Raw genomic sequence first — 144,179 nt, forward strand, 5'->3', positions numbered from 1 at the left:
TAGCATAGCATTCTCTACACGAAAAATTGTTTGCAGCAGTACGAGTCTGCGTTCTCCAAAATCGAAGAAAAATTGGCGGAGCACATCGACTGCCGAAAGCGCTTCACTATAAGCATCGGACGGCCTCCACTCGCGACATCATCGGCAACGTTGGCGAGCTCTTCCCACAGTTCACCGATGCTGCTGTCTTGGTCCGAACTCACTGACTGGGGGGGTTCCGTCGTAAGTCCCACGCGTCGGAAATAATTACGAAAAGTGTCGGCCGTCACGTCGCTCTGTGCAAGGCCCAATGTCCCAGTCGCGGCTCTTGCTCCGTGGTCGCGGCCAATTCACATCTCAATCGCCGCTCCGAGACCATGCATTTCGGCGGCCATTCTAGGCGCGCGGAGTTCGATATATCGGATGTGAACTTCGTTATAAGGAATATGTTTCCCATGTATTTCCGTAACTGAAATATTTTTGTTCGATATATAGCATAATTCGCTCTATCCGGGTTCGTTATAGCCGGGTTTGACTGTAGTGTGCGAAATGCACTGATATTTCGCGAGACATGAGGAGGCGGAGGGGAGGGGGACGCTTACGTATCGTTGTGTACGATTGTGGAGCAAAATCAAGGAAAGAACGTTTTAGTAATCACACACACAAGCTACTCATTCACGTCACTCTAGTTTTTAGACTTGAACTAACAACTGATCCCTCGGCGAACGCATTTTTTGAGGTATACAAGTTCAAAACTGATAAATGGTGTCGTTAGAAGAGTGGGATATCGGATAAGGCCTTCTGATTTCCGTTTGTGCTAGATTCTGCAGGCTCCCTGCGTCATATGACTATGCTTCGAAGAAACGCTTAGTCGCGAACGGGTATTACTGTAGAAGCCCTTCTCCGGCCTGCTCGCGGAGGATATATGTAACATATATGAATGTTTGCGGGCGCTCAGCTCACGACAAGACGCCCCAGCATTTTTTTTTTGTCGTGCGCTGATCCCGGGTATAATTTTGGATTATCCATCGCGCTCATTTCGTAGAATGTTCGTGAACTTTATGTCCAGGGTAGTTATCAATATCTTAGTTATGATATTGGCAAGCATAACCGGCGTGCTGTCAGGTATGAGCGCTCCACTAGGTTATATAAGCGCACAAAACTGATTTACATCGCAGTGTATAGCCATGGCATGACCATCTGGGGATATTATGCTTACGGAGACACTGTTAGTAAATTTCAGGGCAGTGGAATCACAATCATCTCCATATGCATATCTCGGTTTCGCGACGCCGACCTGTGACGCATACATGGCGCTTGTACAGACCGAATGTACCTGACTAGCGTCACACACATTTACACTCTCGTAAACACACCACATTTGCGAACAGAGTGACTGCTCCACATAAATATGTATTTCCAACGCCTACAAACGGTAAATCTCAGTCGTGAACGGGCACCGAAAGCAACGGTGACAGTAGGGAGCGGGCCGGCGACTCCCGCGGCTGCTTCCAAAACGGGCCGCTAGGGGGATTTCAGTGGCGCCCCTACAGGCCGCACTCGAGGCGTATAGTTACAAAAAATTGGCGTAGCTTGCCCTAGTGCAGCAAGTTTGGAGATCAGCTGACCTGGCGGTCGACGTAGCTTCTTTTCACACTGACAGCAAACCAGAGGAGAGGGAGCAGAAAGACCGAGTCTATGCACCTCCCTTGTACCGCAAAGGACAACCAACATGTGTCACCTTCGACATTAACATCAACCAAGGCATCATCGCCGCACACCGAGCCAAGCCCGCTTACGTCGCCTCCCTCCGAGCCACCCAGGCCTTACCCGTCTGAACAATCCCGCCTCGGAATTCCCAAGCTCAACCGAGCGAAGACATTAGATCAGTAAACGACGGCCTCTGGCCCTAAGTGGGAAGCCCTGTAGCGACCGGCGTGCCCCATGTCCGCCGCACCGAAGACGACGCTGACGAATGCGGGAGCTTGTCATGTAGCGCAAACCCACGTGCAAGCCTGGACGACGCAGGACGCTCCTCACGAGCCGCACGCTTACGTGTGCTCGGTATTTTTTTAGAGTAATCCACTCCACGAATGTCATGACGGGTGCCTGGCGATGGGGAGCTTTTTAGGGCGCAGCCCTTTGGAGCCCGTCCCTGGGCTAAACGGCGTCGCTGTCGTAACTGAGTGAGCGACGGCAAGACCGAATAGTGAAAGAAAGCAAAGGAGGAGAATGTCGCGGAATTGTGAAGGGAGGGCGGTTCGCCGTGACGGCGGGAGCGGTCTCTGAAAGTGTGCGGTGAGGGAAGTGGGGGGGGGGAGGATGCAATCGATGAAGCGGCCGCTACAGCAGATTTTATTAACAGAGCTGTTTAGTTTGAGCTTGGTCTGTTGGACTTAGCAAGAAAAATACCAAGAAAAAATTGGATGGCGATTACGGTACTCCCTAATCGGATATTTGGGCGCAGCAGCAGTGCGCTGAGTCAGTACTCACTCGTGGGTTCTCCGACAGCAGCGATGATAAGCCTCTGTGTCGGTGGCGCGAAGTGCATCTCAGGAAGGAACCGCGACCCGCGTCTTAGGCTGCAAACGTACACCATTATTGCGCGCACGCCCCTATTACGGTTTCGCCAGCGTCGCGCAGACGAGCGTTTCATGCGGGCCCCGAAAAAATATATATAATTGATTTAGAATTATGTCTTAGAACCTCATTGTATATGACGTTCTTTGGTCGACATAGTAAATAGGTAAGTCACCAATACATCTTCGCTGGTCTTTCTTCTTCACAATTCTATAGTAAAAGGGATCCAATTTTTTTTTTTTTTTGCTTATTTCTGGGTTTGATTGATTGATTATGAGGTTTAATGAGCCGACGCTACACAGACGACGAGGCGCGCCGTATAGTGGAAGGCCCGAGATTATTTTGACGACCGGGAGATCTATAATTGGCGCCGAAGTCTCAAACACGCGGCCGTTCTCGGTTTTTGTTTGGCCTTCATCAAAAAAGCGGCCGCCGCGACCAGGAATCGAACGAGCGCCATAGGACTCCGCACCACAACGCTTTGGCAACTGAGCCACCTGGGCGAGAATTTCTTCCTCTTTCTTCATTGCCATTACGAATCCGTCCAAATATATAACCTAGTTATTAGTGCTTATTGGAGGCGTAAAGACTTGCCTCTGCTTCTGCAGAAAGATGACATTTAGGCCTGGCTGCTTCTGTAGCCATTCTGGTCGAAACATTGCGTGCAGGTTTTCTCCCCGCAATTAAAAACAGCGTAAACGACAAAAAATACGCCGAAGCAGAAGCACTCTCGCGATGACGACGCATTGATCTACGGGGGGACAATACTTACTAGCGTAAAAGCTAGACGAAGACGTACCAAATCCACATGACCATCCCCGTACATGTTACAGGTCTTCGTCTACATTTCGGGGTTGGTATGAATTGTTTAGCCGAGGGTCAAGTTCACCAACAACACAGTCGTTTAGGCCGGAGTCTGCGCCGGCGCTATCGCACGGTACGGCGCCCGACAGCGTCCCCTGGAGCACCTCTAGCGAAAACGCCGCGCCGTGACACACCGCCGTAGGGAATCGCGTCACGTTTCCCCACGCGACCTACGGTACGTGACCTACTATCACAAGCCTTCACAATTCCCATCGCCTGGCTACCGGGGCACTCACTCCAAGGGTGCCCACGGCAACCTCCTGGCGCACGTTGCTACAAATGAGTGAGTTTAAGCACCCCCGTGGTTACTAATCCGCCAACTCCCTTTCTCCTGTTGGGTTGGCAACTTAGTCTTCGGCAACTGAAGATAAAAAGCCGACAACGTACGCTAGATGCGACCCCGGACGTCGTCCTCGACGTTGTTGAACTTCCTTCACGCTTCGGAGAAATGTCCGCGAACACAATATACGCTATTTGCGGCCTACACCCCTCACGGTCTATACAAATGGACAGCCCCTGCAGGGTGCGAGCTCCGCTGCTGCCCGCACTGTAGTCGCGATGGCACAACAAATTTATCTCAGTGGATAAGCCCAGCCTTCCACAGCGTTCGTGCACAGCTTTTAGCAATCAGCCCGGTACCTCAGCCCGGTACTGGAAGATCCACCACATTTCGAATTGATTGCGCAATACGCTCTTGCGAATAATTTCTTCGAATGGGTGTAGTAGTCTGACTCTTCTGTAGTTAACTTTACCCGAGTTCACTTTGACTAGTGAAACATTGAGTTAGCTGTGAATTCTGTATAGACAGCAAGACCTTGTCTCAACAAAACATTCTGTGTGAACAGTGAATATTCGCTGAACTGCTCTTTGACCTACCTTTCTACGTCATACTGTTTACCCCTTTTCCCCAGGCCAGCTGGCCTCCTTACCTCAATAATGTAAGTCTCTCCCCCGAAGCGCTTTTCACACCTGTCAAAACTACGCACCCTAGCCCAGGATCACGCGCCAGGAAAAGCAAAGAGCAGTGAGGGTGAGTCTCGAAGTGGGGCTTTAAATAAGGGCCACGCAGCACGCGCCGGAAAAGGGAAACACCAGCGTCAAAGAAACGTGGAACGCTGCCGCACGTAAATGCGAGCAACCCTGAGAGGTGGAGGTAATGGCAATGGGCTTCTGGCAAGGACCAGCAAGATTAGGACGTTGTTGTATATGGCAAGAGAACGGAACGAGCTTGACATAGTGCTTTTAGCAGGCTGGTCAAGTCGCCAAGTTCGAACTACGGGTGAATAGAAGGTAAACAGGCTATGCAACTAGGCTTTCGATTGCACATTCTTGGAAAGTTAGGAGGATCCTAGATAATTTCATTGCTAAAGACTTAGAACTCTGTTTTAAGCGCACGGTTTATGAGGTTCAGAAAACAGGTGGGCCCAAAAAAGTTGAAGTTGAGGGAACCGGGAACCATAAGCTCAGGATCGCGGGCCAGAAAGGAAGAAAGCAACCAGGAAATGATGTCGGGGCTGACTCACAGTAAGAGCGCCACAGCGCGTTTCGGGATATGATCAGAGCGAGTGGGGGGAGTAACATCTCCAGGGTTCAGCGCAAGCGGCCGGTCAAATGCCGACTGTTGTGGCCCCAAAGTGCAGCAGAAATTTCAACAGCTTAGGAGGGTGCTGTAAAGGGGGCTGTCAAAGTTGTGACGGGCATCGCCGCGTAGCTCCACCGATAGCTCAACACCAGTTCAAGAAAACTACCAAATAGTCTCCAACCTTCACAGGCTTAGAAAGTTCTGAGAAGCCGCCAATATTTTAAGTCGGAGCCAACGCCCATTGTTTATTCTACCTGGAAACGATGCGAGTAACCCTGGGATTTTAAGAAATGCCAAATGTGTCTTTTCCTTTTGTGTATTGTATTCTCGGTATTTCGCCACACGCCCTTCCCATCAATTAGATAATTTCTAAAGTCACTTTAGTCTACAAATCATGTAGCAGAAATTTCCTTATTGCCCGACCAATTTATTTAGGTAGCGGTGTCCAAAAGCACTGTGGCATGCATGAGTTTCAACACCTTCTTTCACCAGTCAGATCACGACTCCAGAAAATAGCTTCGTTTTGAGACTAAAGTCGCTGCACTGTTCGCGACCTCCGCTCCATACTTCACCGAAACGTTCTGACTGACGGCATAACCTTTCGAAATTTTAAAGCTTTTGACATGCTTTTGATAACGGTTTACAACTAAATCCTTCCAAATTTAACCTCACACCGCAATATTAAGGTAGATTCAGGCATTGTTATCAGCTCTTGACAAGGCGTCGATGTTAAGTATGTAATGTTTAGTTACCTTTCACTAAATTGACCTCTTCCTCAATGCGGCGTACACATGTCTGCAAACATCCCCATTTTCAAGCGATTGTGTTATCTGTTATTCACATAGTAACTAGCATCATCAAATGCCTTTTAAAACGATCTGATTCTCGTTACGAAGGGTGTGATTTACGGCTAAAGATGCTTAAACCAAATAAATGTAAAACCATTTCTTCTGAACCTATATCTCCCTCTCACTTTCCGTTACACGCTTTCTAACACCATAGTGGTGTATATGCCTACCTGCATACACGTCGGTGTCACATCCTCACGTGATCTCTTCTGTAAATGACTGATCTCGGATACTATACCGCCTGCAAACGAAGCTCTGGGTTTTCAATCGCATCATAATCACTCCTTTGCTCGATCCAAACAGGAATACGCCTCTCATATGTGGAACCCACATCAGACATGCCTAAGCCACTCGTTAGAGCCTGTTCGGAAATGCGCAGCCAGATACAATTATTCTTCGTACTCTTATTATAAACTTCAGTTCTTACACCTAAAATCTCGTCTTTCTAGTCTTTTACGTCGCCGCAATTCTAGTCTCCGCCCCTTTCATTCACATTACCATGTTTCCATCGGCAACCCGCGTACACCATTTCTCCGGGACGCACATCTCATCGCACCTATCACTATTTTATGGTCGCTCACACAATTTTATGCTACAACTTTCCGCCTTCTTTCTTTCCCCACAAAGCTCGTCATTGGAATTGCCGTCCCCAGGACGCAATATATGTACTTTGGTAGAAACAACATCGCAAGGGCTTAATACCTTTTTTCTCATTCGCAACTTGTTCTCACCCTGATTCATTTTACCCAATTTTTATTTATTAGTTCCTTCCATGAGTCGTTGAGAATTCAGACTGAGAAACGATCTGAACATCAGCCAGCCGTGGGGATTTTGAAGTAGCTCGCTCGGGTTGCATCCACAATTATCCTGGTTTTTATCCTACGCAAGCTCAAATGACTCTCGTTTTTGTTCTTTACCTAATTAACGCAGTTTGCATGCTCATCCCTCGGCGATTTCGTGTATTGTCTTTTTGCCAGAGACCCCAGATTTTCTGCCAACGGAATAATATTGCTTTCCCAGCAGTGAGTGGCTTCCAGACTATTCCAGCGTATTAACGATGTTGTGTCGAAGCACATCTGTGGTCACTGGCGACATTCCACAATAGCAGAAATGAGACGGAAACCAGGGCCCCATCCACCTAACAAATGTTAGCACCCGGAGTACAGTAGAAAATCAGATTGATCAAAAAATTTTCAACGGCCTTAGCTGAAAACCCCAAGCTCCCAGCAATATGCAATAAAGTAAGACACTGGTTCAATAGCGTAGTTCAATGAAAAGTTGAGACCGAACGTTCACCCTCGTGTGCTGTGGACGTGGGGCGTGACAATATCAGCCGATGAAAACCGATGCAGTGGTTGAAGCGTATCATGTGCCCAGATCTCCGCACAGTGAACGCCGTACTCCTTGTTAGAAGATGGCCCGCTGAAACACGGAGTCACGACCAGACATCAGCGTACGCGTGGCAGGTAGGGGGCGGCAGGTCCTCCGTGCGCAGGGAACTTCCCAGATTCACAGTTCTATGGCTGTGAGAGCTTCTGTCAGAATTCACCACCACGGCGCCAGGTATACAGTGCTTCGGCCCCGAAATCTAGTTGAGTTTCAGGCCTGGCACCTGGAAGCCACGCTCTTCGACCCGACTCCGTCAACTACTCTGGTTATTCCGCTCTCTCCAGTCAGGCCTCCTTGCGCTCCACCTTCCCATCCTGGTCACCGGCTCTCATAAAATAACGCTTACGAAACTCCGCCTAACGTCACTACATTCCCATATCAGCCGCTTGTGCGCCTGCCATTTCGTTTTCCTCGACTAGCCGAAACGAAGCATGGCCTTACATATGCCTTTTGCTGCGTTATCACGTCCGGTGTATCGTAAAATCAGGTGGAACATGTCCGGTGGTTTTGTAATTGTCGACGAGAAAGTCAAAACTACACTATCACATCGCAGGTGTTCGTCACACACAATCCTTTGGGCTCAAGCGTTGTGGAACTGATTCATGGCAACAGCACAAGCGAAACACAAAATCACGCACAATCATGCACCGCAAAATTCACCCTTGCTTAGAAACCCACTTCAACTATAAAGTGTAGTGGAGGGCACGAGACTCTAACGGAGAAATAATACAGGGGCCATTTAAAAGAATACACTAAACACAGATAAGCAAAAAAAGACCGCCAGTGAACAGCATTAAGACACTACGCGTTCAAATTACTAGGGCGGTGCAAAAAACATTGCACATGTTTTCTGAGTTTACATTCTCTGAACCCTCGATTAGAATATTTCTTTTGCCCTTAGATATCTTCTTCCTTAAAGAACGAATGCATTCGACCGATACTCCCTCGAATATTGCATTAGTCAGCGGCATTTGAATGTCGAAGTGGTACTTAACTTTTTCTTGCACAAAAACCTATCCTCAAGGAAACATCAGATGACAGCCCGCACCTATGCCCTAACTCGGTTTCGGGTGAATGCAACGTACTTTACATTCAATATTGGTCTTTATATTCAAACAAATATCTCGCCATGGGACATTGGCATGCCACGTTTTGTACTTGCTAGAGGAAGACCTCATAAGCTACAACTGAGAACACTTTCTCTTGTGCTGCTTTTGTTGCGGGTCGCGGTTTATCCTACCGCTCCAGATTTTCGTGGAGTTGGGCCCTTTTCCCGCTGCGTGCGAAGCTGCTGCAAAATGTCTTTAATGCCGTTCAAGTCGATGGGTACAGCCCCCCGCCCGCCACAACTCACCCCGTCTTCATCACTACTTGGAGTGTACACGGTAGTGAAATATTCCCTTATTTTTTACAGCCGAAATCGGTCACCCTCATCATGACACAACAAATTTTGGCCTAACGAGGCGCATGCTGCCAGAATAAAGCTGAATATAACGTGATAAAGAAGATAATTTAGGCGTCCTGCGATTACTTTTTCCGAGAAATAGAGCGAAAATACTTCCACAAATCCTTCTTAGACTCTTAGACTTCGACGTCATGGCCTTTGAATACAATGTAACGTTCGACCACCTGCATAGGAGTATGGCCCCATGTCCTGTGCATCTGAACACACAGACCCTACTTTTATACAATTACCGTTCTAGCAACAAAGTCATGGTGGTGTGGAAGTCTTGCATTATAGCCTTCCGGTAACTGTTTGGTCCCTGGCCCGGTTTAATGGACGGCCGATTAATAAATGTTCATTTCCGTCACCCTTTAAAAGCACGCACTTGGGTCCTGTGGCTCAAAATGCAGCAAGACATCGTGTTTTGGTGTTGCCTCTTTTAAAGCAAGTGTTTGCAACCTTAACAAATGGTTGCGTTTTCCTAGACTAAAAATCAGTCGCTTGTTACCGATACGTGTTACAAAACACTCAGGTGTCTAGCCTATTCCTCATGTTTTTTTTTCTTTCAACAAAACAGCATACCATTTTTCTATGTTCAATACAACGTTGGTTTGACGCTGTGTCTGAGCAAGGTGACATGCTGCATCGGTTATTAAGGTATCACGCTCACTCTTTCCGAATGAAGCTTTGATAACGTGCTATGCCAGTAAGACCAAAGGTCTGTGTCGAGGAAATCCATAGCTACTTCAGAACGTTTATCAGTACCCATTATCTTCACCTAGCGATCAAACGTTCCACTCTTGAAACATACTGTTGTATCATTGTAAGTCCTAGGGTTCGATCCGTCAGAACCATTCCCAGAACCGCTCTTCCATGAAGCTAAATGTCGGAGCATTGTAAGCTGTGTCTATCTGTACTCGCCCCATTCACATGCAGGAAGCCGTCAAAAAAACGTGGTTTTTCCGTCGAATCACATATTAATGGCACTGCACTATATCAACGTCCGCCGGCGTTCTGTAAAAAAATTGCCGCGTCTGTCACTACGTCGCTCTACATAACGTAAAGCTAGGCAACCTAACATACACATTACATAACATTGCCTAACGACTCAACGAAATCATTAAAAACACCAAAACTAACCTAACCTATAAAATTATAGTTCCATTTAAAGATAAAAAAGTACAACCGAGACAGCAGCTGGTCTAAAACCACCGACCTCGGCATCAAGAAGCTAAGACACTCTCTACACAACAACAGACGCTTTAGCCGGTGCTAGCCTACATTACAAATATTCGAATGTCGTCGGACGGCACTCTAACCATGCCTGCAGCGATCAGCTAGAGTGCCGTCGGACGGCACTCTATACATTGCGTTTTAATATCCACAGGTTCACAGGTATCTTTTGGACAGGTTCGGGGTTTCTTCGACCATTTAGTGGCTAAACTAGTCTTGATAAGTCTATGTGGATTTCTTCTGGAATCGAAAGGTGTGGAAGACGTCGTAACGAACCCATGCGGCTAAATTTGCGACCCCCTGCCTGCCTTCAACCATACTCCTTCCTCTGGATTTAACGCGCTTTAATGAGGAATGCAAACCAGTGAAGCCATTCCAGTCAGAAACCATTGCAGATATAATTGATTTGGCTACCATGTCTTAAGAAATTAAAACCTGACAATAGCGTATACATTTCTTTAACTGCTGTCTCCTTGCCATGCTTTTAGAAAAATACAAACCATATAACTTCTAATACAGCCAGATACTAAGACCAGCATGCTTAATGAAGAAGAAATTCAATCATCATTTCATACGGTACTGGTGCAAACAAGCAAGTCTGTTTCTTGTATTCTGCACGCTACACAGTCAAGAAGCCAAGTGGACCCGGAGAGGCTGAAGCCGTCCCGTAATCCTTTCGTGAGAAATAAAGCATGGTTTCCAATGAGATACTTCGCACCATTGCACCTGCTCAATGGAAACCTTGGAATACTTTTGCGTTATCGAAACACTAATTAATAACTATTTAGTACAATCAACAGAACTTTACTAGACAATTCTTCAAATAACTTTATGAAACACTAAATGAAATAAAACAGGATGTTTTGAATATCCCTAATAGGGTTGGATTTGATATGTCTCAATGGGTACGCAACGGGAGAATCTATGGAAGGTAAACAAAAACTCGACTTGAACTCAACAGATTTTTCTCGATATACTTCCACGTGATTTTTCTCAACAGAAACTCGGCAAGAAAAGTGTATTGAGAGTCAACAGAAAGTAATCGGGAAATCAACAGACATGTTGACTATGGTCAATACACTCTCAAATAAAACTCGAAGTTGAGTTTCAATAGCCACACAGCGGCCAGTTTTCAGCGGGAACTCGATACAAAATTTCTATTCAAAGTGAACTTACCACAAACACAATATATCGAGTAAAGTCCATCTCATTGACCATATTTGTTAGGGCCTCCTTAAAACCCTCAAGGAGGTTTTCACCAAAAGGAGAAAGACATTGAAAATTATCTGCTACACATCGCCACCAGTGACGTAGTAAGGAAATAATTAAAAGACAGCAGCGTGTTAGCGCCTTGATGGAATTCAAGTGGTCCCTCATAAAAATTGTTACTTAAATTGAACTCAATATTTGTTGACAAAAGTCGACACATGCCACCAACATTCAGTAGACTGTCTACTTATTGTCTATAGACCTTCTAGCAACAGCCTACCAACTTTTTGTCAACCAATGGTCACCGTGTTTGAATTGAAACATTTCCGTAAACTTTCAACAGAATGTTTTGTGTAGAGTTTATACTCAATCGCTTTTCTAACCGAAGCGTTTTTGACATTCAAAATGTGGTGCAAGGGGAAAAGCTACTATTCGTACACCGCTTGTCAATATTTCAACAGAACTTAATTGAAGGTCGTCATAATTATTCTCTAAAAGACCGCGTAATGGCAGCAAAAATGAAAAAGAGAAAACATAGTACCAGGTTAAGGTAATCGAGCTCTTGAGGGGATACATGTTGAGATTTTCGGAGGCACATATTCACACGTGCCACTTCAAGCAATGTAACAAACAAAACCCCACATCAGAAACCTACTACAGCCGAAACAACAGAAACGCAAACGAACGCCACATATTCACGATACAATCCCTGGTAGTGAACCTCAGTTTTATATAGCTGCCATCCGCGGGATGCCAATGCCGTGGTGAGGCGTGCCTCTCATTGCATGTTTACAGCCCTGCGCATTATTATTTCCGAAATATATCACCGAGAAACACTGGGACATTAAGGAGTGCACATATCTTGTTTTTACGGTGTAGTTGCAAGTTGTAACCAAACAACACGAAAAACTGGGATGGGTTACAAGAAAGCGCGAGCGCCGGCACGCGAGCCGCGCTATGGCTGCCTCGGGTGATTGACGCGTTGGAGGTATGAAAAGAGGGAAGGGCGCCGGTGGCGGGTATTTGGAAGCAAGAGCTGCCAAAACATCTGCGCCGGCCGGATTAGGTTAGTATACCGGGTGATTTTAGACTGTCGCCGTTGTTAGAGACGCGTCCAGCGGTCTGTCGTAAAATATTATGCCCATAATTTGTTCCTTTCAACCATGAAGCACTTAATCTGCGGAAATCAAAACACAGTAACGAGCGGTTGCGAGTGTTTGATGCCGCTGGCTGGCGCTTATTCGGAACCACTGGCTAGCCATGTTTGTCACCGTGGACAGTGAAAGGGAGCGGGTCTTGAAGGAGCAACCCGTGCAGCTGAGGGACGAAGTGCTTGTTCCGAGGGCGAAACTGCGCGGCTCGAGTGCACAAGTGTGACAAGACATGCAGAGAGAGAGAAAGACACGTGCGTGTGCACGAGCGCGCGCGCGTGTGCGTGTTTGTGTGTGTGTGTGTGTGTGTGTGTGTGCGCGCGCGCGTGCGTGCGTGCGTGTGTGTGTGTGTATTCAAAGCCTGATCGAAATAAAATAACGTAATTTTGTTGAAGTCAAGTAAATAGTTTGTCCCCAAATAGTTTGTACCTGTCCAGGTATTTAGAAAAAACAATATGAATTAATTCAAATCGGACACCAGGACGAAGGGATCAGATGTTTGCGTTAAATTCAACCTGCGACAAAGCACCTCAAAACACTTCGAGTAGTCATCCTGCAGAAGCTTGTCAATAGACAATTGTCAACATAAATTAGGTAGTCTTTCTACATACAGCTGTCAACAGACAAATGTCAAAATAAATTAAGTAGACTTTCTATATACAACAGTCAATAGACGAGTGTCACCGTACATTATATAGACTTTTTACAGGCAACTGTCAATAGGATGCAAAAGTATGCAGGATAGCAGTAGAGTTGGTAGAATGTCAACAGAACGTCTACAAAATGTAAAGAAGTATTTTTGTATGGGGCACAATAAAACGTAACATGAAGCACCCATGAATCTGAGACGCATGTCTTCTAGCTTAGCGGTGGGTTATGTAGTCACTAAGACGACCTAACGGATGGATAAAAAAGTGGATGGTACGTTTTCTTTAGTATCCGACCTAAATATTTAAGATTAACTTTGATATCGCGGCACAAAAAAAGCAGTATTTTGAACGAAGAAAAATTGTATTTGAGTTTTATGGTGACTTTAGACTTTCAATTTTTCTTTCGTGCTTCGGTAATACAACTCTGAGCCGGTTCGCGAACCGGTTCGGTACATGGTTTAGTCAAACCGGAACTGAACCGGAACAAAATGAACTTACCAGAACTCGAACCGTAACAAAATCGGTATTTATTTTCGGTTCGACATGTGGGTTTCTTAACTTATGAAATAGAGCCTGCCTCTGATAACAGGGTCAATTCTTAATTCTCAACCGCCTTTGAAGGTGTCTATTGTCGTTTCGAGGAAAACGTTCTGCCGTGTTGTTGGGATATAAAATACTCTTTTTCTTTAGGCTTATCTGGAAAAGTGTTATGTTTTAATTGGGAGAATTTTCAATGCCTGTTTATTATGACAAATTAACAAAACGCGCCGTCTTGCAGGGCAACCCCGCAGGTAGCGAGTTCCTTGCAGGGTGCTCGAAGTTTTCACTTCATCGTGGCATGTTCTACAGGTCGTTATGGGTGACATTTGGTAGTCAGAAACTCTGTTCTTCCGCCCAAAATTACCTGGAACGTTTTGGTTTAGATGCCAAATAAGACAATATCTCTGTATGAACACAAATGTCATGGACAATCTTCAAGCAATAAGTTAGCAATCTACACATATTTAAAAATTGCAAGGGTTCCTGTCTTAGTAAGAACACATAACCCTTGTGTTTCTATTCCGTATTTGTCTTGATTGACAGAACGTGAGCTCTCCGAAGCGGAACGGAGGGAGGCTCCAATTGTGTTTTCTTCGCAGGTCGAGCAGGAGTTTTTCGTGTTTTCACCAGTATTTATTGAAATGTGAGACCGAAAGATCAGAGGCGTTCGGAGGCGAGCATTAGGTTCTTCATGAACATGTGCAGGAAGACAGTAAAATATGTTGGTTTCGAGGTTACATATACGTCGCCAGACAATCGAAACAGCGCAGCTAACCTGTATTGTGGGGATCGTATCGTTCCTTGAAATTAAGGGTATTCCATAACCGCACAATTTCGAACCTTTTGTGCAGCGGTCTTATTTATTCCACACGTTTTATTGGATTCGTAGTTCTCGCCCAACTCTTGGCAGACAAGCCCATTTTGTATAATACCCGCACCATCAATACGCTTATTTAGAGCGACAATGTGGCCGGCTGGAACATTCGACGTTGTCCAGTGGTAATACACCATTATCAGGTAGTTTGAAATATTGAAATATTTAGGGTGTCACACTATCATGGAGAGCTGCTTAATTGTCATGACGCAAGCCCAAAGGGGCTCCACTAGCGTTCTGCCATGTTTAGCGAACCAAGACCCTTGTCAACATGCTCACCCATTGTGCAATAATTAGGAGGAAGGCTGGCATTGGCAAGGCACCTACTCTTTTGCGCACATATGAGGTGTTGGTGGGTGTCCATGAGTACTAGGTGACGATTTTATCCATCCACGGCCCACTGCTGCACACTACAGAGTGGGGAACCTTCCTCTCTTGGTGAAGCGGAAAAAAAACCGACACAGGCAAACGCCAACTTCGGGCATTTATCACACACCCATTCTGCGGACTGATCCTGAATGTAACAAGAAGCTTTACCGTTCTACACATGGCGGCTTCTTTTCTTGCTTGCTTGGTGGCTTGATTTCTAGCTTCGTCATGCGGAACGCTCAACTTCACATGAATTTCTAAGAATGCATGCGCCGCACAACTTCCTGCCAGTTTCTTTCGACAAGAAAATTCGGCATGCTTTTGTACTAGGCTTTGATTCCTGGATAACTCTTCGAAGATCACGTAGGGACATACCTGGGCGTCATGGGCTTCCTCGCCCGGACTTTATCAGCGCAGACTATGCTTGGGCAGACACGCTTTGGTGAATGCCCTGAGGCAGATCCAGGCAACACCATGCACGTAAAGAAATAAGGAATATCTCCCTGCTGTTTTGCTATTGTTGATCTGAGGCGACAACTTCAACCAAACTGTCCATAGGTTTTTTATTGCGTAACACTCCAACTTTTTCTTCCTCTTTTTAAATGGCACACCAAGAAAACGAACAACATTCCGGCTAGTGTGTGCACACTGGCCAGGGAGTAATAAAACTGGTCGTAGCAGCCAAGCCAGTCCCTGAAGAACCCTGAAAAAAAACGTGAGGTGATCTATTGTATATTAAAAAAGGAACGAAGAGAAGTAGCCTGAGTAGAAATAGACAACCTGTTTTATTTTCACAAACTGTAGAAATTGCCATGTTGTTTCTGGGACAAACAATGAAAGCTTGTTTTTTCGCAGTAATAAAACATGTGAAATACAGCACTTGATGACTGCGTTAAGAATGCGTAATAAAACCGCCATTTGTTCATGTTTCACCAAATTGTACTTGGTGGGGTATGCGCTGAAACTGCACCTGAAGCAGGAAGGCCTCCGCAGTCGAGAGAAACGAATCAATTTTGATCTTCAAGAAACATCACCGTTAGGCAAAATCTTGACAAACATGTGTTTTCTGATTTTAACGCCATAAATAACCTGCTGCAGAAGCCACGACAAATCCCGGGTTCTGTCGCTCCGCGGAGCAAAGCCTTAGCCGTGGGACCACTGTTTCACAATTTCCCAATTTCACAGTTGTATTACCCAACAAATGCCACTCACTAGCTGCGCATTGCTGGAAGCAAGGACGCTCTGGCCTGAATGAATTAGGCCTTGTTTTTATTCCTTCCAATAAATTATCTCTATTCGCTCGTCTCTAGCACCAATAAGCTTGTCTGAGCTACTGCTTACAGCTGCTTACTGAGCTACTGCTCAGAAACGTTTGTCTGAGCTACTGCCAAGGTTTCACTCAAAATAATATAGAACATGTGTTTAGACCACCACATTCATTAGCAAAGAAGTAACAGAGGAGGAAAGGGTAGCAACCTTCAATAGCGCGCTCCAGGCAAGGGATACCAAAAATGCGGCAATTGTATCACTCTTCATTGCATGAAGTGGGGTTTCCTATTTTTTTTAACTAGAGGCATGGGGTGGTTGTGTAAAATGAGTATTGCTGGGGTACCAAAAACTGCATAGGAAGGAAATGTTCTCTCCTGCTCTCACTACTAATGATTTACATTGCCGATTCACGCGGCCGCATGCACTACATGATTATCCATACTCGAGGTAATGTAATGGCGATGCCCACATTGTAAACTGAACACAGCCGAACACGCAGATAAGAAACATCAACGAGGATCTATTTTATAAAGCGGGCATCAAGAATATGATCTGGTACCCGGAAAAGCGTATTCCGAGACCGACGTGTGAGGCGTAAAAGAATGCGGAACATTTACGCTAACGTGCGAATGTGGTGAAGCATGTCCGCTTTGGGATCGTCCTGAGTTGTCCGCGAATCCAAATTCTCTTGCGCACTGCGGTTGCCTACACAAAATTAAAATTGTGGCTGTCTGAGCCAAGTGGCGCGGTGACTTTTCTTCCCTCATAAATTTGTCTTAGCTCCCAAGCACGGTGTTTCGCGGATAAACGGTTTATATTCTCTGCTATACAAATAGACCGGGTGATTTCAAGAGAGATCGGAAAGGCGTGTCCACTCGACATCCTCAATTTTGACAAACATTTTACATATAGCTCTTTTTGCACAGAGCAAAACACGTTGTGGTAATTTATGGAAAAAAAAATCCCTTTCTCATAAACATTCCTAAGTACGGCTGCGGTCACTGGCGCATTGAGCGGCCCGCTGAAAATTGGATAATTTTACCGCTCTCAATCAAACACTACTGCAGTTATCACCCAACCTCTTTCCATGCAAAGAGTTTCCATATTCTCAAATGATTTAACATATTCCTGCTTGGCTTCAAGGCGAATTCCTTTTACAACAATTCCAACGTTAGGAAAAATTTTGAAATTTTTCCAATTCTGGGTTTTTTCTCTAAATCTAAACAAGCTACATGATTGAACTTTTTAAGTTTTATTCATCGGTCCTTGTTCAATCTAAGGGCAACATTGGGGTTTTGTGGTCACGGCACTTCCATTTAAAAAGCTTTGTACGGCAGCATGTACGCATTTTGGTATGTTTTGAAAGCCAATAAAAAGAAGGCCATGTTCGTTTTTTTTTCAACCTTCACGAAGAAATGCCAAGGTTCCTTCCTATCACCTACATCAAAAACATGTTACTCTATTCTTGTTGTTTTGCAGCTACAAGGCATCAAATATGGCATTGTTAGCAGTATTGCAGTGACCCACCCAAGTGGTTTGCAAGAAGCCTATGACCGGGTTTTACGGGTAAAAATGGCCGTTACAAAGAGAAATATCTAAAATAAACATTGCGGTGAGCATGCTTCGCTGCAATTAGCGTGAGCAAAGCAGCCAGCATTTTAAAAAGTTGCAGAAAAGCACCCCAACTTGATCCTTCAAGCTAGCGCACTCTCTCATTCTGGATGCATATCTTTATGCGCTGCACAAAGTTATTGTGGGCGCGCTCTGTAGGCCCACTCGCATTTACCGAGTTGGTAAGATGATATGCGGACCTTTCGGGAGCGACCGGAGTGCACAGGCTGCGCTCGAACTCAGTCTAACTGCCAGCGTCGGGGTAATCGTTCCGGCGGGAATGAATGCATGCTGAACGATGGCGGCTGATTTTCCTGCTTAGTTTCAGAAAGAGAGGATCAAATGCTTTCCAGCAAAAGTAAAAATATTAAACAAAAATAACAGAATCAAGCGGCTTTAGTGCCAAAAACGCCCTAGCCAGAAACAGTTTCCGTCTGAGTATCGCCTGCGGTGATTCACGCACACCCGCGAGCTAGACGAGGCTAATACCCCAAGAGCAGGGAGTAGCGCGTGCTTTGTTGTGATTATTTAAGAAGGCATAAGAGAAAAATTGTCTCAATAAGGAACTTCCCTAGCGTAAAAATCTGGACACTGCAGTCCGTTCAGCACGTACAGCCTCCCAAATGTTTAACAATATCACGGGACCGACGACCGATCGGCGTGTCAGGGCCTTATAACGGTGTTCGGTGGCGAAATAGGCAAGAGTACACGCACGCGCGTTAAGCCCTATAATCGGTGAGAATCGTTTCCTTGTGTCGTCGCCTTGTGTCGTCGCTTCCTGGTCCCGTTTTTTTGCGCTTTTCGAATTTTAAAATCGTCACTACGCTCTGTTCTAGAGAGTGATATACCAGCTGCCACGGTATGGCATGAATTTATTTACGAGAAACCTAAGTTATTCGAAGCACATGCGCGTCTCCAAAGCGCATTTAATGTTTCTCTCATATCATTTTCCCGGCACGTTCATCTGGAACGTTCACGCCGCTTAGCTTCTTCTGGCACCTAGCGAACGGCTTTCGCCAGTAATAAAGACCGGGTGTGTGTCTTTAAGGCGAACAGCTTAGCAGACGACGCTCATACAGGAGATAATGCTAAGCACGTGCGCGCACTCTTGCCTTTTTCGGCGCTGGATACCGTGATGAGGCGCAGACGTGCCAATCGGTCATCACTCTCGTTGTATTAATAAAAATTTCGGAGGCTGTAAAACATCCTGGCATGTATTGAAGGTCGATAGACGGCTGCCGCCCTGGGACTGTTAGCATCTAAAACGCTTTGGTTGCCGCTAGCCTGCTTTTGACATCTTGGATCACCCTCACTGCCCTTTTAGCTTCATGCTCAAGTGAACGACTGTAAAGACGTGCGGCCTCATTGCGGGCTAATTTTTTTAAAGTAGCATACAGTGCCACAGAGCTCCTCGGGAACCACTTCATGTGTACTTAAATTTTCAGGTAGCGGACAATTGCAGATGGCTGCTATTATAGAAGTTTGAAGACAGGCTGAATACGAAATCAGAGAAATGAAATGCAAATAGTTCGAACATAAGGATAATTTGCAGTCTTAATTCATGACAGATATTTTGTATCACTCCAGGACTGCGCAGTTTTTCATACAAAATATTGCGGCAATCATTTAAACCACACAACTTAAAAAGGCTAGCCTTAAAAGATCTCGACTTAAAAGGTGTCGAGTTGCGCGGTTGAGACCAAACCATTCGATAATTGTACACGCGAACAAGCATGGGCCCGGAAGCCGGAGCTTCCACGTGATATTAAGGTCCAATGTACTTTATACGCGTACAATTTCAACAAAGCATGTTTAAAGCAATTTCTAACTTTGCTCTTTGCAACGGCCATTTCTCGCCCTAAACTGCGGTCATAAGTTTCTTACAGACGTCTTCGGTATGTAACCGCAATACTGCTGACAAACCCATATTTACCTTGGTGGAAAAAAGCGCTCAAAAACAGGGACGAAGGAAGACGTAGGCAAAACGGCGCCGTGTTGTCTACGTCTTCCTTCGTCCCTATTTTTCAGCGCTTTTGTTTCTACCAAGATGAACCCCTACCAACTAGCCCAACTTTTCGTTCTTCTGCAGAAACCCATATTTGGTGCCTTGTAGCTGTAGATGTAGGTGACAGAGCGCAACCTTGGCTTTAATTTGTGAAGGTTTGAAAAAAAAACGAGGATGGCCTTTTCGTTAATTCACTTTCAAGATATACTAAAATTTATTACCATGCTGCCGTACAGAGCTTTTTCATATGGAAGCATATTGAACTCATAAGCTAAAAGGGCTCTTAGACTGAAAAAGGACAGAAGAATAAATCTTAAAATTTTTAGTTACCTAGCTTATTTACATTCCGAGATAAATATCCCCATATTTGGGCACTTTTCAGATTTCGTTTTTGAATTTGGGAATTTTCATTAAAAGAAATTCGCTCTTCAAGCCAAACCGGCATATGTTAAGTCATTTTAAGTAGGCAAATTCTTTACATAAAAAGAGCTAGGGCGATACTTGCTGTGGTTTTTGTTTTATAGTGGTAAAAGTTGCCAATTTTAAGGTAGCCGCTCGACGAGCCAGTTACCCGAGCGGGATTTGAATTTTTAGGACGAAGGGAAAATGTTATTCCACAAAATAACTTCAAGTGCGCTTTTCTTTCTGCACAAGTAGCTATATGTAAAGTGTTAGACAAAATTAAAACTGTCGACCGCACACGCCTGTCCGATCTCCCGTGAAATCATTTCGAATCTATAGAGCAGCTGGGAGGATTCATGTTGAACCAGCGCCAAGATATGCCTTTCCAGCATTTTTGCGGATCTATAAGGTATTTTTTTCCAGGTGGAAGTCTTTATCGCCGAACCTAAGATTCTTAAAGCAACAACATTGCTCATGAGCGCTTATAGTGGAGTCTTTGAGTAGATAGTGTCTTCTTAAAGCATCAAAGCATTGTTACAAAATATATATTTGCGGTAGTACAATTCAACTAACATGGGCTTTATTCTGGCTTTTTATGAGAAAATAGATAACAGCCCACTTAAACTCTCAACTTCACGAAAGAAAAATGTGGTGCCCGGATAGAATAAGTAATCCAATAATTTTATTTTTATTTTTCTTTCATGTTTGCTTACAGAACCCGCAAGCCCCTTATTTGCACGCTCCTTGTTCTGAGGCGCAGGTGACGCTTCCATGGAGGGTACAACTTCACAACACAGCGTACAATACAGAATATGAAAGCGGAAACTCATTGAGAATGTTATTTTATATTGTCGGAGTCATTTAAAGTAACTAATCGTTATACATTTCCATAGGCCTAATAGGTCTACCTTAAGGGACTCAGTAAATAACGGGCTGTTCTTAAGACAACACGTAAGCTAGGCCTATTCACAGTAGAAATGTCTGAAAATGCTTATTTGTTCAAGGTTATGGTGCCCATCATTGAAATTGTACCGGCCGACTGTGGAACGTTTCCTAGCCCTGTTGGCGCTCTGGCCCGACGGAATATTACTGAAGATGAGCACGTAAACAGAGCGCGATACTTTCTGCGCGAATAGGGCAGAAAAATATACCAAAGCTAGTCACTACAAGTTCATTTACCACGCACCGTAATATTGCAGAAAGTGAAATTTGGAAATTTTGTCTGCGTAAATGAAACACTGCTAATTGGAAATGAGAAAGGGGCAAGCATCATTTATATTCTGGTGTGTGCCCAGTACATTTAAAGGCGTTTCGTCTTCCCGTTATAGAGGGGATGTACTTTGGGCAACAGGATTTAATGGTTATCAGCAGCACATAAAATCTCACCTAAGATTGACGGACTGCAGAAAAAGAGCGGCGTGATGAGGACACCACAAGCCACCCATGTCGCAGCCACGGCGTCAACGCCGAAGTAGTCTGCAGCGACCACGTGCTTCATGGTCATCAACGAACCCGTGGACATGGATACAAAAGCGGCGGCCGCCACGTAGGTTGGAAAGCTCCGAGTCGCAGACAGCGCAGCCACGCTTGCCGCAAATAGGAAGTAGGAGAAGCACGTCATCGTTGTGCGGTTAATGAACCCCAGGTCGGCAATCAAAGGCAGAATGGTCCGGCCGACGAGCTGTGAAGGGGCTGAACAAGCGATGGCCATGTCCGCTTGAAGCGGAGTGGCCCCACGGTCGAGAGCAGAGTCGACGAGTGTCGACATAATTGCGCTGTCTGAGTAGTCCGCCAAGACACCACCCAACACGAACAACCAGTATACTGGGCTGAGCAGAAGCGACCGCCATGAATGCCTTCGAGCGGTGCCGTCAAGCTGGACATTGGATACCCTATCAACTGCCCCATCGTACCGAAACCCTACCTCTTGAAGGTGGTCATTAGGTGCCGGTACCATCGATTTTGAAGCTGTACATTCTCTTTCGTGGCATTGTACTCCGGCAGGCTGGCGTAAAGGCTTTCTGTCCAACGTGCCCCGAGGTGTTTCGGCTTGGGTCGCTGACCATGTGTGCATCCTGGAATCGGCGGCGCCTCCAACACTCACGTTACTTGCATTTTTCCTTCGTACTCTCATCCCGTGCGCGTCTTCAGGTTCTTTACCTTCTATTCTGGATTCTATGCTGCTGTCAGGCACTAAATTCGCACTTCCGGATTCTTTAGGAGCAGTAATAATGAGTCCATTTTTTGTATCCCCCTTTTTTATTTCAGGGGAGGCAGCACCAGTTTTCATGCCATCCTCTTCAGTGGAAATGTAAATATTTCCATTGTTTGTTATTTCTATGTTATTGTTTACATGAAAGTAGCTCCGAGCGCCAACGTCCTGAAACCCCCTGCCAATCGCTTCGTTTTTGTTGTCAAAAGATTTTTCAGTCCAATGACGCTGCCCAGCTGTAAAGCAGTTTGAGCCGCGAGTTGAAGGGCCCCCAGCTGCGTGTTTTTCTGTTCTGGTGCTCTCAGTCAACCATGGCGGTTCCTTCAGCGCAAGTACGAGTGGAGTCAAATGAAGACTGATGCCTGCGAAGAGTAAAAGGACTTGATTAAACGAGAACACGTCCTCCAAGCTGGCCAGCACCGGTGGAAAGATCAGAGATGACAACGAGTATCCACCGTATCTTATTCCTATGGCGATACCACGGTACCGGTCGAAGTACATCATCACGAGGAGTGTGATTGTGTAGCACACGATCCCGGATCCAGCACCTGCGAAAGTAAGTGGGAAATATTGGATGCCCGGAATAAAGTGAGAAATGCAGTACATGCCCCAAGAGGCAAACACAATGTATACATAAAATGTTTAAATAGACTAGGATGCAATGATACAAGCATCGATATCAATGTACTGTAATAAACAAATTAACAGCCACAAGAACACGTAAATAGGAGGAGGTCAATGGCAATAAATAATAAAAAGGTCGAATAAACGACGGAATAGCTTGAGCGTCATTCCGGTATTCAGGTCACTTCGAAGAACTCTCACATTTGCTGAAGCCTGTGAATTCAGCACTAAGAAGCTTGACACGAGCTTCGAACAAATGGTAATGGGAATTCAACGCAGTGACTGCTTCTTTGGGTTAAAGAACTCTCCTCTTAATCCGCATACTTTAATTCTGCTGGTTTAGTGTGTGCACCTTCTTCAAAATGAGCTATGTTTATAAAAACATGCACCAGCGCCGCCACCCGAAAACCCAGAACTTTGTGGCATCAATCAAAACGGGAGAAAATTTTCAGAAAGAGGAATAACTTTACTTCTATGTATTTCAGTCTAGAGACCCGGCCGAGCAGGGCTTCTGTCCCGTCAGTAACACTTGATATCAGCTTGGAGGGACGCTGCCCACTTCTAATACGGCGATTTCAATAGCTGCAGCTGCAGCTCAAGACGTAAGATGACAACTTGTGGCCTCCCCATTACTTTTCCGCGAATTCGTTTTTATTCTCATTGTCTACGTGTGAAATGGAGCTGTTTGCTCGCAAACGCTGGGGGAATTACGCATTTTGGAAGAGTCTATAATGTTAAGGGTACCGTTTTCGACAAGTTCTTTTAATTAAAACGAACAATACACTGAAGGAAATCGGCAAATTGCATTTCCCTGTTTGCATAAACATCAAACACGGCCACGAACAACATTTTCTGTAAAATAAAAAAACCATAACGGCAGCAAAATGTAAATGTTTCGAGAATCAGTAAAGTTATAAGTTGTCATCGTGGCCCTTCCAACTCATTAGACAAGAACAAGGGGTCATGAACTGAAAATTGTTTCCAGTGGTCCTTGTTTCGCAGTCACATTTGATGTGAAGAAGCAGATTTATTACAACTAAAACCAACTTGTTTTCTTCAAATAGCCGCAGACGAGTCACAGCGAACTGCAGTAACCATGAACTAAGTCGTCACACAACTAAAGCTCCGACTACCTCTAATAATTTTGGCGTACAAAAACGAAATTTGTCCGTCTTCCATTCACCATAAAAAAGTTTAAGAAAATCCGCGGTACGAAACATAGCGCCTTTAAGGTGTTGCTACCAACTTTCTATTCCACTTGAAACGATAAGACAAATAAAAAAATCGCATTGTAAAAGTATTCATGGAAATTTGCTCTCACTGGCTAGACCTGAATGGCGAAGCTGCTGTATGTGAGCATTTTCTGACGTAGCTACGATTCAGTAACACTGTTTATTTTGATAGTTTCGGTGCCAATAATTGTCGTAATATGCGTCGAAGAGTAAGCATCGAAGTAACACCTGTTCTCGTTATAATAGCGTAGGTGGAGATAAACGGGCTGTCAGAGTTTAGAACAACCAAAAAATTTGGCCGTAAAAAACTCAAACTATAGACAAGAGGCATATGAATGCTATGAATTATCCTCGGGTGAGAGTTAAGGAAGGCAATAGCTAATTGTAGTGTGTCACTCCGCCGAAGCGACGGACCCGGATGTCATCGCGCACGCATGTATTGAAACGTGATTGCACTTAATGCATAACATCCGCTTCTTTTTCACACACATTCTTTTTTCTGTTGCTCCAGGTGTTTAATAAAGGAAGAATAAGTGCGAGAAATAGCGGAAACGTCTCCTGTGAGGTTCAAAATGCTCGCAGTAAGGCACTTTCGTGCGCCGCGCGGGGTAACAGCCGGTTGCCGTGATGAAGCGCAGGGGCAACTTCCGTTGCGTTCTTAAAGGGACCCTGCAACACTTCCCATAAACGCTCTCACGATTTTCCTTGCTTCTGGAAGCACTGCGAAAGCTATAGTTATCACCGGCACGGAGCGACCCTGCGTGATTTGCACGTCGCATCAGATACCCGTTTCGTTACTGCTTTGTTTTTGTGTCTTTGTTTTTAAAGTTCCTGTCGGAAAGCATTCATTGCCGCAACTGAAGAAAAACCGGTCAACACCCGCTACATGGCCTTAATTTTTTTTTGCCTGGTGTTGTATTTTTTACCTGCAAATAAGAAACTCCGGAATTGTTCGCTATGTGCCCTACTGCTTTGTAAAGGGAGTTGGGTCCCTGTCAAGCTGGCTGCGTCCAGCTATTTGCCCTCCTTCCTGCATTTTCTGTTGTTGTTGTTACGAAAATGCAAAATAAACGAATGAATGAATGAATGAATCACGCAATTTGAGCGGTCGAAGAACATCAAGACCAGAAAATAGGAAAAAAAATTTGAGTTAGTTTACAATTTATTTGATGGGCATAAAGCAGTAAGTTTTGGCTGTAGCCTAGTATTTTGCGACAAGCTAGTCTAAGTTTATGGTGTGTTGGATGGCTGCGTTCTGCAAACATTTAGAATTTCAAAAAAAGTACAAAAGAGTATTGAAGGGTTTGTTTAAGTTGTCCCCGAGTATAGTAGAAAGTTCTAGGAATTTCAGCAGATTTTATATTTAAATCTTTCCGCAACTGTTCTCTGCCCTGCTCATGTATTCCACCCCCTCACCTTAAGCACTTTGTGTGTTGTTTCGAACTGTCACTAACTGTGAATTCTCTCTAGATTCATCGACTTCAGCGCACGTGCACACGCATGGGCCACCAAACTCGTAAAATACTAAATAACTGTTATGCCGTGCCTTTTTGCACAAGCGCGCAAGGGTTTTTCACATATCGTCACATATGAAAGAGCGGTTTTACTGAAGTAACCGTGTTGTAGTAGCGCGAACTTACGCCCTGCAAAAAGCCGCCCGCCCGCATCTTCCCACGGGGGGAAGACGAGTAAATGCGTCGCATACGGGTGGTTGTATTGCGTGAAAGTTGCGTAATTGGGTAGTTTGTGGTTACCGTTTGGATGTGGGGAGGGTTTGGAATGCTTAACCTGTTGTCGGTACTGTTGCTTCCATCGCTTATACTTATTCTGGAGCCAAACGAAAGGCAAGCAAAGACGCACTTGACTGAAGTTGGATCGCGCGCTCCGCCGCTTATATATACTGCGCGCGTTGTCGAGGGAGAGGAGTATGGGGGAGAGACGCGCATGCGCGCACTTCCGTACACAAGCGCCCGACTTTCCAGGCCCCCCACCACGCTGTTGCCACGCAGCTGTCACGCCGCTAGCACACCGCTATCACGTGTACACGTGCCGCTGTTGCTGCTGAGCGCGACGGAGCGCACGGGGTAACTACTGCGCATGCGCGCGCAGACACGTTCCCCCCGCACCGCCGCAGATTGAGAGCGACGAGGCGCACGGGGCAGCTACGGCGCATGCGCGCGCAGACGCGCTCCTGCCGCACCGCCGCAGCTGTTGTTGAGAGCGAGGAGGGTACGGGGGAGAGGCGCGCACCTGCGCCTCGACGTGACGTCATGAGCTGCGGACGCCTATGGACGGATGAGTTGGCGAGCCTAAGAAATGCTCGACATTTAAAAAACTTAAAAAAAAACCAACGCCGGAATGGGTCAGTGAGTGATGTGCAAAGACAAACGTATGCGAATCCAATGTTGATGCCTTCGCTTTCCTTATATTTATTTGTTCATCCCTCTCGTAGTAACTTCCATTAATGCTGACAACATCTCTCAATCACCAAGAACACCATAGGACTGTTGCCGCAGAGTAGCACACTTTCGCAATCATAACAAGATCACCTAAGCGATATACAAACCAAGGGAGCGTGCGGTTCGCTAAAAAACGAGATACCCGGGTGCATCTAGGGGCTGTAATAAAACAAAAGTAAGCAAATTAAAAGGGGTGACTCGCGGATTTACCCCTCTGAAAGAGTGCAGCGACGCGCTGCTCAAAATACAAATCAGAAAGGCGGGCGCCGCGGGCGGGAATCGATCCCGCGTCATCGTGCTCAGCAGCACAACGCCTTAGCCACTGAGCTACCGGGGCGGGTAATTATCCAGATACAAGAAAGCCCGTATTCTGGCGAAGTAAATCTTGAGGCGAACCATAATGGCGAATTGGGACCGTGCGCGTGGTGGTCACCTGCCGCAGTCACCATGCGGGAAATTCCGTAGACAACATCGGGGCCAACACGTCGTTGAATTCCGTATGGTCCGAAATACCATCGCTGGAGCATCTCGCCGAAGCCGCATCGTGGAATTGGTGTCCAAACCCATTCAATATCACCTTGATGATACTCGGTGTCCTGGTGTCGAACGCCTCGTTAGTAATGCCCGCGTAGGATAGGATAGCGTGTGGTCTTGCACAAGAAATACCAAAATAATATGCGGAACCCCCGTGAGCGTGCGGCTCGTGAGGAGCGCCCTGCGTCGGCCTGCTCGACCTCCGAGGACACTATGCCCAGCGTTTGTGGCGTGGTCTCTCACGTCATGCACAACTCGCCAGTTCACGTGCGTTCGGGGCTTAGTGGGCAGCACTAACACAAAGTTCGCGAAGGCGGTTGCCATGGCTTCTAGCGCGCCCTAATGCGGTTCACTTAGGGAGAGATGTGAAGGGTTGCGGACAAAACGATCCGGGCCTGCCAGTCATTGAGAACGTTCAGCGGCAAGTCCAGAAGTCCATGTGGGGTACAACAGCCGGGTCTCAGACGTAGGGATTGGTGCCGCAGGCTGTACGGTTTCTCCAGTTTTACACCACTAGTGAGAGCTGTGCCAGTTTTTTGCTTTACGAGGATGGGGTTTTTCAGGCTGAATGCCAGCAAGGTTTCCTTGAAAGTCTTTGTCACGGCGAGGTAGTCAATTATGACGCGTAACTCTGGGTCTGCGGTTTGCTGGGCGGCCTGATCACCCTCCTTCACGATTGAGAGAAATGCCCCGTCGTTATGTGGGCCGATGTACCCTGTGTCGAGAAGGGCACAACATCGGCAGTCCTTGTCCGAATGTTTCCTGCCAGATTTACAGATGACGGTAACGTCAAATACTTGAAGGCACACGCTCAATTGCCCGAAAGCGCCACAGGGGTAATTTCCACGTTTTCCTCTTCGTGTTGCATAAGTGCTGTTTGCGTAGGTAAGCTACACCTGCTCTTTGAATGCTGGGATCTTTTGAAAGAACCAGACATCCTTTTTTTCCTTATGGCGTTTTTTGAAGTTTGCGTAATTACGTGGCACTGCTGCAATTTTATATGTGCTATCTTTTGAATGAACCAATTATCTGTTTTGTCTTCTTGCCTTTTAAATGTAAGGATATCGATGCAGTAAACGCATATCTAGGTCTTTATGGCTGATACTATATCTTTGAAGAAAAGCATACTGAGCGAGTTTCTATGCGTTTATTGTAAAAAAACGCGCCAGAAACAAACTTTTAGGAGAATAAATGAACGACACCAGCGCAACAGGAGTTTCTAGACTGAGCTTGTATCGCCCATTTCTTCCCCCAAAGGTCTTTGTTTCTTTCGCACATTTTCGCGACGTTGTTACGTATTTTATTTTGCCTCTACGTATTTCAGCTTCACACAGTGAGTGAGGCGCAATGTGCAAGCGATATTATTGCGGACAAATGTGTGAGCAGCACGGGACAAAATACTAAGAGCACAAACCTTCCCCACCACCCCCTGTTTAGTCGTAGCCCATATGCCGCATCCCTCCACTGAAAATTGCCACCAGTGAGACCCCAGCATTTAATTGCAGACTAACAAGAAAGCATTCGAATGCAGTTATTTTTCTGGAAATCCACTTTGTACCCATTCTCGTTGTCAAAAAACGTTGCTTCAAAACACTATGCGGCATAAGCATGGTGGAAATAAAAAAAGCCGGCTTACCTTGCATGGCACCGAACGTCACAGTCATCCACGTCAAATTCGGAGCGAATACTGAAAGCAATATCCCTGCCCAGAATAGGACGCTGCCGATGAGGGCTATTGTTGAAAGAGCAAACCATTTCTGGAGCCCCATTCCTATGAAACCTGCGAGTGAAAAAAGAAAAAGAAAGGGTCACCGGAAATTACAACACAAAGTGGTTGTATGTGTTATGGCAATTCTGGCATGGGTAACTGCGGCCATACGCAGCACGTTCCCGGCAATATATCGCCAGTGTGATATATCAAACGTCGTTCTGATGATCTATAACATCGCCAGAAACGGCCCCACCGCTCCCAGTGGCTCAATTCTCTCCAAACGGCACCCTCCTACTGGCGCCTGAACCCAAGAATACACGCCTATGCATAACAACACCGTGTCGCTTGAAAACAACGCCCATCGATTTAGGGACTTGAGCCCCTGATGCAGTATTGTCGATCACGGCGACCTCTCGCTTTTCTTATAATCATTCGCTTCCCTTTAAACATGCAATGAATGGACTGCGTTATTGCAGCATAGCAAATAAGAAAACACGCTTGCTATGAACCCAAGGCACATTCAGGGAATGGGCGTAATTTTTTGCAAGGAGTCGTGCGAGAGGGATTTCCACACTATAAAGCTGCTGAACAAATTCATAGTTATCGTCGCGGGCCGTTAGTATTACGTTCTGGCACCTTGTATTTTTACTGGTAACCGGTTCCCGCATATAAGCTATGATAGCTTAGTGGCGCTATTAGCGCAAATGGTGTACAGTCGAACACGGATATATCGAACTCCAAGGGGATCGCGAATTAGTTCGATATATGAAAAATTCGATATAAGAAATATGGGCTCTGAGACCTCACCTATGGCGGACGATCACTTACCGATCGTCGCATTCAAGAATGACAACTAATTCCGCACTCACGACGCAACAGGACACTTTATTTCCGTGAAAAAAAAATCGCTGATCTTGGCCTGCTTCTTCGTCCTGGAAATGAAATTAAAGACGCTGGTCTCGATCTTCTCGAGGCTGCACAACTAGAAAATTCCAGCAGTACACTGCGCCTTCGCACACCATGCACAACACGCACGCAAAAGAACAGCGCGCACGTACCACAAGAACTTTGAAGGGAACAATTCCAAGACTCTCTGAACGGACTCCAACAAAGCGCTCGCGATGGTCATCTCCTAGAGAAACAGTGATCTCCGAAAGGTGCGGGACAACTCGCCAAACAGCAGCAACAGCAGCAAAATGTAAAAGAAGGAGGAGGCCGCCAGCGCCTTCGTTCCCTCTTCCCTTTCCCGATACGACATCGGGGGAAGACAGACCCAGAGAGAGAGAAAGAAACTCTTTTTCGGCAAGCCGGGGAACGTACGCAGCCGAAAGAAAAAAAAAAAAAAGGACGTGCGCAGTCGGGGCACCCCTACCTCGCACTGTCATATTTTCGGAGCGTTCGGGCTTGTGTGCATAGAGAGATTTAGCATACCGGGCTCCGTCTGCTAACGCTACGGCGGCCGGTAGCGGGGCCCGACTGGGCAAGCGCAAATTCGTTCCGGTAGGGGGTAGTAGTTACGCGAGCCAGTCTTCGCCATGCCCGCGCATTCCTCCACATCCTCCTCAACCTCAATCGGGAGTGCAGCGACCGCCGAAGAGCACCTTCCAACTCGCGCGGCGTTCGATATACGCAATGTCGGGAAAAATACGGTTCGATATAAACGTACGAATTCCTATACTTTTACACAGAATTTTCAAGGGGATAATTTATGAGTTCGATATAGACAATAATTCGATATACCCGTGTTCGATATATCCGTGTTCGACTGTATTAAGACTTTACAAAATATTATTTCAGTAAGATTGCCAAGTTAATGTCTTGTCTCAACCCACTAAATTTTGGCAGAACTTCTTCTGCGTGGCCACGTGTGTGTATGTTATCCTAGATTCTATATGGCACCCTGCAAATCAAGGTTAGTTAATGAACGTCAATAAAACCCACGACCAAACTAACGGGTTTATCAGGGACTCCTTTCTCTTCCCTCACAGATAGTGAAACATCCATCTTCAGCCGGCGTCTTTGTAGCATGCATCAGAAGGTAGTTTACTGGCGTCACCAATTTTGGTGGAGCAACAATTTAGAAAAAAAAATGTGGTTTATTCATGTGTCATAGAAATCCGCAAAACACGAAAGTGAAAGGTTAAAGTTGATGCTTGGGCGAGTTGGTGTTCCATAATCTTGAATTTACAGCGCAAACAAGAAACGATCCCCTCATGGTGAAAAGTTCTTCGGATGTTATTAACGTTTTGGATGCTAAAGCAGACAACCACTACACGGCATGCTCTTTTGATGTCAAAGACCTTTATTATTCGATTCCGCAAGACGAGTTGCTTCAGGTTTTAGAAGACGAGGTCGACATTCATGGACCCGTCGCATTTCAGAACGCTGCCGGTATGATGGTTGCCGGATTTTTTGAACTTGTTGCCTTTTATCTGAACTCTACTTTTTCAACCTGGAACGGCGGAACTTATATCCAAAAGAATGGCATCTGCATCAGTTCATGCATCGCACCCATATTAAGTGACTTTTATTTAGCTCGCAAAGATAGGGTTTTAGCAGACCGACTGAAGACAGCCATATCAGCAGACATTTTTAGATTTGTTGACGACTACCTCGTAGTGTTTCCATGTGACAGACAAAGCACTAATACTTTGATGCAACAACTCCTAACAATTTTTAATGACTGTTTGAAACCTCTAGTAGTAACCCATGAACTAACCGTTGGGGGATGTATTCGTTTTCTCGATCTTCACCTTTCTTTTAATCATGAGCACATTTGTTGGAAATACGAACCTTGAGGCAAGAAGTCGCTTCTTGCGTATGCCTCTGCGCATTCGAAACTTGTTAAAAGAGGAATTGCGAATCTGTGCCTTAAAAATTCACTTGTTCAGTCATGCGTTCATATGATGCGCTTTAGTTTCATAGATCAGGTTAATCGCCTAATTAATGCAGGTTGTCCTACATATCTATTAACGTCAGTTGCCGAAGGTTTGCTGAAGAAAATGAAGACTAGGCAAAAAATGGTCGGAATAACAATAAGAAAGGGAAGTTGCAGTATTGTCGTACATACATACGGTGTCGCATAATCTAAAAAAAAAATTGCCAAGCTTGCCGATGTAAGTGTTGTTTTTTCAGCTCCAGATAAAGTTTCCAGACTATGTAGACACGTGAACAGCGATACCCCAAGCTGTGAGGTTTGTAGGAAAAAGCACCAACCATAGTTCATCCCGTGTGCCACAAACGTAGTATACAGCGTACCTTTATTGTGTGGCAGAGAATATATCGGGCAAACTCGGAGATGCGTTAATGATAGGCCAAAGGAACATAGTTACAACGTGGAAAAAAGAACAAGCGGCTATCTAGGAGTACATTGTAGGGACTGTCCTGGTTGCGAGCCTATATTCAAAAGTACCAAAATATAGCGTAAAAATAAGCATAAACTGACAAGGGAAATTATTGAGGCTCACAAGAAAGCAAAAAGAGAAGAAAAGTTTGTAAGCGTCCCTTGTGTCGCGCTATCATAAAAAGAAATCAACTATCTAGACGGTTTGTAAGCACGTGGTGGTAGTCATGTCGTGGCGGAATTGTTATATTTTATTTTCACGTGTTATGTGTCGATTTCTTTGTTGCCTTGAATTCTGCTGTATTTATGTGCCAGACGTCCCAGCAATAAACTTCAGTTAGTCAGCGCCTGTGTGTCGTGCCCTCCCTATCGTCCTCGTTTCTTTTTTGCGCTTTAAATTCAAGAATACGAAAGTGAAATGTGTGCCGGAATCTGCTGCTGAGCATGATTTCCAGGTTAGCAGCTGACTTATCGGTCTGCTTGGCGAGTGACGTCCTTCTGGCGGGTCGCTTCAGCAAAGGTGTGGAGGCATCCTTTCCATGACAGATATGACGTCTGTAAAATCTTGGTGTATCCCGGCATTAAACACACTCGTGTACAAATATAAACCCTAACAACGAACTACCCTTAGTATAACGTGCTCTATAGTACTAAAGGTTGCTTCCCCGCCAGAAGGCGCTGTGTGCAGGAATGCTGCCCTTTACAGGCTGCTTGCTTCGTTGTAGTGGCGTCACTCCCGTGACGGATGGGACGTATGTGAAATCTTCGTGTATCCAGGAATAAAACACTTTTGTGTTCAGATGGATAGAGTCAATTGCTGAAAGACTATATTAAGACGAGCTTCAAGCGCTGATGATTCGGCGCTCGCCCGGGGGGGGGGGGGGGGGGGACGAGGGGTGACTCCTCTGGTCTGGGAAGCCTTGGTCCACGCTGGATGCCGTCGCCCTCTCCATCAGGCTACGATGGATTGAGAGGTCTGTGCTCGCCTGCTGGCCCGCTCACTGCTCGTACGTTGGGTGAGCATTCGTGGTAGAAATGGGGTTTTTTTTAATATTCTCTGTCATGTGGTGCAGGGAGCCAGATTGGGGACGGAAATTACAGGCAGCGTATTAGAGGGTAGGGTACCTGGCATAGAGAATACTGCCGTGGGCAAAAAGGATGAATCGGCGCTCGACATTTCGACATAAAGAGGAGCGAACTGCCGTCATTCGTGACGTCACTGTGCTGGGATTTCTGTGCTCGTTTAAAGAAGAATAGGCTTCGAAGAGTGAAGGTGCTCAGTGTCTTCGCCTTTTTGAGTAACGGGCTGGTGAGTATGAAGGCGGGAAGTGGCTCTGCGGCCTCGTTTTCCTAGAAGGGCTCCTTTCCGGGGGTCCAGATGATGTGCTATCTATGCGCTGGTGCACCTTTTCAGAATATTGAAGGCCACGGGTGATATGCGACCTAGCGGGAAGTCGCGGCGGGCGGCTTGGAAATCGGCTATTTCAGTAAGGTGACCGTTCCCACTCCTAGCGGGCAAAGCGATAGCCCCGTCTTCTGCTACTTCAAAAGTTGTCATGAAACCTGTAGTGTGAGTCAGTTCTACACCGTCGACGTCGGTGACGCTCGCGACATTGGAAGATTTTTGTGGGTACGGAGGGTACGTAGAGAGAGAGGGTACGGAACTCCCCCAGTAAAGGGGGAGTTCCGAAAGCGTTTTCTACGGGCTGGTATTCAGGCGGCTTCTCGGCGGGCCTTATTATAGATGGGGTGAGTATTTCTAGGGTTGGGTTTGACTCTGATGGACTGCCGGGTGGCTTGATGGATAGGCTGCTTCAATGCGCATTTTGATACAATCCTGTAGCCTAGCACGGTAAGTGCAGCCCTGCGAGTTGGCGTGATGTAAAAATATTTCCGCTGCCGGGATCGTGAGTTGGGAAATACAATACGTACAAAGGCTGATTTTAACCTCGGCTGTAGTACAGGAATAAGCAGCAACTTACGATGCAACAGTATATATGAAAGGTCTAAGAATTGTACCAAACCAATAGGCAAAAATTATTAGCGTCGAAAAACTAGAGAATGGTCAAAATGCAAAGATTTACCGATTGGTTTACTCGACACACAATTTTGCTTGCGCCTTTTCTTTCTTTTCGCTGATAGTATGTCAAAAGGGATTGAGTGATTGCAATGTTTATTTATTTATTTTTATTTACTTATTTATTTTTGCTTATTTATTTATTTATTTATTTATTTATTTATTTTTATTCATTCTTTTATTTATTTATTATTTAATTATTTATTTTACAAGTACAGCCAGCCCTGATGCAAGGCCTTAGGTAGGAGTGGGCCTTCGGTGCACGCACAGATCAAACAATATGGCAGACATTAAACAAAAATTGCCCATAATGCAGCCCAAAGAAATGTTTTCTTGCGACTTGGGAAGCAAACATAATTTAAACAAGATGGCAGACAACAAACAAGAAACTCCACAACAATCGGCACAAAATATTTTTCCGCGCCGGGATTTTTCGGGGAATGATGGGAGATGAAAGCTATGATTATTTCAAAAGTGCAGAAAGAAATGGTAAAACAGTCGGGTAGTCAAAAATGGGGCGAGTAGTGCGTTGCATTTGGAAACTGTGCGGAGTACAACATATCTTTTTAAACGCGTTAGTCCTACATGAAAATTCTTAATTCTTTTTATCGTGATAGGACCGCGTGCAGGGGTGGCTAGCCGGAACAATGTGTAAAGCTTTATCTATTGGTGTTTCACCATTGTAGAGTAGGTAGAAAAATGATTTCGGTCCTTGTTACGCCTTGTTGCAAAGTTCTCTAGTTCTGCATCTTTTAGAAGTGTTGAAGGGTTATCCTATGTTTAGGATCAGCGTCTAGGCAACCTAAGAGTTGGAGCATAGGAAGACTTACGGAACCTCAACCTCATTTTAAATCAATCCGCGTGTACCAGTTTCGACTCGTGACGTTGGACCTCAAACGGGTGGCGGTAGTTCTAATGTCGAGCTGTCGCATACTCCTGTCCCCTTTTCGCTCTGCTGCGCTCTACTTTGGCTATATTTACATCTGTGCATGGGTATCTCTTTACATCCTCCCAGGTAACGTGGTGCGGCCCTCGCGAACATTTTTCTGGTGCAAGCGTGAGTTCACAGCCAACAAGAATTCATGAAATCTTGCTAGCTTTCCTTTGCTGCGAGAATCACGGATAGCGAGGCAATTATTGCTTCAGAGAGTGCCACGCTTTAAAAGTACTCCCATGCCTCGAAATCTCTCTCAACACACTGATACAGTACGTATCTTCTCCTCTTTCTAGAAGAACCCTACACGCTACAAAAATGTTTTGTAAACTCATTAAAAAAGTATATAATTCCCAATCTGGCAACACTCTTCTAAACATTGCTTTAAAGTAATGCTACTCTTTTCTTTTGCTTTTTGTATCACTTGCGGCTTTTCCGCTGCCTTTTACACAAAACCGGAGTTTTATATCTGTAACACCTGAATTTAGGGCCGTGTACTCACTGATTGAGCGTTTCTGCAATAACGAACCCATGAGCATACGGCGCGGGGAACCCTTAAAAGATTGCCCAACACTGCTTGCGGCATTTGTGAATGATGGGAACGTTTTCTCCAGGCAATCCTAGCGCAGCCTCATGTCACTTTGAGAATAGAAACTCACCACAAGATTCGTCGCCTGCTTGGAAGATGCTTGTAGGCCAGGCTGCGGTTTCACGGTTGGCGTCGAACAACCTCATGAAAGCAACAAAGAAGAAGCCGGAGTTTGAGTGCGTGGCAGCCGTCAATATTGTGGCCGCGCAGGCAAGCGCTGATTTGTTCCAGCATCTGTCAGTCTTCGGTGTAGCTTTCGCAATAGGTGCCGGTAGTGACCTTGTAGATCGAGCCTCGCCATTGGGTAACGCTGCAGTCGGGGTAATTTCATTGTTTCTGGCAGCCGAAAACCAAACGAGTGGTATTGTTAGAAACTAAGTTTTGATACGAGATGAGAGAAGCAAAAATCAAAACACATTTAGGCCACGCGTTGTAGCGTCATATCAAGATGGCGAGCCAATTTTATGGCAAGAATATCCGGTTGCTTGCATTTACAGCTTAGCGCAAAATAACTGAAATAAAGAAGTTCTTAACATGTTCCGATATTTTCAGTATTTCCCACAAAACCTACGCGAATAATTGCCTGGAAACAGCGAATTGACTCGAGCGCATTCCAGTTGCGCTTAGTAGTTTGAGAAATTCAAGGATTTCATCTACTCAGTAACGTGAACACTCTTGAATTTTATTTCTCACTAACCACGTGCAGTGACGCATCAACTGCTTTGGACACCGAGAGTAGAGCTGAGCTCGCCACAACCTGACGTTTGGAAAGAATTGAAATGTCAAACATTTTAATATACCCAGGGGCCAATTTTGTGCTGAATTTATTGCTTCGTGTTCTGCAAAATTTACCTGTCGGGTGACAGGTGCTGTCTGAGCGTTCTTTTTTTAGTCTCCGCGGCTCTGTGAAAGAGATGAAGGGATACTGAGTAGGGCAGAAACACGCATAATGAACGCACGGAAGGTAAAATGTACTCCTATATATGGGGCACCAAAGTTAATTTGTCTTTCGTCATGTCACGATTCTGTTTTCTCCCATGTTTTTTTTGCCCATACTTTGGTTCACAGAATTCGACTTGGTTTTTCTTCTTCTTTTTAGCTAGCACCTGGCCTACCGTTATAATCGCGCCGGCAATAAGCTTTGGGGAAACAGGCACACTTATACCCACAATTAAACGCAAAACTGTCGCCCCATGTTCCTCATTTGCGGGCGACGAGCTTTCCAGAACGTCAAGGACGACAAGAGGTAACCGGTAAAAATACGCAGCATTTCTGGCTGTCTCAGCTGTTCACTGCTAGCCGAACGAAAAAAAAGAAAATCAATGACGTCTTCTGCTGCGTGAGCGAAAGAGTGGAAACGCACTACGGTGTACATTTCTAACGTCCTTGGGCTCACAGTCGATTCCACGCCCAACTCAGCACTTCAAGTGGCTCCTGGTTGAGAGAATGGTGTGTGAGGCGTGCGCTGACTAAGAATTTTTGAGTTGTGCCAGTAAATGCGCTTAAGTAGTTAAAGCGCCCCGCCACGGCTGTTATCTTCGCCCCTTTAGGCCAGTGAATTGTCCGTAGCGTCCGTTCTGCTAGTGTTACGATTCAGAGCGAAATGCTTCACCGGTACCCTGTGCACCCGTGATACAAGTTTCGTGCACTGCAATAAAGTTTCCTGTGTTGCGGTGAGGCAAGCTCCTCCTAGAACACGTCTGCACTTATCAATGATGCGTACCCTCGAGGTCGGTCGCTAATGCCACCTATACCACCTATGCAAGCAGCGGCCATGTCCCGCATGACTCATCGCCCCCACAACATTTCTTCGGCGAAGAATGCGCTGAATTCCGCAAACCTCGCCACTAATTTAAAGGACATTGTCTGCATCTAGGAACTGCATTAGAGAAGATGTGTTTCGAATATATGTACTTTTCTTTCTGTGGACAGTACGCTGGACACATTTTCTCCCGATGGGACAAATTGGTTAAAAATTGTCACCTTTCGGGGATGGGAGTCAGTACGTCGTCGGCATCGGATTAAGACGTACTCAACGTGAGTCAGATTAAGACGTCTGACTCACGTTGCAAGCACGCCACGTGGCTTCTCATGTATCGTCGCTGCTCTCTTTTCGCCATGCCGTAAAGCAGTTAGGTTTTGCTATTGGCTTTTCGTCGTGCGTACTGGAGGCACTTCTACTGCTCGCCGCTCATTTACCATGCTACCCCTCCTTGACGAAGGCAACGAGCTCGTTCCTGGGATGACTCCCCCATGTAACCTTAGTGACAAAACAAGGCGCTTGATTACGCCGTAGCTGTAAATTAAACCAAATCAACATGCGCATAAAAGATGGTTACACATGGATGATGACATGGCTTTGATAGATACGCATCAAACGAAAAACGGAAAATATATTTTCTGATTGTGGCGTTTAACGCGCCGACGCAACGCAGGCGATGAGGCGCGCCGTAGTGGAGGGCTCCGGATTAATTTTGACCACCTGGGGATCTTTATCGTGCGCCGAAATCTCGTACACATGGGCGTTTTTGCTTTTCGCCTCCATCAGAAAAGCAGCCGCCGCGGCCGGGAATCGAACCCGCGACCTCGTGGGAAAATATATTTTCAACCAACTTACGATTGGGATGGAGTAAGGTATAGTTGACAGGCCGGCATCCTTTCATCATTATCATCACCATCCGCATTATCATCAGCCTATCTAAGCCCACTTCAGGGCAGAGGCCTCTCCCACAGATCTCCAATTTGCTCGGTCTTGTGCTAAATGCGACCAATTTATCCCCGCAAACTTTATGATCTAATCTGCCTATTTAACCTTTTGTTGCCCTGTGCCTTCTCTAGGGATCCACTCTCTTACCCTTAATGGAGAATGGTTATCTTGCCTTCGCATTACATGCCCTCCCCACACCCATTCCTAACTTATACTAATATGTCCGTAACAACACCCGTTTGTTCCCTGACCAACTCCGATGTCTTCTTGTTTCTGAATGTTACCCCTATTATCTTCCGTTCCATTGCTAGCTTAGTCGTCCTCAATTTAAGTTGAACCCTTTTAGTGGGCTGCCAAGTTTCTGCCCCGCAGGTGAGTGCCGGAAATATCCCGCCGTCATACAGTTCCTTTTTAAGGGCAATGCTAGGCTGCCATTAATTGTCTGGGAATGCCTACCGAATGCTCTCCACCCTGACGCATTGGTCGGAGCCGGGGTCAACGCAAATATTAAGTACATATTGTCACGGGACAATATATTCGCTGAACCTAAGTACATATATTCGGTTACAACTTCCAAGGCATCGCCACCTGTCTCAAACCGCTGTACTCTCCCGAGGTTATTGAGCACTACTTTAGTTTCCGGCATATTAGTTTTTAGGCCCATGGTTCTACTCTTCTTCTCCCGTGCGGTAAGCATGCTGTGCAATTCGTCCCTCCTGTTACTTAGCAATGCAACGTCAAAAGGAAATCTGACGTTACCTACATATGCTCCATTAACGCTTACGCCCACTTGTTCCCAATCCAATGCTTTGAATGGCACTTTTAAACATGTTGTGAATAACACTGGAGAGGTGTTGTTTCCTTCTCTGACGCCCTTCTTTATCGGTATTTCACCGCCATTCTTATGAAGGACGATAGTAGCTGCGGACCCATTGTAGATATTCTCTACTATTCTCGCTTAATTCTCGTCTACACCCTGATTCCGGAGTACCTGAATGACTGCTGAGGTTTCGACCACGTCAAATGCCTTATAATAACCTATAAAAGCGATATCTGGAGGTTGAGTGTACTCCGCGAATTTCTCTATCAACTGATTGATAGTGTAAATATGGTCCATAGCTGAATAACCTTTACGGATCCCTGCTTGTTCCTTAGGTTGACTGAAACCTATGGTGCCAGAAATCCAGTTAATGATTACCTTGGTAAGTACCTTGTAGACGACTGACAGTAAGCTGATCGGCCGGAAATTTTTGAAGTTCTTCATTTCACCTTTCTTATGGACTAGGATTAGGATGATGTTTGCATTCTTCCGAGATTCCGGTACACTCGCCGTCATTAGGCAATGGGTATATACGCTTGCCAGTTTTTCTAGTACAATTTGTCCACCATCCTTCAAGAGGTCTGCTGTCCTCCTTTAGTAAGCGTCAGAGCACAGGTATTATTTTAGGCATGAATAGTCTAACAATGCAAACTTATGGTTTGAGCACCCTGGACATCTTTCTATCTACAGACGTGCATTCTTGAATTTCATTCTAGTTTTGGCATTTTTGTCGGGGAAATACTTACGGCAAGGTTAGAGATGTTGCATTCAGGACCACTCCCGCCATGTGGAATCTTTCCGCCTAGGCTTGCGCAAATCTGTCACAGGATGCCTCGTTCACTCGATTCGACGAATGACTGGCAAACAGTCCTTTTAACGAGTCTGGCTGTAAGTAATAAATGAAGCAAAATCGACTTAAGCATTCTACATCAGCTTCAAAACCGTAAATATGATTTTGGTGACGCTTCGCCAATGCGACATTTTTGGTAAATGCTACGTACCTATCCCACTCGACGTGGTTGGAAAATGCTCTGTATATTTTAAACAGTATAATTGTTTGAAGCCTTAGTTACCCTTTTTCACCTCTTCATGCGCTGAGCCTCACCTGTGGCGTCTTCTATCAAGGTCTAAGATGAATGACTTCAACGTAATTTAGCTTCTTTTCAAAACACAACACCAATTCTCCGTCCTTGTCTAGCCTGGCGCCAGCAACGTTCCGAGTACTGAAGCTTCTTCTTTGGTGTACACGGCCACATTTGCTCGCTATCCGCCATGATTCTTTGTCTTTCCCACCAACCCTTCTTAAATTGGTGCCACCATTTCGGGTATAAAAATGAGTACATATAAAAATAAAATAAAAAATGAGCATAAATGAGTATGAGTATAAAAATGAGTATAAAATGGGCCTAGATAAAATTAATCGTAAACATATCAAATTGATTTGTCCAATCGTTCTTGCGATCGTTTTCAATCTTGTCTTCAAAACCGCTGTGTTTTCAAGCGTGGTTAATCTGGCTAAAGTTGCTCCAGCCTTCAAAAAAGGCGATGTGATGCAAATAGAAAAGAGCCTACCGATTTCTGTACTTCCATTTCTCGACAAAATGCTTGAAAAGTTAAAAAGAAGGCTGTCAAACTACTATGAAAAATAAATATAATAAATTCAGTCAATTCGGCTTGCGACCTGGCCTTTTAACAGATGAAGCTTTGGCATGTTTTGTCGACAACATAAAATTATTCATTGACAAAGGAACTTATGCTGTTTCGGTATTTGTTGATTTATCTTAAGAATTTGATAGCATTGATCACAATATATCCTTCGGCAAGCTTGTCCTGTACGAAACAACTGGACCACCAATTCTGCTGTTCCAAAGCTTCTTGTCTGATAGACAGCAAATTGCTTCGGTCAGTGACACTTTTTTTAGCTCTGCTTATACCAGCAAAGGCGTACCCCAAGGTTCGGTTTAAGGTCCGCGCTCATTTCTAACTCACGGGAAGGACTTACCGCTGTTCCTCACGCACTCGACATGCATTCTATACGCCGACGATACCACCATCTTTTTACACAATACTATTAATTTAAGATTTTCAAAGTGACTTATCTTCCCTTGAAAAGTGGTGTGCTAATAACACGCTGCCTATTAACTCGTCCCAATTGCCTCTAACGGTATTTCACTCTCCAAATATGAAGTTGCAGATAAATCCTTGCCTTCATATAGGTCCCAATCTCATCCAATTGCGGAATTAAATGCCCTTTTAGGTGTAGTTGTACACACTTAGGGTTACAATGCAATGAAACCTCTATTCGATTTGCAAAAATGTATCATTTGGCATTGGAGCGCTTCTTAGAGCTAAAATACATTTCGCTACCACTACTCCGCTTGATTTATATTATGCATTTATCCATAGCCACTTGACCTATTGTAACACATCCTGAGGCGGTTCGTATAAAAATCCCCTGTTATCACAAGAAAATCTTGAAAAACAGGCAATTCTTATAACAATGTTTTCCTCAAAAATGCGACAACCTCTCCCTATCATTACTCCACTTGAATTATTACTTTTGCCAAAGATGTATTTGTATAGCTTTGAAATTCTGTTTTTTAAAGTTCTGCATAACTTCCTGGAACTAGCCATTTTTCCTCAGGACATGTTGACTATCTTTAATTCCACTACATTTTCTTCCCGTTCCTGTTCCCAAAGTAAGAAATAATTTTCGCAAGTTAGTTTAATTTCGTCCTTTTTCTTTTTTTTGCCACTGGAAATAAAGGTAGCTAGTTCACTTCAGCCCTTCGAAAGAAAATACAAGTTCTGAGCCACTCCCCACTAAGTCCCACAAATATTTATTCTTGCTTGTTCTGTTGTCAGTAAATTCTGAATTTGCAGTTATTTCCCGATATGTTGTATTTTCTACTATTAACTATTGTAAAATGATGTTTAATAAGCAATTGTATAACACCTGCTAGACTAACTGCTTGAATTGAGTTCACAACATGTCATCTCCAAAACGACTAGCTCAGAAGGTGCCGTTAGGGATTTGCAAACCTTGGCACCCTATCCTGTATATTCCTCCCAATGATAATACACCATGGTATTTTTGGAAACAAACATAAAAATGTGAAAATTCAAAAATAAATAAACCGCAACGATTGCAGCTTTTTGAATTTCAAGTTTATTGACTTTTAGGTGCAAGTAATGAGTAACGACAATAAACAGAGTATCGAAAATAAATACCAACGCAACAGTCAAGACTCGGTGCTGAGGTGCTGATGAATATGTAGCAAAGTGTATTTTCTTCACAAAATAGCACGTACTTTTTGCTGGCTGCCATGGTAGAGGTTGCACGTACCTTTTTAACGAATGTGACAGCGTTATTTGGAGGCGCGAAGACAGCACAGGGCGCTTTTAACTTTCTCCTAAAGTTACTCGTGAGATCTGTTTTCCTGCAGGAGCATTTTATGGCTCTGTGCGCATCACGTCTGTAGCCCAAGGTTCAGACAGCGTACCATTCGCAGTGATCCAGCACCTTTATGCAGCGGCCTTTATTACCTCTTAAACGCCTTTAACGCGGCCTTCAAATGCCTTTAATGTCCCTTTAACGAGTTGATCACGTTCGCAAAGGTCGCGAATACCGATGTAGCGCCGCATCATTCAGTAATTCTTTTTTTCTTCAAACAGCTTTCCAGTGGAATCGGTTCCTTTCAGTGGTTGTTGCTGCTATTGATAGTGCTTTGCCTGTTTCTTTGTTAGGGTTAGCTGAATTGTTGAATTTATAACGGGTCTTCTTTTTCGTTAACTGCTACATAAAAGACTGATGCATGTTCTTTTTGTTTTTTTAGCCTGTCAACCTGACTTTCTTGCTCTCAATGTAGGTGTTTGTCACCTGAGTTCTGTCAACGTAATTTCAAACGCAGTATCTGTATCTGTAGGCCCGCGTTTGTTGCGGTATTGGTTATACGTGATGCAGCATGCTTTGACCTTACTGCACTTGTTGCAATATGAACTGATGTTTTCTTGTGTCCTTCCCAACATGAGCACAATATTGGCGCTGGAGGCACAAAGTGACTAAAACAATAATAAAATTTAATGCGTCAGACGCGTTCAAAGAGCTCCATATAGAAAATTATCCACAATAACAACGCTACAAAAGCCCGCCCATTTCAATGCATCTTGAAGTGCAGAGGTGCGCTGCCTGACACGAAACGTAGGACAGGTTTAATACCACAAAAACACACAAGGTGAGGCGCAAACTATCTACTGTTTATTATCTTGTGAAGGGGGGCGGTTATATATGACGGAAATGAAGAACGTGCACGAAAAAAATAACAATAAAACGCTACACGTGACATGATATCTATTCCTCATTTGGGAAACATATTTCACGCGCCGAAAGCCGGATTGAAGGGGCGCTAACGCAATCTCCCTCCACTCCTGACAACATTGCATATGCTTCGTATATCTCGCGGGTAATCTTGTCTCTGGAGCGGAACAAAATGGTTGTCCCCTCAAAATCGGGCGAACCGGCTAAAGAAAGTGGGCGCCAAACATAATATTCCGGTGGTATTTTCTGTCCCGTTGAAACTAAAGGGACTGTGCAAGGCTGCAAATCAAGAGAGGAAAAAAGGTTTCGAATGTGGCACACGGCACAGGCGCCAGTTCGTCAAATGCGCAGAGGGTATTGTATACAAGATCCCCCTCTCCTGTGGTAGGTCGTACGTGGGGCAATCAGGCCGCTGTCTCAACGACAGATTACGGGAACATAACAATGCATGCGTGCAACTGGCGGCAAATGGAAATTTGGCCACGCATGTTAAGAAGTGCGAGAAGAAATGTTCGCCCGATTTTGAGGGGACAACCATTTTGTTCCGCTCCAGAGACAAGATTACCCGCGAGATATACGAAGCATATCCAATGTTGTCAGGAGTGGAGGGAGATTGCGTTAGTGCCCCTTCAATCCGGCTTTCGGCGCGTGAAATAAGTTTCCTAAATGAGGAATAGATATCATGTCACGTGTAGCGTTTTATAGTTATTTTTTTCGTGCATGTTCTTCATTTTCGTCATATATAACCACCCCCCTTCACAAGATAATAAACAGTTGATAGTTTGCGCCTCACCTTGACTGTTTTTGTGGTATTAACCCTGTCCTACGTTTCGTGTCAGGCAGCGCACCTCTGCACTTCAAGATGCTAAAACACCAACTAGCCCACTCCCAAGCCTTGCTGAAGCCTTGCATTTCAATACACCTCAGAGCCATGCCGCCCTGACATTCTCCTCGGAAAACGCATTTACAAAACAGGGGAAGGGAGATTTGCATCTTTCCTGGAATACTGCTACATTGTGGACACCTGTAACTTAAGGTTATGGTGATGCGGATTTATCAGTGGTTTACTCGGACTGCGTGAATTTCATGTGAAAGACGATATTTTCATTCCTTCGCATAACTATGTGCATTTATTTTACGACTTTATACATACGTATGACAGCGCAGGGCGTTAAGACCCTGGCCGTGCAATAAATAATTTCCATTTGCGCTACCTTTTAGGGCATCTTATTAGAGTTTGGGTTTGGGCTAGTTGGTAGCGGTAATCCATGACTTCGTATAGCACCAAAAAATCACAGAGGATACAGGGAGGCGATGGGCCTGTGTCGTTTTTTTTTGGCGCTACACGAAGTCGTGTTTTAGGATAGCTTAATGCATAAAATTACGAAAGCACTATACGGGGTATTCACTTCAGAAAAAGGCAGATTTTTAAATGTATACCTAGGCCAAAAGCTCCCTTAAGGTGAGATGACTACACTAGGAGAGGCACTCTCACCAACCATTTTAAAGATAAAGCGAAAAGTGCTTATTGCTTTTCAATGCAGCGTCGACCATGGGCGTGACGTGGCTGGCATGGCCGACAGAACAAACAGTAATAAAGCGAAGTAAACCGAGTCAGTCGATGAATTGAAACGAAGTCCCAGAGACTGTCAATAGAACACGCCTCTCCTGCACGATCGCTCAGCTTTGACTTTAGCATACAAAATTGAACCTAGTGCATTGGACTCAGTCATCAACTTGAAAGCACATTCAGAGTGCACGGGAGTAATTCAAGCAAATTTATTACACAGTATAAAAAATCTTTTACGTTTAGTTGGAAAAGGCATGGCTAGGAAAGCAAAATAAAAGAAACAAGGAAAAAGACAAAACAATCTATATTCCTTGTTACGTGCCGAACCCCTACAGTAGAAAACGAGATGGACGTAAAAGAAAGAAAGTTCAGAGTTCACAACAGCTCTCTCACATCAAAAACGCGTCAAAAGTGCGTCAAAACTATCGCTGAAAGCACGTCCAATCAATCGTGAAACCTCCAAATACCCAAATCTCAAATTAGGAATGAACCCATGCGACGATTCTGCCGCACTAAGTAACCACATTTACGCACCATTTTAATGTATACCGATTCGTAGTTTATAAGATGAATGTATACTATTGCACTCCTGCTTGATGATAGATTCGTGTATTCTTCTATCTGGAACCATTGATTTTTCGCGATTTTCAGGTGACCGTTTCGACACAATTGAAGCCAGACTTCACGCACGCGCTGTGCGTCCAGAGATTGTGTAAGAGCTTTCCGGTCGACTAACCTGTTTATGGAGAAATGCATTAGTTTTTAGGCAGGACGCCGTCAGCACAACTAAGAAAGCTTTCGCGGTAAACGCACCATGACGATGCTAATGTGGGGACACATTCGTTCCACATAAGGCCTACTGGAGACGTGGTTGCCCACGGAAGTAATTCCGCTTAATAACATTCAAGGTACCACAAATATGCCGCACAGCGAACAGGAAGGCAACTGCTCGCCGCCGGTGAAGCCACATTCTGCCGACACCACCCCAACCATTACGACACTGGATTAGATACGCGCTAGGCATATCTCTCTGGCATTGTCAAAGGCATCGTCGAATGGCATTTGGTTGATGTTTTCATTACGGAAGATGACAAAATTATGACCGACCTACCGTTGAACATAGGAGATTGCGTACCTTGAAATAAAACGGATGCTTTCGCATTTTAACACGCACGGGGCCCTAAGTGTCGGAAAGGTTTCACTGCTTCAATGCCAACAATGTTCACAACGGTTTTAAACGCTGTATTTTCACAGTTTTTCAACAATACATAGTACATAGCATTTGGAAACATACAAAAGGGGATAGCTTTGACGTAACCACAAAAAGACAGTTTTTTCGAAGCTTTTTATGAACATTTGTCTAGAAAATTGAAAACTACTTCTAACTTTTAATGAAAAGTTAACTACATTCGATTACAGTATGTACATTAGACATCCATTCGCCTGTACATGCTTTTTTTGTTGTTGCTTTAGTCGTGGGGTCATAACGAGTGTAATCAACCATTGATACTCTTCCTTCTATCCTGGCATGTTCACGCAATCACGCGCTCCCGCCGCCCGGTTATTTGCAGCCCAATGCAATAGGACAAACAATGGCATTTTTATGGCAACCGTTTACACAATTTTTATTGTATTACCATTCACATTCACTAAACCCTACATGTCACTTGTCTCTATGTTATTTATTTCTGTTGTGCTATGTCAGTAATTTGGCAAAAACATAAAGTCATTGTTTGAAACTGTCTTCTGGTACTATGGTTGCAATATTTCTACGCAGGCCGGTGTAATACAGTACACGTCAGGCTTCGGGCAAAGGTTTTTTCAGAACGTAAAGACAAATAAGCAGGCTGGAAATCGAATTCCAGCAGGAAAGAACGCAGAAAGGCAATAAACTCCGCGGTATAACTCGTCGAATTGATAACAAATCTTTAGGATGCAACGCAAATAACCGTAGTTTTAAACATGCCAACTGAGAATACGTTGCTTACGTTGCGTATACCAATCTTTCAAGAGGAACACAATGTCTTCATTTTGGCTAACAGCTTCTGAAACTGCATGACCAATTTGAGTGCTTCGCTTTACAGACTTCAGGGAAGCGACCTTTCAACCTGCATACGCATACCAGAATATCAAAGTTACACCAGAAGACCACCACTGCCCAACTAATTTTTTTATCGCATATACCTCTCTAGCCTAGGCAATATTTTTATAGCTCATAGCAAAACATTAAGATGTATGTTATTCACTGCTAGTGAATATGTGAATGAGAAAGCTTTAGAACCGAATCCCGGATTTGTCTTCCCAATATTATCACCCTTTATTTAATGCCTTTTTCGGCACTCTATTACTGTGACTGAGAACCCTCGATAAGCGCCCTGTTTGGCCCAAATCTAGGCGTAACTTTGCCTGGAGATAGTTCGCTTGCGGCGTGAGCAGCAACGCAAAAGATGCGATTTTAACTTCAGGTACCAATTGACGGCCGAAGAGCCTAGAACGCAACTTTACTACCAATGTCTGACATCCACACTCCCTCGTTTCACATTGCTCTATATACATGCACACTCCCTGGTTCACATTGCTTTATATGATCCCAGGTTAGTCCATGCCGCTTTACAGGAAAGCGAGATTGCGTTTCCTTGTGAGTATAAGCCCGTAGCATCCAACTTCCTGTACGCACCCAGCGTTACGAACTGGTTCACATCTAACAGTCCAATTCAGTTTTTTTAACACACTGCTAAGAATGTGTCGCAGTTCGTCCTCGGTAGGCACTAGGTAGAAACTTGAGGATTTATGTGTGAGCACCTTGTGTTCGAGTCCTAGCACTGCAGAAAGTTTTAGTATCCTAATTTTTTATTGTCAAGTGTACTTTTGGATCAATTCTTGCACTCTTTTTGTAAATAAGGCTGAGTCCAAATCTTTTAGGTTCGTGTAGGGCTATGCGCGGCATATATATTCGCATGATTACCATTCTCCATCACACCGAGTGTGCTTGTCTTGTGCCTCTCTCAAAACGGGATATCCTTGGCAGAAACATGAACGATAGGGTTGCGTATATCCCCACTTACCTCGTCACGCAAACACGACGTGGACAGAAAACGTAGTTTGCCACCGGACATACTGTTACACCCTTACTTTTAACGTTCAAAACGCTCTTGTATGTATCTAAAAACGTTTCTATGTGTAAAGCCAAACCGCCATCTGCAAGTCAACTTTTTTTCGGCTGAAAGTATCAGTAGGCGTACCCACTCGTCTCGCTTTCCTTAAACCTTTTGCGAGGTCCCAGTGGATTTCAGTTTGTTTTGAACTCAATTACGGAACTTCTATTCTCTTTGCGCTGTATGCCATCTCTCTGATACACTGAAGTTTTGAGATACTGTCATGTAATACTTTTTTTGCAAAACTGGTTTAGTAAATGTACATCATCCAGTGGAAACCGTTAAATACTAATCAATTGTCTAGTTTGGTAACAAAACGTGCACTTATTTTTAGAAACCATAACTATTTCTTACAAAAATACCAGCATGCATTATTGATCCATACACATTTCTCATATTTCTAGTGCTATTTACTTGTTATCCTTGCGTTATTTGTGTTTTGTGTAAAAAAGGCCCAATAATTGTGGATTGACGTTGCGTAATCTATAACACTGACACGTCTAAGATTCGGAGATTTACAATTTACTGTCAGCACTAATACAAACCGTCTTCTTGCCGCTCGTTAATTTACTGGCCCTTTTACGAGGAAAGTATGCATCTGCATCAGCAAAGCATCGTAAATACGCAAATGTGCAGAACTCTATGAAGAGGTGGAGCGTTCGCTGAAAGGGGCATACCTTACATTGGAAGTCTGAATTTTGTGTTTCAGACCATGCGCCCATTACGCCGAAACCAATACAGAAATCTTTGCCCAAGTATAGAAGAATTCCGGTTCATCCAAAGAAGAAGCAACACCTAATCCGACGATGTGAAACCTCATCACCATCGTCTTTTTTTGTGTCGGCTTCACCCACGCTAACGAACCCTCCTCCTAGGGCGCGTACGATCACTTAATGCGATTCCTCGTGCGCCAAAAATGGCTCTGGAGAGATTGACCAAAGAGACCGCCTCTCAGCTAGTCTGGTTTTCGGGAGAGAAACTCATATGCAAAAAAAATATTCTCTTGATAGTCACAATAAATTGAACCCTCAGAAACAGCCATCGCGAGCATTCTTAGAGGTTTCGATGATGCCCGCCACTTTCCGGGGTCCAGCCCTTAGTGGGCTGAAGTTCCATGGCTGTTCGGGAGCAGTGTCGGAGAAAAGCTTATAAACGGGCGACGCAGAATGTGTCGGTAGCGGGAAACAGAAGCGTTTAGTGGAAGGAGGCCGCTGCCGCACGTCCAATACCAGCAGCCTTCAGACGTGAAGGTATCGACGCGGACGGGCACCATTCTTCGGGCGATCATTAGCGAGCAGAACGTGCTTACGATGCTTTTGTATATGGCAAGCGAGCGGAACAAGCTTCCCAGCAAACGAGTAACATCTCTGGGACGTCCCAAAAAGATCCGAAAGTCTACGTCCCAGCAGTATCTCTATTAGACTATAATACTATTAGACTATAATACTATTAGACTATAATTAGACTATAATTAGATGTATAATACTGCAAGTGATGTAACCAAAGCTCCTTTATTTAAGCCAAGAAAAGATATCGCGCTTCATCATTCCCCCTATGCAAGCTACGGTAGCCGCGAATTAAATTGAATTTTCCGCTAGACTTCTGGCGTTGATAAACTTTGTTCGTTACGCACCGATCTTGCAGACAAGCCCATCATCCTAACACTACAAGAGATGTACCAGAGCTCCCGTATTTAACCCGCAAAAAGCTCTCCCAAACCCCAGATCTCCCTGATGAAAGACGGAGGAATGCGCACTTTCGAACAGAAATAGCTTGTGATTTGCCTCAAGGCACCAAATTACTGCACGTTAAACAAATTAGTCTTTTCTTCGAACTTAATGACCCCATACCAGGAGATGGACATGGAATCCGGGCCATGTCGCCTTCTTTCGGATGCTTTCTGGCTCTGCGTCGACGCTGATATCTGGCGAACAGCATAGACATCGGCGTAGCTACATAGGAGCAGTGGGAGAGTGAACTTGCCAGCTCGGACCTAAGTAAGCAGCTTTGGCTGGTTGAAAGGGCGAAAACGGCTGGCCGCACCAACGGAGTCCTGGACTGAGGACCCCGCCCACTTCGAAGCTCGAACTACCTGTTCAAAAAAATTTTCTACAGCAGTCCGGATGGCCGAAGCCGCCGCGAGGATCCAAGGAATCCTGGCTGACGGATGAGGGAGGGAGACCGTCCAAGTCGTCTACTCTTCAGAACCCATCTCTGGCATCAAATAAAGTCATCTCTCTCTCTCTCTCTCTCTCTCTCTCTCTCTCTCTCTCTCTCTCTCTCTCTCTCTCTCCTACTGTTCCTCCTCTTCCCGACGCTGTCAACGCGGGGCGATGTCGACGCGTGAAAATGCGGAAAATACGCTGCAAGTGGTTGCGGCCTAAGGACAAACCGTAAAATTACGGCACCCACAACCCCACGGCAGCTGTATTTCCACCGCACACCCTGAAATTGCCTTAAATGCCGTAATCTAGATTGTCGGTACAATTACTGTTTTCTTTAAAAATACCCACGCTCAAGCTCTTCTATATAATTGGCAACTAATATCTGTACTTACCAACAACTTGGGCATCTATTTCGCAACGCATTTTTTCAATTTCAAGGTGGGTGTCTTTCAGGAACTAGTTTTTCCCTCGGACGAACACGAGACAGGAAGTCGCTGCGCGTCGAGTCCCATCGTCCGACTGTTGTACATTAACTGCACTCCGTATCGATACGCGTGCTACAGGCCGGTGACGGCACGGGTGTGCACGCCTTCAACTTTCGTTATTTCGGTGATTTGACTCCATTTATTTACCTACAGGACGAAGAAATACTGCCAAGTAGTGAAGGTAAGTGAGTACTAGTGAACCTTGTTTTGTTGTCATATGTATTTAACGCAGTAGAGTTGCTCTGGAACTTCGGTATGAGTAAGCGGTTAGCCCTAACGATTTGAGGGACTCGCTTTGTGCGTTGAGATTTCTGGGTAAACCTTTGTATCTGGCTGCTGCGTTTGTAAACAGAATCAATGCTCGCGCAATTTCTAGCCCTGTGTTTGGTGAAGTGTTTGTGTTCTGGCCTGTTTTGCTACGCGAATGTTTTGATATGAAATGAAATAAGGGAAGCTGGAGAGTGCGAATATAAGTGCGTGTGCTAATATATGCGCGCTTGCGAATATAAGCGTGTATAGGTTACACGCACATTGTGTACTTTTAGCGTGATGTTGTTTCTTGTTTTGTTTCTGCAGATGCTGTTTTTTTTTGTCATAATATTTTCGGTTAAAAAACGTGCACAATAAATTTAACGATTGTCGTGCGTGTAGCATTAAAATAAAATAATAAATCGAGTGATTTCCGAAAGTACAGCATCAGATAAAAATGCCATCTGGATGCTTTTTTTGGCGTTTCGATTGAGTGTGCAATCTTTTCGAACGCTCAGTTTGGTCGTGAAATGTTGGAATGAACAACGTGTATGTAACCCGAATTTATTTCTAATGTCAGAACTACCCGCATGTCGTAACTGGTACAGTAGTAGGAGCAGCGCTGGTTGTGCTTCGTACTCTTACTGCAGCATCGCAAACGCAAATTAACCTTTCAGAACCTAGTAAAAATATTCAAAAATGGCTGTTAAATTTCTGTCACTTATGAAATTTTCAGTTTAATGAATTTAGTGTGTAACACACCTTGGTGATCAGAGTAACACAGCATTTGGGATTTCGCAGGTTTAAGGCAGAGTACGATTCTGGTGTCTGGCGTGTCCTTTGCTACTAACTTACATGTTGCAGGCTGCTAACTGGTGCAACATAGACTATGTGTGAATGTGATTGTGCTGTGAAAATTTCTTGCACTACTTTGATGGTTCCTGCTGTACAACGTATACTTCAACTAAAAATGTAGGCCTAGCAGGACAACACGACGAGTTTCTCAGTGATGTGCTTTTTGAAGGTTTAGTTATGCATATATACCAACTAGCCGACCTCGCCATTCTGCTGCAGGGAGTGGCAGTCCATACCAGTGACGCTGTGTGGGTTTGTGCATGTTTCTTTTTGCCATATTTTGTGGACATGGCTTCATCCGTGTATATATTGTCAGTTCAATCCACCAAGCGGTTAGGATAGACACACAAAAATATTTTGCAAGTTCAGATGGGACCTGTAGCTTGGCTAAAATGTCCTCAGAGTCCCCTCCCCATTCACGAAATATAGTTCTTATATATAGTGGCACGTCACATTAGCTGTCATAGTTAGTGTTAAGGTTGCCTTAGTAGTGCCAGTGCTGACATTAAATTATCTCCACTCCGCTCTTTTCCTGTCCCTCAATGTTACACCCATCTTCTAGCGTTCTATTGCCTGCTAGGTCGTCCTTAATTTAAGTTAGACCCTTCTAGTTAGCCTGGAAATTTCTGCCCCGTAGGCGAGGACCGGTAGGATGCAGCTGTCATACACTGTCTTTTTCAGGGACAATGGTAGGAGGCCATCCTGTATTATAGCTGTCTTAAAAGCTGTATTAACAACATATTTTCCTGTATCCATGCCTAGATTGATGAACTGGCTTGCAAGCGAGGTGCTACTGCAACAGTCTGCACAAGGCGCCTGCTCAGCCTACTGTTGACGGTCAACTTGGCGCAGGACTTCTCCTGGTTTGGGAAACAGGAAACAAGCTTTTTTTAACCTGCGAGTGGCATCCTGCATTGTGTGTAACTAGATCTTCGTGTAGTTACAGACATCAAATTCTTTCACCAGACACTGTATAGGGCCCAGATTTTTATTGTCAGTCACATCCTGCGCAAATATCAGCTTTGTCGACAACCTGCGGCTTCTTAATTTTTATTGGTAGAAGCGGTATTAAATATCTTTCAGCCTTGGGACCATGAAATGTTTACTCAGTTTTCAACCAATCCGGTCGGCAACTATTTTGGCAGTTTCTGGCGCCACAATGAAGAACGCAAACTGTTTAAGAATTCCTACCATAACTGATGATGGAGGCATGCACCATTGAACCACCATTGAATCATTTCCGTGCTTCCATGTGTTTTTATTTTGTGTTATTCTTCTTTGAGCGTATCACTTGGTGTGAATCACGTAATCATGTAAATCTGTCTTCTTGTAACTACTGTTTAATCATTTCCGTGTGGCCCGCTTTTTCGTTTGTTCCAAAATTATATCACTTTGTGTGAAATATTGAAATAGTGTAACTTTTTTTTTCTTAACCAGAATTCAATAAGTTGTTTCTAAAGTTTTTGTTGTTTTATTGTTGTCCTGCAATTTCACTAAGTGTGAATCATTTTATCACGTAAAGTTCACTGCTCTTATAACCGCCGTACAGTCATTTCTTTATAAATACCTTTTCTATACATCATAACCATTTCCCTAGATGTTGGTTTGTTTAAGGTAGCTTAAATTTGTATGGCACTAACAACCACCACTCAACACCACTTTTGTGTTTCCTAGGTGCTTTTGTTTTATTGTTCCACAAACTTTTCACTACATGTGAACTATTAGTTTCGTAAATTTGCAGTGTTTTTATAGCCATCACTCAATCATTTCTTTGTTTTCACACTTTTCTGGCGCTGGTTTTCACCCAATTATTTTAATGTGCAATATTGTAAGTTCAATAACTACCTTGTGCTTATACCCTGGGTTTACATGTTTGATTTTCTTCCTATTTTTGTCAACCTTTTTGCTTTGTGTGACTTGTTTATAGTCATAAATATTTGTACTATTCTTGTAATTGTACAATGTGTACCCTGTGGGCCAGGGTAAATAGGAATGAAAATACAGTGCTTGGATTCTGAATGCATATTACATAATTTGGAAGTCAATATAAACTGTTTTACCCTAACTCTTTTGTGTTTTATGTGTACTTTCAAAGTGTTCTTACTACCCATCTGCAGGTACTTACAGATAGGATGGGAGACTGTCATTTTATTAAGTGTAATTTTTGAATTGTTTCTGTGATAGTTTATTTGCAGAAGGCCTGTACAGCCGTGCTGTATGGTACAATTCGATGACGCTACTGTGGTTGCCTTAGTGGCCTGGGCGCTTGTGCTGATCAGGACTGGTTTGCTGTTACTTACGGCTTCTTGTTTCCGATGCGACATTTCTTGTTTGGAGCTGTGCTTCATGTGCTTCTGCGAGAGTGTATGGTCAGCTTGGCACTTCACATATGAGACTTCATGCAGTATAGCACTTCAAAAGTGGAAACACATTAAAGGGAAGGTGTAGTGGTTTTAGAATTAAAAGAAAAGTTGACTAGCAGCAAGTACAAATTGAATAGTTCATGTGTACGAAATATTTTCGCAATCCATGCAATAGAACGGCGCAATGAGCAAACAAAAGTGGCCCGATGCCCCGCCCCCATCACGCCGCGCGATTCCTTAAGACCGAAGAGCGCGGGCGAAAACCGGCTGAAAAACGTCATACCTGGACTTCCTGCCGGATCGGCCACCTCGGCCATGCTCTTTTCGCTGTGTTTCCTTGTGAATGATACTTGTTGTTGTTGTGGTTGATAGCACTCATTTGTACAATTTTCGTGTTCAAAAAGTATGCACGAACGCCAAACGAGGCATACGTTATCATGCCGTATTCCTAAGCAGAATAATGCTACGCCGGGATGCTTGATAACATACGGAAGCGACAGCCGAGGTGGCTGTTCTTGATGACAGAGAATATACTACACTACGGTAAATACTTTGTAAACCGCTCCCATACGGTTTTTTTTTAATGCGACCGACGTGAATGTTCACATTAGATTCTAGATTTAAGAAGGATGGGGAATACTGCTGTACTTTGGTCGGGGATGTTTTGTTCCATTCCAGAAACCAAGTCACATTTGTTCAGGAAATACTTGTTTCGTTAAACGCGATGGTTTTCTTTCCCTATGGGCTCAGGACAGTGTTCAAAAAAACAGTTTTTTGGCGAAGCTAAAACAAGCGGCCAATCATGATAGAAGTTCTCTCCCGGCTAAGAGGTAAACAGTATTGCCACAAAGTAAAAGAACCAAGACAACCAGATTACTTATTTTGCAAGTATACATGTCACGATAAGGTGATGTTTGTCTGGAATTAAAAAAAAACACCACTCCGAATCACCACCGTGCCATAATTTGTGTTGACTGCGGGGGCCTAATTTTTTGCCCAAGATTCCGTGTGGTTGCATATTATAACCTGGCAAGCACTTGTTGTCACTGAACCTCAAGTGTGCTTCAGTGATAGTCGGTGATATATATAATGATGATACTAAAAAAATTACGAGCGAAGAGTAAATATACGGCCTCTGTCCGACTAGCGCGGTAAATGCTTAAATCTAGAAATGCTGAAACAGGCCAACGATTAATTATCACAAACATTTGGTGATTGTTATCTTAAGTAACGTAACTACAACGTAAATGCCTTGTCTGACTGGTCTGTTAATTATAACTAGGTGGCCGTAATATTGTAGCAGAATGCGCAACGCACAAGCGAAAATCAGGCCCTACTACAGCCAATAATGCTGAGCAGGCACTAGTATGCTGCAGTGTTTTCAGAATAAATGCATGTGAAGCAGTAAGACGCCACTCATCGAAGTGCAGCTAGCAATCGCGGAGGCACCGTAGCGCCGCTGCCGAAATGACGCGCGCGTGTGGGTCTCTGTACGGGGATGAGTAACGGGGCTGGCGTGGGTGACAACGAACAAAGGAAATGCGGAAGCAGAGTCTGCTTGTTGGGTTATGCGTGTACCGGCAAGATGTGTCTCGCATATACGTTTACAGCGCTTGAACGCAATTTGTCCGCGCAGTGCACGTACGTGCTTTTCGCTGGTAGATTGTTTATAAAACGCCCATTAATCTTCGGCATAAATGGCTTTGTGTATAATAAGAAACACTTAAGGCAGTACCTAATATTAACATAAGGTATAAAATGCCCCTATGCTGGTTGCCTAATTCAAAAATATTTTGATGGAACGCACTAGTCGACGTCACAGTCAGTGCTTTGGGGTTCTTTGTCGTGTAAAGCAAATTTAAGCTCCAAGATAATTGAACCAACAGCACGGGAAATTATAAAACAAACTTCCAGTCATCTGCGAAAATTAAACTGCAAGCTTAATTGCCGCAAAGGCAACCGTGCGATCGTTCGCAATGCTTCCGACAACCCGCGCGGACGAAGGGTGTCCTCCTTTGACGTCATGACGCGCGCAACCAATCAGGGGCGTCAAAAGACGAGAATCGCGCGTCTTTCAAACGGGGCCGCGCTTTTTGCAAGATAAATGCCACTTGGACTCATGTACGATAAATTTCAATGTGATATTCGGAATCAGCGCGCAAGAAAGTATACAACTGTTAATCTAACTCAAATTTTTTGGAAAGCGCTTCAGCTTCCCTTTAATCTAGAAACCAGTAGCAGCAAACAGTGCTGAACAGCTAGTATGAGTTTGAAGAGTATTTGAAGAGTAAACATACCACCGCAAAGTTGGCGCGGCTCACTCAAACTCACTCACAATTTTTTTTTTCGAATCACCACTCACTCAAACTCATACTCAATGCTGAGCAGCACATCTGCGCTAACTCAAACTCAAACTCACATTGAGCGCAAAACTCAGAACTCACTCCGACTCAAAACTCAAAATGTACTCAAACTCAAAATGTAATCAAAACTCAAAATGTACTTAAACTCAAAATGTACTCAAACTCAATATGGACTCAAAACTCAAAATGTACTCAAAACTCAAATTGCACTCAAACTCAAAGTGTACTCAAACTCAAAATGGACTCAAAACTCAAAATGTACTCAAAACTCAAAATGTACTCAAAACTTAAAATGTACTCAAACTCAAAATGTTCTCAAACTCAAAATGGACTCAAAACTCAATATGTACTCAAAACTCAAAATGTACTCAAACTCAAAATGGACTCTAAACTCAAAATTTACTCAAAACTCAAAATGAACTCAGAACTCAAAATGGGCTGAGAACTCAAAATGAATTCAGAACTCAAATGGCCTCACAACTCTCTCATGCTAGGAATTTACCCAGGGTCAGATGGACTCTGATTTCATTAGCAGTCAGTGTTTTCAAATTCACGCGTGGTAAAAATATTACGGGTGGACATTCGTGAGCTCAAACCCTTGCATTCGCCACGACATGACACTGTAGCTCCTGTGAGGTCGGAAACAATTTTCGTTGCATATTTAATAGAGCGATACCTGCTGCCCATGAAGAGTAGCGCTGTTTGGAAGCAATTGTACGTATATATTGGATACCAAACTGCTCGTGTTCATGACAGAGGCGGTCCAGGCTCGATGTTGGGTGAGAGGACGTGCGCTCACTGCTCTGTTCATTTATGTCGAAGCTGTTTAGGGTTACGGTTCCGTGCATTCTTAATCTGTATCCTCAAAAAACTCCTTGTGTCAAAGCGAACTGTCCCCCCGAATATCTGAAGCGCGAGGCGTTCATGATATACCTTTGCTGTTGTATTGCGTAGCATTCTTTGCCGAGTACACCCCTCCCCCTAGCCCCGCCATGATCTTGTAACGCCCTGCATATACACAAAAATGCAGATATCACAGAAGTTCAACCTGTAATCATTATAAAAGCGTAAATGTAGAGAATTGATAAAACTAAATGTTAAAAATCTAAAAAAGAAATAAGAAAAATATCGACAAGGGAGTCATAGATCGTCTCAGATTGGGTGAAAATACAGAGGGGTGTGGCGCTAAAGAATGTGGGGTATCAAATTGAAGGTCTCGAGGAGGGAAATCACGTGGGACAAACAAAAAAGTGTCACGTTGTTTGCTGAGGCACTTGTATTAGTTTTAATAGCATTTGCTAGGTGGGATGAGCTCTCGTAGCTCGGAAAAACACCACGCTGTCGTTGTAAGCAATGACCGCCACCGTAACCAACTGTTAACTTCCAGCATGCAGGCGTGTGTAAGTGTGTGTGTGCGTGTGTGTTTGAGAGAGTGTGTGAGTGAGAGAGTGTGAGAGAGAGAGAGTGAGCGAGAGAGAGTGACAGAGAGTGAGAGAGAGTGAGTGAGAGAAGTGAGAGTGAGAGTAAGACCGTGAGAGAGTGAGAGTCTGAGAGCGAGAGAGTGTGAGAGTGTGTGAGAGTGAGAGAGTGTGGGAGTGAGAGAGAGAGTGTGTGTGAGAGTGAGAGAGAGTGAGAGTGAGAGAGTGAGAGAGAGTGTGTGTGAGAGAGAGTGAGAGAGTGAGTGAGAGACTGAGAGTGAGTGAGAGAGAGTGTGAGAGTGTGAGAGTGCCAGTGCGTGAGAGTGTGAGAGAGTGAGAGAGTGTGAGATTGAGAGAGTGAGGGAGAGAGTGAGAGATTGAGACAGTGAGAGAGTGAGAGTGAAAGTGTGAGAGTGAGTATGAGAGTGAGAGTGAAAGTGAGAGTGTGAGCGTGAGTGAGAGTGAGAGTGTGAGTGAGAGTGCGAGTGTGTGCCAGTGAGAGTGTGAGTGAGTGTGAGTGAGAGTGAGACTGTGAGTGTGTGTGAGTGTGAGTGAGAGCGACAGCGAGAGGGTGAGAGTGAGAGTGTGAGTGCGAGTGTGATTTGAGTGTGAGTGAGTGTGAGTGTGTGAGAGTGAGAGTGAGTGTGAGTGTGCATGAGTGAGAGTGTGATTGAGTGTGAGTGTGAGTGAGAGTGTGAGCGTGTGTGAGAGAGTGAGTGTGAGTGTGAGTGAGTGTTAGTGTGAGTGTGAGTGAGTGAGTCAGCGTGTGAGTGTCTACCTTTTTCTATATACCTTTTGCTATATCCTCATAATTATAACCAGAAAGCATTTTTATATTTGTCCCACGTGATCCCCTCAATGAGACCTTTAATTTGATACCCCACACACCCTAGGAGGGTCATTGGGAATTCATACCAGTCAAACTAACCATGACTCTCATGACTGTAACCAGGACGCATTATTTAAGTGTCCAACGTGATTCCCCTAACTGGAACCTTCGATTAGACGCCCCACATGCTTCAGCGGCGTCACCTTGAATTTAACCCATTCTATGACTCATAATGACTATCTCATGATTCGAACTACGAAGCCTTTTTTTTATTTGTACCACGTGATTCCCCTCGTCAAGAACGTAAATTTGATACCTACACGCCCTAGCGTGGTCACTTCGAATTTTACTCCAATATAAGACTCGCCATGACAATCTCATGGTTATAACCAGGAAGCATTTTTGTATTTCTGCCACGTGATTCCGCTCATCAAGACCATTAATTTGATACCCATCACATCTTAGCGCAATCAATTTGAATGTTAAACCGATCAATGAATAACTATGACTATCTCAGGATATAGCCATACCACATTTTTGTCCCACGTGCTTTCCCTTATCGAAATCTTCAATTTGATGCCCCGGACACCCAGTGGCAACATTGTGAATTTTAACCTAATTTATTACCCATTTTGACTATGCCATGATAATAACCAGGAAGCACGTGATTACCCTCATCGAGACCTTTAATATGATACGCCACACGCCCTGGCGTCATGAACTTGAATTTTAACCGAATCTATGACTTACCATGACTACGTCATGATATATCCATAACGCATTTTTGTCCCGAATGATTCCCCACATCGAGACCTTGCATTTGATTTCCCACATGCCCTCGCAGGATCATTTTGAAATTTAACCCAATCTATGACTCATTATGACTGACTGATGACTACAATCAGGAAGCATTTTTTTTATTTACCCTGCGTGATTTCGTTAATCCAGACCTTTCATTTGATACCTTACACGCCTTAGCATCATAAGTTTCACTTTTCACCCAATCTAAAGTGGTCATTATTGTGTCTTAAGGGGCGCTGCCCTGTCAATTCAGCTAATTCATTTGAAACAGGAGGAAGGACCACCCCCACCCCCATTTCCCCTCGGGTCTCACCTCTTCCTTTGTGACCCCTAGTATATCAAGCCGTTAACAGTAGCAGGCGAACAACCAGCACGCCAGCGCTGCCGTGTGCTTTCCCACCACCCTTTGCCATGCTCTTAGTGGATCCGTCAGGAGGAAAAGTTAAGACAACCCTTTTTTATGACCTCACCAGTCAATTATCACTCACGCGCCCAGCCGCGAAAATTGGGTATACAGCAAGTGCTTATGGCCATAAAAATTCAACAAGAAACTAAAAAAAATGAGACACCCCTCCCTCCCAACCGATCATGCAGATCGCGATTGGTGCCGTACCCGCAGGTAACCTGAATTCCGAGCCCACAGTGACGCATGAAACTTAACAGCCAACCATAGCTGCCTGCTAGGCTACTCATATGTACTCAAACTCAAAATGGACTCAAAATTCATATGCACTCAGAACTCAAAATGTACTGAAAACTCAATATGTACTCATACTCAAAATGGACTCAACCTCAAAATGCACTCAGAACTCAAAATGGACTCAGAGTCAAATTGTACTCAGAACTCAAAATGTACTCAAATTCAAAATGGACTCAAACTCAAAATGTACTCAGAACTCAAAATGTACTCAGAACTCAAAATGGACTCAAACTCAAAATGTACTCAGAACTCAAAATTGACACAGAATTCACAGTTCTCAGGCGTACTCAAACTCAATCAGACTCAAACTCAGTCGGGATCACTCGGCTCAAACTCACTCAAGCTCAAACTCACCATGCCACACTAGCCTCGCGCTCACTCAAACTCAAACTCACGCGTGAGTTTGAGTCCAAATGAGTCTGAGTGAGTAGACTCATGAGTGAGTTCGCCGACATCTAAGTATAAATGCCCACAACACGTAGACAACCACGTAAAGGGGGCTGGCCAAACTTCCAAATAATGTAAAACGAATGTAAATTTCAGGCATACAGGTTCATCTCACACTAAATTTCAAGCATACAGGTTCATATCATACTAACGTACAGGGGGGATAAAAAGAAATACGAACAGAGGAGCCCACAGCCTCCGATGCATGCCGCACCGTCTGGCTGCAGTGTCAGTAAACTGCGGGCATGCGTAGTTCTTTCACAGTGTTTGAGAGTGTGGCCTACTGTTAGGGGAAATAATTGATAAAGAAGTGATGCCGGTAATCTATTTTGAGACGCATTTGTATGCTCTGTCGTCACTGAGCATCCTCTTATCTACTACATTCGGGAGCCAAGCGCGAAGCAGGCTGATTGCAGCTTACATGATGCTATTCAACGATCATCCTGCTCAATGGCGACGCAGCTTGAATAGGTGCCTCAAAGTAAACGACCAGAGTCGCTTCTTGATCAAGCATTTCTCATAAATATAGGCCGCACTATCAAACGCTCTCGAAGAAGTGCGCATGCGCGCAGTTTACCGACTTTTCAGCCAGATGGTGCAGCATGCGTCGGAGGCTGTGCGCTCCGTTCGCATTTATTTTATTTCCCCCAGTACACAAGTCATGAATATAACAAACTAATTCTTGTGCCAAAGACAAAAAACCAATGTAGAACAGACATCTATATACGTCTTGCATGCGTACCACTACAATATCCATAAGACGTACCATTAAGGTAACGTCCCGTAAACAGTATATAAAAGTACCATGAGACATCTATTGTACGTTATCCTTCGTGTGGTTTGAATGGGTTTTTTGCAGTTGTAGGAACGTTGAATATATGTAACTCCGGCCCCAACGGTACGTCTCCTGGACATCTGCAATGTCGATTGCTGACGCCTCCGGGATATCTGCACGACGTAACGTGGTTTGCTGGGTACAGAAGGAGCTGTGAGGAAGCTTGTCAAGTCAGGAGGGGAGCAGCCGCGAAGTTTAACACAACGTTCGATACCGGATCAACCAAAGTTCCAACAAGGATATCACTTTTACATTCTTACAATGTAAAAGCGTCCACTGTTTTTTTTTTCATCCGGAAGCTTTACATCTTTACGGTTTACGCACACAGGTTAATTTGGAAAACTAGTAGTGCAAAAAAATTTGAAGTTGCTCGAACCGACGAGCGAAAAACCCGGATCACATGCCAGGACAGGAAAACAGCAGTGCAGGGAAAAGGTCGGAGGAGGGCTCAGAGGAAGGGCTATGCAGCGCGCGCCGGTAACGAATACAGTTGCCGATTGCTTTTTCGCAATCCGGAAATTCGGACTTTCTGGATACTTCGAACTTCTCCAGGGAACCGCGGGTTGTCCCGTAGAGCTAGTGGCTCACAGATATTCCGCACTGCCTTTTTATTCTGATGACTTTTCGTTCCCCTCCAGGTCTGAAAAATTGGTCGGCTACTGCACATGGAGAGCGAGCGGAATGACCTAACCCCGGTCCGGTGCTCGCAAACGGCCTGATCATGTTGTGACGGGTCCTCCCGCAAAGTTCAGCAGCAGGTACCATAGCAGATTAACAAGAGGCTTCTGGCAAGTACAAGCAAGCGTAACGAGCGCCGGAGGATGCTGTAAAGGGGCTGCTTAAGTAGTGACAGGCACCCGCAAAGTTCAACAGAATGTTCATTAGCATTTAAACGGAGGTCCAACCAGTCTTTCGCGTTGGCACGTTTAGGAAGATTTCAGCGTCATCTTGAAGACCAGAGCTCACGCGGTAGGTCCACCATAGATCCAATGAGAGCAAACCCAACTGTATAGGCAATGGAAATGTGCGTGCGTTCTTTATTTGTTTATTGTAGTCCCAGTTTCAACATAGGCGCGCATTCTATGAATTAGGCAATTGCAAAAGTCGTTCTAGTCCACCAATCATGTAGCATACAGTACCATTATTTCTCGACCAATTACGCTAACTTAAGCCAGTTGCATTCTTGGTCGATCTCATGCACGCCCTATTCACACATCTTCTTTATTGCAACCCCTTTTTTTCACCTGTCACAACGCCGCTCCAGGAAACGCCTTCCTTCTAACATAGAAGTGTCTACATTTTTTTATGAACTACCCTCCAATATTCACACAAAGCTTTGCACCGACGCTATATCTTTCAACTTTATAAAACGCTATTGAAAAGCGTTCGATGCTCAGCTACTAATACTGCTTTCCAAATTTGACCTCTCGCAGCAGTACTAACGTAGATCAAGGGATTCAAAATTAACCGCTCACTTCACGTCAATGTTAACAAATATTGCTCGTGTTTCCTACAACTAAACTTAAATCCTAGGTAAAGGCTGGCTACGGCACGTGGAAAGATTGCCACATTTTTTCAGTGAGAGTGTGTTTTGTGCTGTTCAGATAATAACCAGCGTAACCAAAGGACTTTTAAGAAATATTTTGTTCTGGTAGCAGGAAACCTGAGATATATGTCTAACGACACCTAACCCCAATCTATTCAAATACTACATCCTTTTAACCGTTATCTATTTTGTAGTTTGCGCTACACCTTTTGTAACATCATAGTTAAGCACTTGCACGCGTGCTAAAAGGTCGTGTCACTATACAAAGCAATCAACTCAAAAACATCTTACCCCTAATACGGTACCATCTTCAATTATACCTGCAGGTTTCCCAGACGTCGCCTTCGAAATGGTGCCGAGCATAATGGGTGACTTGGCTATAAATCGCTTGATGAATTCAAAATACAATACGCCTCTCATATGTACACCCACACATGCTATATCTTAGCGTCTGGTTAGGGGCTTCTCGTTGTCAAGCAGAGAGAGACGTTCGTTCTTCGTGCTCGCGTTATAGACTGTTCTTGGACGCGAAATATCTTCCTGTACGTCTTCGTCACCCCATTGTTAGTACCCGACCCTTACGAAACGTCTGTCATTTTAAATGCGAATGCATTTCTTAGTCGGGGGTTGTCGTGCATTGGCCGGCGTGCGCCTAGCAACAGCTGTGGCGCGCCTAGCAACCGGAGCATATGGTAGCTCGGGCGGGAGTAGCGGAGGGCAAGCGGAGAGGAGGAGCGCGCTCGGCGTGTGAGGGTGCTCGCATCGCGAAGCTCGGGCGGAGTAGCGGAGAGTGAGTGGAGACGAGGAGCGCGCTCGGGCGTGTGAGGGCGCTCGCATTGCGGAGCTCGGCGGAGAGAGCTCGCGCGCGGGGCGGGCGTGTTGCGATGCCGGCTCCGACACGTGCCCCACTACCATTCACGGGAGTTGCATTGATCTGGTCCTTACGCGAAACTGTGCCGCGCGTATGCTTCTCAAAGGCCCTTTGACCGTGCACTTCAGCGACCACAAGGCGGTGATTGTGGCCGTCAGGTACAACGATAACACAAACAGGTGCTGATGAATGAATAAATGGTTACGTTCACACTCTCGTCTCTCTTCATTAAGTACGCCATTAATAACAATTACTCGCAGCGCACTCATCGGTGCACCCAATGCATTCGCATTTCCGCACGATCCCTTTCGGGGAGGTGGGGGGATTTTTTTTACATCGGACTACCGCTGACACTATTACTTCCGCACGCACATATATAACCTATACGTTTAATGGTCATTTCTCCTATGTTGATATTACTACTTTTCCCTCTTCTTTTTTTTTTCTCAACCACCTCGCCAGGTCAATCACCATCCGCCAAAAAGCAATATATGTAGTTTGGGCAAAATATTTAGCAACAACCTAAAAGCTACCTTCTAACTGCTATCTTATTCTCCATCTGGTGCATTTTGACGTTGACCCGCTTCTCCTAAAATATTTCCTTCCAGGCGATTTTTCGAAAACAAAACTGACCTAAACTAAGAGTCAGAAAGCTGTGGGGTTGTTAGGGTAACGTGCTGGTCTCGAATCTTGAGTGCCCCGGATAGCACACCAACCAGGCCCAACTGTACATTGTTTTCTTCTTCAGCCAATTACACTGGTTTTCTTGCGTTCAGCCATCAGTGATTTCGTGTACTGTCAGTAAGCCACAGTCACCAGATTTTTCACTCAGGCAACCATAATGCTTTCCTCCAGTGGGTATTTTTCAGAGCACGGTTTACAAGAGATTTTGTTGCGTCAAACCCCACCTGTTTTAAGTGGGCGTTCACGACACGGGTATACCACAACACTAAAAAGGAGACTGGAGCCAGAATTTTACCCGGCGAACCTATATTAGCACATGCAGTGCCCTAGAAAAAGTGACAATCAGAAAAATTTTAACAGATTATCCTGACAACCGAAAGCTACCAAAATGTGCCATAAAATAAGACACTATTTCAATAACGTAATTCAGCAGAAACCTTTACATCGAACGTTCACCCCATGCAACGTTGAAGTAGCGCGTAGAAAAGTGAGGCAAGAGGAACCGATGCACTGTTATAAGTGTCTCCGTGCCCGGTTCTCAGCAAAGCGGAGGCCAAGCTCCCTATTAGAGGATGGTTCACTTTAATCCCTGGTAACGATTGAATACCAGTGTGCCTGCAACAGGCAGAGGGTGGCAGATTTTCCGTGATGGTGAAATTTCGAGACTCACACTGCCATCTTTGAGTCTGCTTCGAACAGAATTTGGCCTCAAGGCGCCCGTTAAAACCTCTCCAGATCTCGGGACTCGAGAGCCTGAGAAGCTTCACGCCTGTCACCCGGACGCGATGCTCCTCGATTTCACTCTGGCCACAGTTGCGACAGTTCTGCTCTCTTCAGGCATGCATTCTAGGTCTTCGCCTTCCAATCTTCGCCAAGTAGTCAGATACGATGGAGCTTGCGAAACTCCACCTAACCTTACTATGTTCCCATTGCCCTCGCCTGTGCGAATGCTATTTCGCTATTCCCGACAAACCGTAAAAAATTCGCGCCTCACATATGCTGATTGCCGCGTTGCCATTACCGGTGTCTCGTAAAATTAGGTGGAGCTTGTCCGGTGGCTTCATAATCGTCTAAGAGAACTTCAAAACTAGACATTGCTTCAAATGTGTTCCCCACACACAGTCCTTTTGCTCTGAGGTAGTGGTTATGATTCATGGCACCAACAGATGTGGAAAACAGCACGCACTTTAAAGCACCGCAAAAATCACCTACGCAAACCGCACTCCACGTTTATAGGTGTAGTTGAAAACACGGGATGGAAACACTGCAACAAACCATGGGCAGTTTAAAACGTTACACTAATAAAAAATGGACAATACCAGCGACACCACTGGTGAACAGCGTTACGCTACTACGTACTCAAATTCGTTGCAAAAGAGAAACGCAACATGTTTTCTGCATTTAGTTCTCTGAACCTTCCACTTGAATATTTTTCGTGGCCTTAGACAACTTTGCAACAACTAACAATTGTATCAACGGCTACTCCCTGGAACAGTGTATTAGTCGGCGGCATTCGTTTATGCGGTTTTTGTATTTTGTTGCTTTAGGAAATGTTTTCAAGCAAACGTCCAATGGCCACACAGAGCTATGCCCCTAATTTTACGTTCATGACAAATAACTCCTGCTATCCCTTACCCACTGGTCTTTTTTATTTATGTCGACAAAATGTCCGCATTCGTACTTTGGCGCGACAAGCTCAGTGCTTGCTAGGGAAACATCTCATTGCTCACAATCTGGGAACAAGTTATCGTGTACGCACTTTTTGCTGACCGGGGTTTTTCCTACATTTTTCTAGATTTTTGTGGAGTTGGGATTTTCCTGCTGCGCGCGAAGCTCCTGTGACATGTTTTTAATTTCGTTCAAGTCCAACGGTACATGTCCCACCGCACGCCACAATTCCTCGTGTAGAAAAATCTTGGCTTCTTTCTGCTCCCTTAAATCGGTCACCATCATCGAGACGCGGGACGCGGCGCATGCACCCCAAGTATGGGGGAACATTTACGAGGTCTGCGATTAGTATTCCTGGTAAACATGTTACAAATACACCCTCAGCTGTTTTTTTTACTCTAGAGGTCATGGCCTTCGAATACATTTTACCTACGAACCACCTGCATAACCGTATTCCTCATGTGCTTGGTCTCTGAACCTAATTGTATATTCACCCTTCCAGTAACAGGACCTGAGTCGTGTGCGCGAAAGGCATTGTACCGTACCGGTTTTCCTTGTTTTTTGGCATTTCGAAATGACGGCCCATTGTACCAAAGTGTGCCCACCATGTTTTTTGAAAGCATGCACTTGCGTTCTGAGGATTAAAGGCAGCAAGACATCGCTTCATCGGTGTTCAATCCCTTCAAACAAAACTTTCTAATGTGGCCACCTTAATGACAAATCATTGCGCTTGGCTCAAATAAAATCAGTCCATTATTACCACACGTTTCACAAAGAACTCATGTGTTTAGGCGGTTCCGTCATGTTTTTTTCGCCGGCGAAGCACGCCAGTTTTCCTTGAACAGCACCACATTGGGTTGACGCTGAATCTACGCAAGGTGACATGCTGCATCTGTTACTTACGTATCGCCCATTTTCTTTCCAAATGAAAGATTGTTAACGGACTTTTGCACAAGTCAAAAGTTGTTCGGTGACTAAGAAATCTAGGGGTCCCTCGAACTATTCAGTTGTTGGGCACATTTTTATGCTGCCATCAACCTTTCCCCTCTTGTAACATATTTCTCTGTCATTCAATGGCATCTTGCTTTATTACTCTTAACTTTTCGCCAGAACCCCTTTTATACGGAGCGAAAACGTTCGAGCATTCAAGTTGTTGCGCCTTACTGTAGCACACTCAGCAACCTGCAGGGAATCGTTGGACAACCTTAATGGCTTCTATAGACAGTCATAAATGAAGGCGTTTGGCCTATTTTACTAAGTGCCAACTTTTTAACATACAAGCTTGTTCCAAAGACTTCAAGTGATAGTCGAAGTCGTCTTGTACCCACTGCGGTGCCTCATGCAGAGGCTAAGGTGTTGTGCTGACTAAGCCCAAAGACCTAGGCCACGATGACTGCTTTTCTGCTTGAGGCGAAAAGCGGAAACGCCTGTGTGTATAAGTAAAGATTCCCAAATGGTTTAAATAATGCCGCAGTCCTCCAGAAAGGCGTGCCTTATCATCTGGTGCAGGTTCGGCGTGTTACACCCCACAATAAAAAAATACACTTGAGCTTCGATCAACGCCCAGATGAAGTTATGGGGATTCACAGAGATAACGGTGCCATAAGCAGACGCCATGACACTAGTACCGGTCCCAGTGTCTTGGTATTTTCCTACCTCTGTCATCCTAACCCATATTTGCACGTTCCTATCTTCTACATCTAATCGCATTCAGGTAGTCTCTGGCTCTGCTTGACTAGGCTGCTATTCAGCAGATCTGCAATCTCGAGGGGAACACTCAAACGGAGCTTGTGAGTGCATTATATGTAAACCCATACGCTCTCCAGCAACGAACTAATCTACGGTCATCTTGGAAGTGCAACTCCCCTGAAGTCTTTCAATATAGATGCGTTTCATTAGATGCGGCGCATCTCTTGCTCTGAGGCATGTCCCTCCTGCGTCGTCGTCGTCGGCGGCGGCGTCCGTCCCCAGCCCTCTTCCGTTCGCCTCTCTTACAGCTGTGTGCAACACTCTCACTCCGGCGCATTAGCATAACGACAGCTGGCGCGCTTGGTTGGCACACGCTTCGCTGCGTTAACAGCTGCTCCGGTGCGCATGTGCGCGCAAGCGCGACTCTCCTACGCGGTCTCCTCTCCTTCAAGCGCTGTGAATATAAAGCGGGTATCGCGCCGCGGCGGTTCAATCAGCGCTCGCTCTCGCACTTGATGTGACCTTGCTTGACTACTTCTACGTGCTTGACTACTTCGTGTTTCACGACTTCGTGCTTGATTACGTCGTACTTCACATGATTCTTCGATGAACAGGTTATGGAAGCGACGGTCGCTTCAGTGAGCGGTGTGACACAACCCACTATCAGCGTCACCCCAAGCACTGAAGGCAACGTTACGACCATTGAAGATGACAAGGCTGCGAAGGCTACGAAGCGAAGAGCTCGTGATGCCGAGCGTAAACGAATGTAAAATTGCCTCCATCGTGCCGTGTACGAGAACATCCGTATGTGATGGAAGGCACCTACGCGTTCACAATACGTTTCACGCGATGTAGAGAATCAACCCAATGGAAACGCCAATTGAATCTCCAGATGCGCCGCATCACACCAGGGTTCCCTTGCGGGGAGATGGAGGCAATTTTATGCTTGGGGTGCCCATATTTTCAATGCATGTCTGTTTTATGCTGTCACTGGTGACTGGGTTAGGCCAGTTGGCCATTATCAGGGCGAGGGGGGGGGGTGTAAGTGTCATTGAACGAAAGAATTATACCAAAATAAAATGCAATTTTTTTTAGGCTGGCATTCATAAGACTGTGTTACGACAAAAGCAGATAAAAGTTCTACGCATTAGTTGTGAACGTTACGAATTACGTTCGTACCCAAGTATTCTTCATGTAGTATCGGAGATGTACTACGTTGTAAAGGGATGTAAAAAAAAAACGTGTTTCGATGCGCAGAAAGGCAGTGGTGGTAGCGCCTTCTATGCCGCGACCTCTGCACAGTTGATAACAGACTAATCTTGAATGAGGTCGCCGGATCAATACCCAGGTTGCAAATTGTGTCTGAGTGCAAGACGCAGAAACACGAGAGGCATGTTGTGTCAGCAGAGCACACTACAGATTCACGTCTGTTGTGGGCAACGGCTGGTTCAGATATTGTGGTGCCAGAATGCCGCGGCGCCAGTCAGACCTTTTCCGAGCGCCCACTCTATACGCCCACCCAGCGCATGGTTCGCCATACAGAAGTGCTCCTCCTCTAATCCCCATAGTTGAAGGCCAGGAACATTCTGTTCTCTTTAGCAATGCATCCTGCTTATTCGCGTTCAAATACTCGTGGCCGGCTCCTCTTAGGTTCGCTCATATCAAACTCCCATGGATGTTTCTACGTTATGTTCCGGGGCATGGCGCTGGCGAATTTGTAGCTGTTGACTTGGTGAATACGAAGGCATCGTCTCACAGGAATCCCTTGTTTCGTGAACATATCTTGTCTCTCGTGAAAAGAGCTGGCACATTTCTGCTTGTTTCACCATCGTCAATGACGAAGACAAAATTGCCGCACCGCTCCACAAGGAGTTGACTGTGCTGTTTCCCAATGGAATGCGCCATATGCATTGCGCCATGTTGTGGTTTTTCACTTCCCGTTATATTCATCATAAATGAGAACAACGTCCTATAAGCCCCAACTCTTCATTGACAGATAGCCCGTCTTAGGAAGCGCGAAGTTATGCAATATTTCATCAGTGCATCCTTTGATAATGCCAAGACATTGGCCAGTACAAGAAAGTTTCGGCTGCGGACGGTGCAGACTATTACCGCCATACTAGCGTAGGACTTAGATGGTGAGGCAACGTAGTGTCGGAGCATTACACTGTTGTCCTCGACCCTCACAAACAGTAACGGCAGCTTTTTGACACTAATCTGTAGCGAAGAAAATGCATTCGAATTTGGATGGTTTGACACGCAAATTGTGGCTGCATTATTGTTTGCACTTTTTTCTACCTCGCTACGAGTATTGTAGATATTTAATGCAGAAGCATTTGTCCACTGTTTGACATGACACTAAATGTGGCGCCGCAATTCCCTAAGCTGCACTTGTGCCCAGACAATAAACATAGTACTTAATTACCTGTACTAATTTTGAAATGAGATATACGACTTCCTGCAGTCAAAGGATGCACAAGGGTTGATAGAAGTGGGCCACAGCACCACATGAAGCAGGGGATTGTAAAGAGCTTTTGTCATAGCATCAGCTAGGTTCACGCCGTGCTATATGCAGAGATCGAGTTACCAATCTGCCGGTCGTGATCTCAACAAGCTGGTATAAGAAATAAATCCGCGCCTGAATCTTTTGTCTTGATGCTGAGTGTCTTACACATAATAAAATAACTTGGACACGGAAAACAAATGCTATGCGGAAGGTCTCTAGAAAAGGAATGAGGCGGGGGCATACTTATTTAGTAAAATACTTAGCTAATCCGGAAAAATAGAATTAAAAATGAAAATTAGAAGCACGAACTGAAGCGGAGAATAGGAAATCAAGATTGCTTATGAGTGGCTGTGCCGGCTTATGTTCGTACAGCAAATTGAGTCTCGTTTGAGATTGTGCTCATTCATCCACGAAGCGAATGTGACTGGCTAAGTGAAAATAGAACACCATTAAAGTTAAGCGATGTCTTACTTTCGTGTCATTTGTGAAGCCCATAACGGCGGCACAAACACCCGCAGCCATAAATGGTTGTATATTTTATGACCGGTGCTGCATTAAGGTCACGCGATTAGCCAGCGAGCGATTAGCGCGATTAACCTTCTTTACTAAGCTGCTTTTTACACCTCGTCTAAAGGAACTATGAAGGTGGAAAAACGGTGTTTTACCTGCTGGAGCTCATGTACATAGACTCCAAGGGGGAGGGTTAAATTGAGAGACGTATTCAGCGTGCCTCCACTCGTCCGCGTTTATATGAAGTCCTTGAGACGAGTTGAGGTGAACGGTGATCCCAGCGCCGCTTTGTGCGGAGGCGAGTCGCGAGCGCGTCTTACGGTAACTGTTTCCGAGCCTCCGAGCCTGCCCCATGGCCGCAGCGGTTGTTTACGCCGTTGTCCCTCGGCCACCGTGGTGGCTATGTCAGCTCCCGTTTTGGATTTTTTCCAAGTTTTAAAGCCAAGCTTTACTACTTTGGTAAAGCAATTTCGTGGCGGATGCGCAAGGTGACCTTTTGACAGGAGGAACACCCCCGGCGACACACCCCTCGAAGCGCATCACGTGATTCGCCAAGCCCGCTACCGGCGCTGCGCAGAAGGCTCCGTTTTAGGTCGTTCTGCTGATCCGCAGCCGACCAAACTCGCAGCCTCCCGTGCATGCGGCGGTGTGTAGTCATGGACACGTGATGCGTCTCGCGCCCGGCGAAGAGGAACGGTGCGCACGCTGTGAATGAAGGCCGTGTTCGCCCCGTTCGCCCGGCCTGCTTCTGTGAGCGTTTCACGCACCCGAACTCCTCTGACGCATGGTCGGTAGTACACGTAAATCAAAGGTTAGCTAGAGAAACCAAGAATCAATCAGACTAAGCCAAGCTTTTGCTTTGCGTATCCTAGGTTAGCTGAGCGAAGCCGCAGCTATTTTTTATATATTTATTTCATTCGTGTACCGTCAACAATATAAACAGATCACGCAGCTGCATTGTCTATGAAAAAGTTGTAAGACCTGTAAAAAGCGTCTAAATATTGCCGCGAGCCATACATTGGGTTTGTTTATTTGTGTTTTGCTTTTACCGCCCGGCTGCGCCGGTCTGTGTTATCTCTGCGCCAAGGGAAGCGCGTGTTCCATTCTTTCTTTCTGTGCCGCATGTGTTATCTGTTGTGATAGGGAGAGCATTCCGATCTAACGTGAACAGCCCAGAATAATCTTCTTGGATCTACTATGTTCTCGATGCGAATCGACGTTTCGAGAACCACGCGCGCCAAAAGATAAAAAGCCTGCAGTGCGGACGCCGGGGCATTCGATTCGACGACACTCGCCTGTGCAAGTCACTTTGTTGACCGCTGCTTCGCCGCCTCTGTATTCTTTTGAGTTGTTAGGGGAGCACAAGTTCGCTCCAATAAACGTGTTTCTCATTCAACACCACTGCATCGTCCTTGTCTTCGTGACATCTGGTGGAGGTGCTGGGTACGCACCCTTCATGCCCACTACAACCTCGAAAAGCCGCCAAGCCAGTCCAACAAGAGCCAGCCCCCGCCTGCAAGATTTACCGCCCGAGTTCGGTCTTCTGCCAGAAGGGCCCAAGAGAAGGAACGCTGCAACCAACACCATGGTGCAAGAAACAACGTCGCCAATCATCCTGCAGCAGCCCCGAGAACCGCCATCGTTCCGGGGAGCCCCCGCTGAAGACCCCGAAGAATGGTTGGAGAAGTTGGAGCGCGTCCGCATCTTCAACAGGTGGGACGATGAAGAAACGTTCCGGCATGTATTCTTTTACTTAGAAGATGCTGCTCGAACTTGGTTCGAGAACCATGAGAGCTCTTTGACCGACTGGACTCAATTCAAGAGGGAGTTCCTTAAGACCTTCACTACCGTGGTGAGAAAAGAGCGAGCTGCGCTTTTGCTTGAAACTCGAACGCAGCACCCCAACGAAGGAGTCGTGATTTTCGTTGAGGAGATGAAGCGACTTTTTCGTCGTGCGGACCCTGAAATGACCGAGGAAAAGAAGCTCAGGTTTCTAATGCGAGGAGTGAAGCAAGAGCTTTTTGCTTGTCTAGTCCGTAACCCTCCGAAGACAGTGGCCGAATTCGCGTCTGAGGCGGCCGCGATGGAGAAGACGCTAGAAATTCGAACCAGGCAGTACGACCGCCCTGTCAACGCGCTGTTCTCGGAGACCATCGGTGCTGCAAATGGAAGCTCCGATACATTGCGAGAGACCATCCGAGCAGTGGTCAGGGAGGAGCTTCGGAAGCTTTTTCCAACGACGCCGCAACCTCAAGTGGCTTCCCTGACCGACGTAATCCGAGAAGAAGTCCAAAACGCACTGGGAACTTCTACGCCGTCGGAAGCACCCCGCGAACCACAAGCCATGACCTACTCCTCGGCTGTTCGTCAACCCCGCCCTGCTCCTACCCGTCGTCAAGAGGCTGAGCCATACCGCCGTCCAACGCCGCCCGCCCGAAGCCCTGTAGACCAATACCAGACGCCAAGGAAGACCGACGTGTGGCGAACGCCCGATAATCGCCCGCTGTGCTACCACTGCGGAGAGGCCGACCACATCTACCGTCGCTGTCCCTACAAGAGGCTCGGTTTGCGAGGGTTCTCCGTCGACGCCCCACGCCCCCGATACGGCCAGCGCCCAGCTGAGATCGAAGAATACCTCTCCAACACCGCCCGAGGACCAGCCCGCTTCAACCGTTCACCGTCGCCCTACCCGTCTCAGTCACCAAACCGCCGCAGCACTGCTGACTTCTCACGTGGAAGGTCCCCCAGCCCACGCGGGGGAAACTAAAAGCAGCAACTTCGGGAGGTAAAGTTGCACAACGGCGGAAAAATGAAAACCCTCCAACGACGCAGCGACTCGCTGAAGACCATCATTCACGACATGCCCTCATCCCGACGACCCGACCTAGCCCTAACGAGACTCCTGAACACGACGACAGCTACACGGCGCGACGCGTACCCGACCTGACCAAGACGTCCGTTGAGAAGACGACGACAACGACGATGCACAGTGCCCGACCATCAACACGTACAAGCAGAGATACGACGCCCCGACGAACCCGCAACTCGAGGACGACTGCATCTGACGTCAAGGTGTCCATCGACGGCTTTGACGTAGTCGCCCTCGTAGACACGGGAGCTGACTATTCGGTAATGAGCGGACCATTTGCGTCTAAACTGAAGAAAGTTATGACCAGATGGGACGGTCCGCACATACGCACAGCAGGAGGCCACCTCGTGACGCCAAGTGGAACGTGCACATCGCGCGTCACCATAGACGGCACAACGTACCCTGCGGCGTTCGTCGTTCTGCCTAACTGCTCCCGCGACGTGATTCTCGGAATGGACGTTTTGACGGACAACGGCGCAATAATTGATCTGCAGACCAAGTCGATAACATTTTCCTCCAATCACTCCACGACGCCGCAGCCGAACCCCGATCACCGTGCTGCTGTCAGGATCGCCGACGATCACATCACCCTGCCACCCCGCGCAAGCTTGATAATCGCCGTCTACTGTGAGGATGCTGCTTCTGACATCGACGCTATCGTAGAGAGTGATCGAAGGTTGCTTCTCGACCGCGGTGTCTCCGTCGCAAGAGGCATTGCGCACTTTAAGCAACGCCAATCTCACGTTTTGGTCACTAATTTCACCGAAGAGTACCAGCATTTAAACAAGGGAGCTGCAATTGCGTTCCTCGAAGAAATGCAAGAAGCAAGTGATGTGATCGCAGTCGCCGACTTTGAACGCACACCCGTAGAAACATTCAAGCTCCCGCAGCCATTCGACGTGAATCCGGCGCTACCGCAAGAACAACGGAAAAAATTATTGGCTTTGCTGCGTCGCTATAGCGAATGTTTTTCGTCGAGCGCAAAACTACGTCAGACCCCTCTAGCGAAGCACCGAATAATAACCGAAGATGGAGCCCGACCTACCCGACAGTCACCGTACCGCGTCTCTTCACACGAACGGGAAGCCATCCGGACTCAAGTCGACGACATGCTGAGCGATGACATTATACAGCCATCGAAAAGCCCCTGGGCTGCGCCCGTCGTACTCGTAAAGAAAAAAGACGGCACATTAAGGTTTTGCGTTGACTACCGGCGACTGAACAAAATCACGAAAAAGGACGTGTACCCCCTCCCCCGAATCGACGACGCCCTCGACCACCTCTGCCACGCGAAGTACTTCTCATCGATGGACTTGAAGACCGGCTACTGGCAAATTGAAGTGGACGAGAGAGACCGAGAGAAGACTGCATTTATAACCCCAGACGGCCTATACGAGTTCAAGGTGATGCCGTTTGGGCTGTGCACAGCACCAGCGACGTTTCAAAGAGTCATGGACACTGTGCTAGCTGGCCTTAAGTGGCACACCTGCCTCGTATACCTCGACGACGTAGTGGTATTCGCCCGGACTTTCGACGAACACCTTTCAAGGTTGGAGTCTGTACTCGAGGCCATTCGTACGTCGGGGTTGACGCTGAAGCCTGAAAAGTGCCGTTTCGCATACGGGGAACTCAAGTTCTTGGGCCACGTCGTCAACGCCGCGGGAGTCCTACGTGACCCGGCAAAAACTTCAGCCATTGCGAACTTCCCAAGGCCAAAAGACAAGAAGGGCGTGCGGAGATTTCTCGGGCTGTGCGCATACTACCGGCGCTTCGTCGCAAACTTCGCACGCATTGCAGAGCCACTCACGCGCTTGACGAAAGATAGCACCCCTTTCAGCTGGCAAAACGACCAAGAAAAATCATTCGGCGAGCTGCAAAAACGCCTGCAAAGCCCGCCCGTGCTCGCTCATTTCGACGGAAATGCCGAAACGGAAATGCATACGGACGCCAGTGATATAGGCTTGGGTGCCGTCCTTGTCCAAAAGCAAAGCGGCTGCGAAAGGGTAATCGCCTATGCTAGCCGTGGTCTGTCGAAGGAGGAGAAAAACTATTCTGCCTCTGAGAAAGAGTGCCTGGCTATTATATGGGCGATTTCAAAATTTCGCCCATACGTGTATGGAAGGCCATTCAAGGTTGTAACAGACCACCATGCGCTGTGTTGGCTCGCCAATTTGAAGGACCCCTCTGGCCGTCTTGGGCGGTGGAGCTTGCGCCTGCAGGAGTTCGACGTTACAGTCGTTTATAAATCCGGCAGGAAACACTCCGACGCCGACTGCCTGTCCCGCGCCCCCGTCGACCCACCACCACAAGACTCTGATGAAGACAGCGCGTTCTTCGGGATCGTGACGGAGAGCGACCTAGCCGCCCAGCAGCGTGCCGACCCCGACTTACGCGTCATAATCGAGTACCTCGAGGGATGCAACGTTGCCGTTCCTAGGACCTTCAAACGCAGTTTACCAGCATTCAGCCTGAGAAACTCCGTCCTTGTGAAGAAGAATTTCAGCCCCGGAACAAGAGCGAATTACCTTCTCGTCATCCCCGCGGACCTTCGTGACGAAATTTTGGAAGCGTGCCACGACGACCCGTCTTCCGGACATCTGGGCACAGCCCGCACTATCGGAAAAATCAAGGCGAGGTACTACTGGCCCGGCCTTACCTCTGACGTCACCCACTACGTCCGGAGCTGCCGTGACTGCCAGCGACGAAAAACGCCGCCGACAAGACCCGCCGGACTTCTGCAACCGATCGCCGTCCCATCGAGACCATTTCAACAGATTGGAATGGACCTTTTAGGCCCGTTCCCTACGTCACGATCACAGAACAAGTGGATTGTCGTAGCGACAGACTACATGACGCGCTACGCAGAGACCGCCGCTCTTCCGAGGGGGACTGCACAAGAAGTGGCGAAGTTCTTTATAAGCCAGGTTGTGCTGCGACATGGAGCCCCGGAAGTCCTAATCACAGACCGCGGAACGGCATTTACTGCGGAGCTGATGCAAGGAGTATTACGCTACAGCAACACGGATCACCGAAGAACGACGGCGTACCACCCCCAAACGAACGGACTAACAGAACGTCTGAACAAGACAATCGCAGATATGCTGTCAATGTACGTTGACGTTGAACATAAGACTTGGGACGAAGTGCTCCCGTATGTCACGTTTGCGTACAACACGGCTATCCAGGAGACGACACAGCTGACGCCGTTCGAGCTTGTCTACGGTAGAAGGCCGACTACGATGCTCGACGCCATGCTTCCGCACGTAGAAGAGGACGACCTCAACGCCGACGTCCACGGATATCTTCAACGTGCGGAGGAGGCCCGCCAGCTCGCTCGAGTTCGTATAACGGACCAGCAGCTGGTGGATGCGGGCCGCTACAACCTCCGACGCCGAGACGCCGAGTACCAACCAGGGGATCGTGTGTGGGTTTGGACTCCCATCCGACGACGCGGACTCAGTGAGAAGCTCCTGCGAAGGTATTTCGGACCCTACCAGATTCTACGACGTGTTGGCCAACTTACCTACGAAGTGATCCCCGATGGTGACTCCGGCACATCACGACGACGCACGCGGCCTGAAGTCGTCCACGTGGTTCGCTTAAAACCTTTCTACGGACGATGACGAACTTTTATTTTCATTTGTTCGGACTGTCGCTTATGTTAGCATCGGGTCGATGCACTCTTAGAGGGGGGGGGTAATGCCGCGAACCATACATTTGGTTTGTTTATTTGTGTTATGCTTTTACCGCCCGGCTGCACCGGTCTGTGTTATCTCTGCGCCAAGGGAAGCGCGTGTTCCATTCTTTCTTTCTGTGCCGCATGTGTTATCTGTTGTGATAGGGAGAGCATTCCGATCTAACGTGAACAGCCCAGAATAATCTTCTTGGATCTACTATGTTCTCGATGCGAATCGACGTTTCGAGAACCACGCGCGCCAAAAGATAAAAAGCCTGCAGTGCGGACGCCGGGGCATTCGATTCGACGACACTCGCCTGTGCAAGTCACTTTGTTGACCGCTGCTTCGCCGCCTCTGTATTCTTTTGAGTTGTTAGGGGAGCACAAGTTCGCTCCAATAAACGTGTTTCTCATTCAACACCACTGCATCGTCCTTGTCTTCGTGACAATATGCCCGAGAGTGCCACATTGCTTATCTCTAAAGCATATTTCGAGACACACTAGCAGCTTCTCTGAATGCTTTTTTGTAGGGAAAGGCGGTTCTTTTTCAACCAACTGTACTTTTTCACCGCTCTCCGTATAGTAGCAGAAAGGTTTATTGGCCGCAAATGGACAAGAGAAGGGGGGAGGGGGGGACGGTGGTTATCTGCATTGCTCTTCAAGTGATAAATTGTCTGCAGAAATTGTGTAGTCAAGTGATCACCGATAATTTTTGTAGGGTAATCGGAGGTGATTGAGTCCACTGTATATGATGTTTGGCGTGGAATGACGCGCATATCCTTCAAAACCCGAGCACTGAACAAAAAATACCCACCACAAAACATTTTCAAATACCAACACCAGATAGCGAGGCCAACCCTAGACTACGCCTTGTCTTTTGCAAAATTACATGATTGGCCAAAAGAAAGGCATTTATTGCTATAGTGGCATATATTTACACATTTAGCGAAAATAATCAAAACTTAGAAACTAGGGGAGGGCTATTGATCGATTAACCCCCCCCCCCGCCTTAATATATTCATGCTTTAGTCGCTTTTATTTGTTTCACTGGCTAATTCTTGAAGCCATATGAGGAAAACAAACCAAGAGTGCTATGTTTAAATTCTTCCCAATTATGATCTTCCTCATATTCCGAGGATCATACACTTGTGTTCAAACAAGCGGCCTTTTGTCACAACAGAAAGCGATGCAAGCATGCTCAGAGATTATAGTGATAAAAATCGCAAGCTGATAGCCAACACGGACGCAAAATGGACATTCTATTAGTAGAAAAATAACTACCTAGACACGGTAGAAAAATCCGCGAACTGGCGCACACATTGTAAACCACGTATGTACACCACGATTAATCGGCACCCCCCTGCAATTATAACGAAGACATCGGCGAATATCCATGTTACTTGTTACAGAAGTAGTGTGACCCGATGAGGGAGAGTTGAGTCGAAATAAACAGGTTTTTTCGACTTAATCCCCTCTCCCCCCTGTATATGCGGGCGACCTGCGTCGGAGAGCCCCCATGGCGAGTCAAGTCTACCCGAATGCAGGGGGTAGGTTAACTCACCTCGCCCAGCTCAGGAACGGCATGTATAAGCTGTCGGGCCGAGTTGACAGGCCGTCTGCCATGTCACCATGCCCGCCTGTCGCTGTCCCCATCGCACCGACGTTCCTTTGCCGGAGGGTACGCGCGCTAGTAAAGATGACAATGACGAGCCCTTCACGTACACTGTGAACAGATGAAGAAGCCTTTGCATTGCTAGCTTTAATCAATAAAAAACCTTGCATTGTACTTTACAGCAGAAAAATAAAGATTTATAAATGGCATGGAGATCTGTGAAAAAACTAGGTCTGAAGTGGGCAAGGGAGCAAATCAGAAGGTGTTGGAAATGTTGCTCTGCGCGTCGTACGAGAGCTTGACGGGTGTCATACTTCAGTTTGATGGGTTTCATGGCCGGTATGTTTTGCTCGGCGCGGAGCAGAAATTACGCTTGCGGGCCAGAAATTGCAAACATTGTACACAACTGCTGCGAAAGACATTCTGGTCACCTCGCCGTTTGAAGAAGCATGCAGAACTTCAGCAAATTACATGTCTACTAATACGTAGCATTATAACGCCGCTTGTATGGGTACATTGCGAGGTCCTTAGAGACCGGTTTTACTATGGGTAGCCAACGTTGGTTTAATTTATTGTTTAGAAGTTTTCTTCTGGTTCTTTCCGTCAGTCGTGTAAACGTAAACCATTATAGCAATTGGATGGCTCTACTGGGACCAATACTGCAATTTCATATGATCTAGGGTTGGTTTCGCTACCTTTAATTAGTATTTCGAACGTTCTTTTACGGGCCTTTTGTTGTTCAGTGTTCCGGGTTTAGGGAAGATGTAGGTCTTTCACTCCCAAACATCCTAGATATTGCACTCAAACATCTCCAAATACACAGTACAAATTCATGGGTGATCTCTTCACTACACTATTACTACACAGGATGATCACTTGAAGACGTACGTAGATCATCCTCCCGCTCCCTTACTCCTTTGTGGCCAGTATGCGTTGATACATCTATATATCCAGATGGTAAGCGAAGAACAGCGTTTTCTTGCTAAAACGCATTCAGAGCGGCAAATGTGTCTCAAAATATGGTTTAGGGGAAGCAATGGGGCGTGCTTCCGCAATACTTCCGCAATTTCTGCAGCTGTTACAACGTTTTCGCAGACATTGCAGCCGGATAGTTTGTATTGTTGGGGGTAGGTGGGGAAAAAATATAGAAAGAACTGAAGAAAAAACCATTCACAGTTCCCCCTAACGAAGACTGTGTTTGAACACGAAGCTTTCATTGTGTTTGAACACGAAGCTTTCTTTTGACGGATTCTCTTGTTGTCGTGTGAGATTTACAAACCGCCTCGTCCATGTTTAAATGGAGCAATCGGGTAGACGCCGACCTTAAAACGCGAGTAAACCAGGTTCATTTCGGGTCCCAAGAAGAGTTTATTTCTTTCACTTCACCCAAAATCATTCTTCATCATATCGAGAGAAAGTTGTCTTTCCTGCAAGGCGTTTTCGCGTTGCCGACGCCATCAATGAGAGCACTAAAGCTTCTCTTTAAAAGCTCAAGGCGGGAGCTAGCCGTCCAGGTGGCTGAAGGAAGAAGAAAGGAAGACGTCATTTTGTTCTTCGCGATCAGGTACTGGGTGTGGAGAAGGCCCAGAGGTCGGCCACGACTGGCAGTACCAAGGAGGTGGTCAGGAGTTGTCCTGACTACTCCGGGTCACTCAACATCTGCTCCCAGAGGCGAGGGGAAGGAAGGAGGCGGAGTGGCTCTGCGGGCCATTCGCCGATGGAATGGTAGTGATGGTCGAGTGCCACGTAGGCTGCACGGGTTTGGGCAGTGAATAGGTGTGGATGATTGTGTATTGACGTCTTCTGTGTGGGGATGTGTATCGGCGGCGGGGGATAGGGTTGTTTAAGGGTATATCTGTGTATTGCAAGAGGCAGGTTGGCTTACCTGCCGGGCCACCGCGTGTAGTGGTGTTAAAAATGGCGCCTCGTTCAAAACTTTCACGAGCACGCACCTACACCCACTTCATTAGCTCTTACTCTTGTGTGGGCTGCTCTCCACAGCCGGTTGCGAAGTGGGATGGATGATTTTTTTAGAGCTTTTGCGAGGCCATGGGAGAGATGTTACTGTGAAAAAACTGCGGATGGCCATTTGTGAGTCAGATAAGATGAACTAGGGGGAGGGCGCTGTGTGAGCACGAGGGCAATTGCTGCCTCGCCCACCGTGGTTATGTTGGTGGTAAGAATAGTAGCCACCATGACATTTGGTGGTGTGTGTTGGCCAACAACAGCCACACAGTTTGCAAGTCTGTAAGAGTAGGGGCTGGCATCAGTGTATAGTATCAGTGTATAGTGTGCATGGTGATGGTGGGCATAGTTTGGCGTAGGTGTTGGCTGGTGCTTTTTGCCAGACTGCATAAAAAGATGGGTGCATGTGGCGATGAGCGATGAAGGGGGCGGATTCTGATGGTGTTAGGGATGGGAAATGAAATATGAAGGGGGTATAAGGATGGTGGGTGGTAATATGTTTATAGAGTTAGGAATACATTGCCGTGTAGGGGAGGACGCGAGGCGCGTGAGTTTGGAGATGTGGTGTGCGTCAAGGCGTTCGCGTATGGTGTTTCGTATGCCGAGGCAGAGTAAGCGGTGCTTTGGGGCGTATGGCGGATGCAGGAGTGCATGCCTAGACGTCTTCCGGAGAAGGGCATAAAAGGAGTCGAGTTCGGTTAATGTAAGATTAAGGTAGAGTAGGTGGTAGAAGATACTGTTGAGTAGAGCGATGTGTACGAGATGGAGGGGACCTGTTCTGTGATGCCGTGTTGTTCGGTGGTGATCTGTCTGAGGTGCGGGGTTTGGGTAACACATTTCCTCTCGTGCAGGAGAGAGGGTCCGGGTGTCTTCTATTGCGGGAGGGGGAGGCCTAAGAGTGTAATTTGCGTCGTGTGTGGTATTTGGTTAGAGTGTTTAAAAGTTGGATGGTGGTGCTTGTATAGGGTTGGCTACGAGGGAGTGAGGAGAGCGGACTTTTGGCGAGAGCACTTGAGCGCTACAGGTGCCATGTGATATAGGACTTGGTTGAGGCCGTGTTCGAGTGTTGTTTCAGTGTGTTGGTCGGAGCCAGAGTGGACCCACCGGGCATTGCCGTCTACGTACAGTGTGCTGCGTAGTCTAGGGATTGTGAGGAGAGTACTCGCAACTGAGATAAGGGTGAGGTTAAAGAGCATAGGCGAGAGGACCGCTTTTTCTGGCGTTCCCCGGTGTAGCAAGTGCAAAAGATGAGATTCGATCGACAACCACCTAAACAGCTGCAGTGGCGACAACGCAGGTGCACAAGCCTCTATGCGGAAAAACAGGTACCGGAAGATGCGCTCGCGACATGCCTTGACACAAAGTGTCGCTCCGACCACTACTAACCTCAACTCCTTCGTAGGAGTTCATATAAACACGGACGGGTGGAGGTAAGCTGAACGCGTCTCTCAACTCAAACCGCCTCCGTCGAGTCCACATACTCGGCCTAGAGACAGACATTTGAGGTGTGACGAGGTGACGTAAAGCTTGACTTATCGGTCGGTAGCGTGAACAACTGTGTACGGCGGCTTTGGCAAGATGCCACCGATGTACAAAGAACCCATGAAGGTGCTGCACCTGCCTTGAGAAACCTCACGGTGCGTAAACAAGACGCACATAAACGTGCGGAAAAATGCCAAGGACACCACTTTGTTGGAGTCTAGCGCTGCGTAAATGTGGCCCGGTATAATAGGCACCTGCGTTAATCCTTCGGACTATTGAAACTAACGATAGTGACGGCGATGATTGACAGAAAATTGTCTTTGATGGCTTGTCGGTTGAGCGCTTTAGTCACGGACTCCTGGCCGCATTCTCATGACTAGTCCGCACCTCAACTTGTCAGCTTAGGGCGTTGAGTAGCAGGGCATGGAGTGCAGGCGACGAATGATCGACGTGAGAGAGGCGGTTGTGAAGCGAGCGATTAGCTAAAATGGAACGGGGGAACAAATTTTAACTACAACCGACGGGACGTTCAATGGGAGATTGTGGTTTTCTGGTAGGAATGCAAATAGTGTTTCTGTGTTAAGCAGGTGGGTAGTTTGGTATAGGACCTCGTGTAAATAGGCTGTATATAGAAGAGGATCCCACACATTTCTTATCCCATGACGTCGCAGCTATCCTTTCTTCAAGGTGCTTGCACGTGAAAGAGTTCGTCTTCAATGCCCGTATTGACAGGAGCAAACTGCTACTCACCAGTAAGGTGAAAAAGGAAAGCAAGGGGATAACCTAACTGTTCACTTCTCAGACTTACTCTGAAAGTGGAAAAGGGTTTGTTCGCGGAGAAGTTAATTAATAATCGATACCTCTTAGTGGTCTCTCGCTTTGCTTTCAATTTTTTGTGTGATCAATGAGTGGTTCACAAACTGCCCATAGCACTCCTGGGCAGTACTTAAAGTTTTACTTCGTTGTAACCATCTTTTTAGTGGCTGTTTTCTGGCTTTCCCTCTCATGACAAATAGTAGACGCCAATAAGAAAAGAAATGGATGCTTCCTTGAAATAGCGCTGAGAGGAAATTTTGGTCAATTCACACCTGTCCGAACCCTCTGCGGCAAGATTTTCCCACCGTATATGGCTGCCTGAAAAAAAAAACTCCAAAAATGCATTCGCCATTGACCAATTGACCATGCGGGAGTTCCGTTTGAAGTCGATTGTGCTAATAATCTATGATTTTGCCTATTAGCTAAAGACGTGGCAGGTGGCTGTTTTTGGTTTTGTACAAAAGCATTTGGAATTTTTCGCCATCATTGATCTGTTTTCTGGGGGGAACTCTGAGGCGGTGGTAGAGTATATGTCCTCTACTGATTGCTTGGACGTCTCGGTAATTACCCTGAACGTTGAGGGCTTGTTTTACGCTGTGCCTCATGATGTGGTGATGCGCCGTACTAGAGATTCCATTATAAACGACAATGACGTCTTGCCTTTGTAAATCATTGTGTAAACCCAGTGGCGCCATTTCTCGAGCTCCGGAGCTCCTACTTTCAGAATACTGTTGTGGCATCTCATGATAGGTCTATCCACAGAAATCGCGAGTGCGCGTCTGGTCGAAGGTTGCCCCTGTGCTGAGCAATATTTTTCTTGGCAAGGTTCAGTGTAATTTGCAGGTTGGTTTACGGGGTATTGCCACAAATATTTATCATTGTGTCGACAATTTCTTGGCCGTTGGCTGCAGCGTAAAAATTGTGTCCTTCAAATGGCCTGTTATTGAAGCCTTTAAAGGTTAAAAGCGAAGGTTCGAAGTTCACTTGCGAGGTTCCCGTTGACGGCACTTTCAAATTTCTTGATGTAGAACTCCGTTTTTCGCACCATCATGCATGCTGGAAGTACGCGCCCCGTTCTAGCAAGCCGCTCTTAAACTTCACGTCTTTTCATTCGAAGCTAGATAAGAATGGGATAGCGCACAGGTGCCTCAGAGCCGCTCTCAACAAGTCTTCTTATCATTTGGCGCAACAAAGCTTTAATGCGCAAATACTTCGGCTGGAGAACGCTGTCTTTCCTCTCACCGGGCTCCAGGCCATCTTTCAGCGTCTTGTAAAACAATTCAAAGTGTTCACTCATCGGATACAAGACGCCGACCACATTAAAAAAGTGGTGGTTATACCGTATCTTCATGCGCTGTCGCATCGCCAAAAACGGCTGAGAGATTCGAGGTTAAGTTGTTTTTTTCTACTACGAATAAGCTAGCTAGATTGTGTAGTATGGTGAGCAGCAGGCTTGATTGCAGAGACAGTGTTTCCCTACGTGGTTGTTTGATTAAACACAGACTCCAGTTTTTTCAGTGTAGGACGAATGTTGTGTATTGCATTTCTATGTCCTGTGGGCGGATGTACGTTGGTCAGACCGGCCGCTTTCTTAATGTACGCTTAAGGCAGCATCATTCCTCCTTGAAAGGAAGGACATACATGCACATGGCTCCGAACTGTGCAGAATGCGAATGTAAACCGTAATTCACAGACACACAAGTGCTTTTTAAACGCAGAGACCGTGCTACTAGGGAGCTTGCCTACGCATTCCTTATCCGTAATAAGGATTCGGATTGCATAAGTCCCCCGTCACTCATCATTTTAGATAAAGAAGTGTCACTTCCTAAGGAGAGGGGTTACCAGAAAAAGGAAAAGGGAGGACAGGAAAAGGGGGGGTGGGGATTTGTTCTCATGGACGGCCGCATGCATGTGCGACGGACACTCGTCCGTGATTGTTGGGTCTCGACTGGGTAGATATGTGCTTTCGATTTTAATAAAAGTTTCATTTGATAGTAAGCGCTTGTCTCGTTTCCCTTTGTAGTCCCTATGTCAGTTTGCTCTTAATTGTCACTCATAAATGTTCCCCAACAAGCTCGCCTCTCCATTTGCCTGAATTTATTATATAAACCTTTATTGCCTTATTCTGCGTGGCCGGCACACTCTGGCCGCTTTCTTAGTTGCCGAATGAATTGCAGTGTAAATTATGTTACGACTTGTAAATTCACTTTTACAGGGAACACATTTTTAAAAGCTAAAATGCTTACAAAGATTGTCTTGTGAGCAGTACTGAAAGATTCCGATTAAATTAGACTATACATTCGTGATAGGTACGAGACACTATTCACTGCACGAGTACAAGGCCATCAGTACCGGGAGAGCGAGAAAAAAAATGGCCACGTATCTGCTCCTTTCGTTGCAGATGTCGACGCAAGACGATTGTCGACTGGCGCCCCTGGCAAGTAAATGCATCCATACTCTTTCCCGCTCACCACTTATGCTGTTCCTCGCCCGTCTCGTTCCCTCAATGATTAGACGCTAGAGGTTTCTGATGTCGATTTAAATTTACCGCGTTCCACTGCTCCTAGTCGGGTGCCTCGATGCAAGCGCTGCCATAGGGCGGAGACGCGCGGGAATCGAGGCACCAGACTACACTGTTTTCAGAACCGTAGTGCCCCACTTTACGACTGTTCCAAGCGGAACGCAGAACCCATCTAGTGGAACCTTTCCTGCTGCTGCCATTTGATTTTTTATGATTCCACCAGGTAGCGTGGGCAACACCAGGCAGCCGTTTCTTCAGTTGACGTAGTATATTATGTGCTATCAAAAAAGCAAGCATTCTTAATTTTTTTAAATAAAGGAGCACTGCGAATATCACTCATGTATTGATTTTAGGTCTTATATATGCGTAATGTCGTGTTCTTGTTCAAAAACGTTGACAAGTATGAACATTAACACTGCACTTAGCTTGGCTTTGAGTATTTAAGACTATTGCCCAGACAATGTTTCACTTAGGCCGGCAAAAAGATGGGAGTCTCAATTGAAGTGCATCGTTCGGTGCCCCAGGGCTGCCCCCTCAGCCCCCATATTGTTTCGCATATACATCGAAGCCATGTGTATGGTATAATCAGAAATAGCGCTATCGAAGGTTTTCGACTGCATAATGTGGAAGTCAAACTTTTGGCTTACGCAGACGAGGTGGCTGTTTGTTGTATGAACGATGAAATTGTTCAGTTGGTAGTTGACATGGTCAAAAAATTTTGCAGGGTGACGGGTACTTTTGTGAACTGGACAAAGTGCCAGGGAGTTTGGCATGGGACGTGGTCATCAACACCGCCAACCTTTGCTAATTAGTTGGGCCAGCACCCCAGTGAAGTACCTGGGAGAGTAACTGGAATATTACAGGGATAAAGAACCATACTGGCGGAGCCAGACGCAGCCGTTGAGGGAGAAGGCCGGGAAATGGAAGGGGGCAAGGAAGCCAGTTTTTGCAAGGGCCACGGCATGCGACTTATTCTTTGTAACGAAGATTTGGTATATATGCAGGTACTGCACTGCTCGCGAATTAACGTCCAAAGGCTTCACCCGGTATTTGCGGAGTTCTTTGGGGTTCAACATGGGAGAGGTGCAGTAGAACAAGCCTGTTTCATAGAGTGCGAGATGAGGGCTTGGGGCTGGCGCACCTGTATTTACGAATGCTGGTAAACCGGTTTTTGTTTTGGCGAGATGTTCTCGACCCGTTCTTGAATAGTGTCATGCAAGTACGGCTGACGCGTGCTATGCCGGAATATGTAGTATCGACATGATACATGCGAGGTTGTGTGTGTAGGTATTTGAAGGAAATAGTTATGACGGCCGTTCTCTATTCGCACGTTTTTCTGGCGGGTACCTGTCCTCTGTGACAAAAAACTGTATAAGGACATTTGCGATGTTGTTTTCCCCGTACCTCACAGTACGTAGAAGTCCAGAAGCGCAAGGCATGCGCTCCTGAGTGGCTGTGAAGGATAGAACTCTCGACTACGCTTAGGGAATTTTAGAGACATCAGCCTTCATAGGTTGGTGGCTTGTCGCTCAAGTTGCTCATATAAATAAGTTTGTTTTGTGTTTCTGAGTGTTGTGGAAGACTAGCATTAAAGAAAAAAAAACTTTGGCCGGCTGGCTGAATCGAGTGACGGACGGAGACAGACAGACCAAAATTTACAAGTTCAAGTACCCCAGAAAGACTACCGTCTTTAAAAAGCGTTACTGGGTTTGTCATCGGTGATGCTTATTCGTCGGACCTGAGTCCTTCGGCTCTGGCAGCGTCCTTAGCCAGATCGACGGGGCAGAGTTGATCTTCTCAGTGGTTGATCGATTGTAGCGTTTTACGCGCCGACGGAGCGCAGGCGATGAGGCACGCCGTAGTCGGGGGCTCTGGATTAATTTAAACCACCTGAGGAATTTTAACGTGCGGCGAAATCTCGTACACACGGGCGTTTTTTGGGCTTTTCGACTCCATCAGAAAAGCGGCCGCCACGGCCGGGAACCGAACCCTCGTTCTCGTGCGCAATAGCACAACGGCTTAGCTACGCAGTCACTGCGGCAGGTTGATCTCTGTGGTAGCCGAGCAGCGCAGTATAATTGCTCACTATTAGTGATTGCGCGGCCGATGTTGACAGCCTGCAAAACCTTGATAATATGCGTGCAAGGTCAGCGCGTTCCTGACATCTATGACACTCGGGTGGATATTGACTTATGTATCAATTGCTATATAAAGGTCGGTTTGGATGTGGCCGGGTCTTTAGGAGTTCCTCGGAACGCCGACTGTCGCTCACTGAGGGATGGGTGCGTGGGTGGGTGTGTAGCTGGGCTGCGCAAAACTATATTGACTTGCAATGCCACGGTATGGCACAAGTCTGTCTTTCACCTACTGGGGAAGGGTTCCCCTTAATACGTGCCGGCCCCTCCATCGGTAAATCCTCGAGCGGCGTCGTGTACGGAGTCGTTTACTGCGAGGCCGATGTATGCGGGGGTCAAATTTTGTTTATTTTGCCCTTCCCGTACTTCGGGTGGAGACCAGAAATTATTATTGCGCAGGCGTCCTTTCATATTTGACCTCGTGAGAAATTTAGAATAGCAGGGTTTGAGTCGGGAATGCTTGACTTGATTTTTGTGAAGCAAACCATGGCTAGAGCAATGACTGTCATGGCTACAGCAGTGACAGTCTCTCATGCGGATTGAGCAGGAGGCGATGAAACTACCCTGATAGGTGACACCCCCTTTGGCCGTTGCTTTGCGACCGCTGTAATTGGACGCGTCAGCGTAGGCAACGCTCTCTGCTTTTGCAGGGCACCAGCTCTCGCCTCCCGCCGCTCCTTGTAATGTATGAAATTCATACTGCGGGGGTTCGACGTGGAAGCCAATCATGGTGCTCGGATATAAAGAACTTTTCCTCCATTTATGCCTTGATCCTGTTTAAGATGACTAGTTTTAGGAGCTTGCCTACAACCATGGTGAAGGAAATGGCACGAACTTTTTCAATTCTGAGCTTTCTGCAGGGTTTAGGAACAGAGGCGAATTTGGCCGTTTTACACTGAGCGAGAATGTCGCCCGTGTCCCAACACACGTTACCGCAGCGTGTGAAGGCCGCGATGGAGCCGCCATCTCTGTTTCGAAGAATTTTTGTTGATATGCCGTCTGATCCCGGTGCGCAGCACATGCGAAGAGCTGCAATAACCCCTCGTACCTCGCCTAAAGGGGCACTGACAAAAACGTTTTTTATCTTGGCTTTTTTTCTGCTGCGATAAGTAGCTAATGACCTACTTATCCGGCGTGGAAAACTCATTTGCTTAAGCATGTGATGGTTGTTTAATTACAGACGTCTTTAATCCGGTCAGTCGCAGTTTCGGTTTTAGCGGGTGCCGCAAAACAAGGAATTTTGTATAAAAAAAGCTGTCCACGTGACCGTCGGACAGCTACCAGACAGCAGAGCTGCCGTAGCACTCTGAATTCCGCGGCGCCTGCAGTTTCAGCGAATGCCCCTACGTACTGATCGCGTCAGTCGATTAATTAAATAGCGGCCTTCTGCGTGATGCACACGCCGCGAGTGCTACCTGCTGCCGCGGCTAGAGGACGGCGTGTGACGCTCGAGACAGTCGGTGGGGAGACGCGCGCTGGGAGCAGCCGGCCGGTCTGCCGAAACGTCTGGCTACAGATGTGTTAGGTTTGGCACTGCCGCGGATATTCGATTGTCGCTCTCGTAAGCGGTGCAGATGAGGATTTTAAATGCAGAGCATTTCTTTAACTCACGATGTCACCCGGCGTTGGCGTGCCTCGGAGTCCGCAACAGCCCTTCCAGGGGCGCCCTCTTCCCCATTTCTACTCTCCCGCATCACCCTACCCTCCTCGCTCTGAACAACAGGTCCGCACCCCTACCCCTACACTATATAAAAAAATAATACTTACCGGCGCTGGTTTCGATCTCACGACCCTGCGGGCGGAACGCAAGGTACATGGTGCTGCGCCACAAAGCCGACCGACCCACTGCGCCACAAAGCCGACACAGAATGGAAGGCTACGAACGCGCCTTATATCCTTGACTCATTCAAATTACGTCAAGAAGCTGGTGATAGAACGCATTCACTACCTGTGGGCGGAACGCGAGGTACATGGTGCTCTTCCCACTGCGCCACAAAACCGACACAGAATGGGAGGGTACGAACGCGCCTTATATCCTTGACTCATTTAAACTACGTCAAGAAGCTGCTGATACAACGCATTCACTACCACCAACTCCCCAAACACTAAACGTTAACGCAATACACCCACCCCCTATACGACGCATTTACTTGAGTCCCCCTCGCGGTAAGATGGGCCTTTTCTTTAATGTAATGCGCCATCGCATCATTATTTCCTTTCTCGTATGCACTGCCTAGTTTGTTACTTGAGTACCGTTTCCTGCAGCGCTAACAAGCTATCATTCGAGCTGCTTGCGCCAGCCTGCGCGACTTCGCTGCAGTGGGCGTCACCGGCGCAGCAACCATGCGGCTCAGTCAAGGCTCTCTTCGTGTCCCCGGCGTGTGTTCGCGTCCAGTGTAGTAAAACCCAATAAAGAGCAAGTGCCAAGGTGGCTGTAAAACTTAGCTCGCGGCCAGCTGCCAGATGAGGCAAAAAAACCCGTCGCCTCCGCCGCTAACGATCGGATCGTTTGTTGCTCATGACGAGATGCGAACTCTTATCGGTGCGGCGAGCCAGCGAGAAACGCCGGCAGTGCGGAAGCGGCCAAAAGAAACTCGTGACGTATTTGGATGTTGTTGACTTATTCAACATCCAGGGAATGACGATTGCGCGAGGTCATCCGCTGGCTGCTCGATTGCGTTTCGCACACTATAAAATTGATTTGAAATTTCTTCTAGGCTGTATTTGCCGCGGATATTCTGCAGGTTATGTACGCGGGTTCACACCCATCTTTCTCGAAAGTTATGTCACCTTGAAAATTTTGTGTCACTACCCTGTAATGTGATGGGGCCTTTCGAGGGAGTTATTGTCCCGGCCCGTGCAAAGGGGAGGTGTTCCAATAGCCGAAGCGGCGATGTAGCAGTCGTGAAAGGTATGAACATGTTGTCGGTGGGTTCCGTTAATTATATGGGCCATGTTGAGGTTCTATTCTTGTGTGGTCTTAGTTTTGTCAGGGTGCACTAGGCAAAGCATAATCCAGCACGTCTTAGCCGTCCGTTACCCCTCTTTATACTATTACAAGAAGCATTCCAATTTCGCCGCGAACGTCACTGTCAATATAGTCATCAATGCGTCGTTTAAACCGGGGAAGCTGACGGCGCAAGTTGGGATTTAGTCTCTACTGGCGAAGTTGCCGTCGTAGACTGTTCTTCGCCTCCAACATGCGAAAAAGCCGTGCGTCTGCTTGCCATACGTCTGCCTCTGCGGGTATGTATTTGGTGGCCGTGTCAGCGTCGCGACAGAGTTGCTCGGCTCGTGCCACAATATTTACGACCTGTTCCATTCCCACGTTGACCTTTTAGTCAGAGAGAGAAGCTCCATGTGCTGCAAGAATTTCTGGGAATGCGTCCCATTCAAACAGTCAGAGCGGTTTTTCAGATGTAGGTGTAACGCTTCCGGAAAATATTCTGATGGCTATGACATAGTGGCCGCTACCAGCATTTTCTCTCGTACTGAGCCACGTGATCTCTCTCCGCACCTTTTTGGTGAAACATAGGTCAGGTGGTGTGTCGCAACTTACACTAGTTCCGACACCGGTTTGGGGCGATGGGTTTGTTAGAAGCTAAGCCCTTGTCGTTGGACGTCGAGACCAAGATTACGAATTTTAAAGGTGACCCATTTTTATCTAAATTCGGAATATTGCACCTTAAAGTTAGCTGCAATGAATAGAGTGCGACTAGGCCAGGTTTTGGCAGCTTTCCCTGGGAGTTTGGTGAATTTGGAGGTATTCTTAGGCGGGCTTTAAAAGTTAGGGTCGGCGCTGCCGGTAGCCCGGGGGGGTCCGCTCTGCAGCATTATTCGCGCGGGTGGAATTAGCTGTGTCAGGAGTGACGTTGAGTTGAACAACCTATCCCTTGAGCGCTAAAATCTCCGAGAAAACTATCTCTCTAGCGTTTGGTGGATGCGCGTTAGTTCGGAGCGCGAGGTAGATTCTAAGCCACGAACATTTTGGTACGGTGTGTCCCTACACTTCTGGCCATTCGTACCATGGAAGACATTGGCTGCCTAGCTTACCTTGCTATTGTGGTTTTTGTTGGTGGCGGGTGACATACATCGAGATGGTCGGCGCTGGTGACCCCGGCCCTCGTTGCTCGGTTGGCGACGAGGTGGCAATGATCACGAACAGCTGCGGCCCTGGTCGGAGTTGCCGCGGGTTCACCTTTGGGGTTCTGTCTTTCCGTCTCCGCCGCTCCTGCTGCGGCCAATGGGGGCAGGAGCTTGAGACATCACGGTCTTCTCGACAGAGGGCCGTCGGTGTTGCAAATATCTGACCGACTGCTTCTATCGCTATTACCGTGCTGTTTTTGCTGGCGGTCTTGCTGCTGTATCGGGCGCTGCTTTTACCACTTACGCTACTTCAGTACTTAGGTGGTTTGATAGATTAGTCGGTTTTTCTTGACCCCGTCGGCGTGGTCTTTGGCACGAAGTACACACTTGAGCGTGCAGTGGTGATCCTCACTCGGCGTCTCTTCACGGCAGAGCTTACATATATTTTTATCGGAAGCTGGGGAGACATCCATGCTGTGTGCTAACTGGCAGCATCCGTTCCAGATTTTGCGGCGCGTCTTGAGAACAAAGCAGCGGTACTTGGTACTGCGATAACAGATGCACTAAGGGACCGTTTTACACTCAAAGGCGATAATAACCGTCTTGGTGCGGCCTATTCGTCTTGTCTGAAGATGGCGAGATTTTTCGTGCATGCCAGGCATTAAGGGATATCGATGGTGCTGTTGTTGCCGGAGAAATTATCAACGAACCCTTGACGGTGCCTTCTGGTGGTTCCGCATACTGGGTAACTTCAGACGTCTTTACTTCAAAGTAGAGTGTCTTCATGCCGTTGCATTTTTGGCTACACTCAGGCTTGGCATGCTCGCAACGATTATGTGTTTCTCCGAACTACTGCGGAGGAGACCCTCAGATGGTTCTACGTAGGTGAAGCCGTTCGCATGGAGGACTCCGCCACATATCCCCGTGTGGCTGGCCTCGGTTACGTCGAGACCCCTTGTCGCCCCAAGCACTACTTCGACAGGTGAGGTTGATGCGGCGCCCAATCCTGCCTACTTAGCGGCTGTTGATCGCGTGCGGCCTGATCTGTTTTGGAGGGCTCAGGGTGCCTTGCTGGAGGGGATATTTGTGGTTAGGCGTACTTTGGCAAGTGCCATAGAGCCTTCGCGGTGGTGGTTTGTGAGCCAGCCAACTGCTTCGTGTAGTCTTGCGGTAAAATGGGCTCACCTGGGACTTCGATGCCGTCCATCACGCTGCTGCGGTCGTCGTGGTGAAGTTGCCTGAACCTTGGATGGAGGCCGGAACCTGGTTGCAAGCAGGTAGGCCTAGACCGGCTCCGGCGTTTCTCCTCGGTGCCCCGAAGTCGCGATTAGGGTTTGCGCGGCATCCAGCCTAGGGCCGGAAAGACGGCTTTAAAAAGCCAGCCCGTGGTCCAAACCGTCAGGGGTTGGTGCACTCTCGGTGTGGGAGAGCTTTGGACGCACCCTGTGATGCGCTTCGCTTGGGTATCTTGAGAGTTCTTCGCCAGCCCAAATGACGTGAAGAGACAGAGGTGACGCGGAACGCTTGGGCTCAGCTAAGCCGCCTGCTGTCAAAATCCCCAGTACCGGAAGCATCAGAAGTGAGTGGTCGAATTAGTGTACCTGCCGAACATTTTTTGTAATATTCATTCTCAGGGGAGGACACAAAGTGAAAACAAAGGAGTGTCTTCGAGAGCGCTGCTCGCGAGCTTGTGTCCTTGAACCAGCCGAATCACTTTCAAAAGTTTGATCATTTCCTTGTTTATTCGCTTCAATAATAAACGCACAGTTGCAGAACGTACAAGCACTACTGCTGAGCGCTGCTATTTTAAAACAGCGTAGACGAAAAATAAATAGCTATAAAATATTATATCACCAGCATGATTAAAATCTATGTGTATTACCAACGGCTTAAGTAAGGATTGGCCAACGATCTTTTCAACCGACGCATTGGTTACACGACCACGCTTTCTGATATACGAAACCTTACCGTTACTATGGTCATTACTTCGAATACATTAGGGGGACCATTGTGCCCAAAAGCCGCCGTTGTAGTAGGTGAACGGAACATAAAATGGCCGATGCCGTAAACGGTGAAGAAAAATCCTGTAAAAATTGTGGGGATCCTGGCGCCCGAGTCATTGTGCGATCACTAGGTTTGTGGCGTTGCGCGGCGCTTTTCCCCTCTCTCCCCGAAATGCCGGCTCGTCTCGGCGCCACTGTGTAGAGCCGAGCAGTCCTCTCAAACTCCTGCCTGAGGTGAAGGCTCCAGCGACCATTGCTGCGATAAAACACTGTCACGCAGCGGGCGCTCCGCCCTGGTAGCGGAGCTAACCTCACCTCATTAGTCCGTTTGAACAATGCCCGAACCCGACTCTCGCCGGGACGCGAACGCGCGCCCTGCGCGGGGGTCCGTTCGGGGAGACGCTTCCAGCACGCCGAAGGCGTTGGCCGAAGGTATGTGACGCTTTTGTGCCGGCGAAAGCCCACCAGCCCTTCCGGCTGCGGCCCGTGCCTAAGGCTGCTCCTGTCGCCCCTACGCTTGCATATAGTAAGGCCGTACCTACCACTCGACGATCACGCCGTGCGGTACGCGCCTGTGAGCGAATGGGCCCCGTCTCCCTCGCTGCTGCGAGCCGATCTGGCCAGCACGGCGATGCGCATGCGCACAACGTAAGCGCACCCCGGAATTTGCCCTGACTCTTCCGAAGAGCCCACTGGCTTTGCGCCGACGAAGCGCGCACACTTGCGCGTGGCGCCCCATCGCCCCTTTCACCTAACAGGAAGTACGTACCTGTACTGTAAATTATGTAATTGGGACTGCAAAATATGTGACTAGAACGTTAGTATAAAATAAACGTCTTCCCTCCGTACCCTGGGCATATTTCTTTGTCGCCCCCTTCTCCACCTGCCCAACAGAGGTGGTGTTAAGTTGGCGCGTGGCGTTTCAGTATCGTGAGCGTGCTCAAATAGCTCGAACCCGCGGTGGTTCCTCGCAGTGTGCATGAGTGCATGCCTTGTGCAATGCTAAGGTTATGCATATTGTGAGGTAGAGAGACCACAAAATCTTTTTCGTTTTTTTTTCATATCACATCACGAACGTCACGGTAGAGTCACAATCATCCCACAAATATCTAGGTGTCACATTGTATTGCGATATTAGTTCGAATGCGCACATTACCAATGTCAATTCACCCGCAAACAAAACACTTGGCTTCCTAAACCGGCACCTACGCCATGCGGCCCCGCACGTAAAGTTGCTCGCTTTCCAGTCCTTCATCATATCGAAACTTGGATATGCCTCCACCTTGTGTAACCCGCCCCAAACATACCTCACAGGAGATCTTGAATCTGTACAAAATAGCGCCGCCCAGTGTATTCGTTCCGTGTAGTCGTACAACATCAGCGTTTCATCCTTGAAAGCACAATCCGGTTCATCACCACTTTCTGTCCGCCGCCGTATCGCCACTCCTTCCCTCTTTCACCAAATATTTCATTCTTCACTAAATGTAGCCTCCTACATCCTCCTCACGACATAGGTTTATCCGCACCGGCCATCCACTTCAAGTGTGCCGTTATCGCACCAGGACTGTCACCTTTTCCTTTTATTTTTTCCCCGTGCAGCCAAAGACTGCAACGACCTTCCCTGCTTCATTGTTTTAACACCTGGCCATCAAGCTCTATAGCAAATGTCAGTAGTCACCTGTGCTCAATAAACTAATGCGTTCAAATGTGTTTTTTTTCTGTATATCCATCCCTTATGTATTACCCCCAAGTGGGGTCCTTAAGGAAATAAAAATGAAATGAAAACACAGTTGAGTTCATACGCGATTTAGGTTTAAGTCTCCAAAGTAGAAGCCAAGTGCGCTGGCAAAGCCATATCCCCACAAGTCGGCAGCAGTACAACAAAAGCTGTAAATGTGGAACAAAAGCCGTAGTTGTAGAATAAAGGTATAGTAGTAGAACAAAAGCTGTAGTTGTAGAACAAATGCATTAGTAGTAGAACAAAAGCTGTAGGACGCTTAGGGAACTTTGAGGTCGCTTTATGGGCAAAATGGGCCCACTTGAAAAAAACTAATAATTCAAAACAAAGAAGTTATAGAATACTGCATGCCGCCTGACATTTGAACACGACACGGAACGTGAGTGGAGCACTTGCGTATCAGTTAATTACAAGTATGATTCTAGGGAAGCTGTGTCATGCGCCAGCCTGCTTGTCGAAGACATGTGTGCCAAAACAGCAGGAAAAAAGTGAAGATAAATTCGCAAAACAGTTGTAACACTGATGGAGCCTGCCGAAGTATTTCGCAGCAAAAACAAAACACGACAGCGAGGAAGCAGAAAAACTACCACATTGCAGTTAGGATGCTGGAAAATATAGCAACGCTTTCGCCTTCAAAGCCGATAAGCCTACATAACAGCCAGTGGCAGAAAAAATCATGTTCGCCTAACAAAACCGCTCGCAATCTTTCAAAATCGCATAATTTAGGCGAATTGCACATTCTTTTAGTGTGCAGTTCCATTGCGACGCTGATTAGGAGTTACACTGCCGCGTACTCGCACTAATCGCTTAAATTGCGGCTCTGTCCTACCATGTTTCATCAAGTGGGTTGATGCTTAGGCAGCCCGCAGTCTCATCCCTAGACGTTGCTCCCCACGTGAATCCCGGAGAAGCGGGTAATTGCGGCGGCTCCGCGCATCGCGCAGGCAACGGCGAACATTGCGTGCATTTTGATGACGCAGCCAGAATTACGTGGCCTGCTCAGCGGAAGATATAGTCGGCGCTCTCACTTTGGAGTAGGTCGGTCGCGCGCTACAATTTGAGTCCTGCTATGTCAGAAAACCTACCAAACATTTGGCGCGCTGGATTTAGATCTGTCGAAATTGCGATGATTTCCGAAACACTGCAAAACACCTGATTGTCCGGTTAACTATTCTCATGTAGAGATGGGCTGGCTCAAGGTGCACTGGAGGGTGTTACGAAGCTAATGCTGAGCTTCCCACGTCTAAGCATTTGATTTGCCAACAAACGGTCGTTACGAACGGGCATATATGGAGCCTTGTTTGCGCTATTAAACTCAATTAGACAAGACATGCTGTTAAGTCGTTGGAAACGCACCGAAAATTGCAGTAAAATATTGCAATTCGGTAGAGTAAAAAAGTGTTCTCCACAAACCTAATCGCACAAATGGAGACTGCAACATCCGAGTTTGTCCAACACAACGTTCAACTTCTTTCAGACGACGCAGCCAGGAGCGTAATTTGAAACTTGCAGTCAGGTAAGAGCAGCCAGGTGCGAGATACATGACGTTGATGTGCAGATCCCGAAAACACGAAAGAGCACTCCAAAAGATACAAAAAACGCCACCCGTCACACCGACCCATCAGGCGCGACAGATGGCCGAAACTTGTTATGTGACAACTGTCTGAGCTCTTCGTGACATGTACACATGATCATCACGGGAGGGTAGGCAAACATTCACAAGGACATAGTAGGCACATAAAAATGAAGGTCACAATGACATAGCGACACTCTCCTCTTGTTACTTCCTCGAAAAGTTTTTTGCTATTTAGGCCTATTGCGCAGACAAATAACACCGTGATTAGCGTGACTATGACTACAACCTAAATGTAGCCAGAGGGTGTTTCTAATATACTGATTGGTTGTACTACTGACAAAAAAGGCATGGTATTTCTTTCTCTAAAAAACGGTAATGTCCTCTGTTTTACTTGTTGTATCTCAAGAATGCAACTTTGCTTGTACGTATTAGCCCATCTGCAAACACAATACATGGTATATTCAGCAACAGGATCTTTGATTCGAACCGAATGGCCAAGCCGTCGTGGTTTTACCTAATGAAAGTTCAAGCTAACGACAGTGAGGAAAAATGTCAGCAAACTACTTCTCAGAAGCACCAGGGCATGTAACGGTACACTGTTTTGGACATTACCGTGAGTGTAGACCATATTTTGTCCTTGAAAGTGAGACTCTACAGTTGTTGCTCTAATGAGCAAATGTAGCGCAATGGCTCCGCTTTGTCTTCTTCAAAACTGAAAGAAAGACGTCGGCATTCAGTCCGCTCATTATTTCAGATGACTTCGGCACTGGTGCTTCATCTTTCTTCTCCCCGTGCCCCTCCTCACATCGTCACTAGGAGCGACGGGATCTGCTCGGATGACCTCAGAAATAATGTGCTCATCTCTCGCAACACCACACGCTACTACACTGGAGCCTAATGGGTGTAGTTCGCAAACGAGTTCCTTTTGTAATCGCCCGCCATTGTTGGCCGGTACGCGACCTTCGAGAAAAAAGTTGCGGGATTTCTTGCAGAGATTACGGACGACAACCGCAGTGGAGATTGCAAACTACTCTTTTACCGATGTCCATCTTCGTTCTTCTGTTCATTCAGGAGGCCTGACAGCCTCGCGTAAAGGCAGCGGGTGCGTTTCTCTAGCCGTGTGCCAGGCACTAAGGCATCGACGCAGTGGCGCCTAGTTCAAAATATCCGCGTAGTACTTCCTGCTCTCATTCCAATTAGCGGGCTACCGTCGTTCACCGCCCATTTCCTTTTCATTTTTCATAATCTAGTATCATCATACGCTTGGTTGTGCTAGCAGGTAGCCTGTCGGCAACTCGCAATGAAGGAGACCTTTCAATGCATAGCATTCTTAGCCGAGTACCGCCTCAGCCTTCAGCCGAGTACATGGTACTGTGTACTCACGTCACAGGGCTTCACTTGACACTCTGTGACGGGCGTCACGTGATGCCCTATATTTTGTCAGAGATACATAATTGGGGGAAGTAACATTTATAGTTATAAATGCGCTAAGATAATAATTGCTGAAACAATTCTTTTAAATGAGAATATACCAAAACACAACACTAAAAAGTACCAAAGTGGACTAACAAAATAAAAAAATATGTCGCTTATGCAATACCCAAAAGAAAGAAATACAAAAAAAAGAACTACCCACCAGCGTGTAAAATTGCGAAAACAATCTAACACTTAAGCCATCAACTTCTACAAAAAAGCATCATTGGTGGAAGCAACACATTTATACTTTCAAGGACTCAAATGACGCCAATTAGTTTTCACGGCACAAAGTTCAAATGTTTCAAAATTTATTCCTGAAAGCACAATGTAATGCGTATGAAATGTGCATAAAAACAAGAGCAGGTCCATAGATTGGAAACCTGAGGCGGGAGCGGAACTTTGGAGAATTAACAAACGCCAAGAATACAAAAAGCAAATGTAAATAGTTAAATATTTAATTTTTTCGCATTACCACAACACACAATTACGCACCCAAACAAAAAGGATAACAATAAGAAAGGCGAAAAAAAGCCAACGGAAACACCTACAAAATATCGCGAAAACGTACTTGAGGTTTAATGCTTTCAACGTGCACAAAATTTCCAGTTACCGGAAAGTCTTTTAACGAAAAAAATCCGCATGTCATTACTCCTCTCTAAAAAACCGACACATGAATAAAAACGCCTCGAAAAGCACGGCAGAAGCCCTAATAACAAGCTCGGCAAAATGGACGCCCTGTTTATTTCTCTGCATTTCCGCAAAAAAAGATATTTCGCTTAATGAGGACAGTTATCCAAACGAAATTTTGACAAGCCAAAATTACATACAAAATATACAAATATAAAGGTGACATAAAAGAATCACAAATAGGCATTTTGTACGCCGCGCCCAAACACCACCGAACAAAATAAAAACAGCCTCAAAAATAATGACAAGACCAAGCTTCTAGAATTAATAAAGTAGACCAACGCCGCTGAAGCCTCGTTTGCTCGAAAATGCATAACTGACAGAGCTGACACAGTTAATCTTTATGTTTGCCAAAAAGGAGACAACCGGCGGAGAACAATGGTAACAAATAAGAAATACTTAACAGAAAAGCGTTGAAGACAAAACTACTGTACCAGAATACACATTCGCGTAATACGCCGCCTCCCAAAAACGGAATAAGACATTGGTCGCCTGTAAAAAACTTCGATAAATAAGAATAAGACATTGTGGAACAGACCACCCGCGTTCTATGCTTTGCGACTGCACAAAAACCACCACCATCATCAGCAGCAGCCTACTCAGGTTCACTGCACGACGAAAGCGTCAGACATCCAACCACTCCTATACTGGGGTGCTCGAGTCAAATTTACTCTCAAATTCTCTTATTTCATCCCTCCGTCGGAGAAACAGCCTTCCCCTTCCGGGCCCATCTCTTGCTATTTACTCTGCTTCCCCAATTGTCCGCAGGTTGTCGGTTCGTCTGACTCCATGGCCAGCTCCAGCCCACTTCGCTTTCTTCATTTGAGCTATATCTTCTACTCTAGCTTGTACTCTGATTCAGGTAGCTCATTTCCGGTCCATGAGTGTTACTCCTAACATGATTTGTTTTGTGCCCTGTTGAGTAGAAGTAAGTTTGCTTTCTAGTTTTTTCTTAGCAGGGCGCCAAGTTTCATCTCAGCATGTTATGACCAACGGTATGCACCGTTTGTAGATTTTTCTTTCGAGTGACAGAGACAGCTTAATTTTCACTTTTTGGGAGCGCTTGGGAGTGCTCCTCAACCTATACCTATAATGCGACAGATTTCTCTTTTGTGGTGTGGTCAGCACTACCCATCTGTCCGAGCTAATTGTATTGTTTTACTTGTAGCGTTTCGTTTCCTAAGCTCAAGAGGACGTTTTTCGCGTGCGCAGTTTTCATTTCTTTTGATTTATTCATATTTGTTTCTAGCACCATGGCCGTTCTTTCTGATTGTTGTTCCTCAAACATCGTTTGCATGTGTTCAGCAGTCTCACTCAGGCATACTATGTCGTTTGGAAACCGCCACTGGCTCAAGTATTCCCCGTTCATCCCTAATCCTGTTTCCCAGTGAATCTTTCTAAACCCTCCCTCCAGACATGGTTTGAATACTTTTGGTGAGATGGTGTCTCCCTGTTTACTCTTTTTCGAATCGGGAGTTTATCGCTTTGCTGGTGGAGCGTTGTCCTACCCGTGCATTCCTTAAATATGGCTCTTTGAAGTCTTACGTAGATCGCCTCTATTCCCTTGTCTTTTAGACCTCCTTGTACGGCTACAGTGAATAGAGAATCAAACACATTCTCATAGTCTATAAATGTCATGTAAAGGGGTTTAGTGTATTCTTCGTATTTTGCGATGGCTTAATTGACAAAATGTATGTGATCCCTTTCCAAAATCCAACGTGCTCTTGGAGTTGTTTTAAATCGAGGTGGCTAACAATACGGCTAACTATGTGTCTAGCCTATGCAGCTAACTATAACTTTGGTAAAAAGCTTGTAAACAGCCGAGAGTAAGCCGAAGGATCTGTAATTCTTGAGGTCGTTGGGATCTGCCTTCGTATGTTTCAGAATAACGTTGGCGTTGACGGGCCCAGTCTATGGGCACGTTTTGAATCATCAAGCATTTCAAAAATAGTACAGAAAGCTCTTTAAAAACAATATTTGCTTCCTCCTTCAAAAGATCCGTGGTTGTACCGTCATCACCTGAAGCTTTTCCTCTTTCCATGGCTAACTCCGGTTTGGTTACTTGTGGGACGTCGAAAATTAAGCTTGTAACATCTTAGTTTCCCCGTCCTAACGTCGCTCGCATACACCCTGCTGTGGAGTTGTTCTGCTACCTTTACTATATCGTCCATGTTTTGCGTTATGTTACCCTGCTCCTCTCTGAGTGCATCATCCTGTTTTTGCCGATGGTTAACTTTCTTTTACTAACTTTCTAGATTCCCCTTATTTGCAGCGTTTCCATTATCGTTGCCATTTTAAATTCAGTAATGTGTTAGGTTTACTTATGTTAATCAGTTTCGAATGCTCGCCTACTTCAATCTTATCTGCCATGCTTTGCACTTTCATGTTCTCACGTTTCACAATTAGTTCATTCGTTTTTAGTTGCTTTTTCAGTTCGTTGCCTAGATGTTGCTTTTCCCACAGCTGTTGCTGAATAACTGATTGCCGATGTTAGGTTGTCCTTTAGCCTATCTGCACTGACCTTGCTAAGCTCGTATAGGAACGCGAATATGTTTTGAAGAGTTACTTTAAACAGCCGCTATCTGGCTCTCACTCCATGCGTGGTTTCTTAGTGTTCAGGAGATTACTCCTTTCTCTTTTTAGATTCAGCCTTAGCTTCCATCTAACCATCTTATAATCGCTAACCGGAATGTTACTTAGCACCTCTACGGTTCACTTAAAACGATGTCAATTTGGTTTTTTGTTGTACCATCCGGACTTTTGAATGTCCAATCCATTTATATTCTTCGTTAAAGAATGTGTTCATTCACCTCAGGTTATTTCTCTCTGCAAATTCCCCGTCCCGCGCCAACCTCCATCCCCCCCCCCACTGTATCTCTTCAAATATTGCGATTACCTATTCCGAGGTTTCCCACTGACCTTTCTCGCATTTGCTTCGTACCTATATTTTCCGTTAAATTCTCCCTTGCAAACCTGAACTGCGTAGTTGCCTTCTCCATTCCTGATTCCACATTTTTGTAGAAGATGGCTCAGGATTCATCATCATAAATAGTTGTTGGCGCATAGGCCTGTAGTATTTTTAACCTGTGTCGCTTGTTTGGATAATCGCAATAGCCGCGTCTCTTTCGTTAATGCTGAAAAACTCCGCCGTGTTTCCTGCTAGCTCTCTTAGGATTAAAAATTTCCACCCCGTGTTCTTCCGTCTCTTGGGGTATACTGTAGCACAGACTACGCCCGCTTTTGCGCTCCATGCAGAATTCTCCTGTCCTTCTTATTTCATTTGGTTTGATTTGATTGTGCCTTCTAACTTCGCTTAACACTATAATATTCTACTTAATGTCCGAGATCTCGTCTAGTAATACAGCTAAGCTTCCCTCGCTATGAAGAGTGCGTGCTTTGAATGTTTTGAGGGTGAAGTTCCAACGGCGGCCTGTCCGGACATCCTCTGCTGTATCGCTGTTCTCGCCACCGCAGTGGACACAAGTATATTGAGGTATACAAAAGGAATGAAAAGCAACAAGCCTGGTGCTGTACAGCTGCTGGAGACTGAGGGCCGAGAGTTGAGTTGGTCTGTCATGGGAGGTGGTGGCCATCTACTACACCAGCGTGGCCAGATCCTTAGGGATACAGAGCACGAGGTCGCGGGTTCGATTCCCGGCCGTGGTGGTCGCTTCCTGATGGAGGCGAAAAGCAAAAACGCCCGTGTGTACATTTCGGTGCACGCTAAAGATCCCGATGTGGTCAATTAATCTGGAGCCCTACACTACGGTGTGCCTCATCGCCTGCGTTGCATCACCGGAACAAACTCGACAATGGATCAATCAATCAGTCAGATCCTTAGGGGCACAAGAGCCCTCGCTCACCAGGCACAAAAATACATAAATGGAGATGTTAAGGCAATTACTCTGTATAATAGAGCAACTGTAGACCATTTGTAAACAATAGCAAAGGCAGAATATAAAATAATAAACACTTTATGTATCTAGCTACTCTTAACAAAATAGGGCCAATAAAATCGCAATGATTACAGACTAAATATATAAAACATGATCGGAAATTTACAATACAGTGGTGAAATACGAAATCAAAACTGTCCATCTTATATGCAGCCCCCGAAACACGAAGACAAAATAAAAAGCCCGAGAAAGAGCGACAGAACCATGAATAACTAATGGCGAAAGGGAACCAACCGCATAACAAACATTTGTCAGAATGGCATAAATGGCGGAGTTGACAGATTTATTCGTTGTGGTAGCGTAAATGAAAATATCCTGTGTTGAGGATATTTTGAACACCAAAGAATAAAAATAGCAATATAGAGGTACAATATTTACCTACACATTTCGAGATATCCTTGTAATACGTCGCCCCTGAAAAGGGAAGCAAAAATAAAAGTGCGTGGAAGAACTTACCGCTAAAGACGAATAAAATTTATGAAAGCATAATAACCGAGCCTATGCCTTGAGACTGCAGGAAAATACATAATTGCAAATTAACGCAGGGAATTGCAATCATAGAGTAAAAAGACAATTTCCTAACATCACGAAAACTTTAATAGGAAGAAAAAACGCCTACGTATATTGGTGCTCTTGGCAGAATCTGGCCCTTTTTCAGTAATATTGGCAAGCAGCGTAAGAATGGTGGCTTAGTAGACAATTTTTGTATATCTCCACACTTTGTGCCTTCTGAACCTGGACCGTCAAAGACATTTTGGGAGTATTCAACTAGCAGGCACTCATCCAAGAAACTTTGTAGTTGCTTAGATTGCTATTCCGAAGACTGTCACAGCCGAAGTTTTCGTTTGCAAGCAGAAAATCAGAACAGCGAATGAGAGGCTGTTTGAGTAAAGTAAGATACGTCATTGAAGGAAAATATTTAAAAACACATAGCGAAGTGGCTCATTCATTTTTTCTCTCCGCCCCTAACCTCAGCCGCTGTGCGCGCTGAAAACTGTGCCTGAAGAATGCCCATCTGTTGTAAACGCATGATAGGAATGTATGAAAGTAGTTCTAGTGCGGACTATTTCTAACATGCATGACATCGTGCCTATTGTGGTGAATTTCTTTTTCTGATTTTACTTTTCTTCGGGTGTATAGTCGGGTAATTGTTAAGAAAGGCGAAGAGGTCATCATTACTTGCGAATATTGTTTTCGGGCATTCTTTTACACATAATCCTAGCAGTAACTGCAACACAAGGGTGGCGCTCTGTTGCAGCGATGTTTTTCTCGTGCAAGGAAAATGTGAGTGTGCCCAATGCCCCGTACGTTGGCGACCGTCGCATTTCAGATCCGAATGGCTGTTACAGGTTCAAAAGAATGCAATGGGATGACATGCCCTATTAGCGCCGATGTAGTTTGGAAGGTTTCCACTTCCGCCTCACCTGTTGAACAGTTTTTATTCTTGTTGTTTCAGCTCGAAAGAAGCGTCTGTTCTTGTTTTTTGTGCAACTATAGGGTTATTTGTTGAACATGCTAGGAAATGTCGTCACGTGCTCGACAAGAGACAAACACTAGATGCTTATGGGACAATGACGGCTACACAAAAACTTCTTCCCATCACAACATTGCCTAGCAACAAGAAGATAAATGGCTTCTGGAGTACTTCAAAGGCGACAGTTTTATGTCATTTGATTTATTTTCAGCTAAAATAGGCACGGGCACAGCCTAAGGGGGGAGGCCTACAGAATTGTACGACACAGCTACAAGAAGAGACAGTTGAAAGTGCAACACACATAAAAATAAACAAAACAAATCTGCAAGTACGACGGCAAATGCACAATTATGGTGGCGGTAGTTGCAACTGCAAATATGTCAGCCGAGTGAAAAGTGGCAGAAAGCATCACGACATTGGCACAATGAGCGACTACAGCGCTCTCCACGTGCAGACAGAGCACGTAACTTTGCTTTCTACTAAGGTACTGTAATTGCAGATAAAATAGAAGAACTCAGAGCCCCAATGAAAGAAGTGGAGGAATATATCCATCCCGGTGCAAAGGTTCACTAGCAATCTATATGTTGCTTCGACTCACTGGCTGGAGTTAAAGACGATATGCTATAAGCGACCTGCCCCGCTTTTCCGCTTCAGGTAAGTGTTAAATCATAACTGTGCAGTGTGCCCCCTGTGGGTGCGAGATGGGCCAAGAATCCGCAGAGGCAGATTTTTGATTTCAGTGGAATGTTTTGTTTGGAAAGAAATGCTTACACTGATGCAAGCGAGAAGGGCTTGGATCACAGGATCTTCGTAAAAAGCAGTCTACTGGTGCTCCCAGTATCTGCGCCAGAGAATCAGGGTCAAAGGAACTGCACCGGCGAGAGAGTCCGGTTCGACGCGGCAAGCAATGGAAAGGTTCTTGTGAGGGGAACGGAAGGCGACAAAGCGATTGTTGTCAAGTTCCAAAGGTCTCTTGAAACAATAGTATAAGTCCCCGACCACGACACGAATAACATAAGGCGTTTATATGCAACCTATGTACGTCACACCGAACGAGCTAGGCGCGCACCTTGGTAATGATTACTTATCAAGTTCAAAATTTTTCACTTAAATGCTCATCTGCTAGAAATAAACCCGAGTCCTTAGAAATATTTTTCAGTCAAATTGATTTTGAGTTTGACATAATTATGCTCTCAGAAACATGGTTCGCTGATGGCGATTAAGGTTTCACAATGCTAGAATATAAAGCTTTTTTTTTTAAACCGCCCAGCTCGGCACGGCGGTGGCGTAGCAATATTTGTCAAAAACGAGTACCGCTGTGAACTTCTTAAAACATTTACTTGCACACATAACGACTATGAAGTGTTGTCACTGAACATGAACAAGTACGTCATTTATGTTGTATATCGCCCTCCCTCTGGATGACACACAGCTTTTCTTTCGTATTTAGAAAATCTATTCCGATTTTCCGCTCAGAATAAGCTTGAGACAATCTGTGGCGGTGACTTTAATATAGATTTGATATGTAATAGTCCTAAAAAATGAACTAACCTGGTTGTACCAAAGCTTCGGCTTAACTAGTGTCATCGACCACCCAACCAGAGTAGGCACTAACTCTTCGACCCTGCTTGATTTTTTTCTTGTGGGTTCTCATGTTACAAATATTAAAGCTGGATTCATAGCCTGTGATTTCAGTTATCACCCTCCCATTTTTATGGCTGTCAAACAATCTAAAAATTTTCATAAATCGGCGGCTTTCGTAAGAAACATTTCTTAAACAAATTTGAACAGATTTCGAGAACAATTTGCCACAATTGACTGGACAGACGTTCTTTCAAAAGGAGATGCGTCGTCAGCCTTTGAATCCTTCCTAGGAAAATTCAAATCACTTTATGACGAAAAGTTTCTATATAAGCGGTTAAGGACGCCTTGCAAAATTCGCAAACCTTGGATGACGCCTGATCTCTTAGGTAAAATTAAAGTAAAATGCTGCATGTATAATAAATTTCTCACCGATCGTGACACTGATCTACTTAAGAAGTTTAAAAAATATTGCAACCAACTTAACAAAGAAATAGCTAAGGCTAGGAATAATTACTACAATAACCTTTTCGAGAAATGCAGCGGTGATTGTGCTGCTACTTGGAGGAACCTCAATTCAATTTTAACGTTTCTAAATCACCCACGGCAGTTACCGAAGTTACGATGGATGGCAAGCAGGCTAAAGGAAGTGATTTTGCGAATGCTTTCAATGACCATCTTGTGAATATGTCTTTTACAACAATTACAGGCGACAGTTCTAAGTACAAGAATCCTCCATGCGTAGATACAATATTGTCACGAAGACAAGGACGAAGCAGTTGTCTTGAATGAGAAATACGTTTATTGGAGCGAACTTGTGCTCCCCTAACAACTCAAAAGAATACACAGGCGGCGAAGCAGCGGTCAACAAAGTGACTTGCACAGGCGAGTGTCGTCGAATCGAATGCCCCGGCGTCCGCACTGCAGGCTTTTTATCTTTCGGCGCGCATGGTTCTCGAAACGTCGATTCGCATCGAGACCATAGTAGATCCAAGAAGATTATTCTGGGCTGTTCACGTTAGACCGGAATGCTCTCCCTATCACAACAGATAACACATGTGGCACAGAAAGAAAGAATGGAACACGCGCTTCCCTTGGCGCAGAGATAACGCAGACCGGCGCAGCGGGGCGGTAAAAGCAAAACACAAATAAACAAACCCAATGTATGGTTCGCGGCATTACCCCCCCTCTAAGAGTGCATCGACCCGATACTAACATAAGCGACAGTCCGAACAAATGAAAATAAAAGTTCGTCATCGTCCGTAGAAAGGTTTTAGGCGAACCACGTGGAAGACTTCAGGCCGCATGCGTTGTCGTGGTGTGCCGGAGTCACCATCAGGGATCACTTCGTAGGTAAGCTGGCCAACACGTCGTAGAATCTGGTAGGGTCCGAAATAGCGTCGCAGGAGCTTCTTGTAGACGGGTTGGAGCAGGGCGGGGTCGACGAACAGCCGCAGAATAGGTCATCGCCTGTGGCTCGCGGGGTGCCTCGGATGGCATACAAGTGCCCAAAGCGTGTTGAACCTCTTCGCGGATGACGTCAGTCAGGGAAGCCACTTGAGGTTGCGGCGTCGTCGGAAAAAGCTTCCGAAGCTCCTCCCTGACCACTGCTCGGATGGTCTCACGCAGTGTGTCGGAGCTTGTAGCCCCGGCACCGATCGTCTCGGAAACCATCACGTTGACCGGGCGATCGTACTGCCTCGTTCGAACTTCCAGCGTCTTCTCCATCGCGGCCGCCTCAGACGCGAATTCGGCCACCGTCTTGGGAGGATTGCGGACAAGGCAAGCAAAAAGCTCCTGCTTTACCCCTCGCATGAGAAACCTTAGTTTCTTTTCTTCTGTCATCTCCGGATCCGCACGTCGAAACAACCTCTTCATCTCCTCAACAAATATCACTACCCCTTCGTTGGGGTGCTGCGTTCGAGTTTCGAGTAAAAGCGCTGCGCGTTCTTTTCTGACCACGGTAGTGAAGGTCTTAGTGAACTCGCTTTTGAACTTACCCCAGTTTGTCAAGGAGCTCTCGTGGTTCTCGAACCAAGTGCGAGCCGAATCTTCCAAGTAAAAGAAAACGTGCCGGAACGTTTCTGCGTCGTCCCACCTGTTGAATTTCCGGACGCGCTCCAGTTTTTCCAACCATTCTTCTGGGTCTTCTGCGGGGGCTCCTCGGAATGATGGCGGTTCCCGTGGCTGCTGCAGAACGACAGGAGGATTGGCTTGGTTGAGCATGGTGCTGGTAGCGACGTCTTTCTTCTTCGTCTTCTCCGGTAGTAGACCGAACTCGGGTGGTAAATCTTGCACGCGGAGGCTGGCTCTTGTTGGACTGGCTTGGCGGCTTCCAGAGGTTGTAGTGGGCATGAAGGGTGCGTACCCCGCACCTCCACCAGATGTCACGAAGACAAGGACGAAGCAGTTGTCTTGAATGAGAAATACGTTTATTGGAGCGAACCTGTGCTCCCCTAACAACTCAAAAGAATACAGAGGCGGCGAAGCAGCGGTCAACAAAGTGACTTGCACAGGCGAGTGTCGTCGAATCGAATGCCCCGGCGTCCGCACTGCAGGCTTTTTATCTTCCGGCGCGCATGGTTCTCGAAACGTCGATTCGCATCGAGAACATAGTAGATCCACGAAGATTATTCTGGGCTGTTCACGTTAGATCGGAATGCTCTCCCTATCACAACAGATAACACATGTGGCACAGAAAGAAAGAATGGAACACGCGCTTCCCTTGGCGCAGAGATAACGCAGACCGGCGCAGCCGGGCGGTAAAAGCAAAACACAAATAAACAAACCCAATGTATGGTTCGCGGCAATATATATTACTCCTGTAACCGAGCAAGAAGTTTTTTTAGCAATTATGCAACTCAATAGTAGTAATTCTTCTGATCCATTTGATATGCAAACACATCCCATAAAACTTGTTGCGGATATGATTACTACTCCATTGATGCATATATTTAATATTTGTTTTTTTCTAGCGGAACGTTCCCCTCTTCTATTGAGATAGCGAAGGTTGTCGTTATTTATAAAAAAAGGCGACAAGAACAATCTTGGCAATTACAGACCTATTTCTATTTTGCCCATCTTTTCGAAGGTATTAAAAAATTTCTGCATTCTAGACTTACCTCTCTTACAGATAGACAGCACACACTAACAAAATCCCAGTATGGATTTCGAAAAAACTGTTCCACCAAACTTGCCCTTCTGGACCAAAAACAATTCATTCTTGAAGCTATTGAAGACAACAAATTAGTTCTTGGAATTTTTGTAGATTTCTCCAAGGCATTCAATTCCCTTAATAGGAAAGTCTTGTTGCAAAAATTGGAATCCTATGGTATACGTGGCATAGCGCATAATATCATCGAGTCATATTTAAGTAATCGTACCCAATATGTTTCAATAAATAATCACCATTCCTCAAAAAAGAGACTGTGTTCGGAGTCCCCCAGGGGAGTATATTAGGACCTTAACTATTCAACATCTATATCAATGACATTGTTCAAATTGATCCTTCAGTCAAGTTCGTAATTTACGGAGATAATACAAGTCAATTCATTTGAGATACTAACTGTGAAGTTTTGTTTAAACGAGGAAATGAAATTTTGCTTAAGCTTGGTGAACGGGCATCGTGCGACGGAGTAGCTATAAACACTGAAAAGACCAAAACTGTTGTATTGCGAGCAAAAAACAAACAGCTCCATCAAAATCAAACTCTTTTCCTGAACGGCTCCCCCATTCAAACAGTAAGTAGTTTTAAGACGCTAGGAGTAACATTTTCTGAAAATATGGTTTGGGACTTCCATACAGATCAAGTAGTCACTAAACTATCACGTGTCACAGGTGCACTTTACCGTCACCGAGACTTGCTTCCAATGAAAACTAGACTCTTACTATATAAATCACTCTTCTTACCATACATTGAATACTGTTTTCTTGTATGGGTTACTAATACTTCTACAAATATACATAAACTTACTAGACTACAGAATAGAATAATAAGAAATATTTCAAACGTTATCTCTGACCTTCCGGTGCGTCCTCTGATAGAAAAACTTCACCTGATTAGCATCGCTAACTTCTATGATTACCGTCTCTGCAAGAAGCTAATTACAGAAAGAAATAAAGGTACAAATAGCCTGGTTATTACGTTTAAATTATTTAAAAATGTTCATGCACGTGTTACGAGACATCCGGAGTTATGGTCGGTCTCTTTCAACAGAACCACTTACGGAGACAATATGCTACGAAGCAGAATACCGGTATTGCGAAACGGCCTTCACAGATTGGGGAAGAACATAGATACTTTATCACTTAAACACGTGTTTGAGCTATACCTTCATGATTAATTATTTTGAACTTTCCAATATTTTCTCGTGTCATATACCTGATTTTATTAAATAAATTGTGTGTTTACTGGAATATCGATGCCGACCTATAAGTATGAAATATTGTATTGGTCTTTCTTGCATTCGTATGTAGGTGTAAACACTTATTACACTTCTGACTTCCAATCATCGGGTTACATCGGAAGTTTGGCATGCATGCCAATTTGATTTTACATTTGCGTATGTATGTATCTAATGTATCTGGCGTAACTATGTATTTAAACAATGTTGAAAAATTGCCAACATATTGTTTTGTCTATGGTTGACAACGAAATGCTCTTGTATGTACTGTGCTCAATGTTATCCATGTTACAGGAGGCAGTGGCCTCGTCATGCTACCGTTGGGTGGCTTTTTCTCCCGCCTCCTTGTGTGCCAAAAAGCGTGAAATAAATGCAGACTTGAAATGAAATGAAAAATGAAATGAAACATACCGATAAATCGCCGCCGCAAACTAATACAGCGTAGTCTACGCCTGTGGCTAATGCTTGTTCAAGCCGAACTCTCTACTACTCTTTGCGTCTTTTGGCTCTGCGTGCTAACAGCTTTGGGCAAAAAGAGCTGACGCCGCATTTAATAACTATATGTTCACGTTGCTCATTGCCCTAGAGGGCATTGTTGTACAAGCTACATCGAGTATTGTATTTAACTAAAAACACAAGCCTCAATCTCGCACCTGCCATAAAACACCTATAAAGTAAAAAAACAAAAACAACGCAAACATTTTGTAGCAGGTATACAACCGCCTCTGTCGTATGAAAATCTGTGATATCATAAAGAACTGCCAGCAGGAGCATTGTATCAAAACAGGCAACAAACAGCAAAAAAACTGAGAGAAGAAAAACAAAAAATTACAAAGAAGGAAGCATGCTATCAAGTGCGCGACATGAGTCCGAAATATCGCATGGAGCAGCTGCGAGCAGCATAACTGGAAGATGTAAACTAAAACAGGAACAAGTTCATGGCAGCTCAACTTATACAGCGTTCACTGTCCCCAGAGTGACCAAGCAGATTATGTTTTAAAGGGTTGTCAATTTGGAAAGCAGGTGCATCAACTTCGTCGTCTGGCAGCCTGTTTCAATCCCCAATTGTTCCTGGTAAAAACGGCGATGCGAAGAGGGAGGTGCGGCTATAAATTTTTCATATCTTTTTGCAATTGCCTGATCTTTTTGATCGACAGACATGTGGTTCCGATAAAGGCGTCGTTAATACTAATGTTTTTATCAGTTTTATTCCGCAATATAATGCAGAATACTGTGCGGTGCGTTTGTAGACAATCCTAATACTGTGCCTTTGTAATACTCGCATTGTTGCCAAACCCATCAGGGACAAAGTGCGTAGCGCGGTTTTACATTGAATGGATATTGCTTGTGAGCAGTTTGGTGTCCCGATCCCCAGCAGCACAACCGTATTTTAATAAAGCCAGAGCATTCGGCGCACATCTGTCAGATATATTTAGAAAACAAATTTATAGGATATTTGAATTAACCAATTTACATAAATCATGCAATTCAGGCGTGATGACCGGGACCACTGTGAATTAAGTGTCAATGAACGTTCATAATTCCTGAGCAATTAATAATGGGGTTCCAAATTTCTAAACCAATAAACTGCACGTGTAAGCAGTGCCTTCTGCTGAAACCAAAATTTGCAGAACCTGAATTTGCAATCTACGAAGTTTCCCTCATTGCCAGTCCTTTCGAATGAACCGACTGCATGACTGTGTGTCTACATTGAGAGCCATTCCCATCCTGGATCTGGCCCTATGATCCAGGATCGGAATGCGCTGTCCAACTATCAAATATAAATAACGCACTGTCGTCCGCCGCTCAAAAGCGGTTGTAACCAGCGGTAACCTTCGTGGCGGGTAACAAACAACGTTGGTTTTCCTCTCGTGCCCTGCTGTCCGTTTATCTTGACGTCTGCATGCCCGAAGCGTAAATGGTGGGGACAGAATGTCATAGCTATTGAATTTATCTTAGGGAGATGCTTGCAGCAGCTGCATTTTATTTGTGCATGGAGTTTCATATTTTCGTTGTTGGTGGTAGCGTGCATGTCTGCGTTCTGACAACGGTGTTGCAATGTTTCGCCGGGTAAATGCGACCTCAAGTTCAAGTGCGCGTTCCCTGTTTTCAAGATAGCAGTTCTATCATTAACCGGTGACCTCCACACAACGGCTACAAGGATGAAGCAAAATCAGTTTATACATCTGTAGCGGCAAGGGTAAGCACCATTTAAGGTATATGATATTTGTCCTGTTTAGTTTGACCTCAGTTGACGCGGGCTTACGTTCCAAGGTATTTCAAGTGATGGGACGTTTGCGCTTCAGGTGCCAATCGCGTGTTTAGCCGCATGAGGTGAAGGGTACCCATGTGCTAAGGCATTTCCCGGGAGCTTCCTTTTCCAACGCGTCGCGCTTAAACAAGTAACCTTCCACATCTTTTTTTCTTGTCGAAACATATCTGAAGCTTTTCAAAATTTTTATCTCCTGCAACGCTCCGAATTTTGCACAAAAAGAAGAAGCAGAGAATGCTGCAATTGTGTATGTGGCTAAGTCGCTGTACGTTTCTCTAAATAAATCAAACTAAAATGAATAATCCGTTTACGTGAAGGCGGGGTCCATTGTGGAATTTTGGTCAACACATTCACAAGTCCTGAAGACTGGGTGTGGATTATACTGGAACGTATTATTCCGTACCGCACAGGCAGAGAACACGGTCATCAATGTACATCGTTTGAAGCAAACACAGTATCTTTGCTCATTATTACACATAGTATGTGAAAAAATGGCAACTTTATTACACATGACAAAGGCACCTGCAGCTGCTGACAATGAACTGCTGTTGACACATCAGCAACATGATACACGAACTGCGGTTCGTGAGCACTGCGCGTGCTCGTGACGGTGCAGAGAGTGCGCACAGGAAACACAGCCATTAAAACTAGCCGTTCGCTTATTAACCCAGTGGCACATAGAAGCAGCGCTAGCGTCGAAAGGCATACTGTAGCGTTCATCATCATTTATGGTCCACCAACAAGAAAACGTTAGGACTATTTCGCCGCTCCAAAATTCAAATAAACAGCATTTACTCTTTTCAAATCAATAAAAGGACGATTACAGTGCACGCGGATAAACGAAACGAAATGTACCAGTTGAGGTATGGGCGCAATCCTCACGACCACCCTCTCCGCACAATGCTAAGCGTGTGCCGCCAAAGTCACATGAATATTCTAGCTACTGAGACGTCCGTTCAGCAATCCCCTTGAGCCTTAAGATTTTCTTATTCCCGTATACGATGATGATGACGGTTGGAGTTTTTTGGCGCAAGGCCAGCTGGGGCAAAGAGCGCCAAACAAAAGTATCTATAAGAAAATAGTGGCTACAAAAGCCAGAATAACAATAAAATCAATTAGCGGCAATGGTGAGGGTTGGTGTATAGGGTCAGTTTGGATTATGTATGATAGGAAATGAGGTTTAAAAAGTTACATCAGAGAAATATTTAAAAATGCGTTGCACAGAGACCATGGCATTGTCATCCAAAAACAAGGAAGGGTGTAGCGGAATGTGCTGTCAACAGAATGCGGAGTGTGCTGTTCCTTGAAGTGTCTGTGTCTTGTTGTGTGAAGTGCCTTGCATGTGATTAGGATGTGGACAACGGATAGGCCCTCCCCACACCTGCTACACACGGGTCTTGGAGAGCCAATTAGCAGGTGTAAGTGTGTTACATGTGTGTGGTCTATCCGCAACCTAGCTTAGGTAACTTCAATGTGTCTGTTGTGCGAGTCAGTTGTGTAACGTCCCAAGTGTGGTTTTATTACGTGTAGTTTGTTGTCTGTCTGTTCTCTCCAGTCTGATTGCCAAGACTTACGGAGTTGCTGTCTTACGTGTGGCTTGAGGTCTGTGTAAGGTAGTGTTGTTATGTTTACTGTGTTTCAGAGTGCAGCATTGCCGGCCATTTCATCCGCCAGTTCATCTCCGTCGATGCCAGAGTTGCCGGGCACCCAACACAGTCACCTCAAGGTTTGCAGAATACGCCAGCAAAATTGATTTCAAGACAAGGTTAACTTTCTGGATGACAGTGTACGGACGACACTCATTGAATCTGCATAAATGATGGATTTACGAATATGATGTTCAATTATGTGACTTACAACCAGAAAAATGTCATACGCTTCTGCCGTAAAAATACTTGTCTTCACATTCATTGTTCTATATGCTTCAAAATTGGGACCATGCGCAGCACAAGACAGTGCAGTGAATGTTTTAGATGCATTTCCGAAAAACTCTGCAGCCCTGTATTTATCCTGCACATACATAAAATGCTGCAAAATCCCACTTCGTGGTGTCCTGTTCTTATTGTATTTTAAAAAGACAAGTCACATGCAACAGGACGAAGATGCCATGGTGCTACAAGATCAGTGTGAGATGATTTGAATGTTTCTAAAAAGGAGACCTCATGAATAGTGACCTGGTCCCTCACTCTCTGCGAGAAGGGAACAGGAATGAATGGGCGATTTAAAAAGAGCTGTGATGTCGATGTACAATTAAAAATTTTTAAAAGGGCGGTTGTCTATTAATGTAATTTTAGAGGCATATAACAAGTCAAAATAGGTTCGCTGGTGTGATAAGCACCACTTGTCACACTCTGCGTAAAGACTCTGTACCGAGCTCGTACGGAATGCACCACAAGAGAGGCAAAGCCCCAAGTGAAGCACTGGGTAGAGCATTTTAAGTCCTGTTTTCGTGGCTGACCAATACACAAAACTCCCATAGTCCAATCTAGACCCCACTAGGCTTGTGAAAATACGTAACAGGAGTTGCTTGTCCGTTCCATAGGACTGGTGGGACCAGATTTTAAGAATGTTGAGAGCCTTTAGACATTTATGTTTCGATTATTTAATGTGAGGGACGAACGCAAGTTTTTCATCCAACACCACACCTAAAAACTTCTGTTCCTTCCTCACAGGAATCAAAATGCCAATAAGGGTAATTTCTTGGTCCGGATGGATCCCACGCTTCCTGGAGAAGACAACACAGGTGCTTTTTTGTGGATTAAGTTTCAAACCGTTCTTGTCTGCCCAGCTGGCAAGTTTTTTGCAAGGGAGCTGGACATGACGCTCGTAGATGGACATATTGCATGATTTAAAAGATACCTGGACGTCGTTCACATACATTGAAGAAGAAATTGTAGGTGGCAATGCCTTCCCAAGGGAGTTCATCTTAACTATGAACAGAGTGCAGCTTAGAACTCCACCTTGCGGAACGCCGTTTTCTTGCACAAGAACTCTTGAGAGTGCGCTACCTACTCTCACGCGAAAATTTATTCGGACAAATAACTAGCAAGGGTGTTGAGCATAGGGCCCAAACACCGAAATACTTCAGGTCACTAAAGATCCCGTAGCGCCAGGCGGTGTCATAGGCCTTCTCAAGGTCAAAAAACCCCGTCGTGCAAAACTTTTTCTGAATGAAAGAATCCTTTATGTATGATTCAAGGGCGACAAGGTAGTCATTTGTAGATCTCCCCGCCCTGAAGCTTGCCTGGCAGCCCTCGAGAAGACCATTGTACTCAAGAAAGTACACAAGTCTCCTGTTTTTCATCTTCTCGAGGAGCTTGCACAGGCAGCTTGTAAAAACGATGGGCCGATAGCTGGCGGGAGAGGAATGGTCCTTCCCTTCCTTCAGGAAAGCCACTACTATGGCCACCCTCCAAGAGCGAGGAATGTGCCCCGAAAGCCATATGTTATTGTATATATGTAGAAGTGTTTCAAGGGTGTCTGAGTGTAGGTGTTGAACCATGGTGTATGTGATTTTGTCTGCACCTGGAGCTGACGGCTTACATGTGGTCAGCGCTGGCTTTAGCTCATGAATTGCAAAAGGAGAATATTCAGAAGTGTGCGACTTGTTGTTATCACGCAAGGAATTTTTTCTACAGATATTTTGTGTTTCAAGAAAGTGTTTGTGTAGTGCGCTAACTGGGCACGTGTTGGAAGTGTTGTGCGAGTGTGTTAGCCTGGTCTTCCAGTGTGTCCCCTGTTGTACTAACCTGGGGCAGGCTGTGTGTCTGTTGTCTTTTTAGTTTGCGTATTCGTGTCCAGACTTTGTGTGTGTCAGTGTATGAGTTGATGGAAGTGAGGAAGGTGCGCCAACTCTCCCTTTTCGCATCACGACGCACTCGCTTACCAAAAGCATTTTTCCATTTAAAAGAAATGAGGTTATCTGACGTCGGGTACCGGCGAAGTACACCCCACGCCTTCTTCTGGGCCTCTCGCTCCCGCCTACAGTCCTCGTTCCAGCAGGGCCTCCTTGGGACGCGGGACGCACTGGAGGCCTGGGGAATGGACTTTTCGGCGGCGTCGAGAATGTGCGCCGTGATGAGTTGGGTGGCTTCCTCCAGGTGTAGGTGTTTTATGGATGTCTGGTTTAGTTCGTATGTTTGTGTGAATGTGCTCCAGTTTGCTTGTGATTCATTAGACCCGTTATGGGAAGATGGACTGCTCGGGCCTGTACCTATATACGTTAATGAAGTGGGGAAATGGTCACTCCCATATGGGTCTGTTCCCACACTTCACTCAAGACATGGAAAGAGAACTGCGGAACCAATAGCCAAGTCAAGATGCGAGTATGTATTGTGTTTTAAGTTATGGTATGTAAGCTGTTTTTGGTTGAAAAGGCATGCTCCAGAGAATGTTAAAAACTTCTCTATCAGGCGACCTCGGGCATCCGTTCTGGAGGAGCCCCAAAGTGAGTTGTGCACATTAAGGTCGCCTGTTGGTATGCATGGTTCGGGCAGCTGGTCAACGAGTGCCTCGAAATAAGCGCTCAGAAGTGCAAAATCAGGAGAGATGTAAATGGAGCATATCGTTATCAACCTATTAAATATTATTGTACGGATCGCTACAGCCTCGAGGACAATGTTTAAAGAGAGAGTGTGGCATGCTAATGATTTCCGGGCGATAATGGCCACAGCTCCTGAAGAGTGGGTGCAGCCAACCCTGTCCTTTATGAATACCATATACATGTTTAAGAAATTTGTTTGTTTAGAATTGAGGTGGGTTTCCTGGAGACATATGATACACTGCTGACTGGCATGCAGAATCTCATACACATCGTGAAGATTTTTAAGGAGGCCTCTGCAGTTCCATTGGATGGTGTTTTCTGTTCCCATTAATTAAATTTAAGAATGACTGGAGTGTATCTGTCCGTGTGTGTTCATGTGTCGTCTTTCGGCGCTGTTGCTCTTGGATTTGCCTTTTTAGGCTTTTCTGCTGGCTTGGCCGTCGGAGGCCGCTCCTTGCGGTGCGTTGCAGGCAAGAACGGCGTGACGTCCATCTCGTCCTCAGATGTCCGGAAGGTGCCCGTCGAACCGGGCCCCCCAGACTTGGCCCCCTTTCGGGAGCCTTTCGTTGGAGCCGCCACCGTCGGGGGCGCCAGAGGTAGCACGGGTGGTGCGGTGGCGGTGGGAGCCGATGCGGGGCCCGTAGTGTCCATCCTCTCGGCATCCTCCAACGCACTGGAGGACGGGGAGGTAGAGGCAGGAGCGGCACCGGTCCCAACAGAAGTGGTTTGCACCACAACCGCTGCTGCCTCAGCAAGCGGCGTTGTGCCGCGTTGGTTCTGCGTGAGGCAACCCAGGCGCGGTGCGAGGGAGGGACCAGGTCAGACTCCCTGAACTGATCCCTGTGGACACCAGACGCCGCTCCGCCCCCCGGCGAGCCGCGTCAGCGTACCTCCCCAGGGGGAAAGAGGCGAACCTCTTTCGCGCCTCCGGGAAGGTGATGTTCTCAGTTACCTTGATGTTATCTTTCTTTCCAGTTGGAATTTTAAATGCAGAGCATACATGTAGCGTCCGCCGTCCGTCCGCAACAGCTCAGCGCGCAGGTGCTCCCTCTCCCTACTCCTCCTTTCCCGCATCACGCTACCCTCCTCGCTCTCAACAACAGGTCCGCAGCGCTCCCCCTACAATATATAAAAAACATAATAGTTATCGGCGCTTGGTTTCGATCCCACGACCCTGCGGGCGGAACGCGAGGTATACATGGTGGTCTTCCCACTGCGCCACAAAAGCGACACAGAATCAAAGGGTACGAACGCGCCTTATATCCTTGACTCATTCAAACTACGTCAAGAAGCTGCTGATACATGGCAGCAGTTGCATCGATCTCGTCTTCACCAGTTGCTGCAACGCACGACCTCTGCTTAAAGACCCCTTAACAGTACACTTTAGCGACCAAGAAGCCGTCGTTCTCAGCGTCCAATACAACGACAACAGCAACAAAGACATTCACTACCACCCCAACACCACCCCCCAAACACTAACGTTAACGCAATACACCCACCCCATACGTGACGCATTTACTCGAGTCCCCCCTCGTGGGGAGACGAGCCCAATTTTTTTTCACACTTGCAGGAGTACGCTGCATGCAGCCCGCCGCAGTTCACACAAGACAAGGTATCGAATGGACAATTGTCGCTCGGATGATCATGCGCGGCGCATTTCGCACACGTAGTTCGGCCACGGCAAGAGTTTGTACCATGCCCGAACCGCTGGCATTTAAAACAGCGCCGCGGGTTCGGGATGTATGGACGGAGGGAGCAACGGATAAAACCGGCATTTATTTGTTCTGGAAGAACTGCGCGGTCAAAAATCTAGATAATGTGCTTGGTGGGAATCTCCTTGTCGTTTCTGCGGATAGTGATGCGGCTCACGGCAGTGACGCCTCTATCCTTCAAGCTGGCAAGGAGATCCGCATCCGTTTCGTTCAGGAGATCTGACTCGAATATCACACCCGGCAAGCTGTTGAGGTTCCGATGGGGTGTGACCCTCATGTCGAGATCAGCCAGTCTAGTCTGAGCTAGATGCTTTGCAGACTGCTGCTTGTCATTTATTTCGAGTAGGAGTTCACCAGACCTTTGTTTTTTGCACTTATACGATTTTCCTATTATGGCTTCAAGATACTTCTCAAGAAGACTGACTGAGATGCAAGGGGGTGGGTTGGATTGAAGGACTCCATGACAAGAAATCGAGAGTAATGATCTGGTCCAGGAAATGTCAAAGATGGCAATGGGAGAAAGGATACTTCGGTGCGGCCCCTTTTAGGGGGACGATCACGGTTGGGGGGGGGGGGATTGAAAATACCATATGGCATAGTATAAAAGCAGGGAGACAGGGTACTTTCTCCTTTTACCTTAACCTGGTAGTCAAAGAGGTCTCGGAGCTCCCTGCCTGGTAGACAGGCAGGGAGCCCATCGGCCGGAGCTTGACCAAGGCTCCGATGGCCACCATTTACGGCTTCTACCCTTCAGCTTTAAACACCTCGCCACGGTTGGACACGGCTTATGTATGGAAGCTCGGGGTCCGCAGTGTCGCTGCTCACCATCACCATGAATACTAAGGTGCCCCGTGTGGGATATTCTCGTATATAAAAGGTGAACGCGAGATAAATAAGCTTCTTTTAAAAGGTGTCATTGTGTGCTCAGTGTGCGATTTCCTTCGTATGTAGCTAGATTTCTGCGAATACAACGATCTTGAAAATGAATGCAGGAATCAAACATTATTTAAGAAACTTAACCGGGAATGGGGGGCGGGAGAAGGGGACGAATTTCCATAGTTTCTGCAAGAATGTATTCGTCAGCACATTTGTAGGAGTTTTGTCTTCTTTGTCGTGAGTTTTTTGCGGGAAAATGGGTGAGAAGCGCTTGACTGTCGGTATACCAGGAGTGCTTTTGTACCCGGTGATTTGAAAAAGCGAAGGGGGAACTTCGTAGGTTTGGTGGTTTGGGAGGCTGCCAATGTCAAATTCACTGTTTTGTTTCTTTGTGGACCTTCATGACACGGGGTTTAAGTGGTGTTGTTGGTCTTCAGTGTTTTCCGAGAACTATTTACCGAAATGTTTCTGGAAGTTACTCGACTGTGATGAGCTCTACTTCATTGCGGGAGCCAGTTATAATGCTTGCGTTTTTGTGTTGTTCCTCTCTGATCCGCATGGCACGTGGTACGGATGTAATTTTATTGTGCTTTATTGTGGTATTTTCCCTGCGTGATGCATTGCATAATTCCCCTTGCTTGCTGGTTACCACGAAGACGGCTTTGTGTGTTTCGGCTGAATACCGGAGGGCACTGTGTTTTGATGGTTCTCAAAAATTAGCCGTAAAAAGTTGCCAGTTGCTTTCCCTCATCTGCTCTGTACCATAGGGTGCATATGTTTGGGGTGCTGCCCGTAGTATGGCCCTTCCTGTAATTGTTTTTCCCAAACGCGGTTTTTATGCCGACAGAGTGGCATTACTGGTTTCCGCAATGGTGCTGTAAAGGGCCAGTAGTTTCCGTGTGCATGTCTTGAGTCGGGTCATAGCATTTTACATTGATGATCACACCCGCTATGAAACAACATTCGGTTTGATTGGAGCAGTCTCGATAAAACCTCCTAGTAGTGATTTCCATTTAACCGGGCAACGGTAGTTCTACTGTCGTATGAAACGTGAGAGTGGCGTCACGGCTCACGCAGTGTCAGACGTTATTAGCCGTTTTCAGTGTTTTCAGCCGTTCCTAGTTTGAATCTCACAGCCCGTGGGCTCTTGATTGTGTCACTTTGGGGTTACAGCTCATATATACTTCTTCCTTTCTTGTATCTACGTAACTTTGAATGGTATTCGTTCAACATTAGTAACCCCGCCTCACGCTCTAAGATTACTTATCGATGTTGCCGAATGAGGTGAAGAACGGGGTGGGTGATCAAATAAATTGCGGTGTTTGAGCGCGCGGTGTTTTTTTCTGTTTGTGTTAGCATGTTAATATGTGCAACAATGATCCTACTCTTTCTTACATGTATTCTGTTCCAGTTTTCTTTTCCTTGCGGTCGTCACAGGGGAGGGTGACACCAAGAAGAAGCCCCAGGTGAGGCCGGAGATGTAAACCTAGTCCTGCTTGCCACAAGTGAAACAAAATTGCACCCATAATGCCAGTACACACACATTGCCAATACCGTAGTTCAAGGCCTGCTTGATTCTGCCCCCCACGCTCAACGGCACAAGTTCGATTCCCAGCCGCGGCGGCCGCTTTTCTAATGGAAGCGTAAAGCGAAGACGGCCTTGTGTTCGAGATTTCGACGCACGTTAAAGTTCCCCAGGTGGTGAAAATTATTCCGGAGTCCTCCACTACGGCGCGCCTCATCACCTGTTGTGCGTCGGCGCATTAAACCTAATAATAATAATAATCACCCTCCATACTTCCGATGGAGGCTAAAAGAAACGCAAACTGGTCTTCCCAAACTTGCGCTTCGACTCAATTTGTTACGATTCGTACACGTGCATGGGCGAAAACGGTTTAGGTAACATGCGGGAGGTATTACCTGCGGTTCATGGCACCAAGACAACGCTGTAACCCAAAACTACACGGATATGAAAAATTCCCATCAAAGTATATGATATGAATAATGTCAGACGTGCAGTCAACAATGCGCTCTATGTGCCAGACAAATGTTTTCTTGATGGATCGATGGATGTGGCTGTACAATAACGGTCGGTCGCTACGCTGAGTAACTGCATCCCCATTCTTAATCACGACACCTGTTAACACGAAGAAAGATTCGTTAGTTGCTTAAGGGTGATACGAATGTGCTGCGTTACATTACACTAACGTCCCTGAATATAATGCTTCCATCCAACAGAAAAGTTGCTTAGATACTTTTACTCGCGAATATGCCCGACTTCCTCGGGTAATCAATGCATCTTTGACCAGGCATGACGAACTGATAATCCTTATCCCCATTCGGCTTTTGAGCACATTCCCGAGGCACATAAGATATCACTTTGTTTTACGAGAAGTGACACTATAACCTCGCTTTCTGAGCTACTCCTAACGTTACGAGGTGCATATAAAGGGAGAAAGTGTTCCTTACCTCAATTATTCTACAACGAATTTTCTGCGCATGATCTCTGCTCAAAACTCTACAAAATACAAGTACGCATACTTTTCGATAAATGGGAAGGTGTGTGAATAAATCCACTTATACCAATGTGTGCGGAAGAGGGTGCAAAATAAAATTAGACGAGATACCAAGGGCCTGGAAGTCCCTGTGGCGTGTTTAAAAACGCTTCGCTGTACAGCGCCCCACGTCACATGAGTGATGTCACTGCGCATGCTAGTCTGTTGAGCTGCTGCTGAAATGATCCCCCCGTTCGGACTCTTTGGCCTCGAGGTAGAGTTCTGGGTACTTGCATTGGCGCCATGGGTTCGAGCCTCAGTGGGAAACTGTATTTTTTATCGCAAAATATTTCTTACCTCCATTCTTGCTTTATTTTCTTGTGGTAGAACTCAATTCCTTTTTATCGATTTTTTATAAATGGCGCCTATGACCACGTTTAATTAACGTTCGGCATCGCACAAAGGCACATGTCAGGTGGTGCGCTGTACAACGAAGCGTTTGTAAATACGCTTCCTGGAGATGCAGAAGTTGTTCTATTTGCATGCGGCGATGCGGAAAAGATGAAGCAGCTAGAGCCAGAGCTGTTGATGTGATGATGGCCACCGATGATGAGAATCTTATCTCTACAGCGATGGCGGTTATAATGGTAATTTTAACAGAAGCCAACCTTTGAGCACCCGCCGATACATGACTGTTTGTGCACCTATTTACAGCAGGTTTTCATTAGCCAGTTTGTACGTTCTACTCAGTAACACTGCAAAACCTTTTGTGGTACCTGTGGTAATGCTGGCTTTACTACCTACTCCGCTATATGGCGCCTTTTAGGCGTATTGTATCCGCAACTCGGCAACGTAGTACAGCAGCAGAAGTCACTTATTCGACGAGAAAAACTGTGAGCTCGCCCCAACGTATAGCTGCAAAAACCTTTTTAAAACAAGGGTTCAGCAAAAGTACAATTAAAAAGGCGGCAATGCTGCTTAGAAAAGTGTCGTTGAAAGTTTCACTCTGCGGAAGAAGGCTGGTTTGTATTGTTGCACTGTGGACACAAACAAGAATTGCTTTCGCGTCGACAAACACAGCGTGACGTCTCCCCCGACGATTGACATCGCCAAATTCTTGCAGATGGGGATACACAACACATGGTACGAACTTCGAGAGGCATGTCATATAAACCAAATTGAAAGACAAACTCACAGTCACCAGCCGCAACCTTTTAACACGCTTCGGGTATGAATTCACAGACGCCTTAAACTCTCGAAGACGCATTTTTATTCCCCTTCGCACCGGTCCCTCTATTCTCCCGCTTCCCAAGAATATGCACCCCACCTACACCAAGGTCGTTGACAGGCGATCGTGTTCGCGCTGCTTGTAAGCGCTCAATCATAAAGAAAACGTCCGTTACGTTGACGTGGCTCGCCATGCTAACAAGCCAGCCTGCGCCGTCCCGATGACCGCCAATCTCATAAACGAGATCACTACCGCCACCATTGCCACCACAAGCCCCGCAATTGCAAAAGAAACCATTATCACCTTCACCGCAACCACTAACACTGACCCTGTACCATTGCGACCAACTCTCACGGGGCGTGTCGTGATTTCCGTGCTGACGCTATTGCTCAACCTGGCCTTCGCATTCGCGTGACTGCTCCCGCTCCTCCCGAATTTTACCTCATCTGGATCCCGGGACGTTCGTACCGGGAGCGTAATGAGGCGGAATATGCCGCAGCCCGCGCATATATACCGGATGGTATAACACTCCCGCCGCGCCGGCGCCTGAAGAAGACAACTTTGCTGTTCCCCGCACCTGCCGTGTCATCCTCACCCTCTGTCGCGTCTGTTGCCGTAGACTCCCACCACCTAAGCACCGACTTTCAAAAGAAGGCTACGGGTTGTAAACGCCTTCGAAGTAAAGTAATACTTTTCCCAGTGCAACTCTCATCCACGCTATGTAGCCTTTTTTCTGCTTGTCCACCTGGAAATACTGAAGCAATGGGGAAGTGTTTAGGCTCATTGGTTGATACTTCATACAAAAACAGCACCGAGGCGGGACACAAAGAAAGAGGCAGCACACATAGCGCTTAACGTGTGTAGCCTATTTTTTTGTGTCCCGCATTGAGCGCTGTTTTTGTGTGATACAAATAGGGCCCATTCAAATGCACCTTTAGCCCGTGGTCTTGGTATGCACCCAAATTTCTACCCTCAGTCTACTATCTTTTCCATGCCTTTGAGGAGGAGATAGGCATGCTAACCAGACCGGCCCCTAATTACCAGCTTCACCTAGTCAACCGCGCCCGCCTAGCCGCTACACCCCAGGCGTACTGAACCAAAGCGGCCTCCCACAGCCCGGGGCAATGGAACAAGAAACTATGCCAGCATAGTCGCGTGCAAACAAGTTCACTCCTTCTACAGCTCGCGTAGTTTTTTTATACATTTTTAGGAGGAGTATCCTATATCTTTTGTGGCTCCGTTATATTACAGGACACTTCACGATATATATTAAGCGGTTCGCTTGGACGCAGACTTCAGCTTCTACTTACCCTACGCTCCGACATCACTTTTTTTTCCAGTTTTCTCGGGATCCTATTGCTTTTTAACCCTAAGAATCTAGTTATCCAGGACGCCACAGTATTGTAATTTTGTCTAAAGTAACACAACGCTGCTGAAAAACTATGAAGTGAACAGCCCACAATGGCACGCTATTTCAGCAGTTCACTATTTGTGGTGTGGTTTGTTATAACATGTACTGTACATTCTACCCTCCGAGTTTCGTTTTGTGGCACAGCAACCTTCCCATAAAAGAAATGCATTGCCGCATCTTTGTGGTTGTAACTTTATAGAAGTTGAGAAGAACAGACTATAGTTATGTTACGATGATCAAAAAGAAGAGAAAAACTTGGACGCCAGAAGAAATCACACAGACATCGTGTAGACTAATAGAAGAGTTTTATTGCCATTTAAAATATGTACAAATCCACGCATGAAGTGAAAAGTTGCGTATAATATAATACGGCAGAGGGACAGAAAGTAAGATTACAGGGAAGGCGATAACGTAAACAACGCATTGCAATACTTCGCATGCGTAGCCTTAACGAAAAAAAAACTAACCGCAATAAAAGAACAAAGAACCTTAAAATCACATCCAAGATTGTCGACACGAAATTTTATTTTCGGCACTCTCCGAGAACAGACGTAGAGCTGACGCACGCGTCGCCTTTCTTTGGGACCACGTATGATTCAAAAATTACTCGGCCTAAAAATTTCTCTGCGTTCTTGGAAAGTGTTTTAATGGTGCTGGCCTCAAAGTGGGATGTATATTGGCAGGTTTATCACTGAGTGGCCGGGATGGTACCAGCGCAAGTGCAATGGAAGTGCATTGCCTGACGGTACACGCCTAGTGGAGCGGTCTGTCAATCGATCACTGCGCCATCACTTGTCTTCGCCTGTCTACTACGTCCATGTTTCTCGCACTGTTTTTTTATTGTATCGTTTGGTATTTTTTCTGATTTACGCAGGCACACGTGGCGGAAACATTTTGCACATTACAAAACCCTGGCAATCAACAGAGCGCTTATGCTTTTTTGGCATCCTATCTTTGTGTCCTCATAGTTTACGCGCTTGAACCTTTTATGCATGTGGTTCGGCAGTAAAACAATCAGTTTTCTCAATGTTTGCCTTTTCGTGTGTCTTTTATTTTTGATGCATGCTTGGGAAACTTCCCTATATATGAATAAAGGCTATATAACAGTGCTTAAAAATATGTTTCAGTGTCGGAAATTTTCATAAGACAGAAGCTACCCTGATACTTTTACTCTTTTGCCACTAATGTACTCAATACGAAAAACGCTTTCATCTTATGGGGTGACTTCAAACATAATACGTTTAGTACATTAAAAGCTCAATAATTTGAACTGGAAGATGACACCACCTCAGTTCGATTTATTGAAAGTTCTAACTAACGAAAGTAAAGAACTAAAGCCGTACAGGGCGACTGGAGAGCATTACTGCATTTCAGCTAATATTGGCTTGAGAAAGTCCGCGAGTGCAGACTGCCTTTTGTCCTGTAATTCGAGGCCGACACTTTTTTTCTCTAAATGCGAATGTAGCGGAGAGCCTCGCTTTCACGTATACTCTAAAACTGAAGAAGAGACAGGCACGTGGCTTTTCATACGGTCATTACTTGCGAGGCATGACGGCACCGGTGCTTCATCGGCAACGTCCTCATCGTCACTGACAGGAACAGCTTTTGCGTGCCTAACCTCCGAAATGATGCCGCCTGTCGGCCTGCCTCACTCCCTGTTCTCGTGTGCACATCGACGTAGTCAGGAAAGAACCCTATTCCCAAAGTAGCCGCCATGGGTGCTTGAAATCGCTTTTACCTGATGTAACTTCTCTTCAATTTTGTCTCTTTTCCGGAGTAGAAACAGCTTCTAGTGGAGGCACCGGCTGCGTTTCTTTGCCCGTGGGACAGGCTCCAAGCTAGGTTTCTGGTGGCCCGTAGTTTAAATTATCCGTGGTACACACTAGTCGTGTTCGAATTAACGGGCTTTACTTCACCTCTATCGGATCCCGCTTGACTAAATCGTACAGTTCTTGTTATCTCTAAATTCAAAGTATTGAAGTTCGAATAATGATCTTTCACTGTATTTGAGTAATGAGGGAATGTGTATTCCAACAAGCTGCAAATTGTACAATTCTCTTAAACGCGATTCTCTTTCTTCGGCTACACAAACGCCAAAATTTTGGACTTAATTTCTTGTTCTCTGTCTTTTGTTTCAGTCACCAGGCCAAACTTATTATTAAACCAGACGTTTATAAAGGCACAACATTTACAAACAATGAAAACTGGCTGCAATTTTTTTGTGTCCTTGTCAAGATAGTTAAGTAAAAGATACATTAATCATATTTAAGGTAAAACGTCAATGCATAGGTGATATTCGCACTGTTCTTCGAATTAGAAATACGTGGATGCTTGCGTTTTGTAACAGCAAACAGAAACTGCTGCTTGAAAAAGGTGGTTTGACCCCAAAATACAAAAAGCGCTGGCCCGAAAATCTATTGCTGCTGGGGATATTTATTTATTTATTTATTTATTTTAACATACTGCCAATTCCATTTGGAATTTTTGTAGGAGGGGCCTTACATCGTCTCAAATACACAAATTTCAAGTGTGGTTTTCGTTCATACAGGAAGAGAACAGTATGAACATGCGGGACAGGTTTTCTACATGACAAGCGAGGTTACATATTACATATGAAATCTGAAATCTCATACATCAAACGTCACCAAGTTCATGGAAAAACAAAGCAACACAACATAATCAAATGCAATGCAGGATGAAATATAGACAATTTGGAGGCAATACTTTACAGCAGCGATTGAAGAACGAACTAAAGCAACCATTTTACGAAACCAAGTCGAACATACTACTGAAGAATTTCTCTTTAATAGTGAAAATGACGTGTGATCCAGAGAGGGAAGGAAAACCATGCAGACTCACTTGATTGAATTCTCGGCGTCGTTTTGGATAATTTGTTTCGTGGACGTGCTTTTCAACTAGCGTTAGTAATTGTTCTATCGATGCGCTACCCGTACTCGGTGAATGCATATCGTTCCACTCTTTTACAGCTAGTGGGAAGAAGGAATATTGAAGAAAATCAGTGCGATAATTGTATTCTTTAAAAGTTAAAGTCTGATTATGCCGCGTGGGTCTCGCCGGAATGGTAGGGAGATACTTTGAAGTATCAAGGTTTAGATTTTTATGAAAGAGCTGATATAAGAATTTTAAACGCGCTAGTTTTGAACGATTCCGTAGGGTAAGCATACCGGCGTTCCTCAGTAGTTCTGTTGGTGAAGTATTTGTGTCGTACCAATTGTAAATATACCTGATTGCTTTCATTTGTATTTGCTCTAGTTTATTTATGTGTACTTTGGCATACGGGAACCACATAATGTAAGAGTATTCGAGTAAAGAGCTCACAAAAATCTTGTAGGCTAAATTATTTGTTTCTGCCGGTCCTGATCCAAGGCTTGTAGGCTAATTTATTTGTTTCTGGCGGTCCTGATCCAAGGCGTCATCTGGGGGAAAACAGCATTCGTAGTGCAGCGGATGCGATATGATTTATGTGGGCATCCCTTCTGAAGTCTTGCGTAAAGATCACTCCCAAGTATTTGTGCTGGTGCACCCGGATTATAGGACTATTATTTATGTTGTAAACGGGGTCGTACCTGCGCTTCCGTCTTCTTATTGATAAATGAGCGCATTTGTCTACATTTAGGGACATTTGCCAGTCATTACACCAGTAATAAAGAAAGTTTAGTGCAGATTGTAATATCAGATAGTCTTCTATGGTGTTATTTCCTGGTAAATTACGCAATCCTAAGCAAATAATCGAATGTTGGCTGAAGTACTGGAAGGCAAGTAATTTACATAAATAAGAAATACGACTGGGGCCAGGACGCAGCCCTGGGGAACTCTGGATGTGACATGTGTTAATGGTGAAAATTTGCCATTGTATTCTACGTACTGGAAACGGTTGATGAAGTAGTTTTTTATCCAACGACTTATAACGTCATCGTTGATAACCTACTCTAGCTTTTTTATTAGCCTATGGTGTGGTACCCTATCGAATGCCTTTGAAATGTCCTAGAAGATTACGTCGACGTTATTTTATTTGTCTATACTTACAGATATGTCGTGTGTTAGTTCGACAAGTCGAGTTATTGTCGATAGACCCTGAGGAAGGAAAACCGTGTTGGCAATGTCATAATATCTGTTCACGTTCTAGGTGTGTAGTTATGTGCTTTAGGATAATGTGCTCAAGCAGTTTGCTTACTGTGCAAGTTAAAGAAATTGGTCTGAAGTTTGACTCGTCGTCATAGCGGCCTACTTTTGGTACGGGAACAATTTCGGCCGTTTTCTAGTCTTTCGGTAATGTTGCTGTTGGCAATAATTTGTTGAAAATCAAGACCAGATAATTTGCTACCAGTTCGGCATATCTTTTTAAGAAAGCGTTGGGAATATTGTCGGGACTGTTACTCTTTTTGTGTCAACGTTCAGCAAAAGGTTTAACACACCTGCTTCCGTTATAGATAGTGGATCTAAATGGCTAGATTTTGGGTATCTCTGTGTGGCATAATGTTGTCGTCAACAGTGATGACGGACTTAAAGTAATCATTCAGCGTGTCAGCAGTGACAGAATCTTTGTCTTGGGTTTTTACCTTTTTTCTCGACTTTTTGGGGCTTACGTAGTTCCAAAACCTTCTAGGAGAGCTTTTCGGAAAGCCCGGGAATACTTGGATGAAGTAATTGTTTCAGGCTACCTTTATTTTCGACTTCATGTCGTGAATTGCGTCAGAAAGCTTGTTTTGCGCAGATTCATCAGACTTTCTTTTCAGAGATTTTCTCAATTGTTTTACTTTACGTTTAGCATGTATTATGTCGCGCGTTATCCATGGGTTATGTTTTCGGGATTTTAACTTTATGGGGAACGTTGTTATCTATGCAGGGAAAAATTATTTATTTAAATTTCTGCCATAGCGTTATGATATCAGTAACGCTGCCTGTTGAAAGTTCTTCGAACCAGGAGAATTCGAAACCAAGGTGGTCTACTATCGCAGTGTCGTCAGCGGAGTAAAAGTCAAGAAAAGGTTTTTTAGGCTGGGAGTAAACTGGCCTGTCCTGAACGGAGAGGGTACATATGGTGACTTTGTGGTCTGATATGCCATCAACAATTTCAATCTTCGCTTCATCCGAAGGAAAGTGTTCGCTAAGGAATATTAGATCTAATATATTCGAGGAAGACCCCTGAATTCGAGTCGCTTCGGCGACAATTTGAACCAGATTAAAAGAAAACATAGTATCAAGCATGATCTCTGAGCACGGGGAAGAAAACTGCATTGTCTGCCCGTTAGCATCTGGTAGATTAAAATCTGCCAATAATATCAGCCGTGAACCTAATTCGTGTCGTTGCATGTATTCTTGCAGTGATTGCATGACGTCACAGTCACTTTTTGGACTACGGTAGAAGCATCTCACAGTAACGGCGCATGACCCAAGCATTAGCCTGACGAAAATAGCCTCCACACTGTCAACCTCCGAAAGAACTGTGTAACTTATTTCCATATTTACCATAACAGCCACTCCTCCACCTCGCGTTGGCCGGTCCTTCCGTATTACTGCGTAATTTGGGGGTGCTATTTCATCGTTCATGACATCGGTGGTTAACCATGTTTCGGTCAGGCCATTAAAATCTAGGTCGAGCCCGAGCAATAGGGATTCTAGCGATTCTAGTTTGTTAGGTATGCTACCAGCGTTTACGTTCACGAAACTGATTTCTGATGTCGCGGCCTGCGAGTGCGTGTGGTTAGTCTATCGTCTTGGGAGTTTTTTGTTGCTGGCGGATGATTCCGGTGTTCTTTGATTGGTACTTTGTTATTTTTTTTCATCGGTTCAGATAAACGTTTCTTTGTTTATGTACAATTTATCGTATGACAACACCACCTTGTAACCCGCATATTTATTTGCTCTTTCACTATTCCGCAGCTTCTTTCTGAGCTCTCGTACTAGGGGTGAAAATTCTTCACTTACCGCAAAGTCTGTTCCTTTAAGTTTGTGACAGTTCTTGAACACCTGTGCCATATCTCGGGAATCGAACAGTTTCAGGATTACAGGTCTATTTTTCCTTCTGCAGCTCGCCCTAGGTGGTGTATTCGTTGAATGGCTACAGGCTCCATCTGTAGAATGTTCTTCAGAATTTTTAAATGCAGAGCATTTCTTAGCCTCGCCTGTTCCTGCGTCCGGACGGTGTACCTGCGTCCGGACAGTTCCGCGTCCGCAGCAGGTACGCCTCTCCTTCCCTCCTCTCTCTCAACAGCAGCTGGCGCGCGCATGCTTCGTAGTCAACCCGTTCGCTCCGTCGCGCTCTCGGCGTAACAGGTGCGTGATAGCATCGCGGTGCGGCGTGGAAGGGCGCGCGCTGCTTGCGCATGCGCGCTCTCCCCCCCTACTGCTCTCCCTCTACTGCGCGCACTGCAAATATAGCGGCTAGCGGTCGCTCGTGTTTCAGTCACTGCGTTGCTCCTTCCTTCCTTGGTTGACGCTCGTGCCCACGTTTACTTGTGTCTGCTACTCCAGCATCACGAAAGAAGCGATGGAAGCAACACTGCCTTCAATCACTACTAAGGCCCGAATGCTCTGCATTTACTCGTGTTCCGCTCGCGGGAAGGCGCGGGAATTTTTTTTTTTCATTTATTGTGTCCTCAAGAGACTCATTATTTTCGTTTTTGCCTTCCTCAATATCGAAAGAAGCTCACCAGTAACAAAAGTTCCAGTAGATGGCTGGAGCAGTAGAACGCATGTAGACTGAATTTTTTTAACACACTCCCTCCGTGTTTATTCTTAATTGGAGGAGCGAAAGGGAGATAAAGTGTGTGAGAGGTGGGAGTGGAAGAAAAGGGCGGCATTTACGCGGCAGGGGCCGCTGACGACTATCGTCATTCGACATTTGCAGCCAAGTTGGCATATACGCAGCCAATTTTCCATGTAAATGTCAGTTCTACGAAGGCAAATCAGCGCGTGCGTCAACGGAGGGCATGAAAAATTCGCCTTAATTATCAACCCTCGGAAGCATGCATTGAACGCCGGGTGGTATTATTCGCGTTTCACAATTCTCTGTTAGTGGTTTCTTTCTTTCTACTAACAAGGCATGCATTTCATGTTTTAACAAACACTTGCGCAGCGAATATTCCCCCACTCAGAAGGATCCGAAATGTTCGTTTGCTTAATGGTGTATTACGAAAACGTAACCGCAAAACTGAACAGTATACAAAGAGGGAGACCCATCAAAAACTGGCCTGAGCTCGTCGCTGTAAAAGCGCACGGGCGGCAAAATGTTTCTTCCCCAGTTCAGTGGTGAAGCCTTTCTCTTGTCAAAAAGGCTTCAATCCAGTGCCTACAAGTAATTGGATACGGCATTTTTTTACCTACTCCTTATATCTCATACATAAAAAAATATGGCAGGCTTTAAAAACGTTAACTTTTCCATCATTATAGCGGAAAACCGGCGCCCGCGTCATTCCGCAGTAGAGCTTTCATACGTAGAGGTGAAAGCGCACACAGTTTATCGAACGCCGTTGTATCGAAAAAATGCCCGTTTTATCGAACGCTGTTTTATCGAACGCTGTTTTATCGAACCACCTACGTCCGTTTTATCGAAATTGCGGTTTTGCGGCTTTCATTGTAATTTTGGGAGTTTATTTTGTTTAACTGGCCATCGCGTTAACCTAACCGGCAGTTAGCTTCATTCTACATTGCCTCTGCGGTGAATTGCATACAAAAACCTGCCTATATATGTTGCGCTGTCTTTCCCGTGTTTTTGATCACTTTTGTTTTATTCGAATAAAAAAAAATTCTGTCTTCCTCGATTGCCCTCAAGCATGTATGTCCCCCTTGTTTATATTACAGGATTCGCAACTATAGTAGTGACTTTTATATCAACCCCATGCGCAACATTCCTTACCTGTACAGTATCGGTGTGTTTAGCTTGGTGTTGCCAAATGCCCTGCGCCATGGTTCATCATTACATGATCCAGTATTGTCCTTCCCATATTTTTCACGTGGTTTGCACACTATTCCTACTCAAACCATGTGGTCACATTGTTTGTATCTGGAGAAATACCGTGCGAAGAACTTCGGGGAGATTACTGCTATATAAATGGAACAGGGGGAGGATGCGGGGTTCCGACACTGAAATTAAGGGCGGCCCTAACAGAGGTGGTAGAGTATAAGAGAACTCGTCACAATTGAACCCGTCACGGCCAACTCGTCATAGGCGAACTCGTTAAGTAGGACAGGTCGTCATAGCATTACACCATGCTCAATCATGCTCAAATAAAAAAATTACAAGGTTTCGTGTAATTTTCTACTTATGCGTCGGCACTCTTACGTCCCTCCTTCGATTCACCAACCTTACGTTTCCTTGGTGGCCTTGGAGGAACACGCCGGACCAAACAGGACATTTTGTTGTTTTTTGTGTGCTTAGTTCAGCTAATTTTTTTGTTTGCTCGTTGTCAATTTTTTTTCAATTTCACATTTTTTTTTCATGTAATCGGGTGACGGCGTTCTGTTGAGTAGACCTTCCCGATTTCTCTCTTTTTAGTGTTTACTATTTTGATAGTAATGCTTTTAATGCCTTATGATAAAATCGTAAAAGAGAATGGGCAAAAACCCCAGACATGCTGGGGTGCAACGAGGCGGGGAGAGATGAAAACGAACTTACCTGTAGTATGGTGACTAATTTTGTAGCTAACTTTTTTCCCGTTAGTTCTAAGCAAGGCATCGATAACAGTAGGACAAGGCTTGGCAACCTCTTAGCAACTGAACTCAGGGCCCATTAAGAATTAGGAAGGCAGAAACCGAAACAGACTTTTGCTGGCGTTCCAGTTAGGATTTTGACATCGGACTCACAAGCGCAGAGAACCGCCTTACTAAGGTGGAACATACGCGGCGCAATAATTAGATTGTATGTCGACACGAAAGTGGTGTATACAAGAAAGTACGATACCGAGGCATTCTAGTCTATACGCCACAATGCTGTGATATGCTTCAGATCAGTGTGGGGCCTAGAGACACAAGAAGATTCGTTATGGCTGTACCACCTGCGCAATGAACAGAACAAAAAAATTGCGGAGACAAATTTCCCGCATCACAAAAACAAAAAGAAAGCTCGCCGGAAATAAAAGCCAACTAGTACAAATACTACAAATTCTGTTAAATAGGCTCGCTTCGGAGTCAAGATTTGTAAATTACATAGCGAGGAGCAAACTAAAAACTTACTGCAAATTTTGGTACCAAGAAAAGGCCGGAAAAAACACTTTCGATAAAACGGCTTCGACTAAACGTCCGTCGATAAAACGGCGTTCGATATAACGACATTCGATAAAACGGCTTCGATAAAACGGCGTTCGATAAAACAGCGTTCGATAAACTGTCCGGATCCCCGTAGAGGGTGTTTTGGCCCGGCCGGATTGCCCGCGTTATCAAAATGCAAGAAGCAGAAGGACGGTTGTGGAGTTCGCCCAGTTCCAAGAAAATGAGAGGAGCGCCTCAAGCAGGTGTTTTCGTCTTGCCCAATAGATCCGCACCTCGCCGGTGTATTGCGCTCGTCCCGTATCCTGTCGCCGCTAGTGAATCCGGTTGTGGTCGCCGTTAGCACAGGAAGGCGGCGCGTGGTTGCGGCTATCCATCGCAAGCGCGCTTAGCGCGACACATCCTCTGCTCAACCTTAGTCGTGTAGCGTTGGGTGTGTTTTTAGCGAGGCATTTCTTGTTCTGAGCAACGCATCATTTTTTTCTGGAGTTGGTTGAAACAACGGCTCGTTTCCGTCTTCCAATTCCAATGTACTTGGAATGAATAGGTCTAGGGCCACTTGTCGCAAGTCCACTCGTCATAGGCCAACTCGTCACAGGTAAACTGGTCAGGAATGCCAACTCGTCACAGGGCATTTTGTACGAGGAATTCTCGTATCACCGGAATATTCGCCACACGGAACACTCGCATTACGAGCTTGTTTTGGAATGTTAAAGCGGTGTTTCGGGCTGATATACGTCACCCATTTAAAAATGATGTAGGTGAGCGAGTGTTTTTTCAAAGTTTTTTAGGAAGTTAGGTGAATATGCCGTCATACCCTGTTAATTATATTGAAATGATAATTGCACTCAAATTTGTATTAGATGGCACGCAGTTATAAATTACGCAGTGAACAGGTTGTGCATGAAATAAAAATGTTTATTGCACTAGCTTTGTACTATTGCTCTATTTGTACTATTGCACTGTTGCCTCGCTGTCTCGTTGCGTAGGAGTCTTCAGCGCTAAGTTCCGACGTTGGTAACAGCATCAGCTCAGACGCGGATGTTGCGGGCAATATTAATAATGCCCAGCACACGCTTCGGAATTCCGAAGCGTGTTGACTCGGGCTCCGCTATCGTGATCAGCCAGGGTTCTTGCTATGCGATCTTTGACATCTTGGTATTTGCGTGCGAGCCGTGGGGGGTGCTGTCCTACTGTGACTACTGCTACCACAGTGAAAATCGACAACGGGACATGTTAACAAACAATTAACCGCCACGGTGGAACAGTGGATATGAAGTTGTGCTGTTCAAACCAAGGAAGCGGGTTCGATTCCCGGCAGCTTTTCTAATGGAGCCGAAAAGCGAAAACGCCCCTGTGTTCGAGATTTCGGCGCACGCACATTAAAGATTCCCAGGTGGTCAAAATAAATCCGGAGCATTCCACTACGGCGCGCCTCATCGCCTGCGTTGCGTCGGTGCGTGAAACCCCCACAATCAATCAAATCAACACATAAACAATTTCAAACCTAATGCAATGCCTGGTTGTGTGTCCTTCAGTGTTTACATGGAAAAAAAAATCTTCCAGCTTAGCTATGGCTCAAGCTTTGCGTGAGTTAGTGCAAGCTTCATCAATTTTTATTTTTTTATTCGCAGATTGAAAGTGGGGGTGCGGGTTGTATGCAAAGGCAGGTTATACGCGCGAAAATACGGACGTAAACCACCTCAACACCTCTGACAATCAGCACTTTAAGAAATGCAGGTCGCGCTGACCCCCCCCCCCCCTTCCCCCCAAAGAAAAAAAACAGCTCTTTATGCACACCTGCTAGTCACACAGACCTCCGCACGCCCTCCTAAACAGCCGTAACGAATTTACCATTTGTAGAAACTAGCCTCAGGCAGGCTGCCAATGGCAATTTCCGGTCAGGGCTTCGATGATTTTGTTCACCCGGCCGCGGTGTAACGAAATCCATGCGACGAAAAGGCGCCTTGCACGAGAGTACCTATCTCCAGATGGCACTGTACCAAAAGGCCGGTGTCACGAGTTGGCCTGTGACAAGTTTTCCGGTGACGAGTGGGCTTGTGACGAGTGGGCTCGTTCCCGGCAAGAATATGGCCAGCTTCCAAATTGTGCTGTTCAGTTCGTAGCCGAATCAAATATCGCGTTATTCCCTTCGATATTCGAAACTCTCGATTGTCCGCACAGATTTCATTTTACCCATTTGTAGCAAATAAGGTTTCATTCTTCTTGCAGTGTCCGTCCTGTGGGGACCAGGGTTCTGACGGCGGCCTAGCTCGATCCTCGAGATGCGGCTGCAAGGCTAGCTCCACTGAACACCGCCACGGATCACCAACTTGGCGTATCGGCAGCGAACAGCAAGGAACACAGGACACAGAATTCGCCCACTCCGACGTTTATTGCAATGCAATAAAGGAGACGTCGGGCGCGTCGTTCTACACCGCCGACCACCTTAGCCAGGGCGGGAGAGACAGGCGCGAGGGCGGACAAAGGAAGGCCAAAAAGGAGCCAGTCGTACTTACGGCCGCTCCCGACGATGATTCGTGTCCAAAGAGACCGTACCTCCGTCGTCCGCCTCGGACCAGGCCGCCGGAGTTTCCGGGCAAACCTGTCACGTGAGGGGGTCGGCCGCGCCCCCTCGCTCTCCCGGAGGGGGAAGCGCGCGACCGCGAAGAGAGAGGTACCACCCCTCTCGCCTCCGCGGCGGGCCGAGAGGGATAGGCAAGATGGCGGAGCTCCGCAATTCCCACATCCCTCCCCCCTTTGCCCAAAGCCGCTCGACCTCGAGGGCTCCCGCGAACGGTGACCTCACCGTTCAGCGCCTGGAGAATTCGTCGAGCAGCTTCATCAGGTCCCTGGTCGGCCCCTGGTCCTCCATGCCTTGCTCCATGGGGGTCGCTGCCACCGGATCCGCCGCCCGCGGCCCGAGAACGGAGGCGAGGCTTCCCTCCGAGGGCCCCATGAATGCAGCCGCCTCGGCTGCAGGAGCCGCGTGGGCAGGGCTGTCGGCCCCCGGAAGCGCCTCCGTCCGCAGCGCCGACCCGGCGGAAAATCTGCTCCCTCCTGGGCCCTGGAGCTCGACCAGGGGTGCCGCCGATGCCACGTTGGCGGGCCGGTTGACCTCCGCCGCCGCCGAGGCCAAAATGGCGGCCGCGAAGGCCGGATCAGCCCGCATTTGGGCCCGGACGGCCCCGATGTCGACGCGGGCCGCCGCCTTGGAGCTCGACGATGCCGGCCCCTTGGCTGTTGTGGCGGCACGGTGCCGCGCGGATGCCTCGTGGTACTCCTTGGCCACGACCAGCAGCCCGCAGGTCCCGCAGTAGTTGGCGCCGGGCTCCGCGGTTGCAACGCCGTCCGGGAACCGGGCGTGCTGCTCACTGATCGTGCGCCCGCGGAAGATCCAGGGCACCCGCTCGGGCGCCAGCTCCTGTTCAATCACCAACTGGTGGTGGCTCCACGCCGCCGCGGAGAAATAGCAGCGCGGCGGCGCGTTCCCCTCCTGGGACGTCCACGTGGCCACGTTTAGGCCCTTCTTCGGCCGGGACGGTGTCTCCGCCCGGGGGGGCTCCGTGGCCGCCGGTCGCCACCAGCGGTGCCGCCGCTCCTTGCGGCGTCGACTTTGCCCCTGCTCGCCTGGCGATGTGGACGGAGTCGCCGGCCGTGGGGTGAGGCGCGGGTCGTCAGCAGGATGTTGCGGACGCGGCCGGCGGTGCTGGAGCTGGCCCAAGGCGCGGGACTCGCGGGTGCTGCTTGCAGGGGGGGGGGGGGGGGGGGGCATCTCTCAATCCTTACTCGTCGGCGCGGGGCTGCGGAGTGACCGGATCGGGAGAGTCGTGCCCGGTCGCGAAACCGGTTGGCTCGTCCGGGAAGCCGCCACCCCTGCCGGGACCGCGGGAACCTTCTCCTGCCCGCTGGCGCCCTCTGGAGTCACCCTGCGCAACCCATTGCCGGACCTCACGGCGTAGGCTGCGCGTTTCGTTGGCGCGCCTCGAAGAACTTCCTCTGGCAACCCCTCCTGTGCGCAACTTTGCGCGCTGGAGGGCGGTGACCCGGTCAGCGATTTCCCCGGGTGCGGGTGTTGTAGCTGCGCGTCGGAAACCTTCCTTCCGCACCTCCCTCTAGCTCGCGACCTCGCGAGTCCGAAGTGGGAGCGTCGGCAGTTTCTCCTCTTGGAAAGTACTGCTTCAGCTCGCCCACGTGAATGGGGCCGCTTATTCGACCTGACCTCGGGTCTTTCAGCTTGTAATTCAGCCGCGAGATCTTCTCGGCGACTAGGAACGGTCCTACCCACTTGGGTGCGAGACCGGTCGCGAACCCTGCGCTGGCATCGCTCAGCGCGTGGTTACGTTTCAAGACAGTGTCGCCCACTTGGTACGCCAAATCTCGATGAGCTCGGTCATAGGCCGTCTTTTGGTCGACCCTGGCTTTACCGCGGCTGCGATTCGCCTCCTTGATGGCTTCTGCCAAACGCTCGCGCAAGCGCCGCGCGTAAGCCGCATCTGCTGCTTTCGCGGGGACTGCGGTCGACCTCCTGGCCAGAACCGTGTCCGTCGGTGTGTTCAGCTCCCTATCAGGAATGCGGGCGCGAAGCCCGTGCACCGATTCACGCTTGTGCGCAGAGCGAACGAGATCGAGCTCAAGTGCTCATCCCAGTCTTGTTGCCGACGGGCATATGCCCCCAGCAGTGGCTTTATGTCTCGATTTCGGCGCTCCGTCACGTTAGACTGGCGGTGATAGCACGATGTTGTTTGCTGCCTGACACCCATTGCCGCGCACGCTTCACGAAACAACCTTGATGTGAAATACGTGGCGTTGTCGGTAATCAGCCGCTCCGGAAATCCGTAGCGACAAAACACCTCGGACAGCTTTTGCAGGACCTCCTGTGCTGTCGCTTTGCGCAGCGGGTAGAGTTCAGCGATCCCACTGAAGTGGCATGTCACCACGAGTACAAACTTGTACCCTCTCTTGCTGCGCGGCAGCGGGCCCATCAGATCGCACGCCAGGACCTCCCACGGCTTTGTGCTCACGATAGGCTGAAGCAAGCCTGGCGCCTTACCGCCTCGCGGTTTGCGCTCTTGGCAGACGTGGCATGTGCGTACGTACCTACATACTTGTGCCTTCATGCCGGGCCAGGTAGCATACCGACAAAGCTTCCGCCATGTCTTTGGCGCGCTACCGTGGCCGTCTGCGTCGTGGTAGTGCTGCAATGCAGCACACCTGAGCTTGCTCGGGATAACGGCCTTAAAACACTCACTTGAGTCATTTTTGCCGGGCACGTATTTCAGCAGAGCTCCTTCGGCGTCAAGCAGGTAACTTCCCAACTCGCTCGCAGCAATACCAGCTGCATTAGAGCTCGCGCCAGCCGCAATACCAGCAGCTTCCCGGCGCCCGTCATTCACCAGTGTTCGATTTGCCTGAGGGTCCGTCTCTTCATTAAGACTGGCGATCACCTCCCGACAAAACAGGTCCTCCTGCTGAGCCTCGACTAGCTCTTCCCGACTGAATGCCACCTCGAGCGGAACTCCTCCCCCGACGAGATGCACGTGCTCTGAGCTTCCGAAACTTCGGTCCTCCCGCGTTCCGCGCTCTCCCCGCGCCGGGAAGGGTCGCTGACCTACAGCGTCCTCCTCGGCCTCTCCGGCCGGTTGGGTGTCGTCCACCGGCACCCGTGACAGCGCGTCCGCGACCACATTCGTGGCACCTTTGCGATAGCGAACTTCGAATTCGAAGCGTTGCAATGTCAGGGCCCATGCCGCGAGCCTCCCGTTGGGCTCACGGAGGCGGGAAAGCCATGTGAGGGCCATGTGATCAGTCTCGATCGTGAATTTGACCCCCTCTACGTACATCTCGAACTTTCGAAGTGCGTAGATTATGGCCAGACACTCCTTCTCGGTGACCGAGTAGTTTCGCTCTGCCGGTGTCAGCGCACGGCTCGCAAAAGCCACGGGTCGCAGTTGTTCTCCATCCACCTGGAGGAGTACTGCCCCTACGCCGAGGTCACTCGCGTCTGTTTGGATCACGAATGGCCTGTTCAGATCCGGCAGTTTCAGCGATGCAGTGTCTGCGACAGCTTTCGCCAGTTGGCGTAGGCTGCTCTCCTGCTCCTCTCTTCACTCCCAAGGGGCGGATTTCCTCAACAACTTTGTCAAGGGTGCTTGCAGGCGCACGCAAGCGGGGATAAACTGGCGGTAGTAGCCCATCATCCCTAGGAAGCGCCGAACTCCGGCGACATCCTTCGGCGTGGGAAACTCCAAGATCGCCCGGAGTTTCTCGGGATCGGGGGACACCCGTCCGCGTTCGATCCGATAGCCGAGCAGGCTCACTTGAGCGCTGCATATTTGCGCCTTGGCAGGATTGATGGTTATGCCAGCCGCCCTGAGTCGTCCCAGGACGTCTCTCAGGTGGCAGAGGTGCTCCTCGAAGGTGCGGGAGTAGACGACAATGTCGTCCAAATAGGCGAGGGCATGCTGCCACTTTGCCTCACCGAGCACCCGGTCGATCAGGCGTTGGAATGTGCTCGGACTTCCGCACAAACCGAAAGGCATACGTACGAACTCGTACAGCCCCCGATGGCAAGTGAACGCTGTCTTGCATTCATCGCCGGGAAGCATCTCGACCTGAAGGTACCCCTTGCTGGCGTCCAAAATGGAGAAGTATTTTGCGCCACCGAGATTTGCGACGATTTCGTCAACGCTCGGGAAGGGGTACGCATCCTTTTTCGTGACCGCATTTAGCCGCCGATAGTCGACGCACAAACGCCAGCTACCGTCCTTCTTTCGGACGAGCACCACTGGAAACCCCGAAGGCCTCGTCGAGCGGCGGATAATGCCTGCTTTCAGCAGTTCCTCCAGCGCCTCGTCAGTTGCCTGCCTCTTGGCCGGGCTGACGGGCCGGGGATTGCATTTCCATGGTTGAGCATCGCCGGTGTCTATGCAGTGCTGCACCAACCTTGTGCAACCTGCTTGCTCAGTGAATATCTCGCCGAAGTCACCTAACAACGACAAGACGCGGTCACGCTGCGCTGCTGTCAGCTCGCTAGCACTTGCTAGGAGCGCGCCCAATTCCTCGCCCTGACCTCGGGGTGGAAGGCGCGCAGCGCAGAAGAAATCAGCCGCGGCAGCAGCAACGACCGATCCCGGAGGTTGCTGCTCGCGCCGGCTACCGGCAGCGCCTGAAGCTTCTGCTTCCCGCGGCGCGAGAGACGTTTCGGCGGCGCGCCCATACAGTGACTTCTCTGCGGGCGGCGGCTCGGAAAACGGTTTTAGCGGCATAAACGGGCCTTCCCGATAGCCTCCGTTGCCGACGTCCACTACGCGATAACGCTGCGCCGCTGTCAGCTCACTAGCACCTGCTAGGAGCGCGCCTAACTCCTCGCTCTGATTTCGGGCTGGAGGGCTGGCGGCGCAGGAGAAATCAACCGCGCCGGGAGCGGCATCACCCGTCTCGGAGGGTGCCGCGGGCGCCGGCTATCGGCTGCGCCTGAAGCTTTTGCTTCCCTCGGCGCGCGGGACGTTTCGGCGGCAGCCTCACACAGCGACCTCGCTGCCGGCGGCGGTTCGGCGAACGGCTTTAGCGGCGTAAACGGGCCCTCCCGATAGCCTCCGTTGCCGATGTCCACGACCAGTCCAACCTTGGACATAAAGTCTCTCCCCAGAATGACTGGGACCGTCAGTCCGGGCAAGTGGACGAAACGCATTCGCCGTACACGCTGACTCCAACGCACGACGAGGCGAACGTCACCGCGTGACGTAACATCACCACACGCAAGCTGGAGAGGCAACTTCCGCCCGCGCAGCCGAATAGCTTTGCGCTCGAGATGGGAAACGACCTCGTCCCCTACGAGTGAAGCGCTTGCCCCGGTGTCCAGCAGTGCCTTAAAACTCCGTCCCGCAATTGCGAGGTCGAGAAAGGCCGCAGGCGCGCTGGTCGGAACTCCGACTCTGAATGCGGCGGGCGCGGTCATGTTTTCCTCTCGGGCGCGTTGATCAGCCGCCGGCGACTTCACCGGCGGCCCGCTGTGTTTCCCTGTCCACCTGGGCAGATTCGCATCATGTGACCAACTTGGCCACACCTGAAACAGCGAACAGAATTCCGTGCTGCTTGCTGCGCCGATCGAGGCTGCTCGTACGCTCCGCGGCCAGCTGGCCGCATCCGGTTCTCCGGGGGAGAGTTGTGAGCGGGTGCCAGCAACTGCGGCAGCGCCGATCCCGTGTAGGGAAGCCCACTTGGGCGTGCGTTCGCCGGCCGATCACCTGACCGGTTTGTTGTGTGCACAGCGCGCTGGGCTGCCAGGACCTCCGGCCGTATCGCCTCCGCGTTGCGCAACCCATACGAGTAGGGGTCCAGCGCTCGGTCCCCGAGACCGAGCGTTTCTCGCTGGCCGGGTATCAACGTAGAGCCGACCTCGACTCGTCCGCTGCCCGTAACGCCGCGCCAAGCACAGCTTGGTTCCAGTGTTTCCACCGGAGGCGGCGGTGGCCGATACGCGCGTGCAGCCGCAATTGCTGCTTGCACATGACGAGATTCGGCCGCCAGCTTGTTGAGATCTCTGCACCTGCAGTTCCTCAAGTACAAGGCAAAGGTGGGGTGGCATTGCCTGATGACCCGATCGACCCGCTCCGAGTTCGGGGCATGTGGGTCGGCGTACTCGTAAAGCTCCTGCATCGCACGGACATACTCGATCATCGATTCGTCCGGAGCTTGGGTGCGCATTTCCAACTCTCTACGCATCCGCGGGAGGTAGTCGACGGGCAGGAATTCCTCCCTGAACATCGTTCGGAAGTCACCCATCGTGCGCGCCGTGTGGCCTATCACTCGATACCACCGGGCGGCATGGTCGACGAGGGCTGCGGGCAGAACTCTGTGCAGCACCTCGCTCTCGCTGATGCCGGTCGCCGGCTCGTAACGGCTCAGAGCCAGCAGGAAAGCGTTCGCGCTCACTTGATCGCTATTGGCGGTGAGATGTTTGAGTGGCGCCCTCTGGATCTGACGTCAGCTTAGGGACCCGCTCCGCTGTCGTCTGCTACACTCGCCCCGCTGCTACACCCGCGCCGCGGTCGTCCGGTTCTGACTGGCAGCAGTGCCTCTGCTAGA

At 46.6% G+C, this 144,179-nt stretch overlaps 1 protein-coding gene across 2 annotated transcripts; it reads right to left on the bottom strand.

Annotated features, from left to right (window-relative positions):
- Nucleotides 1-15,268: 15,268 nt before the first annotated feature.
- On the bottom strand, nt 15,269-97,653 carry LOC144145659 (uncharacterized). Of its 2 annotated transcripts, XM_077677327.1 has the most exons (6): nt 97,585-97,653; nt 39,988-40,127; nt 35,785-36,050; nt 28,697-28,840; nt 21,386-22,759; nt 15,269-15,415 (listed from the first exon to the last, which is right to left on the bottom strand). In XM_077677327.1, exons 2-6 carry the CDS (start codon nt 40,026-40,028, stop codon nt 15,276-15,278), a joined length of 1,965 nt encoding a protein of 654 aa, XP_077533453.1. In that variant the 5' UTR covers nt 40,029-40,127; nt 97,585-97,653; the 3' UTR covers nt 15,269-15,275. The 2 variants fall into 2 exon arrangements, with proteins under 2 accessions (XP_077533453.1, XP_077533454.1); XM_077677328.1 differs by lacking the exon at nt 97,585-97,653 and having other exon boundaries at nt 35,785-36,024; nt 39,988-40,119.
- Nucleotides 97,654-144,179: the final 46,526 nt, after the last annotated feature.

This window comes from Haemaphysalis longicornis, unplaced genomic scaffold (genome assembly GCF_048455015.1).
Source record: "Haemaphysalis longicornis isolate Haplotype H1 unplaced genomic scaffold, Haemaphysalis longicornis Haplotype H1 scaffold_7, whole genome shotgun sequence".
In the NCBI taxonomy this organism is placed as follows: Eukaryota; Metazoa; Arthropoda; class Arachnida; order Ixodida; family Ixodidae; genus Haemaphysalis; species Haemaphysalis longicornis.

Excerpts from the sequence above, each read along its gene's own strand:
- LOC144145659 (XM_077677327.1), bottom strand. The coding sequence starts at position 40,028 with ATGGCGGGAGTGGTCCTGAATGCAACATCTCTAACCTTGCC. Across the intron at positions 28,841-35,784 it reads AGCAGGCGACGAATCTTGTG|GTTTCATAGGAATGGGGCTC; the intron begins GTGAGTTTCTAT and ends TTTCACTCGCAG. Across the intron at positions 22,760-28,696 it reads GACGTTCGGTGCCATGCAAG|GTGCTGGATCCGGGATCGTG; the intron begins GTAAGCCGGCTT and ends TTACTTTCGCAG.